Raw genomic sequence first — 144,179 nt, 5'->3', positions numbered from 1 at the left:
GCCCAGTTCTCACACTCTCTCCTCACTCAACAGGGGCCTGGTTTCCACACTCTCTCCTCACTCAACAGGGGCCTGGTTCCTACACTCCCTTCTCACTCAGCAAAGGCCTGGTTCCCACACTCCCTTCTCACTCAGCAAGGGCCTGGTTCCTACACTTCCTTCTAATTCACTGGGTCCCAGGATTGCACTTAACTGACTAGGGCCCCAGTTCTAATGCTTTTTTAAATAATTAATACCCTATTTATAACAGTCCCTTTAAACATACCAGATTCTCATAGAATCTCGTAGAATTTTTTGAGGATGTAACCAGTAGAGTGGATAGAGGAGAACCAGTGGATGTGGTATATTTGGATTTTCAAAAGGCTTTTGACAAGGTCCCACACAGGAGATTAGTGTGCAAACTTAAAGCACACGGTATTGGGGGTAAGGTATTGATGTGGATAGAGAGTTGGTTGGCAGACAGGAAGCAAAGGGTGGGAATAAACGGGACCTTTTCAGAATGCAGGCAGTGACTAGTGGGGTACCGCAAGGCTCAGTGCTGGGACCCCAGTTGTCTACAATATATATTAATGACTTGGATGAGGGAATTAAATGCAGCATCTCCAAGTTTACGGATGACACGAAGCTGGGCGGCAGTGTTAGCTGTGAGGAGGATGCTAAGAGGATGCAGGGTGACTTGGATAGGTTAGGTGAGTGGGCAAATTCATGGCAGATGCAATTTAATGTGGATAAATGTGAAGTTATCCACTTTGGTGGCAAAAACAGGAAAACAGATTATTATCTGAATGGTGGCCGATTAGGAAAAGGGGAGGTGCAACGAGACCTGGGTGTCATTATACACCAGTCATTGAAAGTGGGCATGCAGGTACAGCAGGCGGTGAAAAAAGTGAATGGTATGCTGGCATTTATAGCAAGAGGATTCGAGTACAGGAGCAGGGAGGTACTACTGCAGTTGTACAAGGCCTTGGTGAGACCACACCTGGAGTATTGTGTGCAGTTTTGGTCCCCTAATCTGAGGAAAGACATCCTTGCCATAGAGGGAGTACAAAGAAGGTTCACCAGATTGATTCCTGGGATGGCAGGACTTTCATATGATGAAAGACTGGATCAACTAGGCTTATACTCGTTGGAATTTAGAAGATTGAGGGGGGATCTGATTGAAACGTATAAAATCCTAAAGGGATTGGACAGGCTAGATGCAGGAAGATAGTTCCCGATGTTGGGGAAGTCCAGAACGAGGGGTCACAGTTTGAGGATAAAGGGGAAGCCTTTTAGGACCGAGATGAGGAAAAACTTCTTCACACAGAGAGTGGTGAATCTGTGGAATTCTCTGCCACAGGAAACAGTTGAGGCCAGTTCATTGCTATATTTAAGAGGGAGTTAGATATGGCCCTTGTGGCTAAAGGGATCAGGGGGTATGGAGGGAAGGCTGGTGCAGGGTTCTGAGTTGGATGATCAGCCATGATCATACTGAATGGCGGTGCAGGCTCAAAGGGCCGAATGGCCTACTCCTGCACCTATTTTCTATGTTTTCTATGTTTATTGGGAAATTTACTACAATAGAGTAGGGCATATTAAAAAAGGGAATATAACAAATGTAAAACAAGTAAGACTGCAGATCAGGAATCTGGGACAAAAATAGAAATGCTTTAAGAAACTATTGAATGTTTTGGGTCAGTTCTGGATGAGTTCTGAAGAAATATTGACTCGTGTCTTATTATAGATGCTGCCTGACTGGCTAAGTTCTTCCAGAACTTCTGTTTTTGCATTAAAATGGTATTGGTGAATTAATATTAAATAACATCCAATGGTCCAGAAAATCTGCTAGTAGAGCACTACCAAGTCTCAAGCATGATGTATTTTCAGAGTTTTACTTTATTGTGCTGACTTGCTCTGAACCTTCATTTCAATATTCTTCAGGAAAGTCAGAAGTATTTTGAGCAAGTTTACTCCAGAGAAGTTTGACAAACTATGCAATGTGAGGTAGACTCAAAACTGATCCCAAAAGGGGTCATTTTACTCATTGAAGATCCTCTGACCTTGAACTATATGGGCCCTTATCATAGAATTCATTCTCAAATCAGCTTACCATGTCTAGGTGCACCTTCAGATTTAACTCTTTGACTAAGCTTTTGACCACTTTCCTGACTATTGCTTAGTGCCCAGACTTTATTTAATAGTCTCCTGAAATGCATAATGTTTTCTTTCTGTACTGCATGATAGAAGATACAAGCTGCTGCTGCATTAGTTTATCTATTTGAGCCAGCTCCTCACATGTTCAGCCATTCCCCTCATTTTAGTCTACACTTCTAGTACATGTTTTCTTTTCAAAATATATTGCATCATATTTTCCAAAACCTACTTTGTGTTTATACTAGACTGTCTGTTTCCTTTTGGAATCCAAAGCTTTGGCTTCCACTTCCCAAAGGTTGTGAATGGCCCTCAAATGCATCCACATATTCCATAAAAGGAGATGCTAAATGACTCAAAATCTGCTTGTGTCTTTCATCCTCAGGCCATGACACCCAGTAGGATCTCTTGTAGAAGTCACTTCATTTCTCCTTCTGGCATCTTGGGGGCGGGAAGCTGATGGTGGTGGTAGGGAGTGGTTTCAATATTATATGAAAGAAGTTCCTCCCTTTCCTTCCATTTTTAACTCTATTGATGTCTCAGTAACAGATTATCTGACTCATTACCATGTTGCCATCTGTGAGAACTTGTTGGTCTTCAGGGCATCACGGTCCTGTAAGGAGTTAGTACGTTCTGTCCGTGACTATGTGTGTTTCCTCGCACTGTCCAAAGACATGCTAGTTGGTAGGTTAATTGGTCATTGTAAATTGTGCCTTGATTAGGCTAGGGTTAAATTGGGGAATTGCTGGGCAGCACAGCTTGAAGGGCCAGAAGGACCTATTCTGGGCTGTATTTCAATTTTATTAAAAAAATAAACAAAATTTCCTGCAAGGAGTTTTGAAAACAAAAATCTTCATTTCTGCAAATAAGCTTCTGCACCATCAGTAAATTTGATTTCATCTGCACAACTCAAAAGGAAAAAAAACATATGAATGGAAAGCAAAAGTCAACCTAACAGGATTCCTTTTGATGTGCTACTTCTTACTCTCTCCAATGTAAAATGCACCTTAACTTCAATCCTTTGCTTCCTAATGTTTGTCCAGTTTCTGTCATTGCTGCACATTTCTCTCTACCAAATGCCTGAATTATGAGAAGAATTCTGTGAGATATCTTTTTCTGAAAACAAAAAAATTCTGTACAATACGTTCTTCTTGATTTAAAGAGAATTGCATTCAAAACAAAAATAGTGATTACAGCTCTATCCACTAACCATTATGTTTTTAAATGCCCCTCTAAACTTTGTCTTGATTATGGATATTACAACTTTTCCCACATCAATATTCACTAAATGATGTATAAATCCTCATTATTTATTCAACATGCTCCATGCATGAGTTGAAGTTACCGGGTTGAATACCAGATGGCTGGTGTCTATGGATTAAATATCTTACATTGCCTGGTCATATTACACATTGTTCATGAATTGAGCTCAAATGACTGACTTCCAAAGTTAAGAGTTCGTGATGTAAATATTGGTAATAATATTGATTTGTTATTGTCACATGTGCCAAAATACAGCTTGTCTTGCATACTGTTTATACAGATCAAATTATTCCTCAGTTCATTGAGCTAGGATAAGGTAAAACAATAACAATACAGAATAAAGTGCAATAGCTGCCGAAAAAGTGTAAACAATAGAGTACAAGATCATAGGTAGATTGTAAGGCCAAGAGTTTATCTTACTGTACAAGAGATCTGTTCGAGAGTCTGCTATCAGTGGGATAAGATAAGATATAAGATAAAGCTTTATTTATCCTGAAGGGAATTATTGTTGCAAAGTTGCTCAGTCAGAAATATATACTTTAAAATACGAAATATAAGCATTGAGGTACAAAAAATCCAAAATGTGCATTAAAAAGTAATAGTGCAAAATACAGATGTGCAATGAAACCATATACTTAAGGAGAAGGAGTTGTAGAGTCTTGTAGCCACAGGGAGAAAGGATCTCCTGTGGCGTTCAGTAGTGCACCTCGGTGGAATCAGTCTGTTACTAAAGGTGTAGTTTGTCCAGTATGTCATGGAGGGGTTGAGAAGGATTGTCCATAATGCCCTGTAGCTTCTGCAGCATTTTCCTCTCAGATACAATCACCAGGGAATCCAGTTCCATCCCCAGAACAGAACCAGCCTTCCTGATGAGCTTATCGATCTTCTTGACATCAACAGCTCACACCCTGCTGCCCCAGCAGACTACAGTGTAGAATCGAATGCTGGCCACCACTGAGTCATGGAACATCTGCAGCACAGTACTGCAGATGCTGAATGATCAGAGGCTCCTCAGGAAGTACAGTCAGCCCTGCTCCTTCTTGTACAGAGCCACAGTATTTTTAGTCCAGTCCATTTTTTTGGTCCAGGTGAGTTCCCAGGTATTTGTAGTCCCAGATGACTTCCACATCTGATCCCTTGGAGGTGAGAATGCAGAATGTTTTCACTTTCCTGAAGTCTACCACCAACTCCTTTGTCTTGGTGATGTTGAGCTGCAGGGGATTTGGCCCACGCTCAACAATGTTGTCCACCGCTCTTATAACCATATAACCATATAACAATTACAACACGGAAACAGGCCATGCCAAACTCTTACCCTATCCTATTCCCACCGACCTGCACTCAGCCCATAACCCTCCATTCCTTTCCTGTCCATACATCTATCCAATTTAACTTTAAACGACAACCAAGAATCTGCCTCAACCACTTCTGCTGGAAGCTCGTTCCACACAGCTACCACTCTCTGAGTAAAGAAGTTCCCCCTCATGTTACCCCTAAACCTTTGTCCTCTAATTCTCAACCCATGTCCTCTTGTTTGAATCTTCCCCACTCTCAATGGAAAAAGTCTAACCGCGTCAACTCTATCAATCCCCCTCATAATTTTAAACACCTCTATTAAGTCTCCTCTCAACCTTCTACGCTCCAAAGAATAAAGACCTAACTTGTTCAACCTTTCTCTGTAGCTTAGGAGATGAAACCCAGGCAGCATTTTAGTAAACCTCCTCTGTACTCTCTCAATTTCATTGACATCTTTCCTATAATTTGGTGACCAGAACTGTACACAATACTCCAGATTTGGCCTTACCAATGCCTTATACAGATTCAACATTACATCCCAACTCCTATACTCAATGCTCTGATTAATATAGGCCAGCAAACTAAAAGCTTTCTTCACCACCCTATCCACATGAGATTCCATCTTCAGGGAACTATGCATGATTATTCCTGGATCCCTCTGTTCTAAAGCATTCTTTAATGCCCTACCATTTACCATGTATGTCCTATTTTGATTGGTTCTACCAAAATGTAGCACCTCACATTTTTCAGCATTAAACTCCATCTGCCATCTTTCAGCCCACTCTTCTAACTGTCCTAAATCTCTCTGCAAGTTTTGAAAACCTACCTCATCATCCACAACACCACCTATCTTAGTATCATCTGCATACTTACTAATCCAATTTACCACCCCATCATCCAGATCATTAATATGTATTACAAACAACATTGGACCCAGTACAGATCCTTGAGGCACACTGTTACACACTGCTACACACTCTTCTGTGCTCAGCCTCTTGACCCCAGCTGATAAAGCCCACAACTGCTGAATCATCTGAAAACTTCTGCAGGTGGCCAGACTCCAAGTTGTATCTGAAGTCGAGGTGTAGACAGTGAACAGGAAAGGGGACAAGGCAGTCCCCTGAGGTGCCCCTGTGCTACTAACCACAGTATCTGATACACAGCTCTGCAATCTCACATACTGTGGCCATCTGGACTGGTAGTATCCAAGACAGTAATGGAGCATCCACCTGCATCTCCATGAGCTTTACTCCTGAATAAAGCAAGTCATATGGTGCTAAATCCAAGAATATGATTCTCAAAGTGCTACCTGGCTCACTAAGATAGGTGTAAGACCATTGAAGCAGGAAGATAATGGCATCCGTGCTCCAGTATGTGGTTGGTAAGCAAACTGCAGGGGGTCCAGTGATGGATTTACAGTCGTCCAGAGGTGTGTTAGAAGCTATCCCTGAGCCTGGTGGTACTTGTTTCTGGGCTTTTGTATTTTCTGTCTGTTGGGAGAGGAGAGAAGCAAGAATGTTTGGGGTAGGTGGGGTCTTTGATTATGCTGGCTGCTTCACTGAGGCAGTGGGAAGTATAGATCATAGAAGGTCCATAGAGAGGAGACTGGTTCCTGTGATGTGTTGCCAAAGAAGCCAGATGCAGGTTGTTCTACTGTATTTTATTCCGCTGCCATAATGTTGAGAAAAAAAGTAATTAAGGAGAAACTGTGAGAGTAGAAAAACTCAATTTGACAGTGATGTGATCAATCTGATTCAATCCGTTGTTTAGTGGCACAAATTCAGCAAGTGACTACAGAAAGAGACGGAAGTCTGAGCCTTCAGTGAACCATCAAAGAGCACAGAGTGATCACACTATGCAGAAGAACAGCATTGATCTCCATGGAATACCCAGGAGGTCTTTAATCAATTCTTCACCATCTTCACCATCAAGAGTTAAAGGTAAGGAATAAAACTGTAGATGCAATTTGCTCAAGTTGAAAGAAAAAATGTGGCTTGAGTTAACAAGTTGAAATATTTAGTCACTTTGCTGAATGAAATGCTCCTTTTACCAAAAAAAATGCAAATATAGCAGGGAATTGACTGAGCTTTCTTGACCCTTGCTGAGTTAAATGTGGTTGCCTTTAATTCTGCCTTTAGCAAGAATGCCTCTGTGCACCTCATAGAATTGAGCAGCACAGAGGAAGAGCATTCAGTCACTCAGGTCGACGCCAGCTCTCAGCAAACGATCCAATCAATTTCAGTCCCCTGCTTTTTCCCAATAACTCTCCAATTTATTTTTTTAGAAGCTATCTTATTCTCGTTCAGAAGTTTTGAGTGTTTCTGATTACACCACCCTCCCTTTCAGACACTGAGTTCCAGAGGCAAGATAGGTTGTAGCAAAACTGGTTTTTTTGTGTCCATGCAAATACGTGAACAATTTTGTTGAAACTCTTTTATCCTCCTGTGCTTGAAATACCAAGGTAAGATTTTACAGAGTTGTCTCTGAGAACTAAGTGGTTAGGTTTCACTGCTGGAACAAAAATTAGTAAGTTGAATTTTTGTTACCTAACTACATCTATAATTCAATAATTTAATTTGAAATAATAAAGCTGAGAGGTTTATAGGGCTGCATTTACTTTTATTTTGATAGGTCTCTTCTCCCTTACATCTTGTACAGAATAGGGTCAGGAATATGAATAGAGCCAAAACAATTCATCTTCAGCCTTTTTGTGGAACTGTTTGGACCCTCTGCCATATTGTGAAGCTAAATTGCATGCAACTTGTCTTCCAATCTAGTTGTTATTCAGACAGTCCAACAAATAATAATTTAACTCACTAGTTTGATTTTGCCAGAATTATTGCCAAGGTTTTCCATTGAAAATGCTGATAATTGTTTTATTTATCAAGTGATACACTTTGTGAACTAATAATTTGGATATTAGTGGAGTTTCCATTCACTCATAAGGTCAGCGATTTTCAACGTTACTGCAGTATGTCCTTTGTGTTTTATGAAAAGCTATATAATTCATCAGTTTTTAGCTGCACTGAAGATAATTTGTGAGACATGTTAACCAATGAGTACTGTATTGCAATACATCTGAACATTTAAACAAAATATTGAAGAATTCTGCAAGTTTAGGAACTATGGGCTGTTTACAAAGGTTACATATGTGTAGCGTTGTTTATTTTCTGTCGGAGCTTTAGTCTGCCGCTTTTACTAAACTTTCAATAATCTGTTCTTTGCCTGTAGATAGCAAAGTAGTGTGATCACTTAATTACAGTATTGTTCATGCATCAATTGAAATAGCAATGAGATAAAACCGATAGTTTTCAAAGAGAAAATGTCACCTTTACTTTATAAGTAAATTCCATCAGAATAATGATTGTTCTAATAAATCTGTGCCTTACTGCTGAACTACTATGATAGTTTATATGGTAGTGAATTACCTATGAAACAGCCACTAGAGGGCACAGCATACTCATCTCATTACAATGTTAACACAAGGCAAATTTTAAATAATTATATAATTATTTTTGTTGCCCATATTACAAACATGAAAATGTTGTTAACAATTAAATAAACATGGCACAGTTTTAATTTGACTAAACCAGACATCAGTGAGCTCATAGCAACAAAGTAGAGAGTAAATATTAAGCCAATTAACTATGAACTATCCCCTCCTGAATGCTCGGGGATTTTGGGTTGGATAAGGTAGGAGGCAGAGGTGGGATTGCAGGGAACTCTGATTGATCAGCACCTTTGCTTTATAAGCCCAATTTTTATACATAAAAGGGAAAAAGTAAAACTGAAGGCCAATGTAGCTATGAGTGAAAGAAAAAACAATAGGTGTACCTTGTGTAACATTAAGTCATATTGGAGTGGCTTTAAACCAATGGAAATGGATATTATGGATCTTACTGCCTGTACTTCGCAGACATAGTGATGTACATTATGAAGTTATTATGTTCATGCTATCTTTTCTTGCTTCTTTGCCTTTCTTACTGATTTTCTGCTACTGAAACACTGTCTTGTATGTCTAGTTAATTCTGGAATTGTCTCTTTTTCATCATGCTGCTCTCTGGATCTGAAAGGTGGGGATATTAGCAGACAATGCCCACTTAGCTATGTACTGCAAAACCAGAATTCCTCTCCTGAGTTAGGTTATAGTAGTCGCCTTAGCCAGCCTTTGGTTGTAATTACACCAAGCCCAAAACGGTCTGTTCTGTTCAAGAATGGCTGGCAGCTGAATCGACAAAATGCAGAAGCTTGGAGCAGCACAGAGGAGCGGACCTCACCGAAACTGAAGTCCCGCAGCTACGACGATCTACTGCAGAGTGACTATGAAGAGGTTCAGGAAGAGCAGATAAAGTCTGAGAGCATGGTGTCATTACTCTGTGAAGAGCAGGCCAAGGGTGAATACTCTAGAGGTTGGCTGTCGCCACATGGAACCGTGAGCACAAAGCCCCACAGGCCACGGATTCGCTGCAAATCAGCTCGTGGTGGCAAAGGCTTCCTGAAGCTCTACAAGAAAATGCACCACATAAATCGCAAGGAGTTGATAAACCCAGATGTCATCTGCACCGTGAAGTCCAGGGTGTTACAATACGAACAGGAACAGCACAGGGGCATCTTTTCAGAATGGAAAGAGCTCTCCAGTGAGGTACCAAGAGACATGGTGCCGACCCGAATCTCTGAATTTGAGAAAATTATTAAGTCAAAATCTATGCCCAACCTGGACAAAGCAATTTTATCGGAAGCCTCCTATACAGCTTCCAATAAGAGGATCTTCCCAAGGCGGCGGTTATCCATTGAATCTTTACTGGATGAGGAAAATCAAGGCAGGAAACTGTCTACTATGCAGCAACAGTATTGCATGTCCAAAGCTATGATGCCAATTCATATCAAAATAACAAATGAAAATCAGTCAAAACTGGCCTCGCGGTTTGAGAGTGCTGAGATGGACAGTGACCATGAGGCTGTGGTGTCTGACCTCAGTGATTACATGCCGATTGAAGGCTCCTCATTCTGCAGCGAGAGTGATTTTGATCATTATTCCTTCACATCTTCAGAAAGCATTTACGGCTCAGGTCACCATCTCCACCATCACAAGCACCTTCTCAGCTCCTGCAAGGGCAGGTGTCCAGCCTCGTACACCAGGTTCACCACTATGCTGAAACACGAGAGGGCAAATCAAGACAAGAAACCAACTTCAAAGAAACCCGAAGCTGACTCCAACCTGTCAAAGCTTGCCTTCCTGGTCAGTCCGGTGCCTTTCAGAAGGAAAAAGGCTCTGCCAGCCCAAAAAAAACCTGAAAAGCCAAAATCTAAATCAGTGTACGAAGCCCTGGATTCTGCTTTAAAAGATATCTATGATCACATCAAAGCAGAAAAAAGGCGTGGGAGTTTACCTGATAACAGCATATTACACAGACTTATAACTGAACTGCTTCCAGATATCCCTGAACGGAATTCATCCCTCAAAGTCCTAAGGAAGAAAGTTAGTCCACAGCCTTCTCTGCAGCAAGAAGTGGAGGTTACGGTTCCTTTATACCAGTGTGACTATGGAAAAAATCAATTTAGTACCTCTTATCAGGACATGGACACCAACAACAACCCAGAGAATGATTGTACCTACTACCAAGGTGGCAAGCAAATCATACTCTTCATTGTGTGTCTGGGAATTGTGTGATCATCACCATACATTATTCATCCATTTCTCATCTATAGCATATGCTTAATGACAAAAAGTTATTGTCAAGGGATCATAAAATAGGGAGGCATTTGCTCTAATTTTAAAATTAAGCGTTGGTCTGTAAAAGCTCAGAAAATACATATATTAATAAAACTGAGCATAATTGGGTGGCGGGGGGGGTGGGGGAGAGAGGTGGCGAGAAACTGAACTAGAAGCTTGTAACCTGTTAGGTGCAGGTCTACCATTTTATCGCCATAACTGTTTTTCATTTCTTGACCTTGACTATTTTAATATGTAAGTACTTTCAAATTTTAAACCAAATTTATTAAAGAAGGATAGTAGATGAATTCTGCAAGTTATCCAACTTTAAATGGGTTTTTACAATTAGTGGGCAGAGTTAGTAAGTTTTGCAAAATTTAAATAAAGTTTAATGTTTAGTCCCATTTCTTCTTGTTGATGCCTGGGCTGTTTTATAAATTTCTAATTACCTAACTACATTAATTTCGGGTTGAAGGAGTATAGAGAAAATTTACAAGGATTTTGCCGGCCCTAGAAGACCTGAGTTATAAGAAAAGTGTGGAAGATTAGAAAGCAGAAAATTGAGGGGGAATTTGGTAGAGATATACAAAATTATGACGGGTAAGTGCAAGCAGGCTTTTTCCACTGAGGTTGGGTGGGGCTACAACTAGAGATCATGGGTTAAAGGTGAAAGGAGAAATCTTTAAAGGGAACATGAGGGGAAACTTCTTCACTGAGGGGGTTGTGAGAGTGTGGAGTGAGCTGCTAGCGCAAGTGGTGCATGTGAGCTCAATTTCAGTGTTTGAGAAGTTTAGATAGGTACGTGATTGGTAGTATGGTCCGGGTGCAGATTGATGGGGCTAGGTAGTTTAAATGGTTCAGCACAGACTAGATGTGCCGAAGGGTCTAGTTCTGTGCTGTATTTCTCTATGATTCTATCTTTTTTTAAGTTCTTCTGTACTAATTCTGGAAAGTTTACTTTCTTTGTGACGTGGAAGTAAATAGTTTACTCCATATAAAAATCACCAAACATTTAATGCCTCGACTTTAAAGTGTTTTAAAACAAAAGCAAATTTGACATAAAGCTCCTTGGGTTGATTAGTTAAAGGTTGGTAAGTAGGTTTCTAATGGATCAGTAGTTTTGGTGCTAGCGAGCATTTTTCTCACTGTTAAGCCTGTAATGCCCAAAAAGAGCTTTCCCATCAGGTTTTACTTTAATTCCATCACCTTTTTCACCAAACACGTACAATGTGTCTTGTTTGTAAATATTATTCCTACATTCTCCCATGTGTTGACAATGTGGGTCTCTTTTCACTTCACCCTCTGCTTGAATGATCCATATAACGTGCATTGCCAATAAGCACAGGCAACTTAGCATCTGCTCTGAATGCAGCTGTGTAATAGCTGTTCATTCCTTTGCAAGCATGCACACCAATCATTTTAATCTTTAAATTGATACAGAGTGCATCAATTTTAACATTTTTTCCCAATTCCTCCTGCTGCTATCCTCTTCCTTCCAGAAGTCTCCTGAAATTCTGATGTTAGGTAAATGGAACAAATGGTCTTTGAAAGAGCGCATTGCTCAAAGAGGTGGGCCTAGAAATTTGTGTACACCATTTATTATTGCACACCTGCTTTAAAAAGTTCCAAAAGGGATCTAATATTCAATGATGCCATTTAAGGGACAGTAGCAATTACTGGGACATTCTGTCATTTAGCTGCACAACTCAGAACATAGCTCGAACACACACACACACACACACACACACACACACACACACACACACACACACACACACACACACACACCCCCACACACACACCCCCTCTCATGTCCACAGCAGGGAGCTCTTAGTAGGAGGCTCGCAGGGAGGGTATGGATGCAGTTCATGAATGCCTGCTCTTTGGGGAAGGTTGATGGAGAAGCCTGTGCAGTTGGGAGAAGTAGCGAGCTTCAGTGATCTCCCTAAAGCAACGGCAAGTCACAAACAGTGATATGTGATGTGCAACAGCCTCTGTGGGCTGGGAAATTGCTGAGGTTTGGAAGGAGAGAGCAAGGGTGACCTTAGCAATGCAGGCTTGTCTGTGTGAATTTGTACCTGAGGCTTTGAGGTCAGAGACAGGAGGATCTCCTTATGAAGGCAGAGCCTGCGTGGACAATGCCTGTCAGAGTAGCGAGTAGGAGAATGGCTCTCTGGAGCCTGGGTGCTGAACCTCTGTCTGCCCCCTGCACTGTGGTCTCCATGGATGCCTGTAGTTCCTGGGAGAAGTTCTTTTGTACACCCTAGTCATCCACGGGGAGGAATATATAGACCACACAAATGGAAATTTGTAGCAGCAGTGATTGAAGATCCAGGAGCTGGTGAGAGTTCAGTGAGTGCAACAGTCTGACCATCAACAAAGGTTCAGTGCAATTGGCCCTCCCTGTGATGTTTCTGAGTCTTCAGCTGTAGTAAAAAGCTGCAACTTCAGTGAATGGACAGCAGCCATTGTTTTCCTGACCAATGTAGTTGAAAAATTGACATCAAAGCAGAAAATACTGGAAGCCTTCAGTGGGCCAGGCAGCACCAACACAAGAGAAAATATTACCATTTCAGGTCTACCACCCAGGTTGAACACCTTGCACTATTGTTGGCATCATTTGGGCAAGTCTGACATTGAGGAGACAGCATTAGCAAACATGAAGGTCTTACTCAGAAATAAACAATGATCCCAGCTGCCAACAAGACTATCATAAAATTTGCACAAAATTGATTACTCTGTATTCATTTCCAGCTTCACAGAGGTTCTTTAATATCTACCAGACAAATTTCTGGGCTGTGATCTCAGCTTTGAGCCATAACAACGATTTCATGTTTTGAATGTTGAACTGTTAAGGCCAAAATATATAGAAATTGAACTGCATTAAATCCAGAGAAAACACTCTTTTTCAAATAATGTACTACGTAAGGTCAGAGGGGGAAATGAATTTGGCCTCGTCTCAATATGTACTATTCCTCCAATCATTTTTGTGTTTCTCATTGGAATTCATGAATGAACATCTTTATGTAAGCTGTGTGTAAATTGCTAACTACATATTTTATTTGGTTTTGCCTGGCCTTATTGCACGTATCTCATCATGTCATCTCTGATCTGTGTATGCTGTGTAACAAAATATGTACAGTTTGAAATCCAAAAAGTTATTTTATAGTGCTGCTTCAGAGAGGAGCAGGGTGGAAGGTAAGTTGCCTATCCAAAAATCAGTAAGTATTGCGACCATCCCCTTTCTCAGCAATCACATGGGTTGTGTCATTTCTGAGCAGAGAGATCTGCCTCTGCAGCGGCACTATTTAAAGTGAACTTTCTGGAGCAGCTCATAGTCCAGTGCTGAGAACTTTACTCAGGTAGGCTCTCTTTAATTTTATAGCCCACCATCCCCTCTCCTCACCAACTTCTAATCACTCACCCAGCAGATTTGTTCCTCTGTTGTGCTGCTTTTAACACTGCAAATTAATTTCTATGCCTACCATAAGTCAACTACTCCTCACCCGCGACTGGTATTTCTGGGCACAATACATTACTAAATTGAGAATTTCTGTTTGCAGAGATTTAAGGTCTGGATGTCAAACTGTTGACAAAAGGCCTGGTAAATGGTAGATATTGAACAGTTATAACTACATTTCCATTACACAGTTACCAATGAGATCAGTAGTGGTTGCACATCTTCTCTGAATGATTAATAAAAATAGCATTGCTGAAGGAATATATTGTTACACACTGCTATTTGTTTTCAGCTTCTAGATCACAATATAGTAATGGGTTGCTGGGTGACGGTGAAGTACACAATACACCGTAGAACCCATTTCTTCAATCTGTGCCAAGTGATCGTGAGAGCTATTTATTACTTCTAGTGTTCTGCTTTTGGTGACTGTTTGAGACGCCGTTCCCAGAAATAAAATTGTGGACCATGTGTTAACAAGAATTTAGCAAGGCGTTTCCCTCTATAAATACATAGTCAGAAAGGGTTTTTCATGGCAGGGCAAGACCAACAGCTAGAATTAAAATCTATCCCTATTGAACGTCAGCTACAAGGGAGAATCTTTTGTGCAGAATGTTTCATGGAGTATGGAAACAATTCTGTTGTATTTTTTTGACTCAGGGGAAATGTTGACAGTTGTTTCACAATCTGTTGTATGGAATCAGTCCCTGGTCAATGTCAGCATTTCACTTCCCCATCCCCCCCCCCCCCCCCCCCCCACCAACACCCTCTCTGTGGAACTTGATGCTTCTAACCTCCTGTCCCTTCATCAGCAGAAACCTATATGAGGTTTATTCTTAACTACTCCACTGGACTTTAACATGCATTAAATTTATCCATGGAAAATCCCAGAAAGATTGAAGCAACAGTAGATTCACTGTGCTCAGAAATGGCAATTACTTTTCTTATTCTGAAACTGTAATCTTCTTAAAATTAACAAGTAAACTCTTAGTCATCTTATGGAAACCCCTCACAATGTGGCAATATTTTAATGCTCTTTAATCTAAATATGGGTATAGCTTTGGTCTAAGCAGCCAGGGAAAAAAAAAATCACCTGGACTGTGAAGTGGGTGTCATTTCTGAGGCTGTAATTTATTTCGTTACATTTTATTTTGAATAGATCAGGAACCCCATAGGACTGTCTCTGAAATGGGCCGAACAGCACTAAAAGATCGCAGAGGACCGATGCTTGAACCCCACAGGAAACCAGAAGAAAAGGAGGTAACTGAACAGAGGGAGCTCCTCTACAGTAAATGGTGGTAGATATGAAATGATTTAGACATGTTTTTCTTTACTCCACCATCAAAGTATTTTGAAATGGATGGTACAAAAGCTAAACTCTATTTCATCAAGAGCCTGATTTCTTTCACAATTCCAGCATGGTTTGCTCCCTTCGTATTATTGTACTTGCCTTAACTTCGTGGCAGCTGTATTCTCTATACTTCAAGAACAGCTGAATCCATTGCAGTTTCAATCATGTTTAACTGTACAGGTGGATTCAAGGAAAGAGGGAGTTCGGGTCTTAACACGGTTGCTCTTTTCAAAAAGATTAGCGTGAGAAGAATCACATAGCTGTCTACCTCACACTGCCTGTTGCAATCCTATGTTGTTTTTGCTTTTATCACTCTCACTTCAACTTTGTCACTCACACTGTATCATTCTTGTTCGATCACTCCCTCTGCCTTTTGTAGCTCTAACCACTCTACCCCCTCCCCCTCGACCCCCGGCTTGCTCCCCACTCGCTCCTCCCTACTCGCGCTCCCCCCACCTCACCTCTTCTCAAGACCCCCGTCCCTCGACCCCCCCCCACCCTGCCCTTCTTCTGTCACACCCCTTCTCTTTCCCCTCCCCCACACTTTGATGTGAAGGTATTGAAATGCAAAAATGCTTTGCCAGAGTGGAGTGCTTGAACTTGGTTAGGAAACATCAATCAGACCACGGCTTTCCACTGTACAAACAGAAAGCTGAGGAGTGACCTGATGGAAGTCTTCAATATCAGGCAGTATATTCTATTGTAGGATGAGGCTAAAAGAATGATTTGTTAGAAATTTAAGTTAGTCACAACCAAGTCCAACAGGGAATGCAGGCAAATCTAATTTACCCAGCAGATTGTTGAATAAGAAGCTTGCTGGCATGGGAAGTGTTATGTAGAATGTGGAATGGCATGGATGCAGTGAAGAGGAATCTAATTAGAACATAAAGGAAAAAAGAATAAAAACCAAAACCAAAAACTGGTCAGGCAGCATCTGTGATGGCCAAAGGATTGTTGATGTTTCAGGCTGTCCTGCTGCAGGGTCACACCCTGAAAAGAGTATCATCCATTTTCCCCCATTGCTGCTGTCTGACCTGCTGAGTTCCTCCACCAGTTTTTTTTCGTCCCTCCAGTTTCCAGCATCTGCAGTATCTTATATCTCCAGAACAGATGTTGACCAGTCAGTTCGTTCCTGCATCTGGGTTGCAAATACTTTATACAATTTTTTGACAATAGTTACATTAAAAGGGTTAAGAACCACAATATTGGTTCAATTATTTTTTATTCGTTTATGAAATACTAGAGTGATAGATTTACAATCATCTTTGAATTAGTTCTAAAGATTCTGGTGGACATGGAGAGGATGTTTCCTACTGTGGTGGAGTCTAGGCCCACATTCGGAATGGAAGGATGTCCCTTTTGAACAGAGAGGAGGAGGAATTTCTCTAGCCAGAGGGTGATGAATCTGTTGAATTCATTGCCACAAGTGGCTGTGGAGGCCAAGTGATTAGGTATATTTAAAGCAGATAGACTCTTGATTAATAAGCATGTCTGAGGTAATGGGGAAAATGCAGGAGAATGGGGTTGAGGGGGATAATAAATCAGCTATTTCGGAATGTAGGAGCACTTTTGATGTGCCAAATGGCCTAGTTCCGATCCAATGTTGTATGGTTTCATAAATATTTCAGTTAAATAGCTTGATAGTACATGTCATCTCATCAGTCCTTAATATCAGAAGAAACCATAATTATTTAGGGAAAAAGTGGCGATCCACCAAATACAAAACCTTGGCTTTTTGTCAGAGTTCTAATTGCATTCTTCAAATCATCTTTTAATTTTGCAAATCTCTGTCATAACATGAATCTTACACGTTGCTATTGGTATAGTTCCCCAGTAAATACTTTTACACTGAAAATTTATTTTCTCTTTCCAGCGACAGCCTGCTAAAGCGATTTATGACTTTAAGGCTCAAACAGCAAAGTAAGTGTTGTTGACATTTTTACTCCTATGTTTATTTTTTTCTGTAAAGCTGAGGCTTGCAAACTCAGCCTCATCATTGAGGGACTTGAGTGCAGATTCCTCAGGAAATCATAATGTCATCAATCTCCTAGAGCTGCTGTACCTCCACAGTGACATGGGAACTGCATTCCACATTCTGATCTACAAGCATTTCCATTGCTCCTCAGTAATCAAAAAAACTCTTGAGCACCAACAATACCACTGGTTTTCTTTGTGTAATTGGCAGGGTTTTATAATTTAGAGATAAGTTCCCTTATGTAGGTCACTGTTTGCAAGGGCCTCTGAGAATGTGTCCAAGGAAGAGTTTACAGGACTTTCCCCCACCCCACCTCCCCTACACTCAATGCTTATGCAAACGTTGCATTATGTACAGTCCCTACATGTGAATGAGCATTTGAGACACAGGTGGGATAGGTATCCTGGGAACTCAGTTTGTGCTTACGTTTCTGACTTCACCACAAACAGAACCTTGCCATGTGACAAAAGTTTGTATTGAATGGCCCTGAGGTATTAATGGAACTGAACACTACCCAAATTTAGTCTCTTGGCTTGTTTCTGTACTGAACAATGACACTGGGTGTCAGGCTGGGCTCAGATGTTACACCTGCGGCTCTTAGTCAGAAGATAGTGGGTTTGTGTCAGTGCAATGTCACATCATGGATGCTGCCTTCAAGACAGAGTCTCTTGATACTATTTCACAGAGCATTACAAATAATATATGCCTAGTACTCATTGACTGGAATATTATTCATTTATCTAGGGGGCTATGTGCTATATTGTCTGTCTGTGATCGGAATGATTTATTTGCCTGCAGAGAATTACCATTCAAGAAAGGGAGTATTGTCTACATTATTAGACAAATAGATCAGAATTGGTTCGAAGGTGAACAACATGGAACAGTTGGCATATTTCCCATTTCATATGTTGAGGTCTGTAACTTTCTACCTGTTGCTGTACAAATTTTTTTCAGTCTAGTTACATAAACTGTTCATATTGTCCTTTCTTGTAACTCTCTTGTGGATTTGTGATGATTTCACTTCCCGCAGAAGCTGCCTGTGACTGAAAAGGCACAGCCAATAAGACCACCGCCACCAGCAGAGGCCAGGGAGTTTGGGGAAGCAATTGCGAAGTATAATTTTAATGCAGACACTAATGTGGAACTGTCACTGAAAAAGGTAATTTTGGAACTTAAGTTCTTGATTAATTATCTCTTGGCTCCTCAAAGCGTATTGCTCCTAAGTGAAACAATGGGAGGCTGGGGCAGTGATCCTTCATTCTGTACTATCTACGTCCCAATTTTCTGGACTGAATTAGAGTTTTTCTTGTGGTTTTTCTTCTTCTGATTTATCTAACTCTGTTCTTCTGATCTTATTCTGATTTCTCTAACTCTGTTCTCTCCTGGTAGACACATCAATGATGGCAATAAGATATCAATAAGACATCAATATTATCGATACAACACATCAATGATAGCATGAACTATTGTGTTATTACTTTTGTTAACTTAAATATGTTCAACACTCTCTCAAAAATGCCAGTTGATTCAGAGTGGAAGGTATTATTTCCAGGTTCATGCTAGGCACTGGTGGTATTATCACTTTGGAGAAGATACTTGAAGAAATTAGCAGGTGAACATTTTCAGGAGAGAAGTATCACCATGTAGGACCTAAGAACCCTGAAGAGTAGCTTTCAACTCGTGTGGGAACCAGTGAAGACAATTTCTTGTCTTGTTGATTGCTTTTGTCAGCTTTGCATTCCTACTAATCATATCAACAGCTTTCAAATTGCCCATTGATGAATTATAGGATGTTTAACTTGCATTCCATCTTGTTCCAATATTCACTGGACAAATTGTGTCAGTAAAGTTATGAAGATAAACATCTCGTATTTCACTTGGGTAGACCACTGAATTTTCCAGTTTCAGGTAACCCAGACACCCTGGTGTTCCTTTTCCCAAATGCTCACCTACTTTAATTCTCTCTTTGTTTATCTTTCCCATCTTTCCAAACCCTTCCCACTCCCCTACCCATCTCTAACTGTCCATTCATTTGGTTAGACCTACCTGCCTCACACTGCCCTCTCAGCTTAGCACACTATCTCAACTTGAAACTGTGATTTACACATCTTCCTTCTACGGATGCTGCTTGACCTGTTGAGTTCTTCCACGATTTTGGTGAGATAATTGGGCATTTAGTTTATTGTTGTCACATGCACCGAGATGCAGTGGAAAGAAATTGTTTTGCATGCCATCCTTTCAGATCATTTCAAGAGATATATACTTTAATTTAGTACAAGAGCAAAAGCAAGGAGCCCGGCACTGGTTGCCCATTGAAGATTGGTCCCTTTGTTTTTCCCACTGTGCTCCTCAATCACATGTCCCCAACTTTTTATGAATTTGATCCTTGCTCATCAACCCCATAGATATCAACCCATCAGGGACACCAGCCCAGCCCTTGAAGTCTTGATTATCAATGAGAATATAGCATGCCTGAATCACTCAGCAAGTCAGGCAGCAGCTGTGGAAGGAGAAACAGAGCCTGAAGTGCTAACTCTGTTTCTCTTTCCTTGGATGATGCCTGACCTACTAAGTATTTTCAATATTTTATATTTTTATCATAAATTTGCAGTTTTTCTTTTGACCGCCAAACATTCATTGATCTGCTTTTCACTATAGAAGTGATGCATATTTCCAGCCACCAATGTGCTTAATACTGCAGTAGGACAACGTACACCCAGTGACCATTATTTTAGGTACCTCCCGTACTTAATAAAGTGGCCACTGATTGCATGTTTGTTGTCTTCTGCTGCCGTAGTCCAATCACTTTAAAGTTCCATGTGCAGTGCATTTAGAGATGCTCATCTTCACACCACTGTAGTAAGGCATGGTTACTTAGGTTACTGTTGCCTTCCTGTCAGCTTGAATCAGTCTGACCATTCTACTCTAACCTCTCTCATTAACAAGGAATTTTCACCCACAGAACTGCCACCTACTGGATTTTTTTTTTGCACCATTCTTTGTAAATTCTAGTGATTGTTATGTGAAATCCCAGGAGATTAGCAGTTTCTTAGATACTCAAACCACCCCATCTGGCACCAACAATCATTCCACAGTCAAAGTTACTTAGATCACATTTCTTCCCCATTCTGATGTTTGGTCTGAACAACAACTGAACCTCTTGACAATGTCTGCATGCTTTTGTCATGATTGGCTGATTAGATGTTTACATTAAAGAGCGGGTGTATCTAATAAAGTGGTCACTGAGTGATTGTTACAGCATTTACATCTGAACTCTCTGATCTTCTTAGGGTGAAAGAGTCATCCTTGTTAGACGGGTCGATCAGAACTGGTATGAAGGAAGGATCCCTGGAACAAACCGACAAGGTATCTTCCCAATTACTTATGTGGACGTACTCAAAAAAGTTCCAGCTAAGAATACTACAGAATACCCCAGTCATTCTCTGCCTCTGAGCTTTCCCAGCGATAAGACCCAACTCTTGGGATCTACAAAGGTAAGCAGATCTTTATGTTATTGAGTATTTTATATTATATGCAAAGGCTACAAAAGTTATGTTTATTTATACCTGCCTAAAATTAGACACAAGAGAGAATGGAGTGGAAATGCAGAATCCAAGAAAAGCAGAAAGCAAGAAAATTGCAATTCTGAATTTTTAAACCATTTTAAAAGTTTAAACATCTATATTTTTATATGAAGAAATCTTGTAGATGGCAGTAAGTTTTTCCTTTTTTCCTACACCATGCTATTTGATTAAAATCTGTTCTTTGATGAGTAGTTCAAGAAACATGAAATTCTGCTGTGGAGTTTTAGAGATGTACTGATGTTTAAAGTTGTGTTAGATAGATATGAGTATGTTTTCCTTGATTTTTATGGTAAATCAATTCACCCAAGGAAAATCTCTTGTCAAGTTGTTTTTATTTTGCTTTGTTTCTATTTTGCTTTTTCAGGCTTCACTCATAAATATGAACCATTAGGTTTGAATTCTATTCTATCACCAGGAGTTACTTGTAGTCCAAGTAAGATATCTCCACTCATAGTCCTAAGAGGGAGATAAAGCAGCTTTCACTCTGACGTCAATTGAATAACCTCAGTCAGGCAGAACTTGGGTTTTACTTTGCAGTTATCTACAGCATTACCATTATTCACTCAGTGGTCACGTTACTAGGTACAGTTGTACACCTGCTTGGTAATGCAAATATCTACTCGGTCAATCATATGGCAGCACTTCAGTGCAGAAAAGCATGCAGATGTGGTCAAGAGGTTCTGTTGTTGTTGAGACCAAACATCAAAGTGTGATCTAAGGGACTTTGACCGTGGAATGATTGTTGGTGCCAGACAATGCAGTCTGAGTATCTCAGACACTGCTGACCTCCTAGGATGTTCACACACAACAGTCTCTAGAGTTTTCAGAGAATGGTGCAAGGAATGAAAAAAACTTCCGCTGAGTGGCAGTTCTGTAAGTGAAAATTCCTTGTTAATGAAAGAAGTTAGGGGAGAGTGGCCAGATTGGTTCAAGCTGCCAGGAAGGCGACAGTAACTCAAATTATTATGTGTTACAATAGTGGTGTGCAGAAGAGCAGCTCTGAATGCTCAATATGCCGAGCCTTGAAGTGAATGGGCTACAACAGCGGAAGACCATAAATGTACACTGAGTGAATACAGGTGGTAACTAATAAAAGGGCCGCAGAGTGTACTCGAGAGGGCTGAATTATTCCTGAGGCGGAAATCATGGTGTTGAAAGTAGACGGGTGATTTATCTTATTCTGATTTGCACCAGACCTTATTTATGATCTTTAAATGCTGACAGCTAGTTAGAATGGTGAGAATAATCCGTTCCCTAAACTTAATCTATTTTGTGAGACAAGAGTTGGAGGAATATTTTATTTTTGTTGTATGTTACTTTTAACATCGTAACATATCTTACTTAACCACCGTGTTATGGTAATCATTTATTATGCTGTGAAAATTCTTTGGCATTCTGTTCTCTGGCTTCTTATCTATATTTTGTTGAATACTTCCACACTGGCTTTTATGACTTCATGGGAAAAATATTACATGTTTATTAAATCCTCTTTCAGTTATCCTCACTGACAGTAGCAAATCACACACAGAACTTCAAGGAGAAATGGGCTGTAGTAATGTCATATGGTGATACAACACAGAAACAAGCCCTTAGACCAGCTGAACGCATGTCAAACATTAAACATACATGTACTGTAATGGTATACTAATCCCATTTTATTCTTTGCATGTACTTAACAACACCTCATTAGATTCTACCATTCAGACTCTAGGGATAATTTACCGTGGCCAATTAACCCACCTAGCCATTCATTTTGGAATCCCTTGTAGTCAGAAGCAAACTCCACAGAGACATCACCAGAGGTCGATATTGAACGTGATTTGCTGAGGTTGTGAGGCAATAGCTCTGCTAACAGTCCTACTATCCTGCTCCTTCTCCAGAAAATAAGAAAAAGGTTTTCTGGTTTGCATGTGCAGGTGTGACATGCCCCATCCACTCTCAGTATTGAGGACAGTGGCCCTAAGGGAGGTCTCCATACAAACACAGTCCTTACTCGCATGCCTGAGCCACTTTCCCTTATGCCAGTGAGGAAAAGCCAGGTACAGCCCTCTGGGAAAGGTCCTGTCAGCACTCAGAGTTCCCCAGCTCCTCACACATATCAGTGATAAGATCATTGCACCTGACTGGATACCACACCATGGACATTAGTTGCATGTTTGCTTAAATAGGCAGAACCAATTATATCTTAATTGGTTATGGGGAGAAGGTGGAAGAATGGGGTTGAGAGGGAAAATAAATCAGCAATGATCAAATAGCAGAACAGACTGAATGGGCTGAATAGCCTAATTAGACCATAAGACATAAAGAGCAGAAATAGGGCATTCAGCCCATTGAATCTATTCCACCACTTGATGGGGTGATGAGACTGAGGGAGAATGGCACTATAGCCATCATTGACATGATGAGCCAAATGGCTTCCTGTGCCAAATGTTTCTTTGGCCCTGGGCAACTGCAATCTTTGCCAGTGGTAACATAAATAATATGCATAAGAATCCATATTTGGGAAATGTGTTGAGGTCACAGACTGTTGTGAGGGAGGTCATTCCCTATCAGTAGTTTGAAACCTCTGTCTAGAAGCATCGGTACATTATTTCCTGCCTCTGGATTTCAGTCCATTAACTTCATTTTTACAGTGGAAGAAGATAAGTAAGTACCATCAGTCAAGTAATTTATCATGTTTAAATAGAGTATATTCCTGTTGAAATAATAGGAGATCTCTAAACTTAGAATATTTTCCATATCAGGGTAATAAAATGAATATCATAGCTTTTATAACTCTCAATTCAAAAATTCCCATTTTGAGGTGCAAATTTCATTCTATTGATTAAGAAGGAATTGAGGGGAAAACCAGGTAATTTCAGATCTGCCATGAGGAACTAACTGAACTGTGGAAATAAAAGACACCAACAGATTTCTAATTGCAAGGAACTTCTTGTAAAGACAGACAATAAGAGTAGAAATAATAATAGCGTATTGAAAAATTGAATTCAAATAATTATTAGCTGTTCTTTCTTTCACTTCCTTTTGTTTTTTTTCTCATGGCTCAATTCTTTTTTCTTACCATAACAAGTTTAGGCCTTATTGTTGTAATTCAATTGGATAAAAGGTTTCAGTTTTGGGCATGCTGGAGGCTGTATTGTTTTTAGCAGGTGATTAAAATATACTTTGTAGTGCAGCACTTTATATATTTGCATCATATCACAAGTATCATAAACTTTTTTTCAGGTAAGATACTTAAATGAGGTGAAGCTTTCCCCATAGAAAAACAAATATTGTTTTACATGGCCTTTGAAAATTGTTTCTTCTATGATATGAATCCAGTCAGCTCAACATTCAAATTTCAAAGTAAATTTATATCACCATATACAAACCCGGGATTCATTTTCAACATCTCGTTGCATTTAATATAAAACATTTACTAAACAATTTGTATATTTTGAGAGTCCAGTCATTTTGAACCAAAGGTTCAGTAAACTGCAAATGCATACATCAAGTTGTGAAAATACTACTTATTCTGCATGTTTGTCCTCTTCATAATTCCTATTTCAATACATCACTGTCAGGTTGTGAAACCAGTGTTTTATGGGTGGATGTTTTGTTCATAAACCTGTGCTATAAGGGAAAGAAATGAATTGCTGTAATGTCCTGTCAGATAGCTTGAGTTTATGTTTTGTTAGCTAGTAGCACTGAAAGCTTCCTTTCATTATTTGTAGCATAACTTTTCCTCTTTCCCCTCTAAGTTGTCTTCTTATCAAAGGCTCAATACAACATCCTCTATTTCTGGATATCATCACTCACCTTGTTTAAGTAGATCTCCAATGCAGGCTATTACCAATGAACGGATATCATCGACTGTTGGGCTCTCTTCTGTCAGCTCCCCAGCCCCTATGCAACCTCATTTTCCTAATAACCTTTCGGATTTAGATGCTCCTACTTTGGCAGTTACCTCCTCCTATCGTGACACAATCCTGCCTACAAACACTACTTCCTGTGAAAAATTGAGTCATTTCTTTCCAGTCACTTCATCAAAGAACCTTCCCAATTCATCTGAAGGTCTGCATTCTCCATTGTGCCCAACCTTGTCTAATGCTGTCCACCAGTCGCCCATTTCTTTGTTTCACATTCTACCACATCGATATGACAGCAATAAAGTGCAGGTAATGGACAGACCTCAGGAGGCCCCCGAGAAATCTGAAGCTACTTTCCCAATCAATGCCAAGAAAATGGATGACACGGAGGTTTCTTTGGTCACAATGGAACCAGTGGAAAGCTGTATTCTAAAGAATTCTGCACAAAACAGTGATGAGCAATGGAAGGTGCTCCGTGGGGAATTGCAGTCAGTCAACCAAGAACACAAATCAAAGTATGAAGGGATTAAGCAAATGTGTTTTCATGGACATGATTCTGATGTAACCAAGGACCTGCTAGAACTCTTCATAAAGGAAGATCCCAGTGAGGTCTACATGACCCTTGAGGCAAATAAAGTGAAACCTGCTAAGTCTGATGAAATGCAGAAGGCAGAAGTTATTGATACTGAGGTACATATGGAGTGCAGCAAATCTAGTTCTTAAAAACAGAAGGTTTTTTTTTGCTTACTTAACTTAGATCATTCATGTGCCTTTGAACAAAATGTGCTTTAACTCTCTTTGCAGTGTGTTTAACTTCAATGCAAAGGTGAATTTAAAATATTTTTGAAATTTTTCTTTGGCCCATTCATAACATGCAAAAAGGGGTGGAGATAAAAGGGCCCTTGTACAAAGGTTGAATGATGTGCTGTTATAACCAGTGTTGAAAAGATATTTTAACACCTGCTATCAATCTAGGATTGCATGGTTTGAATGCTGTCATGGAAATGAAATTTCTGAGATATGATCCTATATTGGATGCATGTATTAAGTACAACAGGTAAAAGTGACTAACAATAGTGCATAATGTTAGCTTGCCAGATTTAGTCCCTTTATTTTTCTCTTTGAATTATTCTTTTTTTTTTGTATATGCAGACTGTAACATCTGGATCTGAGCAAACTGTTGCTTCTCCTCCCTCACATATGCCTGCAGCATTTTCATCCCCACTGCCAGCGAGCTCCCTCTCTGTAGTTTCACCTCCACAGCTCCCTCAGAGACCCACATCCTGCACCACATCATCTTCCAGCCAGAAAACTAGGTCTCCAAACTTGAAGGTAACTTGGACAATATCAGAAGTATAGGAACAAAATGGGGTAAACATCTGAGTGTTGTGGTTACTCAATTTTTACCTGGAGTTGAGTTGGTGACCACCTTCTAAAGGTACGATCATTAAAGGGGGAGGGGTGGGGATTTGCTGACAGGGGAGGACCATATAAAGAGAGAATAAAGTTTGCATTTAATTTTATTGTCCTGCACAGATGCCAGCAGAAAACTGGCTACTTTTAAAAGGAAGAAAGGTAAATTGGTTGTTTTAGAGTTCAAGATTACTCAAAATGGAGATAAAATAGCTTCAAACAATATGATGCACCCAACAGGTATTGAATCGATTGACTGTAAAATACTACAGAGGTCATACAGTGTCAAAATTATTTTAATTATTCCAAAAATGAAAATCCAATCATGAGAAGTGATGATTTTCATGAGTGGAATCAGTGTCAAAGAAAATAATTGAATAATCTTTGCCATTTTAAGATCCGAATAATCATTTGTCTACCTAAAGAAAAATTGTTATCTTTGTTAAAACAATAGATTTCTGATAAGCTATCCCCTTAATCCAGTGAAGAAGCTAAACCATATCAATCTGTGTCAACCCCTGTTCTTTGCTAAGTTAATTGATAATGGCCAGAGCAAGATTATAATCATTCATAGTTTAATTTTGGCATTAGGGTCAAGTAAGCCAGGGGCTTGGTTCCTAATCATTACCTTTAACCACATTGGACGAGCTGAAGGGTGGAAATATTAGATGACAAAATGTTCTTCTCAGTCAAGAGCTTAGTCTAGTTATCTGTTTGTACATAGGTAGTAGCCACTGTGCTGAGATTAGTAGAGTATGATGAGTGTCCATGTATAGTAGATTCAAGTTATTTGTGACACATCGGGACCAGCACATTTTGGCCCAATTAATTGGCTGCCCAATTAGCCAGTTTCATAGAAATAGTTAAAAAGGTATAAAGCAGACAAATTGATGAACAAATTATGTACTTAAACGAAATACAGAACAAATTAGAACACTACCAATAGTAATACAGTACTATAAAACTGTGTATTAGTTACTAGTAGTTATTGACAAAGGAATTTATCCAGTGTATCCAATAAACAAAATCAGCGCAGATACCTAATGCAGATAATGGACTGCCTTCATATAATGCTATCAAGAATTTCATCCATCAAATCCTCATTTCCATTGTAACATTAAAGATTATTGATAGGTACTTCCAATTTTTTTTGTAGTACCTAACTTGTTGGGGTAGTGAAATCATTTCATCTTCACTCTCAGCTGTATTTGCCATCTTCAAGCCTGAATGCTCAAAACCACAGTGAACAAAACAATTTGGAATTGTCTTATTGTTTATTTCTCGCCAATTATCAATGACAAAAAGCACTTTTTTTTTAATACAAACATACACAACTGATGCTATTTAAAAGCTGTTCACTTTAAGCATGGTGCAGCGTCTAATGGCCACACAAGTGCACACAACTGACGCTAGTTAGAACCCGTGTGGCAAATCTCCCGCCCCAATTAAGCAGCATAGTGTCCCAAATAAACGAAGGGAATCCTGGTGATTTTCTGGATATATCTTTGTTCTTTAAGAGTTGTCCCAAGTAAATTGTCCAGATTAACTGATGACACAATTAACTGTAATCCACTATATTTGCATCCCAGCAAAGGGATCTGTTCTTTGAGAAGATAGTAGATGAAAAAGGCCATCCAAAAGCAATAATGAAAGCTAATTAAATATAGGTTAAAATACATTAAGACATGGTGATATTATGTGGTACACTTAGGATGCAAATACTCTACAGCTACATTTGATGCAAGATGACTTTGATTCCAGCCAGAGCTATGGTTACAGTATGATTGGACCTTAGTACAAAATCAATGCTAATCCGACACTAGACTGAAAGGGAATGAGACTTGCTGGAGGACAGCAAGTCTCTTTTGAAGCATATTTGAATTTGACATTTATCTGCATATCATAAATACACTGTCAATCAGAAGCCAAAACAGTTTATAGCATTATATGATTTTGAACCTCCATTAAAACTTTTCTTTTCCATCCCTAATAAAGCAGTATTTAACATCTTGATATTCCTACATTCTTCCTCAATGGTCTTTGATCTTTTAAAAATAACCTGAACTTTGGTCAGTCTGATTGCACTCTTGTGGCTCTTACAGACTGGACTGAGGACTGATGGAGCTATAGTCGGTAAGCCTCCTCGCAGCCCAGTGATGTCTAAGCGATCCTGTGACTCATCTGTCAGGAGTAGCTTTTCATCGTCTCGTAGGGTATGGGAATCAGGAAAGCATACTGGATGATATGTGCAATTGTTCATTGTTTGCTGAGTGGTATTTGTGTAATCAAATTAATATTTCTGTCTTTTATCTAATTTCTGAGGCATTATTTAGCTTTTTGCTGTTAATTATATTTCAGGGAACTTGATCTGAATCCTTCCTCCTGATATCACTCCATACTTCCACATTTCCAAAGCACATAAAAGGGGGCCAGTCTGTAAAGTAATCCCATTTCCCACTGATTTTCCCTGTCACCTGTTATCACTACATCCTACACTGTTGTGTGTTCCAAAATGTGTTGAGCTAATGGTTGCAAGGGAATTATTCTGCACCATTTGCAAAAATAGGCAATGGCTGAAATCTTACGCTATTTGTGTTATAAGAATAAAAACTATACTTATAAGTTGAACTATGAAGTACTCACTTCTTGGGATGGTTGTGATCTGACTTCGTCTGAACCTGGAGCTGATCACTTTGGTATCCATTTCCACATGCAAAGTCGGGTAGGCACGGTGCATTAATATACCTGAGGTATTCCCAGCATCAGGCACATACCCAGCAATCTCAGTATTTACCCATACCTGCTTGAGTAATATCAAGAAGTCCCCAGTTCATACCTGGATAGCCCCTGCAGGATGGCATAGTGTAGTGGTCAGCATAACGCTTTATAGCACCGGTGTCCCGGGTTCAATTCCCGTTGCCATCTGTATGGATGGAATTTCCATGCAAAATGTCATCGGTATTCTCTGGGTGCTCCAATTTCTTCCCATCTTCCAAAAACATTGCGAGTTGGTAGATTAATTGGTCACATGGGAGTAATTGGACGTTGTGTGCTCATTGGATTGGAAGGGCCTGTTACCACACTGCATGTCAAAGTAAATAATAAAGTAAAAATAAAATGGGAGCTCAAAACTCCATTTTACAGTCCCACTGGAACAGTAGAACCAGAAGTTCTTCACTCCAGTTAATTTCTCTTTCATTTAAGGGAGCACTCTGCTAACAGTGGGAGACATGAAGTGACTGTAATCTATTCAAACACCTCCCAGAACTCGACAGACCATGCCATGTTAACAAAGGATTTGTTTTCACAAGTATTTATCAGGGTAAGTACTACTTAGTTAGATGTCCAATTAATGATACCATTGGAAGTATTTTATTATTGGAAGTGGACTACACTTTTAGCAATGAAATGCTGCCAGTGGCATTATTAACTTGACACCCACTGAAGAAGCTGGAGGAAACAAAAACAATTGTAAGTTTAGCACGGTCTGTAGAGGTTTGGAGGAAACAAAAACAATTGTAAGTTTAGCACGGTCTGCAGAGGTTTGGAGGTGCTTGAGTGTTGAGCGAAACTATCTGGCTGTTCCAAATGAGTTGAGGCCTTGGGGCAGAAGGTGAAGACAGGCTCTTCAGTGAAGTGACAACTCCCAGAGAATCTCCACATCCTATCTGAACCTCACCCAGTAACCATGTGTCCACAGTCTCAGATTTTCTGTGGCTGTCATCACTGAGATATGTGAAATGTCACAGGAAGATCTCAGGCCACACCTTTATGTCTGAACTTGGGTTGAGTGTCTGTCTCCTTGGAGGTCAGGGTCAGATTGTTTCTCATCATGATCATTACAGGATCTTTCTAAGCAGCTGCTGCCAATCTCTGTCATAATCCGTGCCCCCCATTCCTCACCAGTGTACTGCTCATTGCTCCTTCAGTGAAGTCAACACGTACTGGATCCGCAAAGGAGTGATTTTGTATACTCTGATTGGAATGAAGAGTCAGTGACATCTCAGACATGAGGATTCACAAGATATTGGGGTTCCTACATGTCTAAGCAGCCATTGAAGACTCTCCCATATCTTGTCATGAACAAGAAAATTTATTTGTTTTTCAACGAGCAGGTTGTTGTGGATCACAAGAAATCTCAAGATAAATGCTATGCTTCTGGGAAGCATAAGTGTCTCACATTCAGGAGGTCTATGTGGTTGGACTTTGGGCAACCAGCACAATGGAGAAGGGTAAACACTGCTGAACAAGAGATCCATCTCTCTGGCTGCTTTCACCAGATGAATGCAAATAGAAAAGCCACTTCAGTACCAGTCATTGGTGAAAATACCATTGTCTTATTGAAGATGAGATTTCATTACCTTTGTGACACAGTACACTCCAAGAAAATGTGACAGCTTTGTTGCCATTTGCATCTTGAATCGTGCAATTGAGAACACTAGAAACTACAGAGAGAAGAGGAACAGTATAGCTGGGAGCCTGAGAGTATGAGATGGAGCCTGGAGAGCAACAGGAGCCCGAGAAACCAAAGGAGGAGACACCCACCAGGGACCTGTTCTGCAGCAGCATGAAGATATGTTAAGGCACCCCTTAACAGAGAGATGATGTGTATAAGGAGACTGCAAGATTAAATTCTCCAGTGCAAATCTGACACTGACACAATCTTTTACACTGACATGGTACATATATAATTAGCTGAGGTAAACCTAATGAAGTGGAAGATCCCCTTACACAAAGTCACAGACAGCAAGGAAACATGATTTTGCCCCAAATGGTCTATGCTGACCAAGATTCCTATCTTAAGCTTTTCCCTTTTTCCTGTGTTTGCCCCACTTCCCTTGAAACCTTTCCCATCTACGTTGCTGTTCACACCCTGCTTTGTTTTAATTGCTTGATACATGTGTCTATACTTCCTGAAGAGTGGAACCTTGCATGAGGAACTGTGATTTTCACAGAAGATGCATTATTGGTGAGGATCTTTACTCTGTAAATGATGTGCAGATCATCTTGATGTATCTTATGACATCATGATGTTTCTTTCAGCATTTTTCCGTCATCTGGGATCGATCTCTCTGAATGAGATGATTATGACCTACGTGTTATTATTACGGTTAGTACCCTACCTAGTACCTAGGCCAACCTAGCACCTTCCTCCTGGCACATATCTTATTGATAGGGATTGCATGCATCTTTGAATGAACCTGGTGGATTTCTAAGACACCCCTACAACTTCTGCCTCCTCAAGGGGCAATGCTGAAATAAATTTCGTGATATCACAAGACGATATGCAATTCAGTTGCAGAACTGAGGTACTCACAGAAAATGTGTGTTCTATGTGTGTTAATGTTGTGTGGAAGCCTGAGGAAAGTGCCTTTACGAGCCCATGCTTTTTCCTAAATGTTGTGTAGTAAAGTGCTTGGAGCATTGGATCAGATCCCTTCTGAACTGTGCATACCCTACTTTGAGGGTAAACTATCCTAGTACTGTTTCATACTGGATTTTGGCCAATTTCATTGCTGTTATGTGGGGTGGGGGGAGGACACTGTATGTCCGCATCAAATAGAGCATGTTTCAGCAAACCAAAGATGGATGCAGTTGAATTTCTAGGCACCAGTTTTGAAATATCAAACTGAGATTTATGACTGTCATCCAGTTGTTGCCTGTTAATTGCTATCAATATCAAATTAATATTAGAATGTTTTCTGCGTATTATTTTTACATGCAAACCTTTTAAGATTTCATTTTATTTTAAGCTACGGTGGTCTGTACAGCATTGTTTAAACAGCATCTTTAAAGTTGAATAGCTTTCTTAAAAGTATAAATTGTGATAGAAATCTTTAATTTCACATGTTAAAGTTCAGGCTTCCACTTTAGATATCTTTTCCAGATGGTTCTTGATTCTCCAGATCTAGAATATAGATAGCTATGGGATAGAAAAATGTAGACTATATGGTGCAGCTGAAGGTAGGGCAGTGATTAGCATACTCTAAAATTGAACCTTTGATGAAACAGGGGTGGATAGATGGGAAAATAATACTGCAGTCAGTGAAAGTGGGAGTGTAAATGCCTGTAGGATATTCAGGAAGAAGCAATCTCCTATCAGGAGAATTAACTTGTACATCAGAAAAGTGTACCTGAGACCATGGGGCAGACAGTTTGGGATTGAGTGGGGCTTGGTGTGGCTGCAAAGTGGAAACATTGAGAAGGGTAACGAGGCATGGTATTTGGAGTCAAGTACTGGATTTGGGATTTATGGTCTGTCTTTCAAGAATTGATTTGACAGTGCAAGTGCACACTCACATTGTGGTGCAATTTGGCTTTGTGGCAAATAGCTGAATTGCAAAGATTGTGGCAAAGCAGGATTTCTGATTGAATACTCTCCTAGCTTCAACTCTGCCTCAAATTTAGTGAACTGAAGTGATTTGAATCAACGTGACTAGGTGCAAGGTGATTGGAATCCTAGAACAGCACTTTGCCTTTCTTTTTACAGGTGATTTGCCAACCTGGAAAGAAATATACTGGCCTGTTTTTGCATAGTATTTGCTATTTTGCTAACACCAATAGTCTCCTAGATTATTTTGGATTTCAATGTAGCATCCAGGCCTGGTTTCTGCTGTGGAACAATGACATCATAAAAGACAAATCATTACCTCTTAACTCTGAAATTCAAGCATCTACATTTGTATGTTATATATAACATACAAAATTTCTCATTGTCGTAAATATATAAATGATTTGAATGGAAATGTGGTAGAATGAGTGAGTAATTTTGCAGATTACACAAGTATTGGTGGCATTATGGATTGCATAGAAGGTGGCCAAAAATACAGTTGGATGTGGATCAGCTGCAGATATAGGCAGAGAGCCAGCAGATGGAATTTAATCCAGGCGAGTGTATGCTGCTGCAGTTCGGGAAATCCAATGTAAAGGGAAAGTACATAATTAATGGCAGGGCCTTTAACAGTGTTGATGAACGGAGGGATCGTAGGGCTCATGTACATGGTGGTTTACTAAAAGTAACTGCACAGATTGATATGGTGGTAATGAAGGTGACTGGCATATTTGCCTTAATTAATCAAGGCACTAAGTTTAGGAGGCATGAAGTTATGTTACAGCTTTATAAATCTATGGCTGGGACACATTTAGGATATTGTGTTCATTTCTGATTGCCTCATTATGGGAAGCATATTATGGAGAGGGTGCAGAGGTGCTTTACCAGGGTGCTGCTTGGTTTGGAGGACATGTGCTATGAGGACAGGTTGGACAGCTGGGGCTGTTTTCTCTGGAGCAGCGGAGGCTGCAGGGAGATTTGATAGAGGTTTCTAAAATTATGTGAGGCATAGATGGAGCAGACAGTCAGTGCAACACGGTACATTGCAACATAGTCAGAATAAGGCATACTGGTAAGTAGGTTTATTGGTTATTGTAAATTGCCCCGTGATTAGGCTGTAAAATAGCTGGGTTGCTGGGTGGGGCTGTTAACTGGGCCAGAAGGGCCTGTTCCCATGTATCTTTAAATAAATAAATAAACACAAAATGCTGAAGGAATTAAGCAGGTCAGAGAGCATCTATGGAGAGGAATAAACAGTCGTGTTGCAGGTCAAGACCCTTCATTAGGAATAGACAGCCAGCATTTTTTTCTCAAGCTCAGTTTATTGTCAGTGAACTGTACACAGGAATACTGCCAAACGAAACAAAGTTCCTCCAGACCGAGATGCGTAACACAGTACATATACATATTATAGGCATCCGTTAGTCTCATGAGACCATGGATTTGCGCCTTGGAAGGTTTCCAGGGCGCAGGCCTGGGCAAGGTTGTATGGAAGACCAGCAGTTTCCCATGCTGCAAGTCTCCCCTCTCCACGCCACCGATGTTGTCCAAGGGAAGGGCACTAGGGCCGATACAGCTTGGCACCGGTGTCGTTGCAGAGCAGTGTGTGGTTAAGTGTCTTGCTCAAGGAAACTTTGGCTGCCTCAGCCAAGGCTCGAACTAGCAACCTTTGAATCACTAGACAAACGCTTTAACCACTTGGCCACGCGCCAATACACATAACACATGAAGTAATATTATCATTGGTAAATTAGCAAATAATAAGGTGCATTTATGACAAATTAAAAATTAAACAGTATAACGCTACTGACACCATGCTGGGTGGTGGTTGTGAGTTCAGTAGCCTTATGGTTTGGGAGAAGAAGCTGTTTCGCATCATAACATTTCTTGTCTTAATGCTATGGTACCTCCTGCCTGATGGTAGGAGTGCTAGGGTATTTCTAGTACTAGAGGGAATCTATTTAATGTGAGAGGAAGAAAATACAAAGGAGACGTGCAAGGCCATTTTTTAACACTGGTGGGGGTCCAGAATGTATTGACAAGGCGGTAGATAGCATATGAGTAAAGAAACTCTTAAATAGACATATGGATATGCGTAGAAGGGAGGGATATGGTCAATATGCAGGGATGTGGGATTGGATAAATTAGGGATTAGTTGTTTAGTTTGTTCAGCACAACATCATGGACCAAAGGAGCTGTCCTGTGCTGTACTGTTCTATATTCTACGTGTGAATAGTTCAGTTGCTGTATTCCCCAGACTGACTGCAAGCTTTCACCTTATGAATGGCAATAAATGTACTTAAGAATGGGGATATTCTTGAATTTCAGTAAATGGATCAAGGTACATATTAGTGAATGCAAATTCAGAAAGTTAAATATGTGAATTGATTTGTTTGTGTATAATGTTGAAAATGATGGTTTATACTTAAGTAGGAAGCTGGGGGAGAGATTTTCTCCTGGAGCATGTTTGAAGAAAACTGGCAGACACAGAGTCACGTTGGACTAGTCCGTAATGGAGAAAACACAGAAGACATGATGTGTTAAGGCCAAGATCAATAAATACTAAACTAAGCAGAACCCCAGTAAATTCTTGAGCAGGAGTCCGAACCCGACATAAAAACTCTCAACTTCATATACTTTGTTCGGAATTGTAATGCTGCAATAAAGAAGGTAATGGAGAAGATAAGCTCCATTGGACAGCTACCGTTTGTTTTGCAGGAAGCAAGGAGCATTTTGTTGACAAACCTCTATTGAAAGCATTGTGTTCTTTACTTCATTCAGAGGTTCACTCTATATCAAGTATTAGGTTTAAAATGAAGTAGGAGAGGAAGAACATACTCTTGCATCTTTTTGGTTACTGTCAGTAATCTAAGTAGATACTCCAAATTTTTTAAATGTAATAATAATGGTACGTGGTGTTCTGTATATAGCTTCTCTATATATTAAGTAAAATGAATTGGATACATTACTGTACTTTGGTGATAATCTCAGCACCAAGGAATGAATCACAGGATTATTTGTTTGTTCATTGTATGCCGTGTTGTATGACGTGGGTGATCATGGTCTTTCCATGACCATGATTGTTCTTGGCAAATTTTTCTACAGAAGTGGTTTGCCATTACCACCTTCTGGGCAATGTCTTTATGAGACGGGTGACTGCAACCATTCTTTTCAGAGATTGTCTGCCTGGCGTCAGTGGTCACATAAGCAGGACTTGCACCAGCTGCTCATAAGACCATCTACCACCTGTTCCCTTCGCATGGCTTCACGTGATCAGTGGGGGTTAGGCAGGTGCTACCTTGCACAAAGATTACCTGCAGGTTAGCGGAGGGAAGGAGCCTTGCACCTTCTTTGGTAGAGATGTACCTCCACCCTGCCACCTGAAAGGACAGGATAAAAAGATCTTTTCATCCACTCCACTCCACTCCAGCCTTTTACAGGAGCAATTCAGTTCATCTTTCCTAATTTCACTGCATTTTTTTCTTTCCATCTAGTATTGGTCCTCTTTGATTGTCAAATTGAATCATCTTCGCAACCCCCTCAGGCAGTGAATTCCAGAACAACTCGTTGTTTGTTTCAAAAATTGTTTGTCATCGTGACTTCTCAGATTCTGCCACCAATCATCTTAAACCTATGACTCCCACTTCTTAAGCCTTCAGTCAGTAAAAACAGTTCCTAATTATTCACTCTGGCAAAACCCTTCATGATCTTGAGTCTATCAGATTAATCTTGATCTTCTCTGCCATTAAGTTCTCCAGTCTATCTGGTAAATGAAATCCCTTGACCCGCGAGACATTGGATTATACTATATCTTTTCTGCACATGTGTTAAAGTCACATGCCGGTTACCCCTTATTAATTTTCATGTTTCAGTTTGTTAATTTTTACTAATATTTCCCATCATCCAAGGGCAAAGTGACCAGGTTACAGTGCTGGGTGTTTACAGTCCTTGGATCATTTGAATAAAAGGATAAACACTAGAATCTGCAAATCCTCTGGGAATTCCCCAAACCCTCCTCCATAATAATAAAAAAAGACAGAAAGATTGTAGTGTGTGCCTGCCTTCACCAGAAACCCATGATTCCTCCTGTCATCTGCTGACTTGTTGCTTATAGTATTGATATTATCCAGGTCCTAAAGCTGGCATTATACTGTAGGTGCTAGTGAACATTGTCCAGTTTTACTATTCTTCTACACATTGACAACCGTAGCTGAGCAGGTTCCTTCAATAACACAGAACTTGGAAATTTCAATATTTTTGCTATCAGTCTCCACCCTGCTCTCACCATCACTTGGTCCATCTCTGAAACTTCATTCCTCTTCCTAGATTTTGAACATATTCTGCATGGAAAGCCAGATGGTATGAACATTCTATTATTCAAATTCCAGTAGGTGCTCCCCCTTCTGTCCCTGTTCTCTTTTCTCTGTCTATCTGATCCTCCTGTTTGCCATCACCACGTGTCTTTACCTTTCTCCTACCTCTCCATCTGAACATCATCTACACACTCTCGCTGGATCCCCTTTCTCCATTACTCCCCTCTGTCCTCCCACCCTCCTTCCTATATTCCACGCTCCACCTTGTTCTCCTGTCAGATTCCATCTTCTTCAGCCCTTTGTCAGTTCTACCGATCAGATTCTAGCTTCCGACTCTATTACCACTCTCTCCTCCCCCATCTGTGTATCACTATCCCTTCCTCACCTGGATCCACCTGTCACCTGCTGGCTTGTGCTCCACCCCTTCCCTTCACCTGATAGAAGAGAATAGTGGACCATGGAATTAAGGGAAGGAGGAGAAAAGGGCAACCAGAGGGAGCAACTTCGAGATCAAGGGAGGGGAAAGAGAAGGATTTTTGGGGCTGATGGGATAAGAGAGAAAAAGGCAGTTACTGGAAATTGGAGAAGTCAATTTTCATGAAATAAGATTGGAGACTACCAAGGTGGAAAATGAAATATGAGGTGCTATTCCCCATTCTCCCCTTGCCAGCGTACCTGCCTGTCTTCCTCTTCTCACCTGGATTCACATATTACCTGCCAGCTCTCACTCTACCTTTCCCCCAACTTCTTATACTGGCCATTTCCCTCTTTCAGCCTAGTCCTGAAGATGGGTCTCAGTCCAAACATGGATAGTCTATTTCCCTCCACAGATACTGCCTAACCTGCTGAGTTCCTCCAACATTTTGTGTGATGTACGGCAGGGTGATGGTTTGAAACAGAATGCGAGTGGATATGAAGCTCTCTCTTCCTAAAAATCAAAATTCTGATTCAGAATTAGGTTTATTATTACTGGTTTATGTAATGGCATTTGTTTCATAGTGGCAGTACGGTGCAAAGACATAAAAATTGCTATAAACTAGAAAAGTAAATAAATAGTTCAAAAAATTGAAATAATAAGGTAATTTCATGGACTATTCAGAAAACTGATGACTGTGGGGAAGGTTATCTCAGAGGGTTAACCACACCATTAACCCGATATTCCTACACAATAGCATGGCATAATAGTCTTATTATGTTGCAAGAATATACCGTTAGAAATTTAGAAATTATCAGACTTAACAAGCATTGTGGAAGTAATTGAGTTTCATTGTTCTTGATTGGTTGCAAAGTGCTTAATTTCCTTTAGCATTTTCATTTCAAATCAATATGCGTATTTTCAATTCTTGCGATTTACAAGGCATGCAATCCCCCATTTTAGTTTTTATGCAAAATGATTTAACCCGTGGTTTGACTTTGCTGTTTTGCATTCAGTTGAGATGAAATTGAGCATGCGTAACACATGAGGTTGAGTGTTCTAGGGACTCTTTGCTGCAGTTTTTGCTTTGCATTGCTGCCTTACTACAGTTATTTCGATAATGCTTCATTTTAATGAGAATAGTTGCTTTGTTTGCAGTCCTAAATGGGAATAAAACAACAGGTTAATTGAATCTTTTTGTTTGTCCCACAGCCTCAACCACCACCCCTTTCTCATGCAGAATCACAGATTGGAGAACCGTGAGTATGTTTTTGTTGCGTGGATTGGGGAGCATGCCTTATGAAAACAGGTTAAGTGAACTAGGCCTTTACTCCTTGGAGCGACAGAGGATGAGAGGTGACCTGATAGAGGTGTATAAGATGATGAGAGGCATTGATCGTGTGGATAGTCAGAGGCTTTTTTCCCCAGGGCTGAAATGGTTGCCACAAGAGGACACAGGTTTAAGATGCTGGGGAGTAGGTGCAGAGGAGATGTCAGGGATAAGTTTTTTACGCAGAGAGTGGTGAGTGCGTGGAATGGGCTGCCAGCAACAGTGGTGGAGGCAGATACGATAGCATAAATCCCACCTCTCCTGGAAGTTTCAGGAGTCTCCCGCATATTGATAGCAGCTACCTGATGCCTGCAATTTATAGGAAATAGATTTTTTTTGAGAGAGGGAGAGGGGGAGAGAGAGGGGGGGGGGAGAGAGAGAGAGAGAGAGAGAGAGAAAGAAAAAGAAACGAAAGAACGCACGCGTGCGCGTGTGTCACAGCAGAGTGTTCCAAAAAACATACTTCACCCCAGACTACACTGAAGTGTACCGCTGCCTAATAGGGGTCAAAATAATGACAGTGTTGCTCACTGCACTGTTTGCAACAGTGATTTTTCTATTGCCCATGGTGGGTTAAGACTGTAAAAGACATTTTGAGGTAAGTTTAACAGGTGTCATTCATTCATTAGCATAGGTAACGTTATTTAAACTAGCTGGCTAGCTGCTAAGGGGCTACTCTATTGCTGACATCCCACCTCTCCCAGAAGTCTCCGGCAAATTGATGGTGTTACCTCCCTGAAATGAGTTTTTGCTGGATGGGATGTCTGCAATAGGGTCTTTTAAGAGACTTTTGGATAGGTACATGGAGCTTAGAAAAACAGAGGGCTATAGGTAAGCCTAGTAATTTCTAAGGTAGGGACATGTTCGGGGCAATTTTGTGAGCTGAAGGGCCTGTATTGTGCAGTTTTCTATGCTCCTATGAATAAAATGTTGATTTAAAAAGTGCCCTGAAAGTTTTAGAGGTGATCAGAAGAGAAAGATTAACACTCAGAGGGTGGTTGAAATCTGGAATGCACTGCTTGAAAGACGGTGCAGGTGGAGATTTGCACCAAATTTAAAATATTTAAATGAGTAAACATAGGAAATTCTACAGATGCTGGAAATCCAGAGCAACACATGGAATGCTAGAGGAACTCAGCAAGTCGGGCAGCATCTAGGGAGGATAGTAAACAGTCAACGTTTCAAGCCAAGTCCATTCATCCTCATGAAAACTCTTGGCCTGAAATGTCAACCGTTTCTTTCCTCCATAGCTGCTGTCTGACCTGCTGAGTTCCACCAGCATTTTATGTGCTATTTAAATGAGTACTTGACTTGGCATGCCATGGAAGGTTACAGGCAAAATGCTGGTGAATGGGATTAATACAGATGGGCATGGACATAGTGTGCCAAAGGGCCTGTGTATGTGTTGAGTATTACTAGATGATGATTTCAGAATCAGATTTATTTTCATTAACTTAGAGTACTGTGTATAATTCTTAGGTAAATATGTATAGCTAGGGTGCCTGAGATTTTTGCACAGTACTGTAGTAATTTTAAGTATTGCACTGTACTTATTGCTGCAAAAAAAAAAACAAATTTCATGACACATGAGTGATAACAAGTCTCATTTTGATATGGGTCTCGATTGTGGACTGAGAGTGGGAAGTTCAAAGCACATTTATTATCCAAGTATGTATACATTATACAACTTTGAGGTTTGTCTCCTAACAGGCAGCCATGAAACACAGACACCCCATATACATGAAAAAATACTGTCTTAACATGCAATGTGCAATGGAAAAAAATAATGAAAACAGTAACCGCAAGCAACTAATGTTTCTGAACTTAAGTCTGCAAGAGAGTCCCATAGTCCAGCGCAAAGCCAAGTAAACATTGTGGAGCAGTGATCTTAATCAGTCCGTACCTCACCTTTATCCCTGACACCTTGACCTTTACAATCTGGCCCAGTGCTAAACTCTCCATCCAAAAATCAAATTCTGCTGCTTCAAGCAGCCATCTGCACTGGTATGTACCTCACCCCTGGTCTCAACACCCTGACATTTTCAGTCTGGTCTGGTGCTTAAATCTCTATCCAGACAACAGGTTCTGCTGCTTGGATACGCCGGACTTCACTGGTTAGATTTGGCCTATAAATTTCCATCCGCACATTGTGCTCAGTTGCATCTGGGGCCTGGACCCTGTGGCTTCAATTTGGCCTGTGCCCGGTCTCACATGCTCAGCAATGGACACGCCGCCTTGCCTTGCCTTGGTTCTGTCGCATCAAATTGCCTCCAAGTTCAAAGGGAAGTTACAAACTATTACTTGCAATGATCATTTGCCAGAAAGAGTGTGGTTAACTAAGTATTTAGTTGTTCACCTTGTTTCGTTAGCCACCAGAAGTTGCAGAGGTTCACCAGCTCCATCTTAAACTGAAAGGCAGGAAGAGGGAAAGATAGAGAGAGGAGAGTGCAGAAAGACATTCTGTAATGATCAATAAGTCCAATTATTTGGAATCAAATGATGTGAAATTAATTTATTGTTTTGTGGCAGCAGTGGAGTGCAAAGACATAAAATTATAATAAATTATAAAAAATAAATAAATAACACAAAAAAGGGAATAATAAGGTCATTTTCCTGCACTGAAGAAATCTGATGGTGGAAGGGAAAAAATTATTTCTGTATTATTGAGTGTGGGTCTTCAGGCACCTGTACCTCTTCCCCAATGATAGTAGAAGAAGAGGGCATGTCCCAAATGCTAAAGGCCCTCACTGATGGATGGCCCCATCTTGAGGTTCCTCCTCTTTAAGATGTCCCCAAAGATGGGGAGGGGTTTAACCATGATGAAGCTAGCTAATTTTATGCTCTGAATGCTAAAATTAGGGAACCCTCAGAACAACTTGTACTCCTTGGGAGACATGTCTATGCTGTAGGGAGACAGACTGCCAAACTCATTTCATCCAGAAAATAACAAGGCATGGGATCCATGGAATCTTGACAGCATGGATTCAGACTTGGCTTGCCCATTCTGCCTGGAGGTCGGAGACAAGTGGTGTTCTACAGGGATCAGTACTGGGACCCCTGATTTTTATGAGTGACTTGAATGTGAAAGTGGAAGAGAGGTTAGTAAGTTTGCAAATTAATCTAAGAATAGTGGTGTTGGATAGTGTAGAAGGTTATTACAAGACCTCATAGGAAGTCACCTCGTTATAAGAAGGATGTGGAAGTTTTAAGGAGGATGCAGAGGAGATTTATTGGGAGGCTGTCTGGGTTAGAAAGCATGTCTTATCAAAATATGTGGAGCGAGCTAGGTCTTTTCTTTTTGGAGTGAAGGAGAAAGAGAGGCGACTTGATAGAGCTGTATAAGATTATATTAGACATAGGTAGAATGGACAACCAGTGCATTTTTCCTAGCATATTAATGACTAATGCCAGAGGAACTCCTTTTAAGGAGAGTGGAGGAAAGTTTACATGAGATGTTAGAGGTAGTCATTTTTTTACACAGAGGGTGGGAAGTGTCTGGAATGCACTGCTGGGTATGGTGAGTGATTGAGACTGGTACATTAGGGCAATTTAAGAGTCTCTTAGATAGGCACATGGACTAAAGAAAAGTGGAGAGTTTTGGGTTGTGTTGGAGTCGGATGGATGGTCAGCACAACATCATGGGCTGAAGGGCCTGTACTGTGTTGTACTGTTCTTTGTTCTATTTTTACTTCTCCTTTTTCTATTAAACAGAGCATTAAAAGGAATAGTATTTTTCCTTCTACCCACAATTAGGCTGTTCAGAATTAACAAAAATACCATTAATGGTGCTTAGGAGTTTCTACTCTATGGTCCAAAGTTATGGCATGACCTTAAAGCATCCATTGTCTCAGAGTCTCGGATGTTGAGGAACAATGGTATTTTTAGGGAAGTCTGTCTGGCTGTCTAGGTATCAAATCCGATGCGGACTTTGGTGACCGTGGTTTTCCATATAGATCTATCCTTCGTTTTTTGGATGACTAAAGGGAAGTCTATTTTTCCTAAATGGCCTTTGGGGTATTAATCTCCTGTTCTAACAACCCCTATCTGATATATCTCCATTGGTAATCCTGAAACTATTTTCCCCTTTATTGATCTGTCAATGATCATGAAAAATGCTTTTTCACTCTCATCTCAACTTTGCTCATGGTTTTTAGGCCTCTATTCAAACATTGTTTTCTCCCTCTTTTTCTGTGATTAAAATAGTTTTTCAACCACTTGCTATATCCTCTCTGTCTCTATTAACCATTCTGCAATAGTGTCTAAATCACACGTTTGACTTAATGTTTCTTGCAAACTCATTCTAGGTCCATACTTTTCTATCTGCTAACCCAGTGCAAAAAAACAAGAGGCCTATTTGTCTTTCCTTTAGACTAGATTACACAATTACTTTGAAGTTAGTACTGACTTAATGTTTTCTTTGATATTATGTCAAATATGAGCTAGCTAAACTTAAGCCTTTTCTCACAGATACCAAGCAATGTACAGCTACAACCCACGAAATGAAGATGAACTGGAGCTTAAGGAAGGAGATATTGTTGAAGTAATGGAGAAGTGCGATGATGGATGGTTTGTTGGTATGTGTGTTTTTTTGTCTTCCCACAATATTTATCATGGTACAGAAGAAGTAATAGATTAATGTCAATTTTTGAATCAGAAACTCACACCAGTAACAATTAGTTAATTAGAATGAGCAAACATCTCTTAATTGTTACAATGATTAATTTTGTGTATTGTAGTCCAAACATGGGGCAGAAATAGCTTCCTTAAGTTCAGTCCTTTGGGATAAGAGGAAAAATTATTGATAAATCCATATGAAGAATTTAACACATTTGTCGATCCTGCAGCCCCAGTAAAGAGAGGTGTACAATGGAAACACAGGGTCAAGATGGGGCTCCTACATGTTGGCAACAATTTTTGAACATGTTTTCAGTACAGGTTCTCATTGGGAATGTGGGGTCAATGAAGCTACACCGTAGGAATAGAAAATTTTGCTTTCTGTAGTGATACCTTTCCCAGAGGGTGAAGGCTATAAATCAAAGTGTGGATGAGCATGTTGCTGAGAGTTGTTCCTTGCCAGTTACCAACAGCATAAGACCATAAGACATAGGAACAGAATTAGGCCATTCAGCCCATCAAGTCTGCTCTGCCATTCCATCATGGCTGATCCCAGATCCATTCAACCCCATACACCTGCTCTCTTGCCATGTCCTTTGATGCCCTGACCAATCACGAAGCTATCAACTTTAAATATACCGCAGACTTGACCTCCACTGCAGCCTGTGGCAGAGCATTACACAGATTCACTACTCCCTGGCTAAAAAAATTCCTCCTTACCTCTGTTCTAAAAGATCGCCCTTCAATTTTGAGGCTCTGCCCTTTAGTTCTGAATACCCCCACCATTGGAAACATCTTCTCCAGATGCACCCTATCTGGTCCTTTCAACATTCGGTAGGTTTCAATAAGATCTCCCCACAATCTTCTAAATGTCCTCGAGTACAGGCCCAAAGCTGCCAAACACTCCTCATGTGTTAACCCGTTCATTCCTGGAATCATCCTCGTGAACCTCCTCTGGTCTCTCTCCAATGACAACACATCCTTTCTGATATATGGGGCCCAAAACTGTTGACAATACTCCAAGTGCCTTATAAAGCCTCAGCATTATCTCTGTGCTTTTATATTCTATTCCTCTTGAAATAAATGCCAACTATAGGAATCCATAAGTTTCAGATGGTGTCCAATAGTGCGGCATTTTGGACATCTGAAGTCCTTGCTGTCCCTCAATTCAGAACTCTGTATCACTAAAACATGGAGGTGCCCGGTGATGGTCTTATCTCAGCAGTTTAATTGCGATACTCAAAATGAAAATCAAAATACTGAAGATGCCAGAAAAGTAAAATAGGAATTGAATATTGCTGCCTGGCCTGCCGAGTTCCTACAACATTTTGTGTGTGTTGCTAGGAATTGAATATGCTGGAAGCACTTAGTAGGTTGGGCAATATCTATGAGAAGAGAAACAGAGATACTAATTCTGTTCAAAGATGCTTCACCAGAACAAGGAAAGTGGAAACAAAAGTTAGCTTTAAAGTGCTGAGAAACTAGAAGAAGAATGGATAGGACAAAGGGAATATCTTGGATAGGACAAAGGGGATATCTTGAATAGGATAATGCCTGAGCAAATCTGGAACTGCTCCATTAAAGGCATCCCCTTTGTCCTAAACATCTTCCCTAGTTTGAAGAATGGATAGGACTAAGGGGATGTCTTGAATAGAATGATGCCAGAGTAACCCTGGATCTCCCCCATCAGATATATCCCCTTTGTCCTCTCCATCCTTCCCTCACCTTCTCTGAAACTCAAAACCAGTTTGTTTTCTCTTCTTTCATAGTTCTAATGAAGGGTTTTTGATCTTTGAAACAGTTAATATGTTTCTCTTTCCACAGATGCTGCCAGACTTGTCAATTTAATGCCCTGGGGAGATTGAAATGTTCTTAATAACAGCATATTATGAATCCTTTCCTAATGACCAATAATGTGATTTGATGTTTCAGGACTAATCCTATTTATGTCTATGGAAGATTTCTGTTGGACATCTGTCCACAGAGTAAGCACCAATGATCAGTAATGATTATTCGTATGCTCTCTAAATGTTAAATTTTAAAATTTTTATTGAAATACGGTGTGAAGTCGGCCCTTCCAGCCCTTCAAGCCGCTCCACCCAGCAACATTCAACTTAACCCTAGCCTAGTCAGGGGACAATTTACAATGACCAATTAACCTGCCAACCAGTAAGTCTTTGGACTCTAGGAGGAAATCGGAGCACCTGGAGGAAACCCATGTGGTCACGGGAAGAATTGCAAACTCCTTACAGCCAGTGCCAGGATATGAACCCTGGGACTGTAAAGCGTTGTGCTAACCTGTACGCTACCGTGTTGCCCCATTTGATAAGTCTATGTTAGTTTTAGATAACAGCTCCGGATTACGTTATTCTAGTTATTTATGTGCGCTGGCGTTTGGACTGAAACTGCCAAGAGCAGTTAGAGAAAGAAAACATTCATTTAACCTATCTGATTTGCATTCTAATACAGAAGGGAAAGTGCAGTCTAACACTGTAACAAGCAGGAAAGTGTGAATTGAATGCTGATTAAACTTGAAGTTGATGGGGGTGATAAACTGACCTGTGGACATGTAAAGTCCTTTAAGAAATTATCTTATCGGTAACATATTAGCTAAATTGAGATATAGCTGCTTTGTGAAGACACCCTAATTGAAACTAGTTCGTAACTGTCCTAATTAATCCCTCAATTACTTCATAATATATCCAAATCTTGCAAAATTAAGCTTTATTCATAAATATGCAAATGGAAATCAAAAGGACCTGGCAGCAGCCACATTTGTCCAAGCCTGGGGCGCTATTACTGTCAAACATTTTGCCAAATATCAAGAACAACATCTTTGCTACCAACTCCAGAAGGAAGGACGTGCATATAGAAAATATTGACACATTAAAAAATGCAGGTTGTGATGTCTGAGCTTTTTTCTACTACACGTAATTATTGGAAAGAATCAACAACCAGAAATGACTTGTGGGGGAAGCAAACTGAGCCCAGAATTCATAGATCAAAAGACTGTGATGTTGGAACACCACGGACAAGCCCACCTGGACAGGAGGAATGGACTGCAAATAAACTTCGTTTGTACCTGAAAACAAAATATCATCTACTTTGGAGTCCTATTACATCTGGTAAGCTTACCTTATCGTCTCTCCTTCCATGCAGTTTCCCACTAAAGTAAATGTAATGGATGGACTTAAGTTTAACATATGTGAATGCCACAAATGCTTTGACATCCCTCCCCATTTTGCATGTAAGTGGTCCTGTGTACAGTGGTCAATTGTTGCACTTAATCTGCTTTAGTAAGTTTCTTCCAAATACCATATGCACCTGTCTGACTGTAGCTTTCTAGCATGTGTACAAATAATAAAGGATTTTTATCTTGTCTTTATTTTGTCTCCCCAGATTGTCAGTTGCCTTACCTTGCAGACCTATCCATTGAGAAGAACACAGGGCAGGTGCAGGGCTCCCACAAGCTCATTGGCAAAGAGTTGCCGTCCTCTGACTCCAATACAGTAAATCTGTTGACTGAGGAGAATACACAGCCTGTTGTTAAGTCCCAATCACCTGTATCTTTATCCTCTGAAGGAATGAGCTGGACATATCTAAAACCTTTAGGAGGAATGGAGCCAGAAAGCAGAGTGATGAGTCAGTCAGGAGGAGAAGATAATATTTCAGTGAACCCCGCAACACCTGAGGATCTAATTTCAGATAAAAGTCTTTCTCCAATTTCCCCGGAAACACAGGGTCAAGATGCACCTTCCCTAGGATCTGGGAGTCTTGATGGATGTCCCCCAGCGTCCCCAGATTGCAGAAAGGAATCTAGTCTACCAGAGCAAGCCAACAGCAGTAAACCAATAGACAAGGAAGCACGTGAGCCTCAAGTAGAGTTTACCAACTTCCTCACTCCATCAGCTGAGTACCTAGAGCAGATTATGGACAATGTTCCGACCAACGTCCAGACTAAAACAGCAAGTGAGAAAAGCTTCCAGCAACAAGAGCCTGATTCCAGTCTCCTTGCTCTCTCCGCTACCTTTGGGATGCTTGTGGATGAAGGTTTGCACCTACTCAAGAAAACCATGGATAATGTCTATTCCAGTATGCAGTCTGGGAATAGGCAGATGCACATAGACATGGTTCACCTTCACAATGTCATACACATGGGCTGGGTACAGCTGGCTGAACAGATGAGCTCTCTAATTAATGTGCTCACTACACTTGTACAGAACCAGCAGGCCTCTTCTACCTTGTTACGTAATGTAGCCCTTCAAAGTACCATAGCAATCTCTGAAAGGCATTTCCCAGACTACCTCGGGTGCACAAAAATCACTGAAGAACCACTGCATCAAGCATGCTGCCTTACAGATGAAAATTCGAGTAGTACTTCTAAAAATCCGGTAGCCAATCATCCTCAATCTGAAAGCTATTATAATGAAATGCCATAAGTTAGCATTTTTTCTCAAATACACGTATTCTGCACAGTGATGTGGTGGTACTGTTTCTGAATAGTATGTACGTATCGTATGGTTTTACACAATAGAACATAAAAGCATCTTTGCACAGCCACAAACACGAGGAAATCTGCAGATGCTGGAAATTCAAGCAACACACACGAACTGCTGATGGAACGCAGCAGGCCAGGCAGCATCTATAGGAAGAGGTACAGTTGACATTTCGGGCCGAGACCCTTCATCAGGACTAACTGAAAGAGGAGACAGTAAGAGATTTGAAAGTGGGAGGGGGTGGGGGAGATGCGAAATGATAGGAGAAGACAAGAGGGGGAGGGATGGAGCCAAGAGTTGGAAAGTTGATTGGCAAGAAGATACAAGGCTGGAGAAGGGAGAGGATCATGGGACGGGAGGCCTCGGGAGAAAGAAAAGGGGAGGGGCACATCAGAGGGATAGATGGAGAAAAAAGAGAGAAAGAAAGGGGGGAAAATAATAAATAAATAAGGGATGGGTAAGAAGGGGAGGAGGGGCATTAATGGAAGTTAGAGAAGTCAATGTTCATGCCATCAGGACGAAGGAGATTCTTCCTCTTTTAAAGAAACAGGTTTCTCTTCGTCCACCATCAACTCCGCTCTCAAATGCATCTCTCCAATTTCACTCACATCTGCTCTCATCCCATCTTCCCGCCACCCCACTAGAGATAGGGTTCCCCTTGTCCTCACCTACCACCCCACCAGCTTCGGGTCCAAGATATAATTCTCCGTAACTTCAGGCACCTCCAACGGTATCCCACCACCAAGCACATCTTTCCCTCCCCCCCTTTCTGCTTTCCGCAGGGATCGCTCCCTACACGACTCCCTTGTCCATTCATCCCCCCCACATCCCTCCTGGCACTTATCCTTGTAAGCGGAACAAGTGCTACACATGCCCTTACACTTCCTCCCTCACCACCGTTCAGGGCCTCAGACAGTCCTTCCAGGTGAGGCGACGCTTCACCTGTGAGTCTGCTGGTGTGATATACTGCATCCAGTGCTCCCAGTGCAACCTTCTATATATTGGCGAGACCCAACGGAGACTGGGAGACCGTTTCGCTGAACACCTATGCTTTGTCCGCTAGAGAAAGCAGGATCTCCCAGTGGCCACACATTTTAATTCCACATCCCATTCCCATTCTGATATGTCCATCCATGGCCTCCTCTACAGTCAAGATGAAGCCACACTCAGGTTGGAGGAACAACACCTTATATTCTGTCTGGGTAGCCTCCAACCTGATGCCATGAACATTGACTTCTCTAACTTCCATTAATGCCCCTCCTCCCCTTCTTACCCCATCCCTTATTTATTTATTATTTTTTATTTTTTTCCCCTTTCTTTCTCTCTCCTTTTTCTTCCTCTATCCCTCTCACTATATCTTCCTCTGATGCTCCCCTCCCCTTTTCTTTCTCCCGAGGCTTCCCGTCCCATGATGCTGTCCCTTCTCCAGCCTTATATCTTCTCGCCAATCAACTTTACAGCTCTTAGCTCCATCCCTCCCCCTCCTGTCTTCTCCTATCATTTCGCATCTCCCCCCACCCCCCCCCACTTTCAAATCTCTTACTGTCTACATGCACACATAAGGACTCAAATACTTGCACTAACGGCATTTTGTGCATTACCCAATTTCCCTTGGGATCAATAAAGTATGTCTATCTATCTGTCTATCTATCATTACTGTGATATTCTGGTGCTGCTGCAACTTACCTATTTAATACTGTATTTCTATTACTGTCTTGTTTTTATCTACCGCTTTATTTAATTGCCTGAGAGGAAGCCAAACAGAGTTTCATTGTACCTATGTATAGTGACAATAAAGATCATTCTATTCAATTTCAGTTAGACCTGATGAAGGGTCTCGGCCCGAAATATTGTCTGTATCTGTTCCTATAGATGCTGCCTGGCCTGCTGCGTTCCACCAGCATTTTGTGCGTGTTGTTTGCACAGACACGTCATAACTGTATCACATTTTCTTTTGAATAATTTCAATCATAAGGGAATATTTCAATTTTCCTTTTCTATAGGATAATAATATTCTTTACATAATCATAGCAAAATTGTTTATACTGCACCCCCTTCATTGTTTTTTTCTCCACATCTACGAACGTTAAATAAACATGTCAGCACAATGACCATCCAGATTCCTGTTGGGTCTGTAACTGCTCTGTGATGATTTTGCCTTGTGGGACAGAAACACAGTATAGAGGTGACAAATAAATTTACGGAAATAGTTGCAGAAAGGCTCAGCCACTTCCAAGCACCAGGCTTATTTGCTACACTACTCCTTGATTATCTGCTCAGAATGCTTGGGGAAAATAGTGGGAAGAAGCTCCCAGTCATTAGAATCATGCACCCTTGCTGGCAGCTGGAAGGTAAGTTGATTTAGTATGTGGAGAATTCACAATTGTTGCAGAAGCCCAGGACTTTTAAGTGGGACAGTTAAAGGCTAGTTAGTTCACCCTTCAACTATGAACTTAGTTACAGTTTTGTTGAAATAATGCACTTGTTCTTTCAGTAAGTAGGCATTCATAATTACCTGCTGTGAATAATTCATTTTCTTTTTATATGTATTATAAAATGTTTCTGAATTTTGTTAATGTTTTGATTGAGAATAACACTGCCAAGTGCTTCTGATCTCATCAGAAACATTTTAAAAAATTCAGATCTCTAAAAGCAAATCACTGCAGATGCTAAAAATCTGAAATGAGAACAGAAAATTCTCAGCAATATGAGCAGTTTGTGTGGAGAGGAAAGCAATGGTGATGCTTTGATGAATTTGACAACACTGTATCAGAATTATTTTTTTATCAGATGGTTAATTGTTGTAAAGTACAAGAACTGGTTAAAGGGATACTTAAAGAAGTCTTGAGTGCTTGAAATAATTTGGATTATGGTTATTTACACCCCTCCTATAGACACACACACAGACACGCAGACACAAGCACTAACTGGACTTTTATGTCCTGACAAACAACATCTACGTTACTGAGAGGTTGATTATCACCCCCTTCACATTTGCAAGTTTATTATGATTTTGAGTCAAAATCAAATCTATAACCTCAGGAAAATATGAACTTTGCCAATTCTAAGTGTTACTCAAAATGTTAAGTGATAAACAAAATCAGATTGTGGGGCAGTGAAAGAATAAAGAGCAAAAGGCCCAAATATAATGAAGTTTGCTTTTCTTTTTAATCACAGGAACTTCTCGGCGATCCAAGTTCTTTGGTACCTTTCCAGGAAACTATGTGAAGCGACTATAAAATTTTACACCCATTTGTATTCACTTGCTTTGAGTTTAGCACAGTAACTTCTGCAGGTTTCATTAAAGGAAGTTCCAATCTGTAGACACTCAAAGATAACCTTTGTGGCAGTTGTGTGATTGACTACAGCTAACCTCAGGCTTTGCACCAATTGGCACTATCTTCTGCCAAGTAACGAGGACATTATTAAAACGAATTCTGACCGTGTTGCCTGGAGGCCACCCTGCATTCCCTTTAGGATGTTTCAAGAGCAATTGTTTTTAATTATTATAACAGTGCACTTACTTTTTCCCAATGTATGCAAATATAGTGAATGCTTATTTATTCTTCTTGGAACAGGAGCACACAGTGGCCGATCACTAACATTTACTAATGATGATTTTGTCACAGAGTAGAATAAATTCATAATACATTCAGCATGTCTTTGACCAGTAACTCTTACAGGTATGATGATTTGTCACTTCAAAATCAGTGGTGAAGATATGTATTTACTCTTTCCCCACTGGTTCACAATTTGTTTTGCTGCTATATAATAGAACCCATAGCACCAAGTATTGTGTAGATTGTTTGGAAATCTATGTGTTTCTTTTCATTTCCACACACTGTCTGTTTTCAAATGGTGACTTAGGATTAGTACAAATAGGGTCTGCAAAATAGAATATTGAGATGGTTCAGTAGTTTAAGGCAAGTCATATTCAGGCCACTAAGCTTGAATTTGTGATATTTAACATTGTGGAATGGAAACATTTGATTTGTATATGACTGCAGGTTGGAAGTTGATGGTGGCTTAAAGCTACAGAAGTGTGAGTCAAGGTGTTTTGTCAGTATATATTCCAATCATCTTTGAGAGGTCTTCAATAGAACAAATGCACAGATTTAAATTCAATTCTTTGAAACCCATATAGTATTATTCATAGTTGCATTCAACCAAATACATTTATTGATAGAAATCATCTCTTCTTTGCTTTCCTATTTTTTTCCAAAGTTCCTGGAAGAACTTCCAATGTTTTAGTTACCGTGTAGCCTCCTGATAAATATGCCAGTTCTGGATTAAAGATTTAGAATGTTAATCTGAGCTGCTCTGTTTGACTAAATTGAAAAGGTTTTTGATTAAGAATTTGAGCATTGTGTTCCCTGAAGTAAAATGGCACACCAATTGTCATGTTGGGCAAGGACGTACACAAGATGAAGGAATTTTTAGCGCTGCAGCACCTTAGTCAAAACAAGTGTGAGAGTTTTAATTTCTTTCATAAATGCTTGAGTGTACTACAGAGGGTGTAGTCTTTAGCATTTTGTGTATATGTGTATATACAAGTCTGCTTTATCTTGTACAGATGTTTTAGTTGTTGAGTTTTGAAACAAAACAACAAATCACCACTTTTCAGAAACTTTTATAAGTCTCTGCCTTTTCTCTTGCCCCTTTTTACTAACAGTCTCTCCCATGCCAATTGCAAGCACATTTAGATGGTGCAAGTGTGTACAATAGTATTTTATTGCATAATTTTGCAAACTGTATTTCAAACATAGTGTTACCAGCAAAAAAAACTAACTGTGTATATATATATCTTTGTAGAGATTAATGGGGGATGAAAACAAATGTTTGGATTGATTTAACAAAACTGTTTTATTACACCAAAATTGAAGGCAGGAGCTGTAATTCTGAGGCTTCAAATTTTAAACCTGGTCAACCGCTTACAGCATTGCTGTGAAATCAATATCTTTCCTCTTTTATGATGAAAATTACTATATTCGTTGCCTGTATAACTAAACTCTTTCTATTCTCTGTAATTGATTTTAGAAGGTTCTTTCGTAAGTGAACCAATTGATTCATTTTGATGCAGTGCTATTCTTTACGGAGGAAGTAATTTACCTTTTTGTGTTTTTTGTGAATTACAATTCCAAATAAATTTTTGCCTGAACTGAAGCTCTCCCTATATGTTTTATTCAGCCTGAAGTTTAAAGATTAAGGGGAAAGAAAGATTAGAGATTAAATTAATTTATTGACTTATACACCAGGGTGCAATGAAATTACTTGTTCACATGAAGCTCACAGACTAAACTTTATAAATACAATGGCAAGTGAAAAACAGCAGAATTGTGCAATATTGGCATGAGTGGAATGCATGAAACTCTGCTGGAATGGCGAATTGTCACATATTCACTGGAGAATCCAAAATGTTTGAAGAGATGGAGAATAACACAGAATTCTTGTATCTGAGTAAAGCACAATAAACACAGTTTAGAAACTCGGGATTATCATTGACCGAAGTGCCATTGACTCAGGTTTCACTAAACTTGTATCATATAACATCCCAAAGATTGTAACATCAATAAAGTAACCGTATATTAATGGAGGAGGGTGGAGAATAATGACACCTAAAAAGACAAAGCAAGCTTACTCCAACTCCGGTGAATCAACCAAGTTGTTAATATATTCTTAACAGAGATTGTTACAGTACTACTTTTTAATCATTTATTCATTTATGGAATGTGGGTGTCGCCAGCTAATCCAGCATTTATTGCCTATCTCTAGTTGCCCTTGAGAAGGTGATGTTGAGCTGCCTTCTTGAAGTACTGCAGTCCCTGATGTGTATACACCCACATTAAGCCTATTACCCTTATTGGGTTGCTGACAACAGCTCGCCAGTAGGTTGATCGACCCTGTGGCTTCCACTTTCACCACACGAATTCATACATCTTGGCGAAGATCTTTCCTCTCCCAGGGATGAGATCTTTAGAACTTCTGTTGGTGTTTCTGTACCTCTGAGTTTTTACAGGATGGGATTGTAGCCTCATGCTCAGCTCTCCTTTCGAACCTGGGCTTGGGACCATCCGTGAAGATGTTACAGAATAATTATTGACAAGTAAATAGTGCATGGGATTTCTTTTTTACCTTCAGCGGAGAGGGCAGGTGAGATTTGCTATCTCTTCTAAAACAGCAGTTTCAGCATTGCAACATGCCTAGGAATTGCCAGTCTAGATATCTGATTTCTGGATTGAGACTCAAAACCACGACCATGTACCTCAGTGGGGTAAATACACCACCAAATGAATCACTTTTGACATCACAGGCTTAAGGTAATTTTTTCTTGTTTCTATAAAGTTGCAAAATGTTATAAGGTATCTGGTTGTTCACACTTTCATAGGTGAATAAATACAAAACCTTAATATCCCAATTTTTAGCCTATTGTGCATTCTTCACTAAAACAAACATTGATACGCAGTACATTCTGCTTTGCAGTTTCTTTTCCAGGAAAGTTTGTGCATGCCCTCCAGAGATTCCCGTAAAGAAGAACTGGTTAGTATTATTTTAATGCAGTTTTCCTCTATTTCAACTTTCAAGCATATTTTGTACCACTATATACAGCATATTATCCTTGATTTTTATTAATCTAATTTATATTTTGGGGATCGGGTGAAATTAATAAATAAAGCTTTTGTTTAAAGATTGGTGGTCAGGAGGTTTAAAATTTCATAACATTATCCTTAGAGCATAAAATTAAAACAGTTTTCTATAGAGTCTGCTCAAATGTTACTTCGAGTATATCTTTGTACTATGCTATGTGAGATGTCGAACATGGAACATAAAAATCTACAGCACATTACAGGCCCTTCGGCTCAAAATGTTGTGCTGACCATGTAACCTACTCTAGAAACTGCCTAGAATTTCCCTAGTGCACAGCCGTCTATTTTTCTAAGCTCCATGTACCTGTCTGAGAGGCTCTTAAAAGATCCTATTGTATCTGCTTCCACCACCGCTGCTGGCAGTGCATTCCATGCACCCACCATTCTCTGTGTGAAAAAACTTAACCCTGACATCCCCTCAGTATCTATTTCCAAGCACCTTAAAACTATTCCCCCTCATGTTAGCTATTTGAGCCCTGGGAAAAAGCCTCTGGCTATCTACACGATCAGTGCTTCTCATCATCCTATACACTTCTATCAGGTCACCTCCCATCCTCCGTTGCTCCAAGGAGAAAAGGCCAAGTTCACTCAACCTATTCTCACAAGGTACGCCCTCCAATCCAGGCAACGTCCTCGTAAATCTTCTCTGCAATCTCTCTATAGTATCTATATCCTTCCTGTAGTGAGGTGACCAGAAATGAACACAGTGCTCCAAGTGGGGTCTGATCAATATTGCAGAATGTTATGTTTTGCTATGTTCTGGAATTCTCAACTGGTTCTGGGATACGTCTGTTTCAAGAGGACAGCTAATAATTTTCTCTAGATGGCTTTGATTTCCAAATATTCTAAACTCATGCAAGATATTGCTTAATCCATTTTTATATTTAATTTATATTCATATAATTTAGGAGGAGGTCATTTGGCCCATCAAGGTAATGCAGATATTTTCAGACCAATCTTATTGATCACATTCCCTCATCCACTCTGTAACCTAATGTTTCATATTTGCCCATTAACATGCTACTGATTCTCCGCCAGCTTCATACACTATAGTGCCTGGGTCCACTGCAATTAGCCTACTGCAACAATAGGTTTACAGTGGATGCAATCTTACCTGCTCTCCACTCAACCTTGGACTACCTAGAGAACAGCAATATCTATGTCTGGCTGCTGTTTACTGATTACAGCTAAGCATTCAATAGACAATAGGTGCAGGAGTAGGCCATTCGGCCCTTCGAGCCAGCACCACCATTCCTGTGATCGTGGCTGATCATCCACAATCAGTACCCTGTTCCTGCCTTCTCCCCATATCCCTTGACTCCGCTATCTTTAAGAGCTCTATCTAACTCTTTCTTGAAAGAATCCAGAGAATTGGCCTCCACTGCCTTCTACTGCATTCTAAATGGTCTACCCCTTATTCTTAAACTGTGGCCTCTGGTTCTGGGCTCCCCCAACATCAGGAACATGTTTCCTGCCTTTAGCGTGTCCAATCCCTTAATAATCTTATATGTTTCAATCAGATCCCCTCTCATCCTTCTAAATTCCAGTGTATACAAGCCCAGTCACTCCAATCTTTAAACATATGACATTCCTGCCATCCCTGGAATTAACCCAGTGAACCTACGCTGCACTCCCTCCATAGCAAGAATGTCCTTCCTCAAATTTGGAGACCAAAACTGCACACAATACTCCAGGTGGGGTCTCACCAGGGCCTTGTACAACTGAAGAAGGACCTCATAACTCCCCTTGTTATGAAGGCCAACAGGCCACTAGCTTTCTTCACTGCCTGCTGTACCTGTATGCTTTCAGTGACTAATGAACAAGGACACCCAGATCTCGTTGTACTTCCCCTTTTCCCAACTTGACACCATTCTGATAGTAATCTACCTCCCTGTTCTTGCCACCAAAGTGGATAACCTCACATTTATCCACATTAAACTGCATCTGCCCACTTACCCAACCTGTCCAAGTCACCCTGCGTTCTCATAACATTCTCCTCACACTTCACACTGCCACCCAGCTTTGTGTCATCTGCAAATTTGCTAATGTTACTTTTAATCCCTTCATCTAAATCATTAATGTATATTGTAAATAGCTGCGGTCCCAGCACCGAGCCTTGCGGTACCCCACTAGTCACTGCCTGCTATTCTGAAAAGGACCCATTAATCCCTACTCTTTGTTTCCTGTCTGCCAACCAATTTTCTATCCATGTCAGTACCCTATCCCCAATACCATGTGCTCTAATTTTGCCCACTAACCTCCTATGCGGGACCTTATCAAAGGCTTTCTGAAAGTCCAGGTTCACTACATCCACTGGCTCTCCCATGTCTATTTTCATAGTTACATCCTCAAAAAATTCCAGAAGATTAGTCAAGCATGATTTCTCCTTTGTAAATCCATGCTGACTCAGACCTATCTTGCTACTGCTATCCTAATATGCCGCGATAATTGACTCCAGCATTTTCCCCACCACTGATGTCAGACCAACTGGTCTATAATTGCCTGTTTTCTCTCTCCCTCCTTTCTTAAAAAGTGGGATAACATTAGCTACCCTCCAATCCACAGGAACTGATCCTGAATCTATAGAACATTGGAAAATGATTACCAATGCGTCCACGATTTCTAGAGCCGCCTCCTTAAGTACCCTGGGATACAGACCATCAGGCCCTGGGGATTTATCAGCCTTCAGTCCCATCAGTTTACCCAACACCATTTTCTGCCTAATGCGAATTTCCTTCAGTTCCTCTGTTACCCTAGGTCCTCTGGCCACTATTACATCTGGGAGATTGTGTCTTCCCTAGTGAAGACAGATCCAAAGTACCTGTTCAGCTCGTCTGCCATTTCCTTGTTCTCCATAATAATTTCACCTATTTCTGTCCTCAAGGGCCCAACTTTGGTCTTAACTAATTTTTTCCTCTTCACATACCTAAAGAAGCTTTTACTATCCTCCTTTATATTCTTGGCTAGCTTACCTTCGTACTTCATCTTTTCCCCCCATATTGCCTTTTTAGTTATCTTCTGATGCTCCTTACAAGTCTCCCAATCCTCTGGCTTCCCGCTCATCCTTGCTATGTTATACTTCCTCTCTTTTATTTTTATACTGTCCTTGACTTCCCTTGTCATCCACTGTCACCCCTTAGAATCCTTCTTCCTCTTTGGAATGAACTGATCCTGCACCTTCTATATTATTCCCAGAAATACCTGCCATTGTTGTTCCATTGTCATCCCTGCTAGGGTATCTTTCCAGTCAGCTCTGGCCACTCAACACCATCATACCATCAGTACTAATCAATAAACTTCAAAACCTGGATCTCTGTACCTCCCTCTACAACAGGATCCTTGACCTCCTCATCGGGACACCACAGTTAGTGCAGATCAGAAATAACATTTCCTTGCTGACAATCAACACTGGCACATCTCAATGATGCATGCTTAGCCCACTGCTCTACCCTCTCTACACCCATAACCATGTGGCTAGGCACAGCTCGAGCGCTGTCTATAAATTCACTGATGACACAGCTGTTAAAATAGAATCTGAGATGGTGGTAAGGAGGCCTACAAGAGTGAGGTAGGTAGTTCAGCTGGTTGAGTGATGTCACAACAACCTTGCACTCAATGTCAATATGACAAAGGAATTGATCTCATTGAGATGTTAGCAGTGGAAAGGATGAACAGTTTCATGTTCCTGGGTGTCAATATCTCTAAGGATCTGTCCTGAACCCAACATATTTGATGCAATTATGAAGAAGGCATTCCTGCAGCTATATTTCACTGGAAGTCTGAGGAGGTTTCATATATCACCAAAAACTCTAGAAAATTTCTACAGATGTGCTGTGGAGAGCATGCTGTGTGGTTGTATCACTGTCTGGTATGGAGGGACCACTGTACAGCATCAGAAAAAGCTGCGGAAGATTGTAAACTCAGCCAGCCTCTTTATGGGCACTAGCCTCCCCTCCATCAAGGACATCTTCAAAAGGTGCTGCCTCAGAAAAGGGGTATCCATCATTAAGGCCCCCCATCACCAAGGATATGCCTTCTTCTCACTATTACCATCAAGGAGGAGGTACAGGAGACGGCAGACACACACACACTATGTTTTAGCCACAGCTTCTTCCCCTCCTCTGTCAAATTTCTGAATGGAGCATGAACACTCCCTCACTTTTGCTTTCTTTTTGCATTACTAATTTGTATCATTGTAACATAATTTTTTTTTCTATGTTCTATTGTACTACTGCCACAAAACAACAAATTTCATGACATATGTCAGTGATAATAGACCTGATTCTGATTCTAACACTAGGGATGATTTACAGTGGCCACTTTACCTAACAACCACCTCGTAAGCTCCTGGGGCAAACAGACAAAGTAACAGGGAGAATGTGCATGCTCCACTCGGATAGCTCTGGAGGTCAGGAACATGGAGCTGTTTCAGAACATAGAACAGTACAAGCTCTTCAGGCCACGATGTTGTGCTGACCATATAACCTACTCTAAGATCAATCTAACCCTTCCCTCCCCCATAGTCCTCCATTTTCCTTCATTCATGTGCCTGTCTCCTACATGCTCCTAATATATCTGCCTCTACCACCACTCCTGACAGTGCATTCCGTGCACCTACCACACTCAGCACTTAAAAAAAAATACTTACCTCTGATCACGTTAAAAATATACCCTGTCGCATTAGCCATTTCAGTCCTGGGGAAAAGTCTCTGGCTGTCCACTCTATCTATGCCATTTATCATCTTGTACACCTCCATCAAGTCGCCTTTCATTCAGTATCTGTAGAGGCTTAATGGGTAAATGTGCCCCTTGTCAAGTTACCTGTACCCTGCCACTGGGTTCAACAGTGAGGACAATGGCAGAGCTGCAGACCTCAACCATCCAGTTGCCTTGGACTTCCACATTTCAAAGTGAACATTCAGAGATCTAGGAAGAATTGGCCATCATGAGATATCAGGGGTAAGTTTTTTATGCAGAGAGTGGTGAGGGCGTGGAATGGGCTGCTGGTGATGGTGGTGGAGGCGGATACAATACAGTCTTCTAAGGGACTCCTGGACAGGTATATGGAGCTCAGAAAAATAGAGGGCTACGGGTAACCCTAGGTAACTTCTCAGTAAGGACATATTTGGCACAGTTTTGGGCCGAAGGGTCTGTATAGTGCTGTAGGTTTCCTATGTTTCTATTTACTGTAGCGGAAGATTTTATGGAGAACCGTAAGCAAAACTTAACCATTGGTGTCCCAGATGCAACGTAACCCTCCCTGAATTGCTTACAGCTCACACTTCAAGTAACATTATGCACCAATTACCTGTATTGCAATCTGAACAAGCCTAACTAACTAGGCATGTCAAGAGACATCTCGCTCCATGGGTTGGAACCACTTGTTTAGCTTCAGAAGAAAAATTTTGCAAAGTGGCCCATATTTGGCACATGAAACAATTTTTCTTTATATTCATAAACAACTAATAGTTTTAAGATGTTTGAAGGAAAATACAGGGAGGAATGTCAGAGGTTGGGTTTTTACACAGAGTGTAGTAGGTGCACGGAACAACCTGACAGGGGTGGTGGCAGAGGCAGATACATTAGGGACATTTAAGAGACTCTAAGATAGACAATGTGGATGATCAAAAATGGAGGAAAACACACACAAAATGCTAGTGAACGCAGCAGGCCAGGCAGCATCTATAGGAAGAGGTATAGTTGACGTTTCGGGCCGAGACCCTTCGTCAGGACTAACTGAAAGAAGAGATAGTAAGAGATTTGAGAGGGGGAGGGGGAGATCTGAAATGATAGGAGAAGACGGGAGGGGGAGGGATGGAGCCAAGAGCTGGAAAGTTGATTGGCAAAAGGGATACAAGGCTGGAGAAGGGAGAGGATCATGGGACGGGAAGCCTAGGGAGAGAGAAAGGGGGAGGGGATCCCAGAGGAAGATGGAGAGCAGGCAAGGAGTTATAGAGAGAGGGGCAGAGGGAGAAAAAAGAGAGAGACAAAAAGAAGGGGGAAAAACAAAAATAAATAAATAGATAGATAAAGGATGGGGTAAGAAGGGGATGAGGGGCATCAACGGAAGCCAGAGAAGTCAATGTTCATGTCATCAGGTTGGAGGCTACCCAGTTTGGAATATAAGGTGTTGTTCCTCCAACCTGAGTGTGGCTTCATCTTGACAGTAGAGGAGGCCGTGGATAGACATATCAGAATGGGAATGGGACATGGAATTAAAATGCGTGGCCACTGGGAGATCCTGCTTTCTCTGGTGGACAGAGCATAGGTGTAAATGGAGGGCTATTTGGGAGGGAAGGGTTAGATTGATCTTGGAGTAGGTGAAAAGGTTAGCACATCATCATGGGCCAAAGGGCCTGTACTCTGCTGTACTGTTCTGTGTTCTATATATATTCATTTTGTGATCTGGCCAACATTTTCATCACCCATCCCTAATTGCATTTGGAAGTGGTGTTGAGGTACTCCGATGTCAAGGCAGCAACTCTCACCTCCTCTCTGGAATTCACCTGAGATGGTTCTGGAGCCAAGTGGTCCTGATGGAATCCAGACTGAGTGTCAGTGAACAGCTGAACGGTTGCCTCTTATTACATCATCAAAGACAGCTTCAATTAATTTGCTAAAGATTAAGAATAGACTGATCAGGTGATAATGATTTGTCATAAAGCCATACAGCATGAAAACAGGCCACTTATTCCAAGCAGGACATCCCAACCTGAGCTAGTGTATGGCCCATATTCATCTAAATCTCTTCTATCCGTGTATCTGTCCATCTGTCTTTCTAATGTTGTAATTGTACCCACCACCTCTGTATAGAAAAACTTGCCCCTCAGGTCCCCTTTAAGTTACACCCCCACCTTAAACCTATGCCCTCTTGTTTCAGATACCCCAACTCTGGGAGGGGAAAAGACTGTGACTATCCAATTTACCGCCGTAACATCACTTCTCAGGCTTCTTTACTCCAGGGAAAACAATCCATGCCTATCCAGTCTTTCTTTCTAACTCAAGCAATCCAGTTCCAGAAATACCCTGACGAACCTTTACGACACACCTTCTAGGTTAATCACGTCACTCCTATAGGGTGATGATCAATATGCAAGCAATATTCCTGCGGTGGTTTCACCAACATGTTGTACAGCCATAACAGGACATACCTCCTCTACTACCCCTGAGGAAAGCAAGCATAACATTTGCCACCACCACTCTGCTAGCTGTGATACCACTTTCAGGGAACTATTTACTTTTACCCCTCAGTTTCTCTGGTCCACTCTCATTTATTGTGTAGTTTTTGCCCTGGTTTAACTTCCCACTTCATAGCCGTCTTGGGTTAAATTCCATCTGCTTTTTTATTGCCTAATTTCCCAGTTGGTCTCAATGCTGCTGTAACCTTAGACATTCTTTTTCACTGCCCACTGCACCACCAATATTGGTGTCATTTGCGAACTTCCTAATCATAACACTTGCATTCTCATCTGCATTTTTAATATTCCTAACAAACACCAGCCAACTGAGCACAGGCCTCCAAATCTAATAACCAACCTTCATTTGCACCCTTTGACTCCTCTCATCTCTTCAATTTTGTATCCCCTCCATAGATGCTGCCTGATCTGCTGAGTTCCGCCATCATTTTGTGTGTGCTGCTCTGGATTTCCAGCATCTGTAGAACCCTAATTTCATTTCTGTTCCCCTAATGAATCCCCTCTCACCACAGTTCTCCTCTTCTCTCCCATTCCCTCCTGAGCTACAGAGCCAGATTCAGTGCCAGGGACCCGACTGCTGTGATTTCCTGTTGTTGAGTGGAGCGGCCACAGGGTTACTCTGCAGTGGCTGTTTAACCCCTTGCACCCTCCCGACTGTCACCCAGTCTCCTGCGTCCTGCACCTTGGGTGTGACTACCTCTCTATATGTCCTGTCAATCATCCCCCCTCAGCCTCCCGAATGATCCAGAGTTCAGCAACTTCCAGCTCCAACTCCTTAATGCAAAGTGTTAGAAGCTGCAGCTGGATGCACTTTTTGCAAATGAAATAGTCAGGGACACTGGATGCTATGACATATGCTCTGGCATCTGTTGCAGAGTGATTCTGTCACTAAGCATATTGTGCAGAGCTCTAACTTAGTTGAGGACCACTGACATTCCCCATGGAAAATCAGTGGCATCTCTTTGCTCAAGCCTGACTTATTAGTTTGAATCAAGTTGCTCTACGTTTGTTAAGGTGATATTTGTTTAAAATGATGAATGCGCAAAAAACATAAACTTCAAATGCAAGCATGATAAGTATTTTCCAAAGATAATATTTATTGTTTAACTTTCACTATCACCTACAAATCAAATCACACTTCATGAACCATTTCAAAATATTGCATAAGCATTAAATAATAATTTACCTTGTAACTTGCTTTACATTAAAAATGGTCTCTAAATATTATTGATATTTACAAAGGTTGCTTGTGTTCAATGAACTCATTTGGGAGTCATATTAGGTGATCAAACAATGTAAGAGGACTTAATGAAAATTTGCTTTTCATTCCTGAATAGACAGTTGTAGCTGGTATGATGAGAATGATTTATCCATCCTGTGAATAACGATACTCCATTCCTAACGGTACAAGTGACGTGGATCAAGAATAAACCAAACATTGCAGTAAATTAAAACCTGTTTGTGTTGCATGCAGTTTGTAGCAGTTCCTTGATGTAGAAAGTGTCCCGATATCAGTACTGAAGCATCATTTTTAAAACATTATTTTTTCCTGCATTATTTGAAGTGGGCTAGCCTCTCTTCTCTGTCCTTTCACTCTCTCATTTCTTCCTGAACCTTCACAATGCTGATTATAAACAAATGCATTCTTGCCCATATATGTCAATGTTCTTTTTTGCAAATGTTGTCATGGCGATACTTCCCAAAGCCATTACAGAAGTCAAAGTAGAAGTACAGAAGAATTTTGTGTATTTAAAGTCTGATTTGTTTCCTTCCATCACTAAGTCACATTTTATTTTGTAGCTTGATTCCATGATTAATCACATTAATACCACTGAGCAGAAAATATTGTAAATTCTTTCCACAGATTTTTTTCATGATAAATCAGGGTGAGTGGATGGAGAGAGCGGTGCAGGACCTAAAGCAGCTTTAAAAGCAGCTGCTTGGGGGTTTAAGTTGTTTGGCAGTGCTGGGTATTTTGATTTCATTACTTCTCATCCAAGTACAAATCCATGAATGGCAGCATGTTCCCTGCAGGGAATGAAGCGTTCAGTTTACAACAGCAACTTACATTTATGTGATGCCTTAAATGTGGTAAAATTTTTTTTTTAAATGCCCTAAAGAAAAATTTAAGAGAAACATCAAATCTGGTCCATGTGACAAGTCCCTGAGGTAGCTCAAACGGGCCTCAGGGAGGGCTGACTCTGAAATAAGTCCCTATTGCTTCCTCATAAGGGAGAAAATCACAGACGATTTGTTCGAAGCAACTTCAAAATGTAAAGTTCACAGAGATGCCACCTACTACTTATACATATCGAATGATAGAGAAAACCTGATGGGCCAAATGGCCTAATTCTGCTCTTGCGTCATGTGTTCTTACATTGAAAAGTATATAGAACATAGCACAGGAACTGGCCCTTCCAGCCCACAATATCTACGCCAAATTAGAACTAATCCCTTCTGTCTACCCATATCTTTTCATTCTCTGCATATTCATGTGTCCATCTAAAATCCACTATTGTATCTATTTCTACCATTTCCTCCAGCAGCCTATTCCAGATACAGACCACTCCCCACGTTTAAAAAAAAAAACTTGTTTCATAGAACTTTAAAACATTCTCCTTAAATGCATGCACGAGGAAATCTGCGGATGCTGGAATTTCAAGCAACACACATAACAGTTGCTGGTGAAAGCAGCAGGCCAGGCAGCATCTCTAGGAAGACGTACAGTTGACGTTTCGGGCCGAGACCCTTCGTCAGGACTAACTGAAAGAGGAGCTAGTAAGAGATTTGAAATTGGGAGGGGGAAGAGGAGATCCAAAATGATAGGAGAAGACAGGAGGAGGAGGGATGGAGCCAAGAGCTGGACAGTTGATTGGCAAAAGGGATATATATATATATATATATCCCTTTTATATTATGCTGAGTGGCAGGCACAATGATATATATATATATATATATATATATATATATATATATATATATATATATATATATATATAAAATATAAAATAAATAACGGATGGGGTACGAGGAGGAGGAGGAGCATTAATGGAAGCTAGAGAAGTCAATGTTCATGCCATCAGGTTGGAGGCTACCCAGACGGAATATAAGGTGTTGTTCCTCCAACCTGAGTGTGGCTTCATCTTTACAGTAGAGGAGGCCGTGGATAGACATGTCAGAATGGCAATGGGATGTGGAATTAAAATGTGTGGCCACTGGGAGATCCTGCTTTCTCTGGCAGACAGAGCAGAGGTGTTCAGCAAAACGGTCTCCCAGTGTGCGCTGGGTCTCGCCAATATATAGAAGGCCACATTGGGAGCCCCTTAAATGCATGTTCACTAGTGTGTGCCATTCCAGAGGGGAAAAAAACAACCTCCCCTTACTGTTCCTACCCTCTGATCCAGGAAGCATCCTGGTAAACCTTAAACACATTCTGCAAATTCTGGAAATCCAGGGTAACACACACAAAATTCTGAAGGTTCCCAGCAGGTCGGGTAGCATCAATAGAAAGGAATAAAATGTTGAGGTGATGAGCCAAGAACTGATGAAGGGTCTTGGCCCGAAACGTAAATTCTTTATTCCTTTCCAGAGATGCTGCATAACCTGCCGAGTTCCTCCAGCATTTTGTGTGTGTTATCCTGGTAAACTTCTCCCGTACCCTTTTCAAAGCCTCCACATCCTTCCTATAATGGGGCAACCAGAATTGCACACAAAATACCACATGCGGCCTAAATGAAGTTTTATATATCTGCAAAATGGCTTCCTGATCTAATGTTCTGACCAATGAAAGGAATCATGTCATAGGGTTTCTTCATCTCCCTTTCTACTTTGTGGTCAATTTCAGAAATCTATAGACTTGAACACCAAGTAAACTCTGTAAATCAGTGCTTTTCAAAGTCCCACCATTAGCTAGATACCTTTGGCGTCCCACTGTGCAATAGCCCACACTTGCCAGGATTAATTTCAATTTGCTATGTATCTGCCCATTTCTATAACTGGTCTATATCCTGCTGTATAAGTTGATGACCTTCGTCACTATCCAGAGCTCCACCAATTTTTATATGAATCTACCCATCAATATTTTATATGAGGTCACAGCACTGATCCCTCACCCACGCACATACACAGTTATCTAAACCCAAGACAATCCATATTCTTCGATCTCCAATCTCCAGCGGACCCAGGTTCAGATTTGGATGCAGACTTGCAGACCTTGGGCCTTCAACTACCCCAGCAGACTTGCAAAGATTCGCAGATTGGGACTTCTGATTCAAATCTCAGTCCTCGGCATCGACACAGGGACCTGCCAATGACAGGATACAAAGATCTTTATCACGGCCCCAGTAATGTCCTGTCCTATGTCTTTCAATAACCTGGGATAGACCCTATGAGTATCAAGGAACTTCCACCTTAATGGTCATCTAGGGAACCAACACTATCTTACCCTAACTTCAAAATGCCCCAGCACATTAGCATCCCCAACCTGCTCTCAGTATTCCCCATGTGTTTCTCCATGTTCAATACTGATGCAAAGCATTCACCTGACTCCAAATTCTCTTCTTTACCCTTGAGTGGTCTTACACTCTTTCTTGTGTTTTATGCAAGTATAAAATGCTTCTGGATACATATCTATCCAACTTGTCAAGGGTCCCTTTTGGCCCTCCTGATCCTTGCTTGAATTATTTCCTGCTTTCTTTATATTCCTCAAAGGCCCTGACTGACTTCAGCTTCCTTAATATTACGTATCCTTCCCTTTTCTTTTTGACTAAACTCACAACCTCCCTCGTCATCCAATATCACTGCAGCTGCTGGAAATTTGAAACAACCCTTTAGACAGGGGACAGTGCAGCTCAGGAGATAAGAAGGAAACAGTTTTATCTTTATGTAGGCTCAAGCAAACTTGAAATATGAGATTATAACCAGAAAGTGTAACAATAAAATATATCATTGTGCCTGCCACAGCATAATTTATGGTTTATTATTACGAATGTATTACGATAAATGACTTGCTTACTATGAATCAGATCCTAGGTATCAATGATTTGAACTTGGGGTACAGGACAGAGATTTCCTGAAGTACTGTAGTATGAATGGTGAGGAAGATGATAACAGGCTGTAAAAGAAAGCTCCGCTGTTGGAAAGAGTGAGCAAATGACAGAAAATGCAAAGTTTTAGTAGGATAAAAGAGGAGAGAAAATCCATACTAAGTGGCATAGTTTTAATGTGTGCAAGGAAGGGCTTGGGGTATCTATTTACAGATATTTGTAAGTGGCAGGATCAGTTACCAAACCAGTTATTGAAAGATATGGATTGGCAGAGTGGGACAGCGGGTAATGTGGCTGCCCCACATATCCAACAACTCCAATTCAATCCTAAACTCTGATCACTGTGGAGTTTGCATGTTCTCCATGTAGCCACTTGGGGTACCCCTTGGAGTCTAGTTTCCTCCTGTATTCCATATGTTTCTACTCCAAGGGCAATTACCTAGACTACATCATCGAACTGACAAGGAATTGACTTGAGTTACACGCAGGAGCTCTAGTTTTCTATTATATTTCACATGTTTCTAGTCCAAGCAGTATTATCTAGATTACATGATCGAGTCAGCAAGGGATTGCAAAGATGTCCACATCAGTTGTGCTACATCATAAGGCCGAAGGCCACAGGATCATAGACCAGATTTACAACTAACTTATCTCCATTAACCTGGCCCCAAACCAGATTTACAACTAACTTATCCCCATTAATCTGGCCCCGAAACATCAGCATCTACTGCAGTGCTGATGCAAAGCGACAAATGTCGTATCTCCAGCACTTCCTCCCAAGCAACTTGTCAACCTCTAGTCTACAGAATCCACAAAGTATTCACTCCTTTGTCTGCCTGGAAGACCAAATTAGCTGTCACGTACAGTGTAAAGACAATTCAACATTATCTTCAGCTCAAATACTCAAGGGACCAACCTACTGAATGTCAAGAATGGGAGTGAATTTTTCAGGGACAGAAAGGGAGTCACAGCCTGCAGGTTGGATCCTTTTGAACCCTCCCTGAAACATGAACCTCCGATTGGTGTGAATGCACTTAACTCCATCTCATGACAATCTATACATTCCTGATTTGTAAGTAGGAAAGGCCATATACACCAATCAATAATGACTTGTGATCTAACAATATCTCCCTGATGTTCCAAAACTCATTGATAAAAATTTTGAATGACAAAGAACATCTGTTTACGGTGAGTAGGGGAGAGTTTAGGGAAGAAGAAGTTGTTTTTGTACAGAGTGGTAAGTGTGTGGAATGCACTTCAGAGGTTGGTGTCCCTAATGTATCATTAGGGTCCTTTAAGAGACTCTTACGTAGGCATATGGATGAAGGAAAAATGGAGGCCTATGTGGGAGGGTAAGGTTAGGTTGGTCCTGAAGTAGGGTAAAAGGTCCACACAACATTACAGGCTGTAAAACCTGTACTGCATTCTACTGTTCTATATCCAACTGATGATTAAAAGCAAATTATATAACCATCTGAGGTGAAATTGACCCACAAACTCATCAACAATTGGACTGAAGCCTACTAGATTCCACAACTGAACCTCAATGATACTAATTTAAAGTTGCTGACCCTCACCACTTCAATGAGGATGGGCTCATGGACCTCTGGTTTCCCCCTCCTCCAGTCAATAATCAGATCCTTGGTCTTACTGACATTGAGTGAGAGGTGGTTGTTGTGGCACATCTCAGCCAGATATTCAGTCTCCCCCCTTGTTTTTGAATCTATTTGCCCTTGCCCTAACCCTCCTCAGCAACAGAACACAACAGACCACCACCTGCACTACGGTAGACTTTTCTTTGATTGTATCTTAATTATCTTACTTTTAGCACATCTTTCCCTCCCCCCCCCCCGCTTTCCGCAGGGATTGCTCCCTATGCGACTCCCTTGTCCATTTGTCCCCCCCCATCCCTCCCCACTGATCTCCCTCCTGGCACTTATCCTTGTAAGCAGAATAAGTGCTACACATGCCCTTACACTTCCTCCCTTACCACCATTCAAGGCCCCAGACAGTCCTTCCAGGCAAGGCGACACTTCACCTGTGAGTCGGCTGGGGTGATATACTGCGTCCGGTGCTCCCGATGTGGCCTTCTATATATTGGCGAGACCCGATGCAGACTGGGAGATAGTTTTGCTGAACACCTACGCTCTGTCCGCCAGAGAAAGCAGGATCTCCCAGTGGCCACACATTTTAGTTCCACATCTCATTCCCATTCTGGTATGTCTATCCACGGCCTCCTCTACTGTAAAGATAAAGCCACACTCAGGTTGGAGGAACAACACCTTATATTCCGTCTGGGTAGCCTCCAACCTAATGGCATGAACATTGACTTCTCTAACTTCCGCTAATACCCCACCTTCCCCTCATACCCCATCTGTTATTTATTTATATACACACATTCTTTCTCTCACTCTCCTTTTTCTCCCTCTGTCCCTCTCACTATACCCCTTGCCCATCCTCTGGGTTTCCCCCCCCTCCCCCTTTTCCTTCTCCCTGGACCTCCTGTCCCATGATCCTCTCATATCCCTTTTGCCAATCACCTGTCCAGCTCTTGGCTCCATGCCTCCCCCCTCCTGTCTTCTCCTATCATTTTGGATCTCCCCCCCCCCCCACTTTCAAACCACTTACTAGCTCTTCTTTCAGTTAGTCCTGACGAAGGGTCTCGGCCCGAAACGTCGACTATTCTTTTTCCTAGAGATGCTGCCTGGCCTTCTGCGTTCATCAGCAACCTTGATGTGTGTTGCTTACTTTTAGCAGTCTTTCTTTTCACTAGCATAACTGTATATGGGATTTATATTCTGTGTGTGGTCTGTATCTTGCCTGTAAGGTTTTGATTAGACTGTACCTCATCGTGCTTGCGTGCATGAGAAAAAAATTAATCCCAACTTGACTCGAATTGTGAGTTAACCTTAGTGCCCACAAAACCAAAGCGGAAGCAAGTCATCCTCAATCCCAAGGGACAGTCTCAGCACAAGTGGTTCACGCAGCAGCTCCAGTGTGCCAATATGAAAGAATTGTGTTCAGTGGGGAGCGCGGACAACACTATTGCTTTGTTCTAGATGGTGGTGAGCCTTTTTAGTTGTTGGAGCTCATTTTAATAGGAATTCTTTCTACAAGCTGGCATGCAGCAGCAAAGAGAGGTCAAAAGTGCTCTGAGAGTGATGTGGGCATTTATTAGGATCAGTGTGCTATGCCTTTGAGACCATTTTATTGCAAGCGTCTCAATTTCAAACTTGAGTTTCATTTCAAGTGCACTATTTGTGGCTCAGGGCATTTAAGTTCAGAACTTCTGATAAATATTCCATTTGGCTGACTTTATTGTGTGAATCCTTGGAGTAAAATAAAGGACAAGCAAGACATCTTGAAAATGGTTTAAGAGGAAGAATATTGAGACCTTTTTAAAGAATGTTAATGATGACCATTCCATTCTCACAATACAAATGGCCCATAGACAGCTGCAGCTACAAAGTAACAAGGTTAATAATGAACCCAGAAAGAGAAAAAAAATCTTCCAGCTAGAGCCCAGAGAGCCAGAATCAACAGCACAGACGCAATCCATTAAATCTAGTCAGTCAATGCGTTGTTTGCATTCCACAAGAGCCACTCCACCACTCCTTATCAAACCTCCATCAGAACAGTCTTCACTCCTTCTTCCCTCAAAATCTTAGTTAACTCATCCTTAGACAAAAGGTGTCAGGTTCCATATTCCAGCTGCTTTCAGGAATTCCCTGAATTCCTTTTGGATGGCACAGTTCTGGACTGGTAGTGCTGCTGCCTCAGTGCTCCAAATACCTGGATTTAACCCAGACCTCCAGTGCTGTTAGTGTGGAATCTGCGCGTTGTCTTTGTGGCCTCACGGATTTCTTCTGGGTGTTCCAGTTTCTCTCACATCCCAAAGTTGTTTCAGTAGGTTAATTGACCACAACAAATTGCCTCTGGTGCTGAGGTGAGATGTGAAATCTAGAGGGAGTTGCTGGGAATGTGAGTGGATAAAATGGGATTGTGAGGGCCTTCATCAGTCAGAATTGACCATGGAGATTGCATCCTAGCTGCCTAGTATCACAAGACTGGGAAATTCAGTATGGAGAGCAAGCTGTTTCCCATGTAACAAGCTCCCCTTTTCCACATATCTCATGAATCCAAAGAACGGCAGAGACAGATACAGTTTGGTACCAGCAGTGTCGCAGGAGGTGTCAGTCAGCATTGAACTCAATGTCGGACTGCCTTAGGGACTCCAGCTCTGGATTTTTCCTCAGGGTTTACTCCCGAAGCCTTCCCCATGAGTGGGTATAGTTGCAAGGCAGTGGAGGTTTGAGATCAGAGTTCTTCTTCTCCCAGATGCGCTGCCAACTACAGCTGACGAAACCCATCTACCTGAAGCTACTGGTTTTAAAGCACCAGTAACCCGCCTTGGCCCCTTCTCCTGTCAGTAGAAATGGTCCCACCATGCTTATTAGCTAAGCCACACATGAAGGCCAGGAAACGGATTTGGTTGTCAGAGGCTGTCTGAGGTGCATGCCATTGGGAGAAATTTAATAGGTAGTGAGAGCTTGTTCCCATTACCACCCCATCTATAACAACCTTAAGGTAAAATATAAAGATTATCTTTATTTACCACATGTACTTGGAAACATCAAAACATACAGTGAATTGCATTGTTTTGTAAATATGGCCAACACAGTCTGAGGATTGTGTTGGGGTAACCTGCAAGTATCACCACACTTCCAGCACCAATATCACATTCTCACAACGCTCTAACCCTGACCATACTTCTTTGGAAAATGGGAGTGCTGGCCAGAAAGAACTACAGTCTACAAATCAGTGAATTCAGATGAATCAAGGACAGTGGAAGCAGACAGTCAAATTGTCTTTGTTCTTGCCATATGCTTGGGAAAGAAGGCTGCCATTTTGTGGAACTGTTTTATGTGCTCCATTTTGTGAGCTGAAGTCGCTTGGCTTGATTAGTGTTTTAAAGTAAACACAATGATGCTCCAGGTAATCAGCTGGACTAGAGATCATTTCCAAATAAGTTATTTGTAAGATGTTCTTTGATATAATATAACCTGCAGGTTTGTAAATTTTGGGGTCTGTGCCTGCCCTGAGAGATTTGAGCTGGTTGCTAATTGTGAACAAAGCGCCATAAATTACCAATTGTCACTTGCTGGGAAGAGGGCAGTAAATGGATGCTAGCTTGGAGCAGAATCAACAAAAGGTGTTAAAGGTCAATCAGGCGACCGATAGCACTGGGGTGCAACATTTGATTTGGTAAGGAATGAGTTTAAAAGCAGAGGTTTTCAGACACAAGACAGCAATGACTCTCTGAGGCATACCATCGTGGATGTGAGGTGCCCCATGGACATGAAGATTTGAAATGAGACTATGAGGAACATGTGGCCAGCAGAGATTCCTTTTTAATTGGTATTACTTTTATATTCTTTGACTGTTGGTAGAAGATCAGGAAAACTTAGTAGGTGTGCACGCAGGTATTCGGTTGTGTAAGTTCACGTGTTCTTCACTTGAGATAATAAAGGTACTTATCAGTAATTACAGATTCTCTCTGTGCCTCCCTGATCTTTTTTACAAGGTGATTCTTGTAACAGGAGGAAATTGGAGTACCCAGTGGATACCCTGTGGTCATGGAGAGAGCATAGAATCCCCTTTCAAACCGTAGCGGTAATCAAACCCCAATCAGTGATCACTCATGTAGTAAAGTGATTGTGCTAACCACTATGCTGTTGTGCTGCCCTGTGCTGTGTTAATGCTTAGCATGTAATCAGTGGGTCAAAGGGCCTGTTCTCTGTTGTATGGATCTCCAATACCAGAGGATACCTGTTTATGGTGAGTGAAGGAAAATTGAGGAGAGATGTTAGATGTTATGCAGTAGTATATGCTTGGGACGCACTGCTGTATGGTGATAGGTTACTGATAGTGGTAGAGGCTGATGCAATAGATTCTTAGATAGGCACATGTATTTAACAAAAACATAGAGGGTTATGGGCTGTGTAGGAGGGAAAAGTTAGATTGATCATGGAGTAAGTTTATATAGGTCCCCATAACATTGTAGGATATTCTATGTTCTATATTTAGTAGTGAATTTCAGCTGTATTTAAAAAAATATATCTTGGGAAGAACAATGAGAGACTGAATGTTAAACTCTCTTGCATTGCCAATTGTAATAAATGTGGCTTTAGTTATGCAAGTTTCTTATGATGATTGTGAGGGATGGGGTGGTGCAATGGCTGGGTCTGTTCTGTAGAGCTCAGAATAATGAAAAGTAAAGCCATTGAGACACAAAATACTCTGAGGGTTCTCCAGGGTAACTGTGGTTTTCCTGGCTAAGGAACCAAGATCTAGGGTCTCATCCCAAAAGGTAGTAATTCTAAGAGGGCTATGGAGGCTTCGTTGTTACAGTAATTCAATCCAAAAACAGAGACTGTGGGACTGACAGATGAGTTATGGGATAGGGTAGAAAACTGTATTAGATTACATTCAGCATTGTTCTTGTTGAATGGCAGAGCCAGTTCAAGGCTAAATGGCCCATTTCTGCTACTATTTCTTACATTTCATTGGTCTCCTGAGTTACAAACTTAGCTTGAGCAGAAAATTTACAATAAATACAATAAACCGAACAATAAACATACGAGATTCTGCAGATGCCGGAAATCCACAGCAATAACAGAATGCTGGAGGAACTCATTGGATCAGGCAGCAACTATGTAGAGAAATAAACAGTTGGCATTTCAGGCTGGGACCCTTCTTCAGTACACCGGATAGTATGTGGGTTAGTATCACTACAAAACAAATAACTCTTGAAGTTGCCTTTTTACTTATAGAAACTCAATGTATTTCCAGATTCCTTTAGTGGAACAAGCTCTGGTTCACTGCAAGCCTTCACTATTAGGTTGACTCTCTATGCCCAGAGGTACTAAGAAATAGAAATCTCATGAATCTGTAGGTCAACCAGCAATGGAAAGTCAAAGCCCATACACTGAAATTAGGTCATAATATATGTTAGGAAGATAAAAGCTGGAAATAGGCATTCAGTTCCTTAAGTTTATTCTGCCAGTCTGTTCCATAATAGAAGTTCACTTCCTTCCTTGAATTAATTTCCCCTAATTTACTGAATGTACGAATGTACGAATCTCTGTTATAACATTATCACTAACCCATCATCAACAGCTTTATGCAGAAGTGAGATCCAGATTCACATTATTTGTCAGATTCCCACTATCTTTAAGTTTATAGCTTCACCGAGTCACAGAACACAGAAGCCGAATGTTTCAGCACATTTCTTCCTCCATCAGCTCTTATGATGGATGTTTATAATCTTTTATCTCTATTCATATAGCTTGTAGTTTTAATCTTTATTCAGATGTATTCCTTCTTCCTACTGCCAATACGGTATAATTAATAAATATCGATATTTTACTTATTTTCATTTTCTATCTTTTCCAAATATATTATACCCAGCAATGTTTAGTTTTGACTTTTTAGTAACCACTCTTTGCTGGCTTCTCCCAGTACATGATTGCTTCCAGCTTCTTATTTTTTTGCAGACTTTGCATTGCTGTGCAGCTTAACTCAATTTTAAGAGGATTTATTCTCACTTGATGATTTTCTTAGTCTGTCAGTTGACAACTCCATTTCCCTCTTTGCTGTTAATATGTCAATTTCCTTTTTTGCTTCATTTTTATTTCAGTTCTTATGTTTCTTGTACAACACCACCCACCCATTATTAGTTTAAAGCATTCCCCAGCTCCTTACTTATCTTTTCCTCAAGGAAATAGATTCTTTCCCAGTCCTGGTGAAGCCCATGACATCAATATGTTTAATTCCTGTCCCAGATCAGATGTCAGGGTCCCATGTTAAGGACTCTTCTATTGTGCGTCACATATTAATTCCCCTAATCCAACTGTTTTCCAATGTAGAGCCTAACACCTGGTATTCTTTCAGCAGGAATGCCGTAGATGTAAATTTATCAGCATCAATATACTAATTTTGCTGAGATGACTATTGCCCATAAGCCTATAAAGAAGAAAACAAAAACACGAGGAAATCTGCAGATGCTGGAAATTCAAGCAACACACACAAAAAATGCTGCCCAGCCTGCTGCGTTCACCAGCATTTTTTATGTGTGTTGCAAGAAGAAAACAAAGTTATTTTGCATTTAAAATTTGAACTATACAAGTTCATATGCTTTAATGTAGAAACTGGTTACTTAATATTATACGGTGAATACATCAGTGAATCCATATAAGTGGGGATGAAGCTAACCGCTGTGATTGAGCTCTATTTATTCAGGCTGAGATTTACCAGCATTTGCAGCTGCCATCTAATTAAACATGGCCTAGCTTTTGTATTTGTCCTTGAGCTAGCTCTTTCTGTAGACTTTAGAATACAGACCTTGAAGACCTAGAAGTCTCTGTGTCTTGAACATTCTTTCACTGACATTGCTTTCTGCCAGGTCTAAGTATAATAGTTTCATAGTATTTTGTAGTGAGAATAGGCTGAAAATATCTAAAAATCTCTGCAGATTCCTGAAAATCATATTGGAGAATATTCCAAAACACCTGTCCTTTGGGGCAATAAAATCATCGTTTCTGTATACACTCCAGAAGTTGTCAACTTTACAATGTAATGATGGCAAATGTTGATGGCTTTGCCATCATTAATAGAACATAGACAATTACAGCACAGTTCAGGCACTTCGGCCCATGATGTTGTGCTGACCTTTTAACCTAATCAGAATCAGGTTTAATATCACATGCATTTGAAATGAAATCTATTGTCTTTGAGGCAGCATTACAACAATACTACATAATATTACATAATAATATAAAAATATATGTATTACTACAAACATTTGTGTGTGTGTGTATATATATATATATATATATATATATATATATATAATAGTTAAATAAGTAGTGCAAAAATAGAAATAAAAAAGTAGTGAGGTAGTGCTCATGGGTTCAATATCCATTCAGAAGTCAGATGACAGAAGGGAAGAAGCTGTTCCTGAATTATTAAGTGTTTGCCTTCAGGCTCCTCTTCCTCCTTTCTGAGGGTAGCAATGAGAAGAGGGCACGTCCAGGGTGAAGGGGGTCCTTAATGATGGATGGTGCCTTTTTGAGGCATCGCTCTTTGAAGATGTCCTGGATATTATGGAGGCTAGCGCTCATGATGGAGCTGACTGCTTTTATCTCTCTGCGGCTTATTTTGACCCTGTGCAGTAGCCCCATTCCCTATACCAGTTAGAACGCTCTCCATGGTATATCTGAAGAGATTTGTGAGTGTCTTCAATGACATACCAAATCTCCTCAAACTCCTAATGAAATATAGCTGCTGACGTGCCTTCTTTGTAGCTGCATCAATAGGGAGGGAGAAAAAGAAAATATATGAATCGAATGAATCGAACTCAGTGGCCTACCCCTGGAGTAGCAAGCGATAGGCTGCCACACACAGAATCCTTCTCTGGCACCAGCGAGAGATTGATCGCAAAAGCGATCAAGAGACAGGTAGTAGGCCCTGAACTCTCACTCACCTTCTGCATTTGCCCGAATGTTTCAATTTTCCTCAGCACCTTAATCGGTGATTAATTGATGCTTTAATCAGTGAAATAGAGTCCACCAGGGGCATTCCTCTAAGCTTCTTTGCCTCAAGGCCACTTGCACGCACCTCCTGAAATTTTCTCGGAGCCAGCAAAGTGCTGGATCACTCAAACGATCTCCAAACTGTAAATCACACGCTCTAACAGTTCCAGGAACACACTTGAAATAAAAAGAAGATGTAGAAAAAGTGAAAATAGTTTTGTGGACTATCTGGAAGATGTCGCCCGAGGAAGCATTGTACGCTTGTGCCATCCTGACTGGTTCCAGGATAGATCCTCAGAGATATTGACACCCAGGAACCTGAAATTGCTCACTCTTTCCACTTCTGATCTCTCTGTGAGGACTGGGGTACATTCCCTTGTGCTACTCTTTCTGAAATCCACAAGCAGTCCTTTGGTGTTACTGATGCTGAGTGCAAGATTGTTGCTACAACACCACCCAACTGATACATCTCACTACTGTATGCCCGCTTGTCACCAACTGAAATTCGGCCAACAACTGCAAACTTATAGATGACATTTGAACTGTGCCTAGCCACACAGTCATGGGTATAGAGAGAGTAGAGCAGTGGGCTAAGCACACATCTCTGCGGTGCGCCAGTGTTGATTATCAGAGAGGTGGAGATGTTATTTCCGAGCTGCACAGATTGTGGTCTTCTGGTTAGGAAGCTGAGAGAGAGAGAGGTATAGAATCCCAGGTTCTGGAGCTTTTTGATCAAAACTATAGGAATGATTGTGTTAAACGATGAGCTGTAGTTAATAAACAATTTCCCAACATAAGTGTTCAGGGTGACCTTAGATCAATCTAATGTTACATGTGTTAAATCTGAGTTGATGTATTGACAAGAATTATATAGATTTTACTATTGCAATCCTTGTGGTTTGTTATTCAAATAAATTGCAGCAGCTTATTTTTAGAAAGCACCCTTTAATCCTTAGAGTGCTTCATCTGGGAGGAAAAAAAGGGTGCATCAGCAGTTTTGGAAATTTTGGGGGGAAAATCACAGTGAAATATGACATTTTCTGGGTTCTAATAGTAAGGTGGAAATGGTACAATGAGATTGGGTTTCAGTGGGGAGAGAGGAAGGTGGAGTCAAATTCCCAACATTGTGGCTATGTTGACAGGCTGAAGGGATCGGAGGAGTAATAGAAACCAGATTACAGTCAGATGCACAGATGTAGAGTAGGTTGCAGAGTTTACACAAGTAACAATTAAAAAGGATTAAAAACAATTAAGGTCGAGGATTTGAAATCAATGTGCAGAAATCTCCCCTCAAATACTGTACACTACTAGATTCTGTAACCTAACATTAAAGATGAAATATTATTGCACTGTATTTCATTAAAACCATGGATACTGTTGGAGAATGGAAGTGACCATTCAGGAGAGTGCATCAGCAACACTGGCTCTGAAGCTCAGCAGAGAGAGAATAGGGCCCTTCAAAGACCAAAGCAGGCATCTTTTTGTGGAGCCACAGGAGATGGGTAAGGTCCTCAAAGAGTACTTGTTTTACCATGGAGAAAGAAATGAAGACTTCAGTCTTTGAGATAGTTAATGGAGAAATCTTGGGGATAGTCTGCATTACAGAAGAAGAGGTATTAAATGTCTTCGAATATTTGAAGGTAGGCAGGTTTCTAGGGCCTGTTCAGGTGCGTTCAGTACTGTGCAAAAATCTTAGGCACATATACGGTATATAGGTAGGGTGCCCGAGACTTTTGTACAGTACTGAATTTGTCAATGCAGAGCAGAAATCAAGTAGTAAGTCTGACAGGAGCAAAGTTTGTTGGGAATGGGAACGTGAGGCAGGTGACCATAAAGGAGTGCCAGGGTTGGGGAGGTGGTGCAGGTGAAGACTAGACAGCCCTGAGACAGCAGACAAACACATTTGATTCCAAACAATTGGTTTATTGATCACTACAGGGTGTCTCTCTGGTGCTTCCTGCTTCCTCCCCTCTCCCTTCCCTTCTTTCCAACCATGATTCCCATCTCCCTGCCCCCATCCCACTCTCAGTCCACAATCCCATATCAGAATCAGGTTTATCATCAATTACACATGTCAAGAAATCTGTTTCTTTTTTTGCTGCAGAAGTACAGTGCAATACATAAAATTACTACAGTACTCTGCAAAATTTTTAAACACCCAGGCTATATGTGTGCCCAAGACATTTGCACAGTACTGTAAAGAACACTGTGGGAAGCTAGAAAAGAAACTGCAGGAGCCTGGTCTGAAATATATGCAACATCATTAGTGACAGCTGAAGTGCTGGAATACCAGAGGATGGCTAATGTTGTGCCTTTATCTAATATCGGGCCACAAGGAAAAACCTGGGACCTATCAACCAATAAGATGGACATATGTTATAGGTAAATTTACTCAAGGGGATTCTAAGGGAAAAGATATACAAGCATTTGGAAAATCAGGGATTGACTGGGGATACTCAGCACAATTGACCTGATGGTCGGAAGCAGAGAGTGATAGTGGGAGGTTGTTTATTTGGACTGGAGGACCATGGTTATTATGTTTCTCAGGACTCTGTGCTTGGCCCATTGCTATGTGCCTTCTGTATTGATGACTTGGACCAGAAAGTAAATTTCATGGTTAGTAAATATGCTGATGACACTAGGATATGTGCTGTTATTGACAGTGAGGATGGTTATCAGAATTTACGGAAGGATCTTGATCAATTGGGTAAGTGGGCTGAGGAATGGCAAATGAAGTTTAATTAAGGTTAGTGCAAGGTGTTGCATTTTGGGATGGCAAAGCAGGGTAGAACTTTCAGAGTGAATGGTTAGGCCCTGGGGAGCGTTGCATAACAGCAGGACTTAGGAGTGCAAGTGTATGGTTCCATGAAAATAGTGTCACAGGAAGACAGAGTGGTGACAAAATGCTTTAAGCACTCTGGTCTTCATCAGTCAGGGTGTTGAATATAGAAGTTGGAATGTTATGTTGCAAGATGAGGTCACATATAGAATATTGTGTTCAGTTTTGGTCACCCAGCTGCAGGAAAGATGCCATTAAGCTAGAAAGATTGCAGAGGAGATGTATGAGGATGCTGCCAGAACTTCAGGGACTGAGTTATGGAGAGAGGTTGAGCCAGATGAGACATTTTTTCAACTGAGCAGAGGAAAATAAGTTTTGGTCTTATAGATGTATGTAAAATAATAAGGGGTGTAGATAGGGTGAATGCACACAGTCTTTTATCAGATATGTCTTATCAAGAACTAGAGAGCACAGGTATAATGTGAGAGGGTGGATATATAGAAGGAAACTGAGGGGCAACTCTTTCACCCAGAGAATAGTCAGTATATGGAAACAGCAGAATAGAGTGGCTGAGGCACATACATTAACAACATTTAAAAGGTAAATGGTAGAAAAGATTTAGATGGATATAGACCAAACATAGGGAAATGAGACCAGCTTATTTGTGAATATGGGTCAGCATTGGTCAGCTGTGCTGAATGGCTCTATGGCTCTAAAATTCATCAGCTAGAAAATATACAAACAGAGCAAGGAGCTAAGTAACATTGATAACATTAGATTAAGTAGGGTGGGAGGAGACTGCAGCGCAGCATTGACAGGTGCAGGTAGGTTGTCCAGAAGTTTAGTTCCTGGGGTGTAAATCCTACATACAATAGTAATGTGCTCACCTAATGTATTGCGAGTGGGAATCCTTAACTCCCAACACATTCACCCCATCTCACAGGAAAGGCGTTTGAAACAATTCCTACAGAAGTTACCTAGGTGTACCTTAAGTACAGGAAGGCAGTAACTCCCAACCCAAAGTGGAACACAAAAGAGCTCTGGCACTGGTTAAGTTAATTGTCAGTGGAGCAGAAGAATAGCATCGTAAAGCATAGCTCATCAGCACAGTAATGTATTATCCACTAAACTGTGAGTTTCTTTCATAGAATCTTCGATGATCAAAATTTGTTCCTGATCCCGCCATTCTTGCCTGACCTTGGCCGCACACTCCACTTGCAAACAAACCACCTTCTGTAAGGTAATATAATTATAACGAAGAATAACAGAATTAGGCCATTCATCCTACTGAGTCTGTTCTGCCATTCATTCGTGGCTGATTTGTTATCCCTCTTATTCTCCTGCCTTCTTTCTCCCCATAACCTTTGACACCCTTACCAACCAAGAACTTGTCAGAAAGGGATAGTGAAGCCAAAAAGAAACTGAATGTGTTGCAAGTTCTTTGACCCCCTAGAAAGACCTGCAATAGTTGTCATTTCGGATGGGTTGTCTGTTCTTAATGTTAACGTAATTTAAGGTTTTATTGCGCCCTATTGACATTTGTTGATTTGTACCAAGCTGAATTTGTGCCTGGAATGGACATTAAGTCCTAGCTGGGGTACTCAACACATTTTAGATTACCGCAAAGTGGACAGATGAAGACTGAGGAGAAGTGCCCACAGAGAGTGGTGTTTCAATAAATGCGGTGCTATGGTGTTGGCTTACACCACGCAGAAAGGGAGCCTCGTTAATCACTGCATGGTTTCAAAGTAAATGTCGCCACTTCATCCGTCTCGACCCCAGCTTAACTCTTCCGTTTTACTCACGCCCCCTCTTCGCCTGCCAGATTCCGGGCTGAGGCATAAGGGAGATGCTGGATCCGGCGGTGGGGGGGGGGGGGGGGGAGTTTTCAGAATGCACTTTAAATCTTGAAACCAAATAAGAGCAAAAGGCTGCTGTTAGATGACACCGACTGGGGTGAAGGAGACTGGGGTGCAGTGAGCACTCTCTCTCTCTCTCTCGCTCTCGCGCTCTCTCTCTCTCCCTCTCTCTCGTTCGTTCTCTCTCTCTCTCTCTCTCTCGCTCTCGCGCTCGCTCTCTCTCTCTCTGTCTCTCGCTCTCTCTCTCTCCCCCTCTCTCTCGTTCGTTCTCTCTCTCTCTCTCTCACTCCCTCCAGTTTGTACCTATGCGGCGGTTCCCAGAGGCGGTGCTAAGTGTGGGCGGGTTGTAAAGACGAGGCTATTTAAACCTAAGGGCGCTGCCAGTGGAGTATCGGAGGGGCTTCAGAGGGGCAGTGTCTTCCACCGACTCCCACCCAGAGAACAAACAAAGATGCCGCAAAACGTGATCTTGACAGGTCCGGGCCCTTGGGGTTTCAGGCTGACAGGAGGCGCCGATTTCAACCAGAATCTGACCGTGTCCCGGGTGAGTTGTGACTGTTGGACAGTGGGGGTTGTGGGAGCATTTTCAACCCTGGTCTCACTTATCATGAAATGATCTGTTTTGGCTCTTTCAGTTTCCTATCATTTCCCAACCAATAGAAGTTTCTAATCATCATCTTTCAATATTCATTTAAAAGTCATTGGAACCCCTTCCATAAATGGAGTTGGGCAGACTCTCGGCAAACGGAATACACTGAAGCCATCGAACTCCTGTGTACCAAGGTGGCGCGCTCATTTTCTGGAGCGACACTGAGCTGTAATTATAACCCATTCAGTGTTAGGAGTCCAGTGCGATTAACAACAGCAAGGTGCAGAGATCCAGGAAACGCCACGACCGATGGCCAGAATCTGAAATGAGTCGCCAACGTCATTATTATATTGATTATGGAGAGAAGGGTTGGATTTCACCATTACTTCGTATTTGGCTTGCACGCTCCCTTAGCCAGCGAGAAAGTAGACGCACAGAGTATCCCACCCCCCCACCATGGAAGGGGAACTAAAGCCTAGAGGGCATAGGTTTAAGGTGAGAGGTGAATGGGACTTTGGAGGGCAACTTCTTCACACAGAAAGCGGCAAGTATGTGGAATGAGCCGCTAACCAAAGTGGTTGAGGCAGGTATATCAACATTTGGATAAATATATGGATAGTAGAGGGATATGGGCCAAATGGGTAAATGGTGGTCACCATGGTCGGCAGGAATGATTTGGGCTGAAGAGCCTGTTTCCACTCAATGGCTCTGTGTTGGTACTTTCAGAGGGTTCCTCCCATTGCTCCGCTGATGATGAGGAGTAGCCTGGCAGGACAGTAGCAGAACTGGATTTGTGTGGGATTGTGTATTACTGGGCAAATCCTCATATAACCAAGAGGTGCCATTGTTGTACTTGATCAGGAGCAGGTTCAACTGGAGCCACTCTAGTTGTATGGAGCAGTTCTTCAGCACTTGTAGCTTGGACATTGTTGGGCTTCCTCAGCCATTCTCTTGAACCATCTCTTAAAATCATATTGCTTGACTGGCTGATGGTGGGGATTGCACACTGTCTTTACTTGTAATGTTGAGGAGCTACCTGTTTTCATCTCATTAATTGCTTAGTGTCTGCTGGAAGTGACAGCTTTGGCATGCTCCATTGCCCTGGTATTTCTGAGCTCTGTCTGCAGATTATTGCCTTCTTTGTTCATTGTACATGCAGACCTGTGTTACAACTTCACCACGTTGGCAGATCACTTCTACATATATCCAGTGATGCTCCTGGCATACTCCCCTTACCTCCCACCGACTCAGCTGAAAATCTAGCTTGAGGATAATAGCTGCCCGAGGAATATGCCAAGTCACAAAGTTGCAGTTTACGGCAGAATACAGATTTGCTGACAAAGCTTCATTGATGTTCAGTTCTGAGATGCTGATCAGTTCCAAATCTAACTTATTTGGCACAAGCAGGGCTTTTGTGATGTGAATCTCTATAAGGATTGTGTGGTAAAAAGGCTCCTACCAATACTATCATGAGCAGAAACCCCTGTTACTAGCGTCACTCTATATACATATAATCAGTACCTCCTGTACCTAATAAAGTAGCCACTGAATGTATATTCGTGGTCTTCTGCTGCTGAAGCCCTTCCACTTCAAGGTTTGACGTACTGTACATTCATGCATGCTCTTCTGCACACCACTGTGGTAATGTGTGATTATTTGAGTTACTGTCGCCTTCCTGTCAACTTAAGCCAGACTATCCATTGTATTCTGACCTATCTCGTTAACAAGGTTATTTCACCCACAGAATTAGTGCTCACTAGATGTTTTTTTGCACCATTCTCTGTAAACTGTAGAGACTGTTGTGTGTGAAAACCCCGAGAGATCGGCAATTTCTGAGATACTCAAACCACCCCATCTAGCATCAACAATCATTCCACAGTCAAGGTGACTTTGATCACATTTTTTCCCTATTTGATGTTTGGTCTCAAAAATAATTGAACCTCATCACCTTGCTTGCATGGTTTTACACATTGTGTTGCTGCCACATGATTGGCTGATTTGTTATTTGTATTAACTAGCAGGTGTACCGGTGTCCCCAATAAACTGGCCACTGAGATAACTTTATGTAGTTATATTCATTGTGCTTTTTATGGTTATTGTGTTTTTTTTATGCTGCACCAGATCTGGAGTAACAATCTTTATTCTCCTTTACACTTGTGTACTGATGAATGAGATCTTGAATCTTGAATGGAGCTATTTATCTGCAGTAGTTTGATTCCTGAGGAGAGGGTTAATTTGATTAAGCCTGTTGTTGGTCTCATTGCTTCTTCCAGCAACTTTGTTATTCACCGCCTTGCACTGAGGAATGGATGCTCTTGTCTATAGATATTAAAGTCTCACATGCAAAGTACGTTGTTCTGTACATTCCATTTGAAGGAGCAAAACTTCATAAAGTGAAAAAAGTACAAAGTGACAATCAGCAAACTATCTCTTGGCTAGAGATTTTGCGATGTCCAGAATTAGTATTGACAATCCGACGGACAAATCAGCCATGACTGTAGATATTTATTCCCCAACTCTTCTAAATCTACCCTGCCAATGAGTCATGATATATTCAGGGAAAAATATGAGAATCAGTATAAAGTTCTTCAAATCATCAGATTAAATAATGAAAAAAATTCTTCCTGCTCTGTGATTCTTTGATTTCAGACTATTTAAAAGACCGGAGAATCCTACACAGAGTCATCACAAATGACCAAATAATCTGTTATTGATAGTGGGAAATATGGTGGGCAGAACACTATAACTTCTTAGTTCTTCTAATACAGTACTATGTTTTTTTTTGTATTCATGGACAGTCTTATCACCGGGAATACATCTGACAAAGCAGCAGTTCCTGAATATGGCACAGAAGTATTTATATTTGCTAAAGTTTCTAGAATATGCCTTGAATGAATAGCCTTTTGACTGAAAGACATGAATTCTACCCTTGACAAGTTAAGCGTTCTAAAGTGTACTCAGGCGAAATCTATCAATTTGATTTTTGTTGAGATCAGCCCTTCCAATTACTTGGAATTATTAATACAAAAAAATGAAAATTGGAAATGAACAGAACATTAGCAGCAACATCCATTTATACTGCAACATTAAACTAGAAAAATAACTCTCAGTACTTCACTGAGGTTGCAAGAAAACAGGAAACGTAGAAGAGGGAAGGTGACATAATTTGATCAGAAGTAGCTTTGGAGCTGGATTTATTGGTGTTCGGGAAGGCATTTCTAAAACATGGGATTAAAATTGCCAGACACTCAGCTGCCATGTTGAAAGAAAGAAAAGAACAGACCAGAGAGAGGCATCAGAAAATTTAACAGTGAAGTACTCCAGCTCTACAAGATGGTAAATTCTTGGAATAAAACTTCACTCTTTAAAATGAGATTGTAGCTTTTGGCGGGTGAATTATGTTATACACAGAGAATTAAATTCCAATACTATTACTATTAGTATTACTTGATTCAAATTATCCAGTGCTTAGAATATGGAAATAGTTAAGACATAATTTCAGAATTTGATTTCGTGGAACATTTACGAGCCATTCCAGCATCTCAGGCCAAATTTTGTAATCTCTCAAAATAATGTTTCTGCAATAGAACAAAAATTTGTGTTGTTGGTTCTCAAGATATCTGCTACAGATAACTGATTCTACATTAAATATGTTTCAAAGAACCAGCTAATCTCCCTCTTCATTATAGAGTATTGGTTATTTAAAATATCCCTGCTGTATCCCAGGTTTCCATACCCTCTTCTCCTACTAATTCTCATCTTTGATCCTGTTTCTGACTCATTATTACTACATGAAACAGCTCCAGCAAGCAGTTAAAATCAGCTGAGTTAGTAAACCACTGGGTGCTCTCTCCAATCCTGCTGTCTGAAATTTTAGCCGTCTTTCTGAGCAAGGCTCTCTGCTCGAAATGACCAGGTTTCTGCTTGAACTATGCAGGTCACAGGGGCAGCTGACAGGGGACCTATAGACAAAGCTCAACCAGGATCAGTGCAATTTAGGCTGCATCTTATTGCTAATGTATGATCATGAAATTACTTAATGGAATTACTCATGTGATAATCAAGTGCATTCAGAACACTGTGGCTGTGTGCGTTTGAATGCATGGGCATCTCTTTCTGTCTGTCACTCCATTGCTCTCTGCTTTGTTTCTCCCTCTCTCACCCTCTCTCTCTCCATCCCTCCCTCTCCCTCTCTCCCCCTCCCTCTCTGTTTCTGTCACATTTTTTCTTTTGTCTATGTCTGTTCATAAACTAACCTAGGCTTTAGAAGATCTTTGTTTTACCACTAAAAAAACATCTTGGGCTGTTGTTTTCGACTTTAGAACATAGAACATAGAATAGTACAGCACAGTACAGGCCCTTCGGCCCACATTGTTGTGCTGACCCTCAAATCCCGCCTCCCATATAACCCCCCACCTTAAGTTCTTCCATATACCTGTCTAGTAGTCTCTTAACTTTCACTTTGGCTGAACTAACTGAATGAACATGATTGTTTGATTATATAAGCAATTACACAATCACATAAAGAATTGTTGCTAATACCTTTGGGAGTTGCTTTTGTATGAGCTAATTTATCACCTATTTCATACCCAGCAATTTTGCAAGGAGATAGTTTGACAATGGACACCTCTCGGCTGAATCTTAAAGATCCCATAGCACTATTTCAAACATAAATCCTGCAAACCAACATCACTAAAACTGATTCACTGTTGCAGTTTTATTGCTGTTGTGCGAACTTGCTCTGTGTAAATTGATTGTGTTCCTACATTAGAATGGTATTACTCATAACAGTGTGATTGCTTAACCTAATTTCCTCATCTTGAATGTTCTACTGGTTTTGAATTAACATTTTCTGCACCACTGATCTAGTAACACTGGTATGCTCTATGCCTCTTTGCTACAGAAGTAACAACGTTCATAAACACAAGAGATTCTGCAGATGCCGGAAATCCAGAGTAAAACACACAAAATGCTGGAGGAACTCAATGGATCAGGCAGCACCTATGGAAAGGAATAAAGAGTCGATGTTTCGGGCTCAGGACTGAAGAGTCTTGGTCTGAAATGTTGATTCTCTCCATAGATTCTGCCAGACCTCCTGAGTTCCTCTAGCATTTTGTGTGATTTGCTCTAATAATGTTCATGTCTGTAGTTAGGCTGTATGTTTGCCCAGCTTGGTCAGTATGAGTTGGCTTGGATAATTTTTGAGGATAAATCCCAAAGTCTTTGGTTTTACAAAATGTGGTACCAATCCAGATAATGAAGTCTGTTTACTTGCTTTACATCGGGATGTTAATAGATACTGACTGGACTATGTATCTGATGCAAGGTTTACAGCTATACCAATTAGAATAAGCAATAAATTAAAAAAAAGTTTGCCTATATTTAAGCAACCACAGTATAATTCAGAAAAATCTGAAAATCTCAGATTTTGGGACAAAATGGGTGAACTTTTTATCTTAGTTATTAATATTTTCATGCTGTAATTTGTTGCCACAATTAACATAAAGTGGAAATAAGTTCACTTGTGCATTGAAAAGAATTGAGTATGCTCTGTATTTGTACTTAAATTAAACGATGTTGCTCTTTCACAGAGCTCTGCTATTTTCGTACTCAATCCCGCCTCATCAATATCAGACGCCAATGGATAGTGTCTGAAATGACACCTTCATTTTAACCAGAAAAGGAAGGCGGACACATCTAGAAGTCTTAAAAACAGCAATGCTGGAAACGTATATCAAGTCAGATGCAATCTTTAGAAAGAGAAACCAAGTTTAAGTTTCAGGTCTGAGACACTGAGTTAACATTTTATGTTGAAGGCACTTTGTCAGAAGTGGGTAAGGGAGAAAGCAAGTTAGTTTCAAATCCATAGGACCATAAGACATCGGGGTGGAAGTAGGCTGTTGGCCCATCAAGTCTGCCCCACTATTCGATCATGGCTGATTTATTTTCCTTTCAACCCCATTTTCCTACATTATCTCCATAATTTTTGATACTCTTACTAATCAAATACCTATCAATCTCCACTTTAACTACACCCATTGACTTGACTTTAATAATGTTACAACCATGCAGATAATTTAAAAACATTTATTAAAGCATTATAATGGGTGTGCTGATAAAGACACTGAAATGTTCTAAAAACGGTGTTATAGACATGTACATTGTTGCCATCTTTGTAATTTGGGCTTTTCAAAAACAGTTGATAATATAATTCAAACCAAGATGTGTTTTTGATCCAATAATTGCATTGGATTCAACCTTTTTTATCCTGCTGGGAAAGATCACTTTAAATCTGCCTTCTTCATTCCTTTTTTGTGTGTGGCAATGGGGTTTTTTTTGTTATTTGCCACAGACTATTTTAGTTTCTCTCCTTTTTTTTTATCCTGTTCTCTCCGGTTTTCAAGATATTTGTCCGATCTTACCACCCACTGGAGTTTGTCCAGCAGAGCACTTTTGAATGTGGGTTATGTCAGGAATGACATTCCTCCAGATCAAACATTCTCCCTGCTGCAAATCACCCTGAGAAGGCTCTTATGTCTATAATTGAAAAATGTACCAAATGGCAAAAGCCTAAGACAACTCCAGCCTCAAACATGGTATCTGATATAATGACCACCCACATATGACATCTGAGAACAATAGCAAATTTTCTTCCCCAGCTTCCTGCTGCTTGCAACTCAGTAATCATCATATCTGTGCCAGTTAGTTACCCTTTTACAGAGTCACCCACTTTTCTATATGACTGGAAAATTAGCCCTTAGTGTTGTGTACACAAAATGGACTAATGCCCAGGGTCTTTAGACTAACCAAAGAGTTGCTGATCAAAGAGCTGAATGACTCCAGGACTAGGAATATTTAAAGCAGAAGTTGTTCGGTGCTTGATTAGTAAGTGTGTCAAAGGTTATGGGGAGAAGGCAGGAGAATGGGGTTGAGGGGTTAACAACTCAGCCATGATCGAGTTGCGGAGCAGACTTGATGGGCCAAATGGCCTAATTCTGTTCCTATTTAGAGATATAGTGCAGAACAGGACATTTTGGCCCACTGAACAGTGATACACAGTAACCCTAGCCTAATCACAGGGCAATTTACAATTGATCAATTAACCTACTAACTGGTACATGTTTGGATTATGGGAAGAAACCCGAGCATCCGGAGAAAACCCACGCGAAAAGGGAAGGAGGGTACTAACTTGCTTATAGAGGACTACGCTACCGTGGTGCCCATTGTTAGTTTCTGGTCTGTGCTGAGATGAAAGAAACAAAGAAGGAAGTCTTGCATTTATGTAGGGTCTTTAGCAATTTCCGGACATTCCAAAGTGATTTACAACCAACGTAATACTTCTTAAGTGCAGTCACGATTAAAGTGCATTAGCTGATCTTAGTTTAGGGAAAGGTCTCTGAAAATACCAGTGCGTTTTATGCCATTGGTGATGCATTCTCTCAACTTGAAATGATTGCAAAAGGCTAGTTGGATTGCAATAAATCTTTAGAATTTAGCGTCCAATTTTTTTTTGCATGAAAAGTCCTTGAGATCATTCTGCTTCAATATGATTATGATGATGCTGGTGAACTTTAGTGGAAGGCACTTATCCATGAGAAAAGATCTAAGCATATAAATCAATATGCTTACTACCACCATCCCCCACTCAAATCAGTCAGACTGACTGACCTTTTGCTCATGGCAATGGCCTGTGAAATATGGTGTTCTTTGAACTCAATAGGGCAGCTCTCTTCAGCTGTCTGACTCGTGTTTCTCGTTCACTTACTTCACTTGGGAAATATCCTGGATTATGCTCAGCCAGGGAAGTTTATTTTCAGAGGCAGCGTCAATTAATATTAGTTATAAAAAGGTAACTTTAAAAAGAGAGGCGACAAAGGAACATGTTATGATAATTCAATGGAAGTACTATAGCAAAGGTCGATACTGCAAATTACAAGCTACTGTGACCGTGGAAGTATTCTGTGCATTCTAAGTAAGTGAGGTACAGTAGTAAAGTGGTTTGTACAATGCTGTATGACAGTTATTACCGATCAGGGTTCAATTCGCACTACCATCTGTAAGGAGTTTGTATATTCTCCCCATGACTGTATGGATTTCCTCTGGGCGTTCCTGTTTCCTCCCATGTTCCAAAGGTATACATTTAGGGTTAGTAAGTTGGAGCATGCTATGTTGGAGCCAGAGGCATGGCAAAACTTGCGGGCTGCCCCCAGTACAATCCTCGGACTGTGTTGGTTGTTAATACAAGGGGCTCTTTTCACTTTATGTTTTGAAGGTTTGATGTACATGTGATAAATAAAGCTAATCTCTCTAATCCAGAGGATCCCAACATTTTTAGTGCCCTGGACCCCAACTATTAATTGAAGGGTCTGTGGACCCCAGATTGGGAACTTCTGCTTTAATCTCTTCTTAAAATTTCCACAATTACAATTACGTGGATTACAAGAAATTAATAATGCATTCTACAGTACCTGGAGAAAAAGCAGGCCTGGTGTCTCACAAAGATAATAAACTTTTTCCAACATTTGTCTGACATAAACATGAAAAGTTTCTTTATTTCAAGAGCAACTCATGCATAATTTACAGATACCTTTCATGAGCTATTCTGTTCTGTCCTTTTAAAGCTGGTAAAAACAGATTGCTACATGGATCAGTAAGCTTGATGATGTAGTTTAAGCTGTGGGAGGAACATTGCATTTAAATGTGCATTTAAGAAAACGTGGAATAAACTTCACTGTCCAATTTTTGAGAATAAAATTTGACTCACTGGAATGCAAAAATCTGACAGGGGTAGAAACGAGACTGGGGAAAATCAAGCAGAACACAGACCAGCAAGGAGCTACCAAAAAAACTAAGCCTATATCATAAATCCGGTTTGATTTACTAACCTAAATCTAAGTGAGGAAAGGGTCTGGAGAGTATCATCAGGATCCAAAGAGTATGTGAAAGTGATGAGCACCAGCTAGATGATGAGAATGTGGGGCAAAGGTGAGATTGATTTTTTTTCCCCTCAGACTTTCCCAGTGCTTTACTGCACACATCAGAAAACAATTGTTTTGTTTCAGTTAGTTGGAAGACTCGTTACAGAATATAAGCTGCCTTAGTTAACTTGAAGATATTTATTTAAATTAAAAATAGTTGATTTAAGTCCAAATAGTACTCACTGTTAGAGGTATAATGAAGCTATATTCTGAAGGGTACACAAGACAGCAGATACTGGAATATGGAGCACAAATGGTCTGCTGGAGGAACTCAGTAAGTCAAAGCCAACGTAAAAGTTATCAAAGTATGTATATGTTAACATGTACTACCTTGAGATTCATTTTCTTGAAGGGATTTACAGGAAAATAAAAAAATACAATAGAAGTTACCAAAAAAAGCTATACATAAACAAATATTGAACAACCAACCAATGTGTAACAGTTTGTCTATTGTGCAAATAATAAATATGATACTGAAAACAAGAGTTCTTGAAAATGAGTTTCCAGGTTGTAGAATTAGTTCAGAATCTTGAGACACCTGTTCAGGAGCCTGATGGTTGAAGGATAATAATTGTTCCTGAAGTTTGGGACCTAAAACTTCTGAAAAGAGCATAGCCTGGAAGGTGGGGGTGCTTGATGATGGATGCTGGTTTCATGTGGGAGGGTTTTGCCTGTGATTGATTGGACTGTATTCACCACTTTCTGTAGCCTTTTCTGTTTCTGGGCGTTGGTGTTTCTGTACCAGGCCATGATGGAATCAGTCAGGATACTCTCCACTGTGCATCTACAGAAGCAGCATCTAAAGGGGGAAAGGAATCACTGATGTTTCGAATTAAAACTCTGCATCAGAATGATATGTCAAGATTGGTGCACTTCATGCATATTTAAACAATTAGATTGTATGATGATTGTAGCAGGAAATTTGCCCTGGAAAGATCACCATTCAGTCAAAGTTGTATGTTGTTTACTGGATATCAACAGTTTCAAATAGTCTGAGACATTAAAATGACTCTTGAGCACAGGAATTAATATCTCTTATTTCAGATGTTAAATTGATACATCTGTTAATCCAAAATTAAAGTGCCATTTCGTCCATTGGGAAATATATCACTTCAAGCCTGCCTCCTCCTACCCTACTACTACGTTTCCCCTCCAATTGACCTCTAGTGGCACAAAACAGAATACTACTGATGCTGGAAATCTGAAATAAAAATGGAAAATGCGGGCAACAGGAAGTCATCAGCGTCCATGGGGAGAGACAACAGAGTTTCAGGTTAATGACACTTCACTTTTACAATGTCTCCATGGGTGCAAATTGAATGCATGTTGGATTATGCAAAATAATATTCAGCACAATGCAAAAGCCAGTTGATAAAATTGCTAGCTGCAAGGATCTCAGTTCAAATCCTTTACCAACTCAGCAAGGGGCAGGGCAGGGGAAAGAAGACATCAAGAAATTAAACTGTGGAGTGCATCAATTTCTCTAACTTCTGGTAATTTCTCCCTCCTCCCCCTTTTCTCCTTGTCCGTTCTCCATTCTGGTTCCCTTGTCACCCGTTCTCTTCTCCTCACTCAGTCCATCTACGCCTTCCTTCCCTTTCTTCCAAGGTCCACTGTCCTTCCCTATCAGATTCCTTCTTCAGCCCTTCACCTCTTCCACCTATCCCCTCCCAGCTTCTTACTTCATCCCCCCCTCCTTACCAAACAACTTTCCCACCTCATCTGATCTCTCCTATCAGCTGCCAGCCTCTATTTCTTCCCCTCACCCACCACCCACTTCTTATTTTGGTCTCTTCCCCCTTCCTTTCCAGTCCTGATAAAGGGTCTTGGGCTAAAACATTGACTGTTGATTCCACTCCTCAGATGCTGCCTGACTTGCTGAGCTCCTCCAGCACTTTGTGTGTGTGGCTGGATTGGCCTCACTGTTCTACGTTAAGCTCTCTGACTATGTAAAGCAACATTACTAATTGTCTTTTGATGGATGAAATTTTCTAGCATTTTTGGATGCCATTTCCATTTGTTACAGCAGCTTTATATACAAGTTCAGATGTCAGGTGTTGAGTGACGAGTGGCATAGACAGGAGGTATTCACCTATACCACATGCCAAAAATGATCAGAATTTTAATGCAAGGATTAGTTAGTTAATGAAAGGGCTGAATGTTGACTACAGGAGGAAGAAATTTGGGGTTCATGAGTCGATGCTTACTAAGGGATCAGAAGTGGAGAGGGTCAGAAACTTTAAATTCCTGGGCGTTATCATATCAAAGGATCTGTCCTGGGGCTGTCACGTCACTACTATTTCAAAAGAAGCATGGCAATGCCTCTACTTTCTTCGAAGTTTGTGCAGATTTCGCATGTCTCCTAAAACTTTGCCAAACTTCTATCGATGCACAGTGGAGAGTATCCTGACTGGCTTCATCATGACCTGGCATGAAAACACTGTGCCCATGAATAGAAAAGTTCTACAAAAAGAGATGGATACAGTCCAGTTCATCACAGGAATAGCCCTTCCCACCATTAAAGGCATCTACAAAGAGCACTGCCTCAAGAGAGCAACATCCATCATCAAGGTTCCCCACCATCTAGGCCAAGCTCTCTTCTTGCTGCTACCATCAGGAAGGAGGTAAAGGAAGCTTAAGTCCCATTCCACCAGGTTACTACCCTTCAACCATCAGACTCCTGAACCAGCATGGAAATCTTCACTCTCCACAACACTGAACTGATCACTCAACACAACCTATGGACTCACTTTCAAAGACTCTACAAATCAGTTTCTCAGTATTATTTAATTACATATTTAATTATTATTAATTTTTGTTTCTTTTTGTATTTGCACATGTTGTCTTCTTTTGCACTTTGGATGCCTGTTAGTATTTGTGTGTAGTTTTTCACTGATTTATTGAATTGCTTTGTTCTTCTGTGAATGTCTGCAAGAAAATGAATTTCAGGGTAGGATCTGATGACAAAAACATATTTTAATAATAAATTGAACTTTGAATTTTGAAGTAATGAAATCATCTTCTGACTTCTTGTCCCAAAGGATTTGGTTATTTCTAATGGCTTCGAATCAAAGTGATCTAGGTTCTCCACATTTTTGGATTGCAAGAGAAGATGTGTCATTGTGTAATTTGCTTTAAGCTAATCTTTTTCAGTATTTCTTTGTGGGATGTGGACATTAATGGAAATATCTGCATTAGTTGTCCATCACCAACGGAGTCAGTTACGATACAACAACATCAGTCACATGTAGACCAGACGAGAGAAGGATGAAATATTTCCTTCACTGAATGATATTAGTGAACTAGATGGGTCTTAATAACAATCTGATGACTTCATGGTTATTCTTGCTGTGACTAGGCTTTTCTATTTATTTCAGGTTTATTTAATTCAGCTTTGCTTTTTTTACACTCACACATCATCTTGTTTGGGACAATATTTCAAGTAGGATGCACACCACATGACTCTGCTGTCCAAGAGGGTCACGTTAAAAATAAAGTTCAAAGTGAATTTGTTATCAAAGTACACACTATATATGTCGCCATATACCACTCTGGGGTGTCTGTGGAGGTAGTACCTCTGATGAAGTGGCTTTCATGTCCATTCTTGGGCAGCTGACTCACCTTTGGGCCCCACAGAAAACTCAGCTGTCACCTATGGCTCCAAGCAGCTGTTCACATGCAACAGAAGCCACAGCCTGGTACACCACTTTGACAGGTGGGCTAAGCCACCTTCATATGGTGGTGAGCCTCATGGCCCGATGAGACAGTGACATGCTTGCCCTAGCATGTGAAGTCAGCTCCCATGTGTGGACTGTGTGGGTGAGATAAGCAGTGAGATCCAACGGACAGGAAGGCGATTCTGCCGCGCTTTGTGGAGAGTGTAGGGCATGACAAGGCACAGACTATGTCATGGTTATGCACTGAAACCAAGGAAGACTGTAGTTTGTGATGACTACTCAGTTATCCACTGAACCCAAACTTCCACAGTTGGGAGAGTGGAACTGCTCCCATGCAACGGCTTTTCCTCTTTGAAATCCTTCCCGTGCAGTCTCCTGTCACTGCTGACTAAGACGGACAGCCTCCGTGCTACCCTGAGATTCATTTTCTTGCAGGCATTCACATAGAACAAAGAAATGCAACAGAATCAATGAAAAGCCACACACAAATAACCAATGTGCAAATGATGACAAAAATGTGCAAATATCAAATGAAACAAATAGTAATAAATATAAATAAATAAATATACTGAGAACATGAGTACTATTTACTTATTATTGATTTTGTTTTTTCTCAGCCCAAACTGGTAAAACTTGAGATGCAGACATTGTCAAACACGCTCCTTTCTCAATTGCTGGGAACTTTTGGACTATTCTAGTGGTGTTTAGTGTTGTTGCTTTCTGAAGATTTACGTAAATATTCCTGTGCAGGTTAATTGTTTCATGCTATTGTGACTTTGGGATGATACCAGTTGTAGGTATTGCTATTGGGACAATATATACCTTGTTCATGTTCCACAGTCTTTCAATGTTTAATATTACTATTTCTGGTTTATTATTGTCATTATTTTCTATTGGCACATTGGCAAAAATACACAGAGAGAGCAGGCTGTGAGCTGTTCTGTGTTCAAATATGCATTTTTGCAGCTAAAATTTGGTGGGGCATTTCACTGTTTAGAAAACTCTTATTGCAACTTTAAATGGATCAGCTTTTTGCTTTTTCTATATTAATGTGTCAAAAACATTCACCTTGATGGCACAATCCTAACATCATTACTCTGCTGCTTACTCTTTGAAGACAGAACAGGGAAACTTGAGGATTGTGCTTTTTTACTAAAATAGTTTCAGAGCAGTGTTTCCAAACCCAAGTTGTTCACAGATTGTAGAGTACATTCCCTGTGGCCCCACATCCACAGATGTCAGATGGCATCAAGGGACACTCTTTTTAAGTGTTGGGCTGGAAGTGGCAGCTACAAACCATGCATATTTTTACTCTCTTATGGGAACTTTCTATCTAAATTAGTTAAATTTAGTTACAGCCACATCAGTTCTCTGTGATCTTTGGGATTTGTACTGAGAGAAATGCACACCCAAATTTTAAAGCCACAGTTTTATAGAACTGTTATGTTTTCAAGAAATAGCTGATTGGCAGAATTTTATTAAAGTTAATATCTACAAGTTGACAAGAAACATGACTGCTTTTCATCATGATTTTATAAACCAGCAAAGGATTGTATCTGAGCAAGGTTTATATTAATTGTACCTTCCACGTTTGCCAACAAATGAGAAAATGGGTTGCCAAACTTTCTCATGAAATAATCCTCAAAGATAAACAATTATAAAATTTTAAAGCCTAATTTAGTGTTTCTCAGAATGATATAAAAAGACCCAAGAGTGAGACAATATACATAAATGATTGTGCTTCATATTACTTCCAGTCTGGATCCACAAAAGGCAAAACAAAGCAAAGTATGTATTTGAAGATCAAAAAAAGCAAACTGTTAAGTATGAAAAAAAAAACAAAATGTTGGAAACTCTCAGCAGATGGGGCGATGCATGTGGAAACAGAAAGAGAATTAATGTTCTAGGCCAAAGCTCCTTCTTTAAACTGGATGAATGATAAGACAAGTTAACATCTAGCTGGAAGGAACATAAGGAAAGGGTAGATAGGACGAAAAAGTTATCCGTGATAGGATGAGGCCAGAGTAGTCCTATGGCTATTCAGTGGCTATCCACGCCTCACCCTATCAGACATAATTCCTTTCTCCTGTCCATTCGTTCCCCATTCACCTTGCAACTTGATACTCTTCGAACGCACTTTGGCCTAAAACATTAAATCTATTTCTTTCATTTCTTAAATTTATTTAGAGATATAATATTATAGTTATCAGGCCCTCTGAGGCCATGCCACCTTGTTACACTCACGAGACCAACTAACCTGCAGTGGAATGAGGGAGAAAACCAGGGTGCCCAGTGGAAACTCACACAGTCATGGGGAGAATGTAGAAACCCTTTACAAACAGCGGCAGAAACTGAGCCTGGGTCGCTGGTACAGTAATAGCATTATGCTAACCGCTACACTTTTGTGCCTCCATTTTGACAAATATTGCTCAAGTAATGGTAGCTTGTTTACTTCTTTTAAAAATATTTATTTTTAATATTCTTCCAGTGTTTGCAATTGACATTAGGTTCAACTCACTGACACCTTGTTACTAAATTGTCTCCATTTCTCCACCTTCCTGTAAAATATAACAAGACTCTTCCCCTTCCACAACTCTTTCCACCAATTACTGTGTATTCTTAACTGTTCTTGAAGAACAGTCCTGTTAATTATATATTTATTTTGATAGATTTGTTCAAATGTTCAGTAAACTGGCCAAATTCTAAAATTCTAATGATTATGGTAATTTTTTTTCGCTCTCTCTCTGCTTACAAGCAACTGATCAGTCAATAGTAAGCTGAAATAATTTCCTTTCTGGCTTTGAAGGAACTTGGTCCTAACCTACTTATTTTGTTTGACTTTTGTGATTTCAAAACAAAATTTCCTTTTGCATTTCCAGATTAGACTCTGACTTTACTGTTTATAGAAACCATTTGGTCCATTGGAGGAGGATGTGTTATAAATGCTACAGACGAAACCAAGTGCACACCACAATCTGAGCCCACGTCAGTGGGTCAGGAAATCTGAAATGGAAAACCATAGGGATTCCATGCACCTGTCACAGCAACAGATGGCCTCTGGAAATGATCAATCTGTTGATCAAATTTGCAGATGACACGACATTAATATTATTTCCGACAATACAGGACAGCCTACAGAGGAGAAGTCAATGCTTTGACACAGTGGTTCCAAGAAAAAACAACCTCTCCCTCAATGTCGTGAAAATGAAGGAGCTGATTGTGGACTATAGGAGGAACAGAGACAAGCTAGCCCCTATTGACATCAATGGGACTGTAGTTGAGAGGGTGAGTAGCTTCATGTTCCTTGGTATACACATCACCAAGGATCTCACCTGGACTGTACATCCCGGCTGTGTGGTGAAAAAAGCACAACAGCGCCTTTTTCATCTTAAGCGCCTGAAGAAATTTGGCATGAGTCCCCAGATCCTCAGGATTTTCTACAGAGGCACCATCGAGAGCATCCTGACTGTCTGTGTCATCACCTGGTACGGGAACTGTACTACCCTCAGTCGCAGGGCACTGCAGAGAGTGGTGCAGAGGATGTGAACTTTCCTCTATTCGGGACATTTACAGCAGCAGGTGCGTAAAAAGGGCCCCGAGGATCATCAGGGACTCCAGCCACCCCAACCACAGACTGATTCAGCTGCTTCCGCCTGGCAAACAGTACCGCAGCATTAAGGGCAGGACCAACAGGCTCTGGGACTGCTGCTTTCACCAGGCCATCAGATTTACCAATACACATTGATCTGATTGCAAATCTGACTGTACGTACATGCATACAGGACAATTATGTATACACTCTTACTGTTTGGGCAATATCCTCCCACATTTCCCTTTTTTATTGTGTGTACAGTGACAGAGACACAACATTAAGAGTTTTACTCCCTCATGTTGTGAGAGGGATGTAAGAAATAAAATTCTAAATCTAATCCGTCCAAGGGGCAGTCAGGTGCATCCGGATCAAAATCCATGAAGACTCTGTGGGTATCTAGTTAAGAATTTTATATTTGCAGATGTCAGATCATTGGTGTGTTTAGTAAATAGCTGTATTAATCTATACAGTTAACAGTACAAAAAGCACTACCAATGATATATACTCAGTGGCCTCTTTATTAGACTCCACCTGTACCTAATAAAGTGACCACTGAGTGTATGTAACATGTGGCTATTTGAGTTACTGTTGCCTTCCTGTCAGCTTAAACCAGCCTGACCATTCTCCTCTGACCCCTCTCTCATTAACAAGGCAATTTCACCCACAGAACTGCTGCTCACTGGATGTTTTTTTTTGTTCTTCGCATCATTCTCTGTGAATTCTAGACTGTTGTGTTGGAAATCCCAGGAAATAAGCACTTCCTGAGATACTCAAATCACCCTGTCTGGCACCAACAATTACTCCACAGTCAAAGTCACTGAGATCACGTTTCTTCCCCATTCTGATGATCGATCTGTAAAACAATCAAACATCTTGATCACGTCTGTGTTCTTTTAGGCATTGAGTTGCTGGCACATGGTTGGCAGGTTAGATATTTGTATTAACAAGCAGCTGAACAGGTGTACCTAATAAAGTGGCCACCTAGGGTTTCCAACATTTTTTATGCCATGGCCCAATACCATTTAGCAAGGGGACTGTGTACCCCAGTTTGGGAACCCCCCTGATCTAGAATGTCATGGTTTTCTTTGTTTTGGAAGATTATTGGGGGTGGGGATGGGGCATCGTGCCCCAGCCTATCCTTTCCTTCGAGACCCACTGGATAGTATGATTCATGGCGAATGTCAGGAATTTTGGGAGAGTGGAATTATCAACATTTCTTCTGCAGGTTGGAGTTGCTCTGTAGCATTCACAACGCAGCAAGCTTGGAGTTGGAAAAACCTGCACCAAAATGATTGCACGGAATTCATGTGAAAGCAAGTGCTCATTCTGCTGATGTGTCCATGGTCTCTGGCACACGGTATCCTGTCTCCACTGACGCTGCCTAACCTGCTGAGTATTTCTCTGCACACTGTTACTTTAGATTTCCAGGACTTTGCTTCCATATTTCTAACCTTAACATTCTTGATAGACACCGTCAGGCCTTCTTCATGTGGAATTTCTACATCCTAAGGCCACGACTATCTTGGCCATCATTTGGCATCAGCAGGACCGTTGTAATTAAATTCTCTTCCGCAAAAGCAGGAGACAAATTTCTATATTAAAATAGTTTTTGAAACCATTTACATGGTTAAACTATAGAGATTCAAATGAACAGAATAGCTTTCATGCTGCTGACTAGTTGGCACAAATTCCTGTTTTGCTGAACAGTTCCAAAATTCAAGCTTTACACAAGAGCTAAACTATGAAAGTCTCATTGCTATGAAGCTTCTCATGCCATTGACATGAATAAGCTGTAGTATGATTGGTTATAGTACACTGTTCTCTATTCCAAGTATATCCAGATAATGTTTCAGAAGGTTGAGTCATTTGCCTTCTTTAAATCAGAGGTAAGGAGGTGGTCCCTTTGAACAGATGGATAATACATTTTGATATGAATTGCTTAGTTGGAGTATATATTTTTCTCTAAAAAGTGCAAAATGTATCTATAGATCCCTCTTGTGAGAAGCCATCACCAAAAACGGCAACCAACTAACTTTTAAGCTGTTTACAACGGAACAAGTAACTCCTCTCTTGAGCTTGGTGAGAGTATGTATCAGTTCAGATCAAGTTGACTGTGCGCAGTTAGATCAGCTGGAGGTTTGATACACAGCCTGTCAGAACCATGCCAATTGAAGGATGGCACTAAATGAAAGTTCAAAGTTCAAGGTAAATTTATTATCAAAGTTCATATATGTCACCATATACTACACTGAGATACCTTTTATGGCACATATTCACAGCAGAACAGAGAATACAATAGAATTAACGAAAAACTACACGCAAAGACTGACAGACAACCAATGTGCAAAAGAAGGCAAACACAAATTTTAAAAAGAATTTAAATATGTAAATAAATGAGTTGTAGAGTCCTTGAAAGTGAGTCCTTAGGTTGTGGAATTATTTCAGAGTTGAAGTAAGTGAAGTTATCCACACTGATTCAGGAGCCTGATGGTTGAAGGGGAACTATTCCTGAACCTGGTAGTGTGAGACCTAATGAACGTGTACCTTCTTCCCAATGGCAGCAGTGAGAACCATGCATGGCCTGGATGGTGGAGGTCCTTAACTATGGGTGATCCAATTCTGGGGAGGTCTTTTCCTGTGATGGACTGGACCGTGTCCATAATCTTTTGCGGGCTTTTGCATTCATGGACACTGTTGTTTCCTTACCAGTCCCTGATTCAACCAGTCAGGATCCCTGGTGCATCTATAGAAGTATGTCAAAGTTTTGGATGACACGTTGAATTTGTGCAAATTTCTAAGGTAGTAGAAGCATTGTCATGCCTTCTTTGTGATTGGACTTATGTGCTGGTCCTAGGACAGACTCTCTCATCAGAAATTAGCTTTAACATCACCGACATAGGTCATCAAATTTGTTGACTTTATGGCAGCAGTACAGTGGAATACATAATAATAGAGAAAAATGTGTATTACAGTAAGTACATATAGATGTATTACATAGTTACATTTTAATGTACAATATTGTAGAAATAGAAATAAGAAAGTAGTGAGGTAGTGTTCATAGGTTCAATGTCCATTCAGAAATCTGATGGCAGAGGGGAAGAAGCTGTTCCTGAATCATTAAGTGTGTGCCTTCAGCCTTCTGTACCTCCTTTCTGATGGTAGCAATGAGAAAAAGGCATGACCCGGGTGATGGGAGGCCGTAAAGATGGATGCCATCTTGTTGAGGTGTCCTAGATACTACAGAGGCTAGTGCCCATGATGTAGCTGACTAAGTTTACAATTCTCTGTGGTTATTTTGATCCTGTGCAGTAGCACCCAACTACCCCCCCCCACACCAGACGGTGATGTGGCCAGTTACAATTCTCTTCACAGTACGTCTGCAGAAATTTGCGAGTGTCTTTGGTGACATACAAAATCTCCTCAAACTCCTAATGAAATATAGTGACTGTTGTGTCTTCTTTGTAGCCACATTGATTTGTTGGGTCCAGGACAGATCCGCAGGACAAGGAATTTAAAGTTACCAATTTTACATAACAATTGGTGCAATCAGCTTCAGTTTCTCACACTTAAGCATACTGGCATGAGGTAGAACAGGAGTTTGGGATTGCTGGGTTGGCTCACAGTTCCATGTTTATGCCCACATTCTTGTTAGTGAGTTCGGGACAGCTGTGCATGGCTATCTGCACTGAATCTGAACTACTGAACTTGCTGACAGATTCCTGCTGGTAAATCAGTCATGACGTCTAGAACTGGAGTATAAACTGGCTGGAATAGCCAAGGGATTAGCTGTGGTACCTGGCTGAGGATCTGTCCTAAACATTGCCGAAGACCTGCGATCCCACACGTTGCAAATGAAGATTTAGACTTCAAGGATAAAAGTTCAGTTATAATATTCAAAATTTCGTGTTTACTCCAATGTTTTATTTCAACCAAAATGTTTACATTTAATTAAATTTTTTAAATCTGCTTTTATTTTGATTTTTGTTAATGCCATCAAAATGACAACTTTGCCAGTCAGCAAAGCTGGGGATCAGCAATGCTGACTCATCAATTTTGAGCAGCACATGTTTTGACCACTCATTGGCCCGATTAAATGGCACAAGTCCATAATGTTTCTTTGAAGATTATCAATCAGGGTCTAGAGGTTTTCACTTTTCACCTAGCAGCTTATTTACGGATGTATCTAAGGTTAGTATGAAGCCCCAATCAGCAAGCGCAGTCAGTGAATAGTGAGACTCAGTCATAAAGCCAAGGACAATAATAAACAATTCGAGAGTCTTAAATTTTATTTTGTCTGCATAAGACAGACAAAACAGATGTCCATGAGAAAATATGGACACCTATTTGAAAAAAAATGTTAGTTTTCCTTCAGGAAACTTGAGATGTACCATCTTAGGGGAAAAGAAGTTGAGAAGAAGCAATCTGGTGTAGTTTCACTAGATAGATTCCTTGGTGCTTATTCTTTGATCAGAGATTGTCCTACTCACAGGAGAATGAAAGGTTATTTCATTGAGACCATCAAATTCTGTAAGGAATTCTGAAATGCATGTGTTCTCAAACTAGAGCATCTGGAACTGAGGACATTATCGCATAACAAAGGATTTGACATTAGAGATTGTGATCCATTGGAATTACCCATTCAAAGGACTGTGCATGCTCATTCACTGTGTACTTTCAAAGAGAGGTTTATAGATTGTTGGATATTGAAGGGAATCAGAGGACATGGGGGTCAAGAGGGAAGGGACAAGGTAGATGATTTCATTGAGCAGGAAGCATTATGGTGACTAGTGTTGGAGTGAGAAAGGTCTTCATGTAATTATTTTTTAAAACACTGAGACTTCTATTTAACATGCACTTCATAATTGTCAGAAACTTTAGGGAAAGGAACCCAGCATGAACCTTCAGAGATCTTACTGGGTTTCTTCAACTCCCCTTCAATGATCACTAACTCTACTATACCTCAGAGCAAAAATAATGAAAGTCATGCTTCACTGAAGAATAGTGCATTTTAATATGAATAGCACAGCAAAAGCACAGAACTAGAATGGTATACCATAGCCCAGTGACAAAAGGACTGTATCCCATTACACTTTCAGTCACTTTCTTGCCATGGATGATCTCAATTCCTTTTTTGACAGCCAGGCTTTTCTGAAATGCCAGTTGTTTTTTTTTCTGTGGTTATCACTTTTTGCTGCTTTTCTACATTAGAAAACAGGCCTTTGTCTTTCCAGCTTCTTATCATAACCGATAATCCCCATTCCCTCCAGAAATGCAGACACAGCCTCAGCTGTTCACTTTCCTGGTCCTTGGATAAGACACATTCCGTTATGTTTTATAACTCCAAGACAGAAATCTAATTGCAAGAAAAAGACAGGAGCCCAGCAGAATGACTCTTAGATTTGTTTTTACTTTAAGTCAGCTCTGTACATGTGACGTGGTGGGGTGATGATGTATGCCATTCATGTACTTTTACATGTAACCCATAATAAATTATTTAAACAAACAATGCTTATTCAAACAAAGTATTTACAATATTACTCAAATATTAAATACATCACACTCCTCCCTACCTAGTTATAAACTACAACCCAATATAGAACTCACCTCAACTATAAACACAGTATATTATGTACTACAACTACTGTACAGAGATTCACAGCATAATAAATTTTAAGTTGTCCCATTCAGGCCTAAGTATTTAATTGACATGGAGGATTGCTTACTCTTGTTGGGTAGCGTCCTTCCTGACTGGGGTGGGGGGTGGGGGTGGTCACTCTGCTTGACAGGTGAGACTTGTGGTTGTGGAACAATCTCAGGTTCTGGGGCCTCCTCCATGGTGTTTTTTCAGGAGTTGACTCTGGGACTGCAGGAAGTGGACACCTTCTGGACACCTTTCTTCTGGCCATGTTTGCATCACAAACATGGAAAGCTTCACTGGAAGATGTGGATGGTAATGTGTTAGTAATCCAGTCACAAACAAGAGAAAATCTGAACATGCTGGAAATCCAAGCAACATACACAAAATGCTGGCGGAACTCATCAGGCCAGACGGTATCTGTGGAAAAAAGTACAGTCAACGTTTCAGGCAGAGACCCTTCAGTAGGACACTTCAGTTAGCTCCAGGCAGCCTTGTAGCACCTGGTCCATAGCTTTCAGATAAAATGCAGATGCAGGCACGACTGCAAAAGTAAGCCTATTATAGCAATAAAGCCCCTTGTGAGTGTTTTTGGTGAGAAACACTTTGGACTCTTCTTTCATCTTCATCTGTAGGCAGGCCTCGGCTAAGAACACTTCGCTGAAGTGTTTTCCTCCAAAGTGTTTGCAAAGATATCCTCTATTCTGGGCAGAGGGTATTGATCTATGTTCGGTATTAGATTGATGGTGACCTTAACGTCACCTCAGATCATGACAGACACATTCTTCTTTGCTAGTGGGACCACTGGCATTGCACATGAGCACCACTCTATCCTGCAAAGAACTCCTTCAGCCTCCATGTGATTTAGCTCACCGGCTAGTTTGTCATGGACAGTATAAGGAACTTTACAAGCTTTGTAAAACTTGGGTGTGGCATTTCCATTTAACACAATTTTACCCTTGATATGTTTGAGATTTCCAGTGCCATCCTTGAACACTGCTGTGGCATCATCCAGTACCTTTCTTAATTCACTTTCAGTTGACTCTATTGCAGGGATGTGGCATTCAAATGATGGATAGATCTCCAATCAAGTTGTAGTTGTCTCAGCCAATCACAGCCCCACAATGCTGACCTTTCTGTTCTTACCACATACAAGTACAGTGAGGCTTGTTGGTTGTTGTATTTCACTGTTGCGAATGCCATTTCCACAGGAATTATCTTTTCTCCAGTATAAGTTCTTAATGGATATCTGCAGGCTTCTGTTCAGTACCGTTGAAATGTCACTCAAATTCATTTTATGGAATAAATGAAACCATCAAGCCAGAGTACAATTCCATTTTAATTAATTTGCACTTCACTTCTGGTATAAGCCATTTTGCATGTGTTGTTAATTTTCAAATTGTAAATCTCAAGGCTACACAAACTTATCTATTCATTAACAGAGTTTTCATCAACAGCATGCGGATTGGTGCTCTTTTTGAAACTGAAATTTGAATTTTTAGCATTTTCTCTTCCCAGTGCAGTCCATTTATTTTTGTCGGCTGGATGTACTGTTTGTATGTGTCCTACTTTGTGGCATTTTCTCCAAATTTCGGCTTTGAATCTGCATTGATCTAGTGTATGCAAGCCCCTGACTCAACAGCAACACAATTTGTTTTGCTAGGCAGACTTATCTTTAGCCATTGCAATTTTGTTCATGCTTCTTGATTGCAACTCAATTGCACTCTGTCTTTTGTTTCCATTGATACAGTTATTTCAACTGCTCTTTTAAATGTAAGTTGTGCTTCAAGTAAGAGGTGTTTTTGAGTGCTTTCTTGTAAGATTCCACAAATTAAGCAATCGCTTAGTGCATCATTCAGCCTATCACAGAACTGACAATGCTCAGAAAGCTTCTTTAATTCAGCCACATACACTGAAATGGACTCCCTTTCCTTTTGATTCTGCTTATGAAACCTAAAGTGTTCTGCAATCAATAATAAGTTTGGCTCTAAATGTTCCTGCATTACTTTCATGATATCAGCAAAGCTCATTTTGACTGGTTTGGTTGGAGCAGTCAAACTTCTAAGAAAACTGCATGCATTTAAACCCAATACTCTCAGCAAAACTGGTTCTTGCTACTAATTGACTATTTCATTTGCTTTAAAATACTGCTACATTAGCTCAATATATATATTCCAGTTATCTCTGGTGCAATTGAATGTATCAATCTTTCTGCTCTTTTTAAAAAATGTATTATGATTTTCATCTGGTACTTACTACTTATGAACATGTGAGTTTATATGTTTTCTGTCTCTTTAAAAACTCGACCTTGTTTGTCCCTTCAAAAGAACCCAAGCTGCGCTTTTTGTTTTACTTGATCATTTCTCGCTGTGCTTCTTTTTTAACTCAAGCGTCTCGCTGCATTTCAACAGGTAGGCAGTGGTTTTAGGTTTGCTTCAAAATCCCTTGTCACCACTGTTATATTTTATAACTCCAAAGCATAAATCTAATTGCAAGAGAAATATGGGTGCATAGGAGAATGGGTCTTAGTTTCATTTTTCTTTTAGCAAAGCACACACGTGTGATGTGGTGCTGTGATGCCATTCACGTACTTCTACATATAACCTTTAATGACTTATTTAAACAAGTAATAAATGCTCACTTTAAAATATATATTTATAATTTTACTCAAATATTACTGAAATATTAAATATTCAATACATTCTACCAGAGCTTTTTCTTTTTTGACTCTGTTCCTAATTTTAATGACTATGTTAAAGTTTTCACAATCTGCTTATTTTGTCAATGCAATCCAAGAGCTTGAAAATTGTATATAGATCATTGGGAAACTAGTTGTCAAAAATTAAGCATTCATAAACTTTACTGAAGTTCCTGAAGTTTAAAATGTTTTCATTGTTTACCTCTGTAACCCAAATGTGTCAATAATATCTTATCTGTGATAAGAAAACTGAACCTTAATGCAGGAAAATTTGGAATTTACTTAAAGCTATGTACAGCTGTATTTACGTTCTCCTATCTGCAATGAACTGATTCCAGATAATAATTTTTTGGTTTGTGATAATTATGGTTGAGGGGAGAGAAACATTCTTAGTGGCAATTCCTCTAGACGTAATCTTGCTTTCTTTCTTTCTTACTCCACTCAATCTTTGGATCTGTCAGAGGTAATGTGGAATGTTTATTTATTCAGTGCAGACTAATTTTAGTTCAGCACAGAATCTGCTATCACTGCATCAATCTTTATGATGTTTGCTATGGCGATGTCTTATTTGAAATTGGCTTCAAATCCAGAATGCCTTGCATTTTTCCATTGCCCTTTTCAACTTCCCTTCCGTCCTACCAGTAGGATGTAAATCCTTTGAGATTATTAACGTCTTCCGCTTTTGTATTACTGTGTAATAAAATATGACTCTGGAAGCATATTCATTCATTAAACTTTTACCAAGAATCCTAATTTCAGTGAGAAGATAGATTCCCTGTGAGTTGTCTTTTATTTATCTTTTTATGGAACATAGGCATCATTGATAACGAAATAAGTATTTTGTCCATCCCGAATCACCTTAACTAAGGCAGTTACTGTAAGTCAAACATATTCATAGGAGTGGGGTCATTTATAGACTCTTACAGGGTAAGAATGGGAGGTCTTCTTTCAGAAGGACATAGTCATTCAGAAGGGCCTTTGTGACAATCCTAGATGCTTCATATTTTGCGACTACCTTTCCTTGAAATTATATTCTATAATTATTTGAATGTGAATTTCCCAGCAGTCTTTTAAATTTTTGCTGCTGGGTCAATGGATCTGAACTCTAGCTGGTAATCCAGTAAAGCACCACTCTGCTACCACACCCACACTGTTGTAAGAATGGCCAAACTTAATTCATTTTCTGATCATCCTGACAATACTTTAACTTAAGTACTTTGCTTCTGACATCATCCCTCATTTTGCTTTCTGTGCAGCGAGACTCTGTACAGCTTAAGGGCATAACGATAAATCATGCCTTCAAAAGCTAAGTTGAAAGTGAATGGATGCAAAACAATAGTTTTAATTTCTTCTGGTCGTTATAGATGCCTCGATGGGAAATCAGAAATACATCTATTTTCTAATTTTCGAAAGCTATGACCCCAGTCTTAACAAAACATAAGTGAGTTCTTTGATTTATCGGTGCAATTTTATTTTTCTTCCCTACCAGACAAATGAATTTGGTCTGTCTGAAGATAATTGCCAAACTTCTGCTATGGAATCATAATCCCTTTGGAACTCCACAAACATGGAGTGAACTTAAAGCCTACATGGAGATTTTCATCTATCAACTCAAGTTATAAGTTCCCTGAAACAAATCCATGAATCATGAGCTCAAAATCCATTCCACTGTCCCTTCTCTAAACAGTAGATATATTTTTAGTGCATTTTTCTAAAGTCTTTCCTCATAATTGTGTATGCATGCATGTAAATATTAACATATTGCAATTTCAACATCGTAATGCTAAATGATTAATTGTTTCCATGTGGATGTCAAAATCAGTGGACTGATCCAATGTATTTTATTTGTGTTTTTTTATTATACGTTATGGTAATTTTTTATGTCTTGCAAAAGCAGTAAATTTCATGACGCCTGTCACTTATAATCGACCTGTTTCTGATTCATCCCAAATCTGATTTAAAATTATGCCAGAGCTCCCCAGTGGAGATGTCATTTCCAAGAAAGTTGTTTCCCACAGCACACTGCACCATTAATTTTATTTTGAGTGTAGTCTAGCAATATTGAAGCTTTCTACTACTGCTTCCCATTTGTGAGCTGGGAGCAGGTAGTGTTTGTAAATGTGTAAAATAAAACAATCAAATGTAGCTTTTCCATTTGTAACTTGAGGGATTTTTTTCTGCAGTCCTTTTCCTGAGAAGCAGCTGATAGTTTATCGAAAAGTTACTTTCAATTAGAGTTGGATACAGGCTTAAACTGAGATATATGCTGAGGCAAGAAAATAGAATAATGAAGGAACTCGGGGATCAAACAGCATCTGTGGGAGGGAAGGAGTTTATGACAATTTGGCCCAAGGTGTGCCTGTTCAGGTTTGACACAAGACATCCACAATTCCTTTTCCCTCATTGATGCTGCTCGACCTGCTGAGTCCTTCCAGCAGTTTATTTATTGGTCCAGATTCTGGCATCTTCAGTCTCTTGTGTCAATATTTGCTGAAGATTGAGCAGATAAACATTAAAAAGGAACATGTGCAGCTGTTTTGAAGAGTCAGCACAGGCTCTGTGGTACTATAATGATACTGCCCCAAAACCACATTATTTACTTCCTTGATTTCTTATACTTGTTAAATCAGCATTACCAATTGGCAAGAGGACAGAAATCAGTGATGCTGCATCAGCAATAATTTTGCAATGTTCAGCCTTCCAGTTACAGCCTTCTATATTGTCAAGTGCCTCTGAGAACATAATACGATCAAAGTACAATAGAACAAATGTCGGAAATATTTGGCAGCTTAGGTTGCCCAAAGGTAAAAAAAAATAGTAGCTACTAAAAAATTGGCCTTGAATGTAATTCATTGCTAAATAATCAGCAGCTTGGAGTGTAATTTTCATACATTGGGATGATTAAGTTCACAGTCAAATTAGTCCTGTATCTCCATTCTCGTCTGGGGTTTAATATCTGTTTGAAAATATATTTCCCAATTTTGGATGACTGGATTGGCAAAGGGATTTCATTACCAGTGGATATCTCCGGAGTAATTCTCTGGAAATGGGGAAGAGAGTAATAATGTGGTCAGCTCTAATTGGTGACACAGGTATAAAGGTGGGAATATTTTCCTTCTGAATATTCTAAGTATCCTTAGGCTGGAAAGAAGGAAAATCAGGTAGACTCACTATCTATTGACCCACAGTAGTTAATCCTCTGACTGGGAATTTCAGCTTTAATACCATTATGAATGAGTATTTCACCAGTGCTCACTGCTGCGCTGTGATACGAGTAAGGTCACAGATAGTAAATTCGGGAGAACTACATCACACCTGAAAAGAGGAGACAGAGGATAAACATTTTTTCTTTTTTCCCAGTGATTGGCTTGTGCTTCACCGATTGGTGATTTAAGTTGCTTGAATAATTTTATATTAGCATTCTATTCTTCTGTTGAAATGATTGTGCTGATACGAGAGACTGCCATCCTACTGCTGACATTTTCTTTCCTATTTATTATTATCATTGCTCAACAATAGTACGACAGAGGAGATTTTTTTTTTAACTTGGTAGAAATTCTTACACAGGTTAAAGAACTAAATTTTCCAATAATGCTCAAAGAAAAATTCTGATGTGTGCTTTGAATTTGCAGGTAACGCCTGGAAGCAAGGCCTCACTGGCTAACCTTTCCCCAGGTGATGTCATCCTGGCCATCGATGGTGTGAGTACGGACAACATGGCACATGTCGATGCTCAGAATAGGATCAAGGCTGCCTCCAATAAATTAAGTCTCAAGATTGACCGGTTGGTATAGCAGTATATAATATTACATCCTCCAGAAGTCTCAAAATGTTTTGGTTGTAGCAAAGAAATGGGGAAGTTGCATTGGGCATTTAAAATAAATTGTTTATATTTTAAGAGGAGCTGTGGAGAAATTTCTTCTTCCTGAACACCCTCTTTGGAATTTCTTACTGGAAACAATTATTTATATGCATGTTGCTTAATATATAGTTGCATGAGGTAAATGGATTGAGGGGGATTAAGTTAGGGAAGTCAAAAACCAGTAGATGTTGGAAATCTGCTATAAGAACTGAAAATGTTGGAAATACTCATCATGTTAGGCAGTGTCTGTGGAGAGGGAAACAAAGATAATGTTGAGATGAAGGATCGCCGTTCAAAACAAAGTGTCTTTTTTAAGAGTTGGGGATGAGGCAGAATAGTGAGTTTGAGGTTAGTCATCCAATTGGCTATGATTTTATTGAATAGTGGAGCAGATTCAGGGAGCCAAATGGCCTACTTCTGCTTCTATCCTTTATTCATCTTAAACAGTTTGGAATTACAGGTCTTACCTCACCTTCCACATGCCAAAATTACTTACAGCCTATACATGCGAACAAACATTTGGTAGACTGGCGGGGATAGATTTGCCGATTGCTGTAGGGCTGCAAGTATCTTCTGCCATGTGGAAACTCGGACTGCGGCTGTATTCCTGCTTGTGAACCATTGGGGTGATAGACAGTTCGCAGGAACAGAACCCTGCCGTAATCTGGGACGGACCTGTATGCCAAATAAATGAATGAAACATCACTCAAAAAAGAATTCCACCATTTTGTCTGCTTTTATCCTAGACCTGAAACCAAACTTTGGTCCCCACAAGTCACTGAAGGTGGCAAGACAAATCCTTTCAAGATTAATTTGGAGGCTGAACCACAGGTAGTTAATGTTATATGAAAATTCCAGTGTTTTTATTGCTTAACTGGTTATCATTATGAAGTGTACAAACATTTGGATGACTACCAGAGCTCTTGGTAAACAATGTGTTTAAAGCAGAAGTTCTTCACAAGCAATTGCAATGATATGAATTGCTGAGGAAGTCACCGGATATACTCGTCCTAAATTCTTACCATTTGGCTCGTTCACGGTTTAAAAAAATATAAATAGGTACAGCATCAAATGAAAACCCAGATAGCTTTGTAGCAAATGTGAAATAATAAGATCATTGCCAATCCTTAGAGTTAACTAGCTTTGATGTACTGAAGCGTATTTGCTAGAAAATAAATCTGGGAGAAAACTATGAGTGATGAATAAGGACAGGTGAAGCTATCCATTTTTAGCAAAAACTAAGGAAACATGCAGTCTTTGCAATTGGCATTTTTAAGAAGTAATTAGTCGTAGATAATAAATAAAATGTAGAATAGTACCTTCAGCCCATCATGCCTGCACTGACCATGATGCCAAACTGATCTAGTCCCATCTGCCTGTACATACCGTGCTATTCCCTGCCTGTTCATGTGCCAATCTAATTGCCTCTTATTTGTCACTATCATATTTGCTTCTCTCATCTCCCCAGCAGCCCCTTCCAGACACCACTCTTTGCACATCTCCTTTAAACTTTCTCTCTCTCACTTAGCCCTGCACCCTCTCATATATGACATTTCCATGCAGGGAAAAAAAGACTCCGGCTAGCTACATTTTTATGCCTCCCATAATTTTATGCATTTGTATCAGATCACACCTCAGGTGATCCAACAAAACCATTCCAAGTTCTCCTTACAACTTAACACTCCAATCCAGACAACATCCTGATAAATCTGTTTTGCATCCTCTCTAAAGCCACCTTATTAAGATTGAAACTATAAAGAAAAAATCATGAACACACTTCTAGCAATGAATATTTGTATATATCATCATTTGAAACGTCCATGGCATTTTAAAATAATTGTTTTAAGGAAGTTAAGATCCTTTAGGGTGGCTCATCAGTAATTATTTTTCAGGGATGCTGTTAAATTGACCTGCACAATATTCAACAAGGCTCAATGTTTCTTAAGGCAAGAATAGTGCATGAAAGGTTGAAGTTCATATGAAACCAGAGTGCCTGCTGATTGTTTCCACGAAGACTGCAAGACCACATTCTGTAGAGAAACTGGCAGAATTTTCTCGATTTCCCTGTTTAATTGCAAAAGCGTATGCCAGAAGATACTGTCAGTTTTATAGTGTAGGGTAGTGACGGAGATATATGCTCTGAATTTTAATCTCAACATTGCACTTAACATTGAGTTAGAGTTAAGCTTCTTGTAATAGAGTATTCTTGGTGATAAGGAGCCTCTCCTGCTCACTTTTGCTGCGAACTTCAATCAAAATAAAAATGGTAGAGGTATAAGGAAAGATATTACTTGATTAGAATTCAGTGTTACATTATCCCACAAGGTTGAAATGTAGAAATGTGTAACTGCATTGGTGGAGAGTAGGTATCAGTTATCACTAATAATTAACATATCTGTGACTATGCTGTAAAGTTACCCATATCACTCTCTGCTATAAGAAGTAGATTATCTCAAAATGTATGGAGTGGGGATCCAAGATATTTTATTTCCAGCTATAAAAGTAGTTTATTTGGAAATGGATAGAGTGTGGATCCAAGATATTTTATTTCCATAGTTGTATTGAGGGAGGGATATTTATTTTTAGTACCTTACAAGGACTGTCAAATAGGCCAGAAGTTACTGTCAGTGATAATAGCAGATGAAAGCTTTATATGTTGTTATATTTCTTTTTCCCTTTTAAAAAGTTATTATTTGCCTATTTTAAACGTATTGGCCCTTCTACTAAAATAACATACAGGAAAGTATCTTGTGGATACATCGGGTGTTCATCTGCTAACTCTGCCAACAGTAAGTTCTCGGCTCGTGATTTGGTACAAGTTCAAGAGCTGGAGGAACTATCTGTCTGCTGGTCTGCTTTCTCCGTTGCATTGTGTTGTGTGTACAAAGTTTTGTGAACTAGAGGGGCTGTTAAAAAAGTAATCAATTTGAAAGGCATAATTGTGCTTAGTTTCCAGTTTTCCTTTTGTAATTTTGGAGAAGCTTAGAAAGCATTGCTACAGTTAGAAAATATACATTGTCAAAAATTGCTTTGGAATATGTGATATGGAGAGAAAAATGAGGACTTTCAAGCCCGTCTTAAAACTTCAGAGAAAGAAGATGCAGAATACACAAATGCCTGGCTACCGATCTTTGGAAGAAACTGCCAGGAGATCATGGTCCTCAATGCACATCCCAGCAAAGTCAATGGACTGAATGGCTTAATTCTACAAAGAAGTTTGAGATTGGATGATATGTAGCCTAGAAGATTCATTCCTAGGTAGTATTGACTTCTTCTCAGAGTCATACAAACTCTTGGGTCCAAATTGGGAAAGCCTTACAAAATACCTTTTTGAATTTGAATCAATCAAATAAATTTCAGGACATTGTAGTATCTCATTATTGCCACTAATCTCAATTATTTTGCAATTTCTTACATGAGGAATTCATCCTTACTTTATGTTGTGTTTGAGGAAAAAAAAAACATGGAATTTAACATAAATCTTTGCTTTCACATACTCAAGCTGCCTACTTCTCAATCCCTCTCCATTTCCCTTGCCTTGTATAAATCTTCAACAGTTCTCTTCTTATTAACATATAATTCTCTCCAGATTGAAGGGAACCTGCTACATATGGGCTAAAAGTAGAATGCACATATATCATCAAATAAATATGAACATTTTAATTTAACTCAAAATGGAAGACCAGTTTCCCCATGTACACTTGACTTTACCTTGCCACTACTTCTCTTAACCTATTATCTCCAAAATTGTCTGTTTACTTGAAATCCAATGGTGGGTGAGTGATGATTTCTATCCACAAAATATTGGGAAGTGTAAAGACGTTTATATTTCATGCTACAAATACTGTTTCTCAGCCATGAAGTCCACCTGACTCAACACTACCTTCCCACAGTGCTCCTATATTTTCCAGAAGATATATCCAAATAATATATTGATCTCTAATTTGCCTGTTCTTATTCTTGGAGGTAAATGATATCTCAATTTACCTCCTGTACCTAATAAAGTGGCTACTGAGTGTATGCTTGTAGTCTTCTGCTTCTGTAGCAGAAGGTTCAACATGTTGTGCATTCAAAGATGCTTTTCTGCACATTACTGTTGCAATACATGATTACTTGATTTAGCTGCCTTCCTGTCAGCCTGAACCAGTCTGTCCATTCTCCTCTGACCGCTCTCATTAACAAGGCATTTTCACCTACAAAACTGACACTCTCTGGAATGATTTTTGTTTCCTGCTTTATTCCCTATAAACTCTAGAGGCCATTGTGTGTGAAAATCTCTTGAGATCAGCAGCTTCTGAGTTAGCCAAACCACCCCACTGCCACCAACAGTCGTTCCATGGTCAGTCAGTTAGATCTCGTTTCTTCCCCATTCTGATGTTTGATCTGAACAACAACTGAACCTCCTCACCATGTTTGCATGCACTGAGTTGCTGCCACATGATTGGCTGATTGTACAGCAGAGAGCATTCTGACAGGCTGCATCATTGTCTGGTATGGGGGTGGGGGGCTACTACACAGGACCGAAAGAAGCTGCAGGAGGTTGTAAATCTAGTCAGCTCTATCTTGAGTACTAGCCTACAAAGTACCCAGGACATCTTCAAGGAGCAGTGTCTCAGAAAGGCAGTGTCCATTATTCATTATTAAGGACCTCTTGCACCCAGGCCATGCCCTTTTCTCACTGTTACCATCAGGTAGGAGGTACAGAAGCCAGAAGCACACACTCAGTGATTCAGGAACAGCTTCTTCCCCTCTGCCATCTGATTCCTAAATGGACATTGAACCTATGAACACTACTTCATTTTTTTAATATACATTATTTCTGCTATTTGCAGTTTTAATCTATTCAATATACGTATACTGCAATTGATTTACTTATTTATTTATTTTCTTCTCTATCATGTATTACATTGAACTGCTGCAGCTAAGTTAACAAATTTCACGACACATGCCAATGATAATAAATCTGATTCTGATTCTGATTAGATATTTGAAATTTGGGAGCAGGTGTATGTAAAAAAACTGGCCACTAAGTGTAAATCTGAACTCTGCCTTCTGAATTTGTGCACTGAGAGGTTGATATTGATGCCCCCATGGGAATTAAGGGTTGTGGGGAGAAGGTAGGAGAAAGGGATTGAAATAAAATCAGCCATGATTGAATGGCAGAATAGACTCAATGGGTTGAATGGCCTAATTCTGCTCCTCTATCCTATGGTCTTATGGCCAATATGGGAGAAGACAGGAAGTGCCCGAAGAGATAAGTGGATGTGTAGTTTGTGAAGTGATGTCCTCCTTCTGCCATTTACACAGGGCTTCACAAACCTCCAAAATCAAGGTCCCTACGTTTCTAATAGCAGTGGAATACTCATCCTTCACTTTCAGTGGCCATGAGCCAGGGATTCCAAGAAGTCAGTGGGAATGTTGCATTTTAGCAAGAATCTTTTCTTCTCTCCACCTGGTAATTTCTTGCTCAGAATGGAGTGCTTATTTCAGGAGTCTGGTTTTGGGCAAGTGAATGACATGGCCCGCCCAGTGGAGGTAAATACAGTATGTGTAACTAGGATCATAATGCTGAGGGATCTGACAATAGGAGTAAACACTGGAATTGGTTTACCTATCCTTCCAGTGTATTTGGGGGATTTTACAGGGACACTTTTGGTGATATTTTTCCAGTACCTTGAGATGCTTGCTGCAGGTAAACCAGGCCCCTTATAAACTCTCACCTGGTTCCTGGTGTGGACATCACTAAAGCTAAACAATTGTTAGAGTTGGAGAAGTTTCATTCATCTTTCTAAGCTTCCTAGAATCGACAAATTGAAGACCATGAACATTAGAAAGTAGGAAGTAAATCATCAATTTTTTAACACCACTTAGTCACATCTCGGCTGATCTGTCATCAATATCATATCTTTGTCCCATATCCTTTTTCCAACATTGTCAAACTTGGCTGTTAAATAAAGAACTGACCCTAAAAACATGCTGGAGATGCTTATTGGGGCCAGTAGCACGTGTGAAGAGAGAAACAGGATTAAGATTTCAGATCAATGACCATGGTCAGAAACATAGTCCTGGTCTGTGTAATCTCAATTTACAGCTTACTATGGATTTGTCGTAAATGTATATTATACCCTTCTGAAGCTTGGTCTCCAGAAGTGCTGGGTGTGCTCTATTAATGTTGTAGCCAATGGTTTTTATCATTACCCTGCTCGACCAGAACCATCAACTATCCCTCACCCTCGACCGATGCTGTCTGACCCATTGACGTCCCCCAGCAGTTTATTTTTGCAATAGATTCCATCATCTGCAGTGTCTCTCATCCATAACTTCATAATTGAGATCATTATTTACTTTGTGTTGGGCTATACAAAAATTGCACACCCAGTATACTCTTTCTGTACCTGCCCAGGAGCATAGAACTCTCTTTTTGAAACTCCATTGCTACCTACTTTCCGTTAGTTAGATAGTGCTTTGTCCTTTCTACCTTTCTGTGTCCAAAATAGGTGACCTTGCATTTGTCAACCATGAAATCCATTTGCCAAGGTTTTCCCTTTTGCTCTATTATTAATATTTCATTATAATAGAATTCTTCCACTCATACTGCTTACAAAACCATCTATCATCAAATATGATAGCAGAATGTAGTATTAATGGTAAGACTCTTGGCAGTGTGGAGGATCAGAGGGATCTTGGGGTCCGAGTCCATAGGACCCTCAAAGCTGCTGCGCAGGTTGACTCTGTGGTTAAGAAAGCATACAGTGTATTGGCCTTCATCGATCGTGGAATTGAATTTAGAAGTCGAGAGGTAATGTTGTAGCTATATAGGACCCTGCTCAGACCCCACTTGGATTACTGTGCTCAGTTCTGGTCGCCTCACTACAGGAAGGATGTGGAACCTATAGAAAGGGTGCAGAGGAGATTTACAAGGATGTTGCCTGGATTGGGGAGCATGCCTTATGAGAATAGGTTGAGTGAACTTGGCCTTTTCTCCTTGGAGCGACGGAGGATGAGAGGTGACCTGATAGAGGTGTATAAGATGATGAGAGGCATTGATCATGTGGATAGTCAGAGGCTTTTTCCCGGGGCTGAAATGGTTGCCACAAGAGGACACAGGTTTAAGGTGTTTGGGAGTAGGTACAGAGGAGATGTCAGGGGTAAGTTTTTTACTCAGAGAGTGGTGAGTGCGTGGAATGGGTTGCCGGCAACGGTGGTGGAGGCGGATACGATAGGGTCTTTTAAGAGACATTTAGATAGGTACATGGAGCTTAGAAAAATAGAGGGCTATGGGTAAGCCTCGTAATTTCTACGGTAGGGTCATGTTCAGCACAACTTTGTGGGTGTAGGGGCCTGTATTGTGCTGTAGGTTTCCTATGTTTCTATGTTTCTATCATTGTGTCATTGGCAAATTCAGATATACAGTTTTCTAAGACATATTAATACACTGAATGCTTTCAGTTAATTACAGATTTTAGAACAATTAGTTCATAATTCCCTGGCTTCCCCTTCTTTCTTTCCTTAAGTATTGGAGTTACAAAATCAATTATCCAGTCTAGAGTAACTAATTAATGGCATTCCTAGCTATACCTTGACATACCATCCCAGAGAAATGAGTAACAGCAATATCAAAATATAATAGCTTTTTATTTGCCTGAAAGACTAAACCATTCAAAGAAAAACACCATAGATAAATTGTTCAGCGGTTTGTATTGATAAAGAATTATTCTTTCAATTACAAACTGGTGGAAGTCATTAATCAAGTTATACCAACCTATTCTTCACATTGTGAGGATGTACTTTGTTTTCAAACTCTCTGAAGGCTTCTCAACTATTCACCTGAGATATGAATACAAATGAAATGTTCCACAAATAGACAATTATTAGGATGTGCCAGACACCAGAAACATCAGACTGAAATAGTCTGAAGCTCCAGCTGATGAAATCAGACATGGATAAACAAACATAAACATTGAATATTGAAGATTTTTTTTAACCTGTTTGTTGCCTTTTGTCATTAGGCAGTCTATTTCACTGGCTTTTTGAGTTTCAGGAATCTGATCACATGTTGCTGTGAGTATTATTATAATCAACTATGAGAAAGAAAATCAGGGAAATGCTGCAAGAAGAAAAATAATTTCACAATTTATACGAAAACGAAAACTGTAAGATGTGGATTGTGCCCCATTCTTTTAATCTCTAGAGAGAAAAATAGAAACACAGAAAACCTACAGCACAATACAGGCCCTTCGTCCCACAATTCTGTGCCGGGCATGTACTTACTTTAGAGACTACCTAGGGTTACCACATAGCCCTCTATCTTTCTAAGCTCCGTGTACCTATCCAGGAGTCTCTTAAAAGACCCTATGGTATCCGCCTCCATCACCGTCACTGGCAGCCCATTCCACGCACTCACCACTCTCTGCGTAAAAAACTTACCCCTGACATCTCCTCTGTACCTACTTCCAAGCACCTTAAAACTATGCGCTTTTGTGCTAGCCATTTCAGCCCTGGGAAAAAGCCTCTGACTATCCACACAGTCAATGCCTCTCATCATCTTATACACCTCTATCAGGTCACCACTCATCCTCCATTACTCCAAGGAAAAAAGCCGAGTTCACGCAACCTGTTCTCATAAGGCATGCTCCCCAATCCAGGCAACATCCTTGTAAATCTCCCCTGAACCCTTTCTATGGTTTCCACATCCTTCCTATCGTGAGGCGACCAAAACTGAGCACGGTACTCCAAGTGGGGTCTGACCAGGGTCCTATATAGTTGCAACATTACCTCTCGGCTCCGAAACTCAATCCCATGATTGATGAAGGCCAATGGACCATATGCTTTCTTAACCACAGAGTCAACCTGCACAGCAGCTTTCAGTGTCCTATGGACTCGGACTCCAAGATCCCCCTGATCCTCCACACTGCCAAGAGTCTTACCATTAATACTATATTTTGTCATCATATTTGAACTACCGAAATGAACCACCTCACACTTATCTGGGTTGAACTCCATCTGCCACTTCTCAGCCCAGTTTTGCATCCTATCAATGTCCTGCTGTAACTTCTGACAGCCCTCCACACTATCCACAACACCCCCAACCTTTGTGTCATCAGCAAATTTACTAACCCATCCCTCCACTTCCTCATCCAGATCATTTATAATAATCATGAAGAGAAGGGGTTCCAGAACAGATTCCTGAGGCACACCACTGGTGACTGACCTCCATGCAGAATATGACCCGTCTACAACCACTCTTTGCTTTCTGTGGGCAAGCCAGTTCTGGATCCACAAAACAATGTCCCCTTGGATCCCATGCCTCCTTACTTTCTCATTTTTTATGTTTTAAGAAAAACACTGGAGCTGGGGATCACTCGTGTACATTTAGTTTTAATTTAGAGAGGCGCACATATGTGATGTGGTAGCATAATGATGTATGCCATTCACATACTTTTACATATAAACGGTAATGATTTATGTAAACACAAAGAATGCTTGATCAAACAATATACTTACAACATTACTCAAATATTACTAAATATTGAATACACAACAGAGTGGTTGTGTACACAATGTTTCAAATAGTGGGAGAGTGTAAGACTAGAGGGCATGGACTCAGAATAGAAGGACCTGCCTTTTGAACAGAGATAAGGAGGAATTTCTTTAGCCAGGGGATGGTGAATCTGTGGAACTCATTGCCATAGGTGGCTGTGGAGGCCAGGTCATTGGGTATGTTTAAAACAGAAGTTAACATGCACTTAATTAGTAAGGGCATCAAAGGTTGTGGGGAAAGGACAGGGAAATGGGTTGACATGAACGATAAATTAACCATGTTCAAATGGCAGAGCAGACATATTAGACCAAATGGCCTAACTCTGCTCCGATTGTTATGGTCTAAATGATCTGTAAACAATAATAATCCAGTCTACAATAGTAACATGATTGATATAATTAGGAAAAAAGAAACATCACACATACAGACAGCAGTGTTGTCAGAACAGATCATCTTAATACTTTACGGATCGTATAAGGAAACCTGTAGTTGTGTTCACTAGGCAGATCTTCCAGTCTATGCCTACTGGCTGCAAGATGTGCCAGTAGACAATAATGAGTTACTCTTTATCGTAAAATTCCCTGGAAAAGGAGTCACCTCTCTCCCCACACTGGCAGGGTTCATCCTGTGTTGAACTTAGCTTTTAATTGCTTTTCCATTTGATCAGATTTAGTGCTTTTAGGTTAGAGTTAATGTAAGATCTTCATTTCATTACCTTTACAGAGGTTGTTATTAGTTATTACATGAAAGTAATACCATTTGAAAGTATACATTTTAAGGGGGGGATTGAAGAAAAGCTATTGATAAAGTAACCGTTAGCAGCATACATGTTGTGTGGCTGCTGCTGCTTATTAGCCTCAGCATGAATTGTAGCCTTGTGCATTTTTGTGCCCTTTCACATGCAGGAAATCAAATCTATTGGAGAGTCCCATAACAGAAAAGCCCAGCCATTTCTTGCAGCGGGAAACATTGATGACAAAAGGCAGGTAGTGAGCTCGAGCTATAACACTCCAATTGGCCTGTATTCTGCTGACAACATACAAGATGCCCTCCAAGGACAACTACGAGGCATGATCATTGAATCACAGGAGAAGTAAGTATAGGTTTGGATCCTAGTGAGTTTCTCTGTCTTAAACTGTTCAGGTTACACAGTCTTTGTCTTTGTTCTGTCCAGCTCTTGCTACTTGTATTGGAACAAAATTAGTTCTTCACTTTTGTGGAAGAAATAACTTTGGGAAAAGGAAACAATTATATATATATATGCAATGACAAGACGAAACAAAGGAAAAAAAATTAAACTTACTATCAGTATGCAATTCACTGTGTCAAGTAATATCAAAAGTTTATGACCAAATGTCTCAGTGACAACCTTGATTTGGGAACCCTTTACATTTAATATCTAAATATAGAATTACAGGTAAGTTTTTTCTTGGTGCAATGTAAAATGTATGAAAGTTTTAATGCTGTGGTGATAGCAATTATATAATCACATGATAATAAGCTTCATAATGATTTCTTAGTTCAGAAATGTAGAGACTAAATATATATATTTTTCCAATCCAACTGTATTATCTTTAACCATCTTTCCTTACAGGCACTAGGCTACTTTGAACACAAGTTTAATACCAGACCCAAACCCTTCTCAGTAGTTTCCACCTTGAGCAGGTTTTATGCTTTATCTTTGACAGATTGCATGCATTTCTGCCTTGAATTTTGTTTCTCACAGAAGAGGACCAAGGGAAGTGTTCATTGTACAAATACATTATACCATGAAAATGAACCAGTTTAATTAATACATCTCAGTAACACTGTTAATGCAAATTCTGAAACTTAGCGTTTTGAAATGTCCCACATGCCAAAGTGCTTTTTCCGGTGAAAGACAAATGGTTCTGTTGTAACTTTGATTTTTGTTACCTGTTTATTATTTTTGATCGTTGCATGTTTCTAGTAAGTTTAAATTAAATGTTCAAACATTGATTTTTCAATGTACATTAGTTTCTCCAAGGGAAAAAGTACCTTAATCCCTTGATCCTCTGACATACTGTAGATATTTGTGTACCGGACCTAAGTGTCCAGTAAACATTCCCACATGTTTAAAATTGTGTTGGTTTATTGCTGTTTATGAGCACAATGGGAGCATGTTGCACTAAATTTTGGTGAATGCTTGATTTGTTGTTGATGCGGTTTGCCTCGATTCAATACTACTAATAAAGAATGAGCCTTCAAATCTGAAATAAAAGCAAGGTGCAAGAATTGCTCTGCATGTTGATTAGCATCTAAGGTAGTGTTATAATACAAAACCAATATCTAAGTATCTAATAACACTGGTACATTCATTCTACACAGTATTCATAAACCTGCTGTATTCATGCAGTAGATGACTAAAAATATATTTTAATTTTACAACACATTCATGAATCTATTTACAATTCACCCTTGAATGTTTTGTAACAAAATCTTGCATTTTAATAGCACCTTAACATAGAAAAAGTTTATAAATTTCTTCACTGAGACATAATGAGACAAAGATTAAGGAGTTTTTAAAGTAGCTGTAAGAAGAGGTCAGTCTGTGGAATTCATTGCCACAGGTGGCTGTGAAGGCCTGGTCACTGGATATATTTAAGGTGGAGTTTGATAGACTCTTGATAAGTCAGGGCATGGAAGGTTAAGGGGAGAAGGCGGGAGAATGGGGTTGAGAGGGAGATGGATCAGCCATGATAAAATGGCAGGGCAGACTCAATGGACCAAATGGCTTAATTCTACCCCTATGTCTTTAAAACAGAGGGAGAGACCTACATGGAAACATGAAAACTAGATGACTAAAGGCATTGTTAGCAATGGTGTCAATCACCTGTATCAGAGGGAACTGAGAATTCAGAAGAGATTTGTAAAGCTGGAACAGGTTCCAGTCATTGGGAGATGACCAGTTTATAAGGCTGAAGATTAGGTCGATAGAAAGGGACTGACAACGAAACATAAAACCAAAATTACAATATTGTAGGGAAATCATAAATAAGCATGATATTATTTGCAATAAACATTCACAAGTTAATATAGAAATCATAAATCGACTGTGCAAATTTGAACATTCATAAGACTACTACTGCATCAATACTTTAGGAAGCCTGTTGAATTAAGACCACACGACTGAAAATCTAATATGCGCATTTATATGCTACTATTTTACTAATTATTACATTTCTATTAGGTTTTTACAACATTAATTCAACAGACATACAAAACATGTTGTTATTGTACTATGTACATTAATGGTCTAATATTTTATAAATCCCAGTCATTAATGTGATAATTTGTCAGTAACCTCCAATAGAAACCCATAGTTATAATATTATTTAAGGATCAAGTTAAAATGACAATAGAAACACTGAGAGAATTTCTCTTTAACAGCTATCAAGATATTTCGCAGTTCAAAGTAATTGTAAGCATTCTTATAAATTGAATCAACGTGTATATTTAATTTCAGAGTCAGAATGTTTACATATAAAGTTAACAATGATTGTGTCATCCATTGCCATGGAAACCATGGTAATATTTAAATGTTGAATAGAACCATGTGAAATTAAAAAGTACGGTAAATTTCTGATAAACTGGTACCTTAAGAGTGTGGTTGTACAGACTGGCAGATTTGCTGGACCACTGGATGTTGTTCTATTAATGTTCCATCGTACTGTTAATTCCCTGTTTTTGCATGTTACACAGTAGTATAATATCCTTCCGAGTGCACTAGGTGACTTTAAAGAGACAATGGGAAACAGAAACTTAAAGGCTGCATAGGAAGGGGCTGTGGTAAACCATGTATATATGTTGTAACTCGGTTACCTGTCTGGACACACTCCTCTGCTGACTGCCCCTGTGGCTCCTCCCACAGAGTCCTGTATAAGGGTGTTCGCCCTGCCCCTCCCCCTCAGTCCGGGCGCAGACACTCACTGTGGAGGTCGTATTGTACAGCGAATAAAAGCCTTTCAGTATTTTACCAAACCTCAGTCTTTTGGAGTAATTGAAGGTGCTTCAGGGGCCTTGCTGCTTTCAAAGGGAATATGAGATGCAGTACCTCGGTGTGTTTAAAAAGAGCTTGTGAAGGAGCCTTGCTGAATTAAAAGTTCGGGTTGGAGACATGACTCGGTGGGCATGTCATTGTACTCATTTCAATACAATTGAGTAGCAGGTGAATGGAGTATTAATGTAACAGCCCTGCATGTAGGATAGGAGCATGATTTGCAGTGAATCCTTAAGATATTGCACTGTAATGCAGTTCACTAGGAAAGAAGAGACTTTATTGCATGTTACTCTCTCTTAAGCTGGGGAAAACCATTCAGTTGACTCTAATAATGTTTGAAAAGTATAGTACTCAAGACATTCTAACTATTCTAAAAATGTAATTACTTTGTTACAAAAGTAAGATAACAAGACAAACTAACAAAAGCCGATGCATTAAAGTTGCAGTATCTCATTCCCATTAATCCAAATACATCAACTTCATAAGTTTTTGAATGCTGTAGATGTTTCAGAACTGAGCCTGGCAACTTTGCTTTGTTAAGGATTTGCACTCAAGTCTTTGTTTATTAAAAAAGAGGGATAGGGATACTGCACCTTCAATTTACATAGTTATTAAAATAAGCAACTTAACCACATATTTGTGATTTTGACTTCACATGGAAAGCATCCATATTTTAACTTTGTCAGTAAAAAGAAATTGCACGTAGAGTGATCGAGCTGTATAGGACAAAAATGGGCCTTTTGTCCCATAAACATATCAAACTTTATGCCCAACTACACTCATAACATTTTCCCACATTAGATCCATATCTTTCAAAGCCATGACTATCCAATTGTCCATCTAAATAACTCTGAAAAGTAGTGATTGTATATCTGATTCACCAGCTCCCCTGACAGCAAGTTCCAGATATCAGCCAATCTCTGTGTAAAAAGAACTTTCATCTTTAAATCTCCTTCCTCTCATCTTAAGCATATAGTATATCCTCCTATTTTATTACCCCTATCATGGGAACATGACTGAATATCTACCATTTGTATATTACTGTCAAATCACCCCTCAGTCATCCTGGGGAAATAAGCCCACACCTTCTAATCTCTCCCCATAACTAAAGTCCTCCAATCAGGGTAGCGTGTTGGCAGCCACTGTGGGAGAACACTGGCATTCTGTTAGCAACCTGCTTTGTTACTGGGTCATCAGAGAGGCATGGGAGCATAACAGTTAGTGAGATGCTATTACAGCTCAGGGCATTGGAAACTGGAGTTCTCTACCAACATCCTCTGTAAGGAATCTGTACATCCTCCCCATGGAATTCCTGGCTTTCCTTTGGGTGGTCTGGTTTACCCCCACTACCCAAAGACGTACCAGGTTAATTGGCTATTGTATATTGTCTCATGATTAGACTAGGGTTAAATTGGGGATTGCTGGCTCCGTGGCTCAGTCTGGAAAGGCCTAATCCATGCTTTATCTCTAAACAAATAAATTAATAAATGTTGTTTATTTGTTTTGTTACTCCAAAGTTCCATGTGTCATTGTTACAAATCAATTTCATTTGCTCCTCTTCCATACTCCATAGGGTATGGTATATTTTGGAAGTTAGACTCCACGGAATTGGAGAACCTTCATTTTTATTAAGATACAGGGATTTGTTTTCCTGACTGTAGATGCTGCAGCCTTTTGCTTTTACAATCAGAAATGGTTATGTACGGAGGCATTTCACCATCATGTTGCAATACAATTTCTCACGGTCTAGAGTCCTATCATAGTTCTATCATAAAGAATTTCCGCCTTAAATAACAGTGATGATAAAGTAGGAACAACTGAACAACTGAAAATGGAATTTGTTTCCAGGTAAAAGCTTAACTAAATCTGCTAACGTTTTCCTTCTTTAACTTCTGCAAACTTGCACCATGTCAATTCAAATTATTTGCACTCTGCCACCCTTGAGGCTTGTGTCACATCAGCCATGATCGTATTCAATGGCAGGGCAGGTTTGAGAGGCAAACTTGCTTAATTCCCCCCGCCCCTCCTATTCTCCTGTGTGGAACTCTCTGTGTGTAAATGACCTCCGCATTTCCGGTGTCAGAATGGCAACTATAATTCAGAAATACTTTGTTGGCTATAAAGTGCTTTGGAATTCCTGCAAAGGATATGATGGTTGCTAGATAAGTGTACACCTTTCTTTGCATTCCCGAATTAAAGATTAATAAAAACAATCAGTCCTGCCTTCAACTTTTGTTTACTTCAGCACATTGCTTAGGATTCGCATATCATCGTCAAAATAACGCAAATGGTTTCTTTCCATTCCTTATTGCCTACAGTTACACTTAAGTTCTCAGTTGCTTTAGTTTTGCATTTATCCAATACATCTGGCAATCTCCTTCTTAAACGTGGTGATCATTCAATGATTTGTGTGCAGTTACAAATAAGAAAAGCGTGTATAGGATTCTTTTGGTGGCTGGTATCATTAGCTCTAGTTAATTGCCAGAATGAGTAACAGTGGATCAAAATGGAGCTTCTAAACCAAGAAATAGCATGTTGTATTCAACTTCCCATGCAAAAGTACTATGAAGATACTATTACATTAATAGCTGTTTCCGATGTTGTTTTACCTTCACATGTACTTAATAGAAGTTTAGCCTTGAGGAACCAACTAGAGAGCAGGCTATTCTAGACTGGGTTTTGAGCAATGAGGAAGGGTTAATTAGCAATCTTGTCGTGAGAGGCCCTTTGGGTAAGAGTGACCATAATATGGTGGAATTCTTCATTAAGATGGAGAGTGACGTAGTTAATTCAGAAACAAAAGTTCTGAACTTAAAGAAGGGTAACTTTGAAGGTATTAGACGTGAATTAGCTAAGATAGACTGGCAAATGACACTTAAAGGATTGACGGTGGATATGCAATGGCAAGCATTTAAAGGTTGCATGGATGAACTACAGCAATTGTTCATCCCAGTTTGGCAAAAGAATAAATCAAGGAAGGTAGTGCACCCGTGGCTGACAAGAGAAATTAGGGATAGTATCAATTCCAAAGAAGCAGCACACAAATTAGCCAGAGAAAGTGGCTCACCTGAGGACTGGGAGAAATTCAGAGTTCAGCAGAGGAGGACAAAGGGCTTAATTAGGAAGGGGAAAAAAGATTATGAGAGAAAACTGGCAGGGAACATAAAAACTGACTGTAAAAGCTTTTATAGGTATGTAAGAAGGAAAAGACTGGTAAAGACAAATGTAGGTCCCCTACAGACAGAAACAGGTGAATTGATTATGGGGAGCAAGGACATGGCAGCCCAATTGAATAATTACTTTGGTTCTGTCTTCACTAAGGAGGACATAAATAATCTTCCAGAAATAGTAGGGGACAGAGGGTCCAGTGAGATGGAGGAACTGTGCGAAATACTTGTTAGTAGGGAAGTGGTGTTAGGTAAATTGAAGGGATTAAAGGCAGATAAATCCCCAGGGCCAGATGGTCTGCATCCTAGAGTGCTTAAGGGAGTAGCCCAAGAAATAGTGGATGCATTAGTGATAATTTTTCAAAACTCGTTAGATTCTAGACTAGTTCCTGAGGATTGGAGGGTGGCTAATGTAACCCCACTTTTTAAAAAAGGATGGAGAGAGAAAACCGGGGAATTATAGACCGGTTAGCCTAACGTCGGTGGTGGGGAAACTGCTGGAGTCAGTTATCAAAGATGTGATAACAGCACATTTGGAAAGCGGTGAAATCATCGGACAAAGTCAACATGGATTTGTGAAGGGAAAATCATGTCTGACGAATCTCATTGAATTTTTTGAGGATGTAACTAGTAGAGTGGATAGGGGGGAACCAGTGGATGTGGTATATTTGGATTTTCAAAAGGCTTTTGACAAGGTCCCACACAGGAGATTAGTGCGCAAACTTAAAGCACATGGTATTGGGGGTAAGGTATTGATGTGGATGGGGAATTGGTTAGCAGACAGGAAGCAAAGAGTGGGAATAAACGGGACCTTTTCAGAATGGCAGGCAGTGACTAGTAGGGTACTGCAAGGCTCAGTGCTGGGACCCCAGTTGTTTACAATATATATTAATGACTTGGATGAGGGAATTAAATGCAGCATCTCCAAGTTTGCGGATGACACGAAGCTGGGTGGCAGTGTTAGCTGTGAGGAGGATGCTAAGAGGATGCAGAGTGACTTGGATAGGTTGGGTGAGTGGGCAAATTCATGGCAGATGCAATTTAATGTGGATAAATGTGAAGTTATCCACTTTGGTAGCAAAAATAGGAAAACAGATTATTATCTGAATGGTGGCCGATTAGGAAAAGGGGAGGTGCAACGAGACCTGGGTGTCATTATACACCAGTCATTGAAAGTGGGCATGCAGGTACAGCAGGCGGTGAAAAAGGCAAATGGTATGCTGGCATTTATAGCGAGAGGATTTGAGTACAGGAGCAGGGAGGTACTACTGCAGTTGTACAAGGCCTTGGTGTGACCACACCTGGAGTATTGTGTGCAGTTTTGGTCCCCTAATCTGAGGAAAGACATCCTTGCCATAGAGGGAGTACAAAGAAGGTTCACCAGATTGATTTCTGGGGTGGCAGGACTTTCATATGAAGAAAGACTGGATGAACTGGGCTTGTACTCGCTGGAATTTAGAAGATTGAGGGGGGATCTGATTGAAACGTATAAAATCCTAAAGGGATTGGACAGGCTAGATGCAGGAAGATTGTTCCCGATGTTGGGGAAGTCCAGAACAAGGGGTCACAGTTTGAGGATAAAGGGGAAGCCTTTTAGGACCTAGATTAGGAAAAACTTCTTCACTCAGAGAGTGGTGAATCTGTGGAATTCTCTGCCACAGGAAGCAGTTGAGGCCAGTACATTGGCTATATTTAAGAGGGAGTTAGATATGGCCCTTGTGGCTACGGGGATCAGGGGGTATGGAGGGAAGGCTGGGGCGGGGTTCTGAGTTGGCTGATCAGCCATGATCATAATAAATGGCGGTGCAGGCTCGAAGGGCCAAATGGCCTACTCCTGCACCTATTTTCTATGTTTCTATGAAATATGTAACTCGCCAGCTTCCCGTTTTTTTTAAACTGACCTTGAAGGACTTGCTTTCTGCAATTCTATGGGAGAGGTATGTTGTCTGTATAATGACAGACTTTGTTTTCTGAATATGTTTGTAATTGTAGCTACTGGTTAGTGACCCATTATCTGGAAATATGTATTAATTGTCACAGTTCAGGAAACTACACATGTTAAAATGCTGACGATGCTGCCTGTTGACTGATGCTTAAACCAGGAAAACTACTGGGCTACTTAATGTAACTCTCATTCCCTGCATTTCAGGCTATTGTTATATTTGGCTAACATATCAATGTTCCGAACTCTGCACAGACAACTCTAGTGTATAACAGTCCTTTGTCTTCACTACTACAAAGCTCACACATCTGCATTCTCCTTTCCAATCTCTTGCAAAAACACATTGAGATGATTTAAATACTCATTGCCCACATTGGTATTATGTATTTTTTTATTTTATGATACAGTTTCTCCAAGATCCACAATTCAAATTTCAAAAAGTTGGAAGTAAGTTTATTATCAAAGTACACATATGGCACCATATGCTAGCCTGAGATGCATTTTCTTGCAGGCATTTGCAGTTCATACAAAGGAACAGGATAAAGTCAATGAAAATATGCACACAACAAAGCCACACAACCAATGTGCAAAAGACAACAAACTGTGCAAATATTAAAAAAAGAAAGACTAAATAATAATAATAAATATCAAGAACATGAGTTGAAGAGTCCTTGAAAATGTGTCTGAGGGTTGTGGGATGAGAATTGGAATCAGAATCAGAATTAGGTTTAATATCACTGACATATATTGTGAAATTTGATGTTTTACAAAAGTACATAATAAAAAAAGCTATAAATTACAATAAGGAGTGTATATATCTTATATATATATTGCAAAAAGGGAGCAAAAATATTGAGGTAGTGTTCATGATTTAACTAGCCGTTTGGAAATCTGATGGTGGAGGGGAAGAAGAGGTTCCTGAAATGTTGAGTGTGTGTCTTCAGGCTCCTGTACCTGCTCCCTGATGGTAGCAATGAGAAGGGGGCATGTCCCGGGTGATGGGCATCTTTAACTATGAATGCTGCCTTTTTGAGGCATCGCTTTTCGAATGTGTCCTTGGTGGTGGAGAGTTTAGTGTCCATAATGGAGCTGGCTGCGTTTACACATTTCTTCAGCTTTTTGCAGTGGCAACCAGTTAGAATGCTCTCCATGGTACATCTGTATAAATTTGCAAGTGGCTTTGCAAATGTCCTCCGGACTCCTATTGAAACATAGCTGCTGTTCTGCCTTCTTTGTAACTGCATCAATATCTTAGGCCAAGAATAGATCTTCAGAGATGTTGACACCCGAGATCAGTGTTGGGGTGAGTGAAGTTGAGTGATGTTATCCCTTCTGGATCAAGAGCCAAATGGCTGAAGGGTAATAACTATTCCTGAACTTGCTGGTGTGGGATTTGAGGCTCCTATACTTCAAGTTCAAGTTTATTGTCATCTAACTGTACCTATATACAACTAATATACAACATTCCTCTGGACCATGGTGTACACACACAATATGTATCATACTCAGCACATAAACCAATGTATTACAGTATAAATAAGTTCATAAAACATAATTCAAAATGTGTGTCATAAAGCGCAGCGCAGGTAAACGGTAAACAGCTTGCTGTCCTAGTTGGAAACCTTAGTGGTGGCTTGGTATTCATTAGTCTCACTGAGGGAAAGACCCAGTCTGGCAGTCCTAGTCTTGATACTTCTGTACCTCCTTCGTGATAGCAATGGGTCAAAGAGGTTGTGAGACGGGTAGTAAGGATCCTCAACAATTTTTTGGGCTCTTCCTCTGCAACATCTCCAGTAAACAGTCATAGAGTACTACAGCACAAGCTGTTGAACCCATATAGTCCACGCTGAACCATTAATCTGCCTATTCCCATTGAGATGCACCTGACCCATTGCCCTCCATGGCCTTCCCATCCATGTACCTATCAAAATTTTTCTTAAATGTTGAAACCAAATCCATATCCACCACTTCCACTAGCAGCTCGTTCCACACTCTCACCACCCCCTGAGTGAAAAAGTTCCCCCTCATGTTCTCTTAAACATTTCACCTTTCATCCTTGGTCAGCATGGTTTCCTTAAGGGAAAATTTTGCCTGATGCACCTTTTGGAATTTTTGAGGAGATTACAAGTAGGATAGTTAAAGGGGATGTAGTAGATGTTGTATATTTGGACTTCCAGGAGGCCTCTGACAAGGTGCCACACATGAGGCTGCTTACCAAGTTAAGAGCCCATGGCATTACAAGAAAGTTAATGGTATGGTTAGAGCATTGGCTGATTGGTGGGAGGCAGCGAGTGGGAATAAAAAGGATCCTTTTCTGGTTGGCTACCAGTGACTAGTGCTGTTCTGCAGGGGTTTGTATTAGGACTGGTTCTTTTTATCAGTGATTTAGATAATGAAATAGATGGCTTTGTTGCCAAGTTTGCAGATGATATGAAGATTGGTGGAGGGGCAGGTAGTGTTGAGGAAATAAATAGGCTGAAGAAGGACTTGGACAGATTAGGAGAATGGGCAAGAAAATGGCAAATGAAATACAATGTTGGAAAATGCATGGCCATGGTCAACTTTTCTCCATAACTCAGGTCCTCAAGTCCTGACAACATTCTTGAAAATGTCACAAATATGGGGGGAGGGATACTCTGATGATCCTCTCAGTGGTTTTTACTGTCTCCTGTAAGATCTTGCAGTCCAGTGTATTACAGCTTCTGTACCACTCAATGATGCAGCCAAACAAGACACTCTTGATGGTGCTCATATAGAAAGTTGTTAGAAATCAGGCGGGAAACCTTGCATGCCTCATTCTCCTCAGAAAATGTAGACACCACTGTGCCTTCTTGACCAAATGTTGTGGGTCCAAGTTAGATTATCCATTATCTGCACACTAAAGGACTTTGTGCTCTTCTCTGTCCATGGCAGAGCCATTGGTGTGCAGTGGAGAATGGTCGACCTGTGACTTCCTGAAGTCCACACTAATCTCTTTTGTCTTGTCCACTTTGAGAGTCAGGTTGTTGTTCTCACACCTTTTGACAAGTCTCCCTACCTCCTCTCATCATTGTTGAGTCATCATTGTTGCCAATGATGAAAACCACTGTAGTACCATCAGCGAACTGACAATGCGGTTTGAGCTGAACCTAGCAGTGCAGTCATGGGTCAGCAATGGGAACAGCAGCTGACTGAGCTCACATTGCTAAGGGACACCGGTGTTCAGCATATTGAAGCTCTTTTCTGATGGCAGCAATGAGAAGAGATGGTGGGGGTCCTTGATGATGGATGTTGCTTTCTCGCAACAGCGCTCAGTGGTGGGGAGGACTTTACTCGTGAAGGGCTGAGCTGCACCCATTACTTTTTGTAGGCTTTTACATTCAAAGGCATTGATAATACCAAGGAATTTAAAGTTTCTGACCCTCTCCATCTCTAATCCCCTGATGAGTATCGGCTCATGGACCTCCAGTTTCCTCCTCCTCTCGTCAATAATCAGTCATAAATGCTGATTTTATTTCTCCATAGTAACACATACAAAAGACCCGATGAAGAATGTTGACCTGAAATGTCGATTCTTTATTCCTTCCATAGATGCTGCCTGACCTGGTGAGTTCCTCCAGCATTTTGTATGTGTTACTCTGGATTTCCAGCATCTGCAGAATGACTTTTGTTTATTTTTTAAAGAAAGCTGAACTTTACTTTTTGCCTTTAAGATTAAAATATTGATTATTATAGTTGCAACAAGAGATTTTTTGTCGCTCCAAATTACGTTAAAAATAAGCGGGGTGTCACTTTATTGCAGAAGCTCCAAAAGAACTAAAATTATGAAGGAAATTGAGTACCATTCCTTGGGGCAAACTAATTAGCTAGAAACCTTGCTGCTTTTAACTTTTAGGGACTTTAATGATCCAAAGATAAGGTAAATGATGATAAGGTAAGTGTCTGTAATCACAATGCAGATGAGTTCTCAAAGTGCATCAAGGACTGTTCCTTAGCTGTACTTTCAACAAGAAAGAATGCCAGAACTGCTTCTGAATAAAGAAGCAAAACAAGTAAGTGATCTAAAGGTGAGAAAAGCATCTAGGAAATAATCACCAAATGTTATTTAAGTCATATAAAAATCTATGAGCTGATGGTAGAGTCATTAAAAGTGTTTATGGATTGTCAAGTAGTACTTTTCAGTTGGTTGGCAAGATAAAACTAGATTAATTGAGTGGAAATATATTGCCAATTATGCAGTGACTAATTATTGGGGTATTTAAATCAGATGCAGTATTCATGTAATTTGCCATTTTGTGGCAGTGGTAGAGTGCGATACATAACATTTACTATAAGTCACAGTAAGAAATATATAAAATGGAGAGCCGGATAGTGAGATTGTGTTCATGGGTTCATTGTCCATTCAGAAATCTGATGATGGAGGGGAAGAAGCTTTCCTAGCACATTGAGCGTGTGTCTTCAGAGTCCTGTACCTCCTCCCTGATGGTAGCAATGAGAAGAAGGCATGTCATTGAGGGTGGGGTCCTTAATGTTGGATCTATTCCTTTCTGAGGCATCGCCTTTTGAAAATTTCCTTGATGAAGGGGAGGTTGGTGTCCATGATGGAGCTGGCTTGACAAAACAATTAAATGTATAAATAAAAGTATGAAAATATTCCACCAAATATCATACTTCCTCCAAATTTGTTGTATTTATTCACTAACATCTGCAAGAGTCCATTACCCTTTCAAGTTGCAGGGTGCTGCCTCTTTATACACCTCTCAATAAACTAGCAGTATACTTGAATGGAATGATGCCAACTGATCAACAGGAATCCTACTGTACCATCAAAGGCCAATTTCATCATTTGTTAATATTACATACTGGCATTAACATTCTAAATGTAGCTTCTTGTTCATGCAAAATATCTATAGAATGAAAATTAAGGTAACAGTAAATAATAGATGTTCAAAAATGGAAAGAGGAGAAAATAGAGATTTAACAATTGCCAAATATTATTAGAGTCTGCAAATGCTCTTTCTATGGTCTTGTGACTTTTTGCTTTAGTTGCTTTACTCCATTATAAACACTGTATTGTTTATCATCAACGCATACAGAGCTGAACCAGCTCCAGGAGTTCAACACTCAGAGGTTTACAAAATGCTGCACAACAACCAAGAAGAAAGTAATGAACCAAGGCAATCTGGGTCCTTCCGAGCAATCCAAGATTACTTGGAGTCAGAGGATAGTGGTGAGCAATGTTTATTTATTTACTCTTTTAGAGATAGAGCGCAAAACAGGCCCTTCAGGCCCAATGAGCTGCACCACCTAGTAACACAACTAACTAGCACTAGCCTAAACATGGGACAATTTACAATGACCAGTTAACCTACTAAACAGTGCATTTTTGGACTGTGGGAGGAAACCAAAGCACCTGGAGGAAATGCACATGGTTCATGGGGATAACATACAAACTCCTTAGAGACGGTGCCAAAATTGAACTCTGACCTTTGAAATGCCATGAGCTGTAATAGAGTCACATTAACCACTATGCTACTTTGGCACCCTTGATATGTATTGGCGGTGGTGTTGCTTTCGACTGTTTAATTCTTAGATTAGACTGTTTAATTGTTATTTTCTTTGCAGTTTAACAATTAATTATCTGCTTATATTTTATAAAATCACAGTTTAATATGCCTCTAGTGGCTATACAAAGTATAATCCCGGAAAGCTCTGGAAGCTTCTCGTTCTGCAAGTCATTGGTTAACTCTTATCTACAAATTTGAATGGAAATTTCTTCTCTCTGTAGTATAAAAATAGCTGTACCAAGCTGAGTGCCATCTTAGCATCTTGCTCTGTTCTTTTTTAAGTCCTTTGCTCCTAACTTATGCTTTTGTTTCCTCTGTTCTGTCAACGCTATATAAAACAATTGTGAAGCAACAATTTGTGTGCCTCTTTCCTGACAGCTGAAAAAACCTTTGATTAAAACACCAGAATCCACCATTGTCAAGCATGCGGACTCTTTTGATTAATTATCTAATGTCACTGGATGTTTAATCTCTGTGCCTGAGCACCTGTCCCACTGTTGTTTGTAACTTACAATGAAGGAATTCTCAGGCTGTGACACTGCAATGCTCATATGTTGGAACAATTGTTTCAGTTCTATTCAAGTATAGTGACACATGAAGAAAATGTGGAAGCAATTTAACAGTCAAATCAGAGATGTGTTTATTTATTTATTGAGATACAGCATGGAATTGGCCCTTCCAGCCCTTTGACCCACACCACCCAGCAATCCCCCCAATTTAACCCTAGCCTAAACATGGGACAATTTACAATGATCAATTATCCTACCAACCGGTACATCTTTGGACTGTGGGAAGAAATGGGAGAACCTGGAGAAAATCCACATGGTCACAGGGAGAACAAACAAACTCCTTACTGATAGTGCCAGAATTGAAACCAGGTGCCTGACACTGTAAGGCATTGTGTTAACCACTACGCTATCATGCCACCCTATGGTAATACAAGCTTTGCCTTGGTTTCACTTGCTAGCTAGTTAGGCTGTAATATTAGCAGCACACTGAGGTAAATCTGATTTGCTGAACCTTAGATTGTTCAACAGGGTCTATTTTTATATTTTGAATATTTTTTAAACCTTCTCTAATTCTGTGCAAACCGACAAAGGTAATCGTCCCGTGGTCACCAGAAGTGTGAAGGCTCCAGTGACAAAAGTAGGTGCCTCAACAGGAAGTGTTCAGAAGCTGCCACTCTGCGATAAGTGTGGGAATGGAATAGTGTAAGTATTTTTTATAAAAGAATAGGTTTACAGGAACTGCACCAACATGATGCTTCTACAAGTTTAAAGTTTTCTTTTGTTGTTATTTTCAACAAATAAAAAAAAATTGAAAATAAGCTTTATTTCTTTCAATCATTACAGGGTACGTGTTGGTTTTAATTCTGAAAAAGTCTCTATATGTGGGAAAGGCTCAGTTAGTTTGGAAGCAGCAAATGTAATTCCTCTATTCAAAAGAAGGAAGGCAGAGATTATACACAAGTTATCTTAGCATTTATCATATGGAAAATGTCTGAAACTGTTATGAAAGACATTTCAGCAGGTGTTTAAGAAAAGATCAATGAAATAGGGCAAAACCGAATAGGGAAACCATGTTTGACCAATTTATCAGAATATCATGTGACATAGATGGATGTACAGTACAAATTTCTGAAAGGCACTTTAAAAGATACTGCATCAGTGGATATTAGCTAAAATGAAATCTCAGTGAAGGAGATAATGTATTGGCATGATTGAAGATTATTTGACTAACAATCAGACAGCGGCTATAAATGATCTTTGTTTACTTGGTAAAAAAGGGGTGAAGACTGGAACCTTAAGTTTACAATTTTTATAATTGACGTTGATGAAGACATTGAAGATGCAGTTGCTAAGTTTTCAGATAGCACAAAGAAATGTTGGAAGGATAGTTATAAAACAGAAAAGATAAAGATAAGATAGATTAACTGAATTGGTAAGTTTCTGGCAAAAGGAGTATAACGTGAGAAAATGTAAAATGTTCAGATTTGTCAGGGAAAATGTGGGGAGAAAATATATGGCGAAAGATTGCAAAGCTGTGAGTTGTAGAGAAATCTGGATGTCAGTACAATATCCAACATGTTAGTATTCACGTTCAGCAAGTTCAGGTATTTAGAAAAAGATAACAGAGTTGCAGTGTTTATTGTAAGGGGAATTGAAAGCAAATGTTAAGAGGTTATGCCACAGTTATATAGTGAATTGGTGAAGAAAGGATATAAATGTATTGGAAGCAGCTGTGAGGTTTACAAGTCTATTGCCTGGAATGGGTGGTTGTCCAATTCTCAGTTTCCAAATCACAAGATGGAATACTGGCATTGATTTTGAACTCTAAGCTTTTTTTATATAAAATGTTTACGATGCAGTGGGACAGTTGTCAAAGCCCGTGACAAGTATCGCCATCCTGAGTGTTTTGTCTGCTCCGACTGTGACATGAATCTCAAGCAGAAAGGTTACTTTTTCATAGAAGGACAACTTTACTGTGAAGCCCATGCAAGAGCACGCACAAAACCACCAGAGGGATATGACGCCATGCCCGTTTATCCAAATATGAAAGCTTAAATTTTACTGCAAAGATATAAAAACAAAGTAACAAAGAAATCATGAGAAACCTTTGCTGTTGTTATTAATCCTCTTACAGTTAAGTGCAAATGCTTTTCCACAGCAGGATATATTTTCCAACTACAACTTGCTCAGTTAGTCATGTTAGCAGATAGATCTTGTGGAGCTAGCAGAAATAAAACTACTGTATACATTGCAATGTTGATGCAACATATCATATAAACAACTTAGCCTGTGTAATTACAACAGTTAAATCAATAAAATTGACAGAATGTATTGTACACTGAGCGCAGGTAATATAAACTGAAAAACCAGCCAATTCACTGCTGAACTATTACATGAATAGTAAACCATTGTATTAGCATACATCATAGTTCGTTGGTATTAGTTAATAAAACAGACATCATTAAACTCTTGTATTAGTTCACATAGATTGTGTTCGGTTTTATATGGAGTACTAGTTCATATTCAGTTGACACTGTTAGATTTTATCCTCTATCCATCTAGAGAATGTTAAAATTTTGAAAATGTTACTGCTATAGATAATAAAAGCTATTGTTTCAGCTGATTTGTCAGTCTTTATGTGTAGTTTTTCATTGACACTATTGTATTTCTTTGTTATACTGTAAATGCCCAAAAGAAAATGAATGTCAGGGTAGTAAATGTGATATACACATACATACTTCAATAATAAATTTATTTTGAACTTTGATGAGAACCAGCTGAAAATGACCCCACAATTAAAATCCAGTTCCTTTATACCTAACAGGTACCAGAGTAAGAAAGTAATCCACACACCTTTTTCTCAAACTTATTAATCTTACCACAGACCCAAACAGGAACTGGCCACGTAGTCAAGGGGAAAATATTTAAACTATTTAATATTGTCATGAGACCATCACACCATAAGATATGGGAGTAGAATCAAGCCATTTGGCCCCTTGAGTCTGTTCCACCACTTCATCAAGGCTGATCCAATTTTCCTCTCAGCCCCAATCTCCTGCCTTCTCCCTAGAACTCTTTATGCCCTTACTAATCAAGAACCCATCAATTTCTCCCTTAAATATACCCAATGACTTGGCCTCCACATCCACCTGTGGCAATGAATTCCACAGACTTATCACTCTCTGGCTGAAGAAATTTCTCTTCATCTTTCTAAATGGGACATCTCTCTATTCTGAGGCTGTGTCCTCTAGTCCTAGATTCCCCCACCATAGGCAACATTCTCTCCACATCAACTCTAGCGAGGCCTTTCAACATTCGACAGGTTCCTATCAGATCCCTCCCCTCCCCCATTCTTCCGAATTCCAGTGAGTACAGACCCAGAGCTATCAATGGGTCCTTATGTGGTAATATTTTCATTCCCAGAATCATTCTCTGTGCCCTCTCCAATATCAGCACATCCTTTTTGAGATAAGGGGCCTGAAATTACTCACAGTACTCCAAGTGAAGCCTTATCAGTGCTTTATTAAGTCTCAACATTACATCCTTGCTTTTAAATTCTAGTTTTTTCAAGATGAATGCTAATATTGCATTTGTCTTCCTCACCACAGACTCAATCTGCAAATTGTTTTTTCCACATACTTTTTCGGGTGAAGGTAGCAACCAAATGATAACATAAATATTAAGTCTCTTCAGCTCCTTTATTTTCAGCTGGTTTCTCAGTGGGTCCGCAGCCAAAGAGAAAGACACTATCTCTGCTACGTTTGCACCCACCTGCCCAGAACTTTTGAGCGCAGATAATATGAATGTAGCTTCTTTCATTTAGGGCTCTAGCATGCAGAGTTTCTCCGGGGCTATTCACCGCCTAGCCAACATTTGAGTATAAATTGCCTAATGGTCTCGTGCTACCATGTTACAAAGTTAGCCTGCTGCTTGGGCCAGGAACTTCACTCACAACATGGAGAATCCACATTTGGTGGCTGAAGGTAACTTCTGCCTGGAAGTGCCTGAGTAAATTCCAGAGAGACATTAAATGTTATTGTGTTTCACTCTGGGAAAATGGATTTTTATGCAGATAGGACTGAGGAGAACAGCACCATACAGTGAATACTTTATGGCATATTGCACAATGTAAGTAAGATATTTACATTATGTATTATTCCATAAAAATGAAATAGTTAAGCCCAATATGCTATAGGAGAGTAAATTTCAAAAATGAAAAATTACATAAATCTGCAGAGATTGATGAAGATTCAATACATTTTTATTGCATTTTTATGCACCTTACAACAAGGTGCATTGACAAAAAGCCAACAAAGAGATGTTGCACAATTATCATCAAAAGAGAGTCTGCAGATGCTGGAAATCCAGAATGACCCACACAACATGCTGGAGGAACTCAGCAGGTCAGGCAGTATTAATGGAGAGGAATAAACAGTTGACACTTCAGGTCGAGATACTTCATCGATCCTCAAATCAGATCTGATGCAGGAATTGAGATCCCTCTGTAACATATAGAAAACATGCAGATTATGAGGCAAGGAGAAGAGTAATTTTTAAAAAATTATTTCACTTTGAGCCATTTAAAAAGTACTTAAATGCTTGGCTGCTCTGACAGAAGCCAAGCTTCTGCACCCATACCACTCCTCAGCATTGCTTCCTGTTATGGAATCAGGGTGTTCAGGGCTTAAGACTATAAGACACAGGAGCATAATTAGGCCATTCATAGCTGATATATTATCCATCTCAGCCCCAGTCTCCTGCCTTCTCCTTATTCCTTTGATGCCCTGAGTATTCAAGAACCTATCAAACTCCACTTTAAATATACTTTATGTACTTTATGACTTGGTCTCCACAGCTGTCCATCGCAACAAATTCTTAGACGCACCACAATCTGGCTAAAGAAATTCATCCTCATCTCTGTTTGAAATGAATGTCCCTCTCTTCAGAGGCTGTGCCCTCTGGTCCTAGACTTGCCCACTATAGGAAACACTCTGCCCACATCCACTCTCTCTACACTTTTCAGTATTTGATAGGTTTCAGTGAGATCCCCTCTCATTCTTCTAAACTCCAGCGAGTACAAGCCCAGAGCCATCAAACGCTCCTCATACATTAACCCCTTCATTCCCAGAATCATTGTCAGGACCCTCTCCAATGCCAGCACATCCTTTCTAATATAAGTGGCCCAAAACTGCTCATAATATTCCAGGTGTGGTCTGACCAATGCGTTATAAAACCTCAGCATTACATCCTTGCTCTTATATTCTAGTCCTCTCGAAATGAATGCTTTAATTGCATTTGCTTTTCTTACCACCGACTCAGCCTGCAAGTTAACCCTTTAGGAAATCCTGCAGTGATGCCCACAATATCATACCTGTCAGACTCTAACTGAGCTACCAGTTCACCTAGCTTACTCCCTATACAGCGTGCATTCACCTTCAGTCCCGTGTTCACCCTTTTCAATCTTGTACCCATGTTGCACTGAATCTCATCTCACTGACTGCCATTTTGCCCTAACATCTCCCCGTCCTTCCTCATAGTCTCACTACATCCACTTGTATACCAACTGTCCCATTCTCAGCCCTATCAGTCTGGTTCCCAAGCCCTGCGAAAGTAGTTTAAACCTTCCCCAACAGCAAAAGCAAACCTACCAAGTGGCTTTGCCTTTGTTCTGTCCTATCTGAGGGCATGATAGGGTATCTGAGATCTTGGTATCTGATTTAAGGGTGGAGAGACCTGGTATATTGGCCCTTAACATTGATATGAGGGCCAGCATTCAAGGCCCAGTGAAGTAGCTGGGATTACCACAATCTGATCTATGTTTGCTTCTTTAATGGCAAATTTGAACTGATACATTATCACTTGATATCTGATACTGGTTGATAGGCTATTACAGATGCTGGAAGTCTGAAAATGACAGAAACACTCAGGTGGTCAGGCTGTATCTATGGAAGGAGAATCAGAGTTAACATTTCAGTTAAAAAGCCATTCCACATACTTCCAATGTTTTTGTTTTTTAGATGCCTTCTTTATCCTGTTTTGATTCAAACCTGAAGAAATATACTGATGCAAGTAATTTAATGTGGTGACTCAACTAAAATATACTCGATTCCTTGGGTTTTCATTCCATGAGAGTATTCAAGAAGAATATCCCCTGGTAGACTCAGGACTTGTTGAGATTTTTTGCTTTTTCTTTGTTACAAGTGAAAGGGCATTCTGTCTCAGTGCATAGAGCCATACAGTACAGCAACTGGACCTACAGTCCAGCCTTCCTGTGACCAAGGTGCCATCTGTATTGTTCCATTTGCCCATGTTTGGCCCATATCCCTCACCTTTCCTATCTATGTACCTGTCTATACGAATGTTTTTTAAGTGTTGTAATTGTACCCGTCTCACCACTTCTGGGAGCTCATTCCTTATAGGCACTACCCTCTGGATGAAAAACTTGCCCTTTAATTCTCTCACCTCTACCTTAAACCTGTTCCCTCTAGTTTTGGAAAAAGATTATGAATGTCTACCCTATCAATGCTCCTTATATATTTTAAACTCCTTGCCCCTCAGACTCCCTTCACTCCAGGAAAAACAGATCCAACCTTTCCAATCTCTCCTTATGTCTTTTTTAATATTTATTCAATGGACATGGGCTTCAGCATTGCCCCCAAATGCCATTGACAAAGTAGCAGCGAGATGGCTTCTGCTGCAGCACTTGGAGAGTGGAAAGCTACTAGGGAGAGAGTAGCATGGTTTCAACCCAGTGAGGATGAATAAATGTCAATAAATGTCCTCGTCAGGATGTGTGTGTCTTGGAGGGTAACTTCCAGGCAGTGCATTTAATGCCATTGTCCTTCCAATTGGTAGAGGTCATGGGTCCAGTTAAGGCAGCATTCAAACTGACTATGATATTGGTATGCATTTAATATAATTCTATATAATTTACTCCAATTTAAGCTCCATGTTATGAATAATAATTATGCAATATTTAAATTTGGGAGTAACAGGGATGGAGGTTACAAATAGGAATGTGTGAGAGAGAATGGAATAGGTCGAAGAGAGTAGAACAGACAGTGAGAGAATAGAATGGAGGAGAGTAACTGTGGGAGACTAATTACTCTGAGAACCAACCATGGGAGCAGTTTCTGGCTTCTGCTCCCTTCCTTTCCAGTCTTGATGAAGTAACTCGGTCCAAATCATCAACTGTTTATTTTTCTTCTGCTGCCTTGAGATTTCCAGAATTTGCTGAATCTCCTGAGACGTGGTGTGCGGAGTGCACAAGGAAATGTAAAACTTATTTGTTATTTAATCTCCATGATGTAGACAAATAAGCAAAATTGAATCTGTTGATTGCCGAGACTGATTTTTCAACCTTTCATCCTTTACAGTGAGAGCTTTTCAAATGTTATGTACCCCGTAACTGGGTTACCAAACCAGCAGAAATGGATCACTCAGTTGGAGTCTGGATTACTAGAACTAAGAAAGTTTTATTAAAGAAACAAGCAACACAGTACTCCAATCAAAAGGATAATAAATGCAACAGTTCAGCAATGATAAACACACATGTGCACAGAATTAAGATAACAGGATCAATCAAGCTCTATCGTTGTCTAGGAGTAAATGACCAGTTTCAAAGCGACACAAAGTTCAGTTCAATTTAGTTCAGTTCAGTTCGCAGTAATCGCTGCCGTGGCGATGGACAGTGGGGGGAAGGAGAGAGAGAGCAAAACGAATGAATATTCAAAACGGCTTCCACACAGACCTTCGCAGTCAGCTTTCGGGCGAGTCCTTTGTGATGTCATCTGAGGTCACCGACCGTGACCCCTCCGTTTCCAGATACAATCGTTTCTCTGCGGTGAACCCAGCACCCAGGCAAGGGTGGACACACACCAGGTTCCCGCCGATCCTGCCTTTCCACCCTGAGCGTCTATGGCTTGATCCCGCGATCAGCTGTCCAAGAACTTCCCACCGACTTGTGAGAGATGCACCGCTTCCAGGGTCTCGTTACCTCGGGGTGTCGTGCGTGTGTTGCCTTAGCAAACCTGTCTCTTTTTATCCCCCTGCTGGGGTATCGCCTGTCCATCACTTCAAACAGTTCAGGGTTCAAAGGGGGAGCCGATCTTGACAGCTCGCCTTCCTTCATTAACATCTCCAAATGCTGCTCCATTGTTTTCCTTATCTCTCTCTCTCCTGAAGACAGGTGGCAGACCAACTGATGATTCCACTGGTGCCAGCTTAGGCCAGCTAACATCTTAATTTATGTGTATTCTTGTCACCATTTCCCCCTTTAAGGATTTTTACCGGGGTAAAAATTACAAACATGAATACATTATTTGATACACACAGATACACATCTTTATCAGCTATTTGGCTAATACAGTGAATTTGAAGTTGTCAATACCTGACAAACAGTCAGCCATCACATTTTCTGTTCCTTTTATATGTGTTATTAATAATCCCTTAGACCAGGCTCCAACTTAGCAAACTTCATAGTGGCCAAAAACACTGATGAATTGCGATCAATGTAACCTCTCATTGGGTTTCGTCCCGGACCACAATAACAAGGGTCGTCCCATTCCGACTTAGTTTTCTCTCGCAAGGGGTTTGTAGGAGGGGGAGGGGTAGTAACCGCAGAGCTATTGCAAAACTTCCTACAGTACCCCAACATCTCCAAGAGCCTTCTGAGGGCCCTCTTGTCTGTCGGGGTTGGGATGTCAGAGATAGCCCACACTTTAGCTTGCATCGCTGCCAGCTGCCCGTGTCACCACAATTCCCAGGTAAGTGACCTTCGTGTGGCCGAACTCATTTTTTTCAAGGTTCACTATCAAGCTGGCTTCAGACAGTTGTATTACATTGCCAATACACACCTCTGTGTTCGTCAGCCCTTTTGTCACTGAATTACTCATTCTATATGATTGTTGCTCGCTAGGCTGGCCTAGTGTAACAAGCACCACCCAACATCCCAGTTCTTTGCATCGCCTCGGGACAATCAAACACACGGGTGCGAGTCGTTTAATTACTTCTCCTAAAGAGTCACTTTGTTCGGGGATTAAGGGAGAGACCTTATCAGCAGAGCTGAACAAAACAATAGGCTTCTCCCATCTGGTCGATACCATACTCATCTTTTCAAAATGGTTTTTTTCTCTTATCAGGGAGACCCTAGCTTCATTAATTTCCGCGCTAACACCGACTAGGTTTGTTAGCATATCAAAAGCCTGTGACCGTCTCAGTTCGCGTCGGCCATAATCAATAACATCCTTCCCCCGGTGCAGCCGGTAAACCTCTTTCATGATTCCATCAACTGTTTCCTCCAGCACCTCAAAATGTCCACCGAGGGGTACCTTGTGGGCCACGTTAAAAATCTCATCCCCATAACTCTTTTGCACCACCCCCCATTCTTCATCTGCGGGTATGGTACTTGGTCTCCTTTTCTTCCTTAGCACTTCCTCCTCCATACAATAGCCTACTGGTTCCCTTGTTAATTCTGTGTCAGAGAGAGCTGTCTCCGCCAAAACTATCAGCCCCTCGTCTCGCTCCTGCACCTGCACAAATTCTTTCCTGGCTAATGCTAAGTCAGTCTCAGCTCCCTCACTACCTCTTGTTTCACTACACTCCTTCTTTTCACTTTCTACCCCCTTCTCGTACAAGGCTGGCAGAAACATCTCAGCTAAATTTACTACCGCAGTCCCATGATGAACCTGTGAGTCCATGGGTGGGGCCTCAATGCTGGCAGGCTGACCTGTCAATCTCACACAATCTTGCTCTAATTTGCACTGAGGGAACAGAGCTTTA

The 144,179-nt window shown here is 40.3% G+C and overlaps 4 protein-coding genes across 14 annotated transcripts in view; all 4 read left to right on the top strand.

The window, feature by feature from the left end:
- Window positions 1–52,687, top strand: part of LOC140197591 (sorbin and SH3 domain-containing protein 2-like) — a 369,773-nt gene extending 317,086 nt beyond the window's left edge. For 7 of the 11 annotated variants that reach the window (XM_072257764.1, XM_072257760.1, XM_072257763.1 and 4 more), the window contains 11 exons: window positions 6,460–6,629; window positions 15,019–15,119; window positions 17,084–17,130; window positions 17,930–18,098; window positions 18,216–18,344; window positions 20,476–20,679; window positions 24,510–25,307; window positions 25,770–25,949; window positions 38,302–38,348; window positions 42,887–42,993; window positions 50,707–52,687. In XM_072257764.1, coding sequence (XP_072113865.1) covers window positions 6,460–6,629; window positions 15,019–15,119; window positions 17,084–17,130; window positions 17,930–18,098; window positions 18,216–18,344; window positions 20,476–20,679; window positions 24,510–25,307; window positions 25,770–25,949; window positions 38,302–38,348; window positions 42,887–42,993; window positions 50,707–50,768 — 2,014 coding nt within the window. In that variant the 3' untranslated portion in view covers window positions 50,769–52,687. The remainder of the gene's footprint in view (window positions 1–6,459; window positions 6,630–15,018; window positions 15,120–17,083; window positions 17,131–17,929; window positions 18,099–18,215; window positions 18,345–20,475; window positions 20,680–24,509; window positions 25,308–25,769; window positions 25,950–38,301; window positions 38,349–42,886; window positions 42,994–50,706) is intronic. The other 4 variants (XM_072257762.1, XM_072257769.1, XM_072257767.1 and 1 more) reach the window with 3 other exon arrangements.
- On the top strand, window positions 8,570–10,496 carry LOC140197459 (sorbin and SH3 domain-containing protein 2-like). Its single transcript, XM_072257421.1, has 2 exons — window positions 8,570–8,594; window positions 8,712–10,496. The coding sequence occupies exons 1-2, from the start codon at window positions 8,570–8,572 to the stop codon at window positions 10,358–10,360; spliced, it is 1,674 nt and encodes a 557-aa protein (XP_072113522.1). The 3' UTR covers window positions 10,361–10,496.
- On the top strand, window positions 43,014–47,647 carry LOC140197593 (uncharacterized). Its single transcript, XM_072257770.1, has 2 exons — window positions 43,014–46,158; window positions 46,433–47,647. Exons 1-2 carry the CDS (start codon window positions 45,927–45,929, stop codon window positions 47,470–47,472), a joined length of 1,272 nt encoding a protein of 423 aa, XP_072113871.1. The 5' UTR covers window positions 43,014–45,926; the 3' UTR covers window positions 47,473–47,647.
- Window positions 52,688–80,735: 28,048 nt separating the features above from the next.
- On the top strand, window positions 80,736–137,013 carry LOC140197590 (PDZ and LIM domain protein 3-like). Its single transcript, XM_072257758.1, has 7 exons — window positions 80,736–81,189; window positions 109,447–109,598; window positions 110,423–110,507; window positions 120,123–120,310; window positions 133,420–133,553; window positions 134,990–135,101; window positions 136,259–137,013. The coding sequence occupies exons 1-7, from the start codon at window positions 81,097–81,099 to the stop codon at window positions 136,452–136,454; spliced, it is 960 nt and encodes a 319-aa protein (XP_072113859.1). The 5' UTR covers window positions 80,736–81,096; the 3' UTR covers window positions 136,455–137,013.
- Window positions 137,014–144,179: the final 7,166 nt, after the last annotated feature.

Source organism: Mobula birostris, chromosome 5 (genome assembly GCF_030028105.1).
Source record: "Mobula birostris isolate sMobBir1 chromosome 5, sMobBir1.hap1, whole genome shotgun sequence".
Classification (NCBI taxonomy): domain Eukaryota; kingdom Metazoa; phylum Chordata; class Chondrichthyes; order Myliobatiformes; family Myliobatidae; genus Mobula; species Mobula birostris.
Note: the sequence above shows the minus strand (reverse complement) of the source record. Positions and strands in the feature narration are given on the sequence as shown.

What these genes read in the sequence shown, in the direction of transcription:
- LOC140197593 (XM_072257770.1), top strand. Translation starts at nt 45,927, where the DNA reads ATGCAGGTTGTGATGTCTGAGCTTTTTTCTACTACACGTAATTATTGG. An exon ending in TTGGAGTCCTATTACATCTG is followed by an intron (nt 46,159 to 46,432) that starts GTAAGCTTACCT and finishes TTGTCTCCCCAG; the next exon opens with ATTGTCAGTTGCCTTACCTT.
- LOC140197590 (XM_072257758.1), top strand. Translation starts at nt 81,097, where the DNA reads ATGCCGCAAAACGTGATCTTGACAGGTCCGGGCCCTTGGGGTTTCAGG. An exon ending in TTAAGTCTCAAGATTGACCG is followed by an intron (nt 109,599 to 110,422) that starts GTTGGTATAGCA and finishes CTTTTATCCTAG; the next exon opens with ACCTGAAACCAAACTTTGGT. An exon ending in ATCATTGAATCACAGGAGAA is followed by an intron (nt 120,311 to 133,419) that starts GTAAGTATAGGT and finishes CAACGCATACAG; the next exon opens with AGCTGAACCAGCTCCAGGAG.
- LOC140197459 (XM_072257421.1), top strand. Translation starts at nt 8,570, where the DNA reads ATGGATATTATGGATCTTACTGCCT. An exon ending in TATTATGGATCTTACTGCCT is followed by an intron (nt 8,595 to 8,711) that starts GTACTTCGCAGA and finishes TTGTATGTCTAG; the next exon opens with TTAATTCTGGAATTGTCTCT.